Here is a 144,179-nt window from a genome sequence, read left to right on the forward strand (position 1 = left end):
CAGAGGAGGACAGACACTTGTGATTGCTACGATTATTTGATATAGTTTTGGGACATTCCCGCTCTCTTTCACTCCCACATTCTCACGCCATTCTGGAAGGACAAAGTGCTCTGTGTAGCATAGCCAGTTTTTATGCTATAGTATATGGTTTACACTGTTGTAATAGCGCAAAGAGCTTCGTCAAAAGTAGTTTGGTTTGATTTATGCTCGTCTGAAGGTTAATGCTGTTTAAATCGGCCGCTGACCAGGCTACAACAAACATGCATTGCTGCTACACCTCATTTAACACGTCATGCCTTGTCTTTGTGCCATACGACCATTCTCACAGACGCACACAAATACACTATACACTTGTTGCTACTGGCTAATTGCCACCAGATGGAGTGTTTCAGAATTTAATGATCGCAAAAACAGTCGTCAGAGGGCAGATTCTGAAGTGCTCGCTTTGACGTGTGTGAGCAAGGTTATAGAGCAGAAAAAAAAAACACACTGACACATTATGTACAGTACTGAGTGACCTTACACTGTATTCTACTGTTGTGACATTCATAGCATATCCATTGATATACTAGGGAGTCTGTTGCAGCACATGTCAAAGAACAACGATTGACTTATTCAGATGTACTCTGGAGAAAACATTCCTCAAACTATTGTTAGAGCTGTTGCTGCATTATTCACTCACTCCTGTGATGTATCTTCAGCTGTATTCAGTTTTAATGAAGCGGGCAGCGCGGCTATTCGCTCTCATTTTATTGAGAGTGGCATATCCCCTGCAGATCGTGCGTGGCCTATAAAAGGAAAGTTGGCCTCCTCTCGCTGTTGCTAGCTAGCTCAGGAAGGAGGCGGGATTGGAACACTCGCTGTGACTGACACATTCACAGTCACTATTATCTGTGTTTATTGGAAGTCAAGGTTGCGCCGGTCCCTGCATTGCCCGGCTGTGGAGTTCTCTCTTTCAGATCATGTCGAGTAAAGAGAAATCAGAGTGGCAGGCCGTGGACAGTAGAGGGCAGAGACGACAAAGGGCAGACTGACTGGGTTTGGCGTGTAGGCCTTAAAGGAAAATTCCACCTGAGAACACAAAATGACTACCGTATTTAGCATTTCTAGCCCATTTTGTTGATAGTGATGTCTTTTATATTCCCATTACCAACAATGACGACAGCAGAAAACACACTAGAAAACAAAACTAGATCATGATGTGATTCATTATCAAAGGACAATCTAAAGGATGGAAAAAGAATGAGGCTGGCATGATTATATATTTTTCTTACTGTCAACAAACCCCATGAAAAGACACGACAACAATGACCTGGTTCGTCTCTCAAAAGCCCCGAAGACCTATTTTTCTCAATCAGCACCTTAAAATGAGGGTAAAGTCAGGGTTTCACGTGAACACACAATTTTTTCTGCCTTTGTTGGAACAGTTCTGACTGTTTCTCATGAGAAGACTTCAGTATTTTTGGTCTTGCCTGTGCTCTTCTAACCGCTCTGCTGTAGGCGGGAGTTGGAAAAAAGGTGATGTCACGTATTTCTGTGAAGCAACGACAACTGTGGGGTTGTTTACCGATTTTGTAGGCCACTGTCAATCAAATCCAATCAAACCACACCCACACATTGGCTGCATTTTTTAATGTGTTAAACTCTTAATAAATCAAACTCAACAGAGTTTTTGTCCTGGATTTAAACTTATATAAACCTTTAATACTTTCTGGCACTCAAAACTTCTTGGTTCCTATTGAGGATGTATGTTAAGAGTAGCAAAGGAACATGTAACAGTAGATCAGACTTTGCCTACATGAGCTCGTTTTGTAAGGTCACTTCATTGGTGGTTTTGGTCTTTTTGTTGGTTTTGTTGACAGCAAGAGAAACACTGGCCCCTCATCCTTTAAACTCAGCAGTCTTACGGGTGAAAATTGCCATCGCAGGAGAGAAACCAATAACAGTTTTTCACAAGGCATCACAGCCACAAGCGATGTGAAGGGTACATTCTGTGCCTTCTTCCAACACTAACATCTGCTCCTGTTACCCATCTATCACTCTCCCTCTCTCCACCTACACAAATATTCCGCTGCAGAGTGCCACTATTTCATCCACCCGAATTGTCTGAAATAATTCATGAAAACATAGGATACGATTGTGCATCCAAGTGGACAATTACAGTAATTCATCGCCGCATAATTCTGAAATGCCCTGAACATCGTCATCATCACACACGGCTGATATCTAAAGAGTCCTACCGTGTCCAAAGGTGTGATTTTACTTTGAGGTGACTGGAAGGTTGTTGCTTGAAATGGGATTTTCGCTGCTGTCGGATGCCAGAGGTCGGCTTTAGATTATGTATCGCACACTCTAGCTGACCTCTCATTTCACAGCAGAGGCCAAGCGCCTGTACAAAGGCAGCACTCATCCTCTGCTTCCACAGCTAGTCGTGTATTATTTTTTCTTCTCCTCTGAGTTTCTGCTTTAAAAAAATACGGTACCAAATCTAATGTATGACCTCTCTCTTTCTCTACATTGTCATACAAGCAAGAAAAATGGGCAGTCAGAGTTTACTGAAATCATACATATCTCCACCTATTATGTATATAAAAGGCTTCTTCTCTTCCCCAGTGAAAATGTTTGTTCTCCTCCCAATCATGCCTCAGTGTACCTGAATTAGTTACCTACCGCGTGAGTACTTTTCCTTTCTTCCCTCATCTATGCGTCTTCTTTTGCTGATGTTGTATTAATTAGGACACAGCACAGCACTCTTCAGTGGAGGCTTTACCTTCGCAGATGTTTTATATGCCATAACAGATTTGTAAAAAAAAAAAGGAAAAAAAAGACACTCAATGTTTGTATTATAAAAGAGAGTGGTTGGCGGGGAAAGTGTTTGACACTTTGAAGAGTGTAAAAAATAAAACACGCACACACACACACACACACACACTGATGTTGAATAATCTGTAGACGCTACTGTTGTTTAAAGCCAGTTTTTGAGTTAATTTCATTTTCTTTTTGTTGCAGTTTCAAAAAGGATTTCCTGTTGGTGTTTTTTAAGTGCTTGAAATTTAACACCATTTGAATATTTCTTTGTCGCTTTCCTTTTTTCACAGTATTTTACTACTGGAATCTAATCACCAGAGTTTGTTCACCAGAAACATCATTATTGTTTTTTTAAACTAAAAAGGGTGATACTGAGTTTTAAAATTCAAACTATGGTCAATAAATGGGTTCATAATTTAAAAAAAAAAAAAAGTTAAAGAATATAACTATTAGAAGTCAGACTTTTGAGAAATAAACTTTTTTTTTCTAACCAAAGTGTCCTGGAAGGAAGTCATCATGCTTTTGTAACCGAATAAAGGAATAAACTATGTATATTTGTTCAGTTTTATTTCCACGGGAGTCATATATCTCGCTCCGTGCCTTGGGCAAATGGGATATGACTTTAGATATTACAAGCAGAAGAATAAAGCGCTGCCTGGGCTACAAAGGAGTGCAGTGATCCAAAAAATAATCTCAGCCAGTCTGTCTTGCGTGAAAAAAGAAGAGGAAAAAGCCTCTGTTACATGAGCTGCAAGGTAATTAAAAAGAACCAACTTGTGTCGACTTAATGGTCCTCGTCAGGGTCATACAGATTAAGAAGTACAGACAACATTTAATTAAGGAGCACCCTCATATGCATTCCACTCAGACTAATTTGTATCTGTATGTATACATCATTTGCATGCATGAAAGCAGTAAATGGACCTGCATAGTGGAGATAACAGACAAAGTAAACAGAAATTCTGTACATTATTTGAGATTATGTTTTGACCAGTTTCCTTTATCTGGTAGCGTACAGGGATGTAGACAGGAAATGTGGGCAGAGAAACAGAGAGAGAGCATGATGACATGCAACAAAGGTCCTCGGCTGGGTTCAAATTTGGGGCAGTGCTGTTTGTGCTGTCTGGCCACCACTGGCAGTCAGTGTGTGTGTGTGTGTTTTTTTAAACTGGAACATTCATTGAAATTTACATATTTGGAGACAACAAAACTATCCGTCTAGTGTCCCCACACAAATCTGTATCTTTAATCTTAATTTTCTTTGACAGTGGAGCGAACTTTCTACATTACAGCCAGTTTCCTCATTCAGCCACCAGTTTTAGCTTTGATTAAAACACATTTTTAACTTTTTCTCCCACAGACTTGATTTAAAACTCTCCATAGGCCTCTGGCGTTACCATTAGCCAAGGGAAAAGGGAGGGTTCTTGTGGAAACTTGACGTCAAGCCTGCATTACCCAGACATGGAGCAACATCCGCCTTTGAGTCACTTTTTCTAGACGTGAAGAATTTAAGTCCAATGTTCGCTCTTTTAGCTCTTTTTTGGTCTCCAACTCCTGAGGGAACCGTCTAGCAGCAGCTAAATGCTCCTCTCTGTTGAATATTGGCTATTCGTTATCTTTGTCTGCCTGAATTGAACAATGTCAAAGCGAGAAACTGCTCTGCTTCCATTCGCCCTCACATTCAAGTAGAGTGAACTTGAGCCGGTCTGGTTCCGTGCCGTGGAGTGATGCGTGATTTTATTTAATTCAGTCAGGCAACTCATTTGAAATAGATTATTATGTAAATGTAGAATATGTACGGCATTAATGTTTAGCGTCTAGGTACTGTTCTCATCCCTCCCCTCATGGAACAGCAAGCTCAGCACAGCAGGGAGTGGGGAGTGATGATAATGAGCCTCCCCCCTCGCTCCCCAGGGGAATGTCAGAGCCTACAGGTGGATGCAGGGGAGGTGGTGGGGGCTTATGAAACGCTATATGAGCATCACATGGATCTAATATAAGAACTGGCTGCCAGAGTTGCCTCCACTTTTTCCCAGTGGTCACTCGCAGTATTGCAACAAAAAAATCCTCCGTGGCCCAAAAACCATTTTTTCCACAGACCACCAATGTAATAGAGACATCTGTAAAGCTACTGACAGGATGACTCCAGCTGTAAACACAGACAATCATTACTCTTTCTATTGTATGTTTTTAAGCTTTTAGGGGTTTAATCTTAACACCATCTAAACTCACTGGCCACAAAACCCAGAATTTAACCTGGAAGCACGAAAAAGTTTTTGGCATATGCGCCAGATGTGCAATTCTCCTTGGACTGAGCTGGAGACATCTTTCCCTTCGGCGCCTAGTTCATAGAATACATCCGTGGAACAGCAGCAGTGCTAGCATGCCTATAGCTTTAAGGAGGGATGATGAGGCAGCAGGCAAAAAGAGTGAGCAGAGCCAAAGGGTGAAAACAGTGTGCCATGTGAGTGTAGCAGAGGACTTTGAATTCCCTGCCTGAGCTAGCTCACAGGCTGCACTTCACTGATGCAGAAACTGGAAATGAGCAGCAGCTTTGTGTATTTTTTGTTCAGTAATTTTCAAAACTTTACTTCAAACTCAGAGGTTGTATTTTAGTTAAAGGAATATGACCTTGTCATTTTGAGCCAGTTATTATCCTTGTCCATCTGAGCGGACTTGATCCAGTCTTCCCCCTGATTCTCATGAAACTTCTGCCTCATGGTTCACCAGAATGTTATTTCTCCAAACACAAACCAACTGTCCCACAGCATGAGCATGGACTCTGCTTGATGATTGATTTCTTTATCTGTGTAGTTATTTATTTTCTTGCCTGTGCATAAGGGAGGAAACAACGAAGAATAACTTCCATTACGTGGAAGAAATATTTCATGCAACAGTTGTTTCTCATATTATTGTTCAGCCCAGAAGTTTTGTGATGAAGATGCAAGTATAGAATGTGTCGTTCTGTGCTGTGGTGCTTATTGTGTGCATTTGTGTGTGTGTGTGTGTGTGTGTGTGTGTGTGTGTGTGGCTCTGTGTTACATAGAGATAGCAGGGTGTCATGCTGTGTCACACCCCATGATTAGTGTCATCAACTACCAGAGAGCCTCCGCTCTTTCTCACTCTGACAGCTAAAGGCTTACTGTATAATTAACATCTCTCTTTCTGTCGCTCTCTGTCTAAGCTAGGTGTTTCAATGGGATCTTTGCATTTTTGTTTACCTCATCTCAACCTTTACTCAACATTCTTGCTTGTGACTTTGAAACAATGTGTTTGAAGAGGCCTGTCACACACTTAATTGATTTCCAGTATCACTTATTGAAGAGTGCTGCACTGCCCTCCTGTCCTCGCTATAGCTCTGGTGTGCGATTGAAAATGTTCACGACCGCCCCCTGGACTTGAGGAGTCACCACACGCTGGCGCTCTGAGCTCACACCTCGGATGAAATTTATCCCGAGAGAATGAAATCATGTCCCCCGGTTTTAAGAGCCCAAGTAATCAGTGCTTATCTAAAATTAAATCTGGATGCATCACCTGTACTGGATCTTTGAGGACCAGTAAATCATGCCCTGAAATTATGATGTCCTTTGCAACTGTAATGTCTACAGGAGTACAATAAAAAAAAAAAAACAACAAGTTTAATAGCAAAATAATGAAGATTTTCAGGAACACCTGCAGTTGTACTAATGATGGTGAAGACAGCAGAGATATCATGTGGGGGTGAAGAAGCCGTTGTCACGAGAACACAGAAAGCACGCAAACAAAGAGATGGAAAGAAAGGAAAGCAAAGTACAGGGAGAGATCTTGTCAGTGACAGTGAGTGCTGGTTAATTATGTCCAGGTGCATATTTCTCACATACTCTCTCATTAGTGAGTTGTTGATGAGCAGCAGCATCGTTCCAACACAAGTGGACTCACAAATACACACTTGCGCTAATAAACATATTCAGAGATTCTCTAAGAGGGGCAGCTGATTAGCAACAGGGCCAGTTTCCCAGAGACCTAGATGAGCACAGGTGTGGACTCACACACACAACGCACATCGTAAGATCTTAGATATGAACTTGACGGCTCCATGTTGAGAAACAGTCAATGTCTTGTATTGTCTTGAGTTTGTCCGATATTGTAAGCATATTAAAGAAAAATATAAGACTCTACTTTAAGAGGTACGAGAGAAAACGCTTTGGGGTTTTGGTGAATGTAACACTGACATGGATAAGAAGTTTGGCTGGCAAACTTGCCCAAATGCTCCTCTACACATTATGCTTCTTGGCCTTGCTGGTTTAGCTTAGTTACCTGGAAATGCTAACATTTGTAGGCTATGTATAACTATATTTCAAGCCTTTGAACTCTTCGTAGATGACCCGTATGTGTGCCAGTGCTCGTGAGAACATCTTCATTAAGCCATAATTTTGAGTAGCTTTAGCTGAAAATATTGTTTGTGTTAGTCATGGTGCTGCTTACTATTGATTTTTGCTGTGGGTGTTTTATTTTCTAAATTAGGTCCATTGCCAAACTCTCTTCTTCCCATCCAGTGCATTTCAATAATGCTGTTAAGAAGGGAGGTAGTCTAAGTTTGTATCAGTGTCTCCTCCTGGCATGTGAGCCATGTTTTTCCAAATAGAGGAGGAAAGGAAATCGATAGTGGCGAAGATGCTGCTGCCAGCCCATGTTGGGGGGGACGGGGTAAAGTCTCGTAGCCATCAGGGAGGAAACGCTTGCTTCTCTTTGGAAACAGCTTGAGTAAACTCCCTCAGTCTGCAAAAGGTCAAAGTCACACATATGCTCATGGATACTGACTCTTCCTGATTATTCCTCTTTTAGAAGTCACTTGTAATTCACCTGTCACTCTTTCTGTCCTCTGCTGTGCCTGTTCGGTGTTTCTCAATGTGTGTTGCATACACCCACAAGCAGCTGCAGGCAGTGGCTGCACACAAATCTATGTGGGAGTTTTTCCTCTGCTCACGTATGAGCAAAAACATGCACAGACATTGGCCGTGTGGGTACATAAGCCCAAGCACACACTCTCCACCCACAGAAATACTGCAAGACTGGAGCCTGGTTCAATAGCATGTAGCACCTCTTGTCTCTCATCTATCCAGCCCTCAGGCCTTTTCTCTGTGCCTGAGTGACTGGCACTCACAGCAGGCAGAGATCTATAGACGGCATCTAACGACACATTGAAAATCCACAGAAATCACCTCAGGGCAACCTCAGTGCTTGATTTACCCACACAAATACTGATAAACACATTCATGTCTTTTTAACCAACAACACATATATACATGTAGTGATCACAGCGACTATGATGAATATAATCTAAAAGTACAGTGAAAACAATCCCCGTGTCCACATTATTTATTTTGCTTAATGGGTCTAATATATGCCAAAAAACATTTTTGAGTATATTCCTCTTTCTTTTCCTCTTGTAAAATGAATGGATGACTCATCCTGCACACATTTATCCAGTCAGGCTTTGTTAGCCCATGGCCCTTAGTAGCTAGGAGAGGGAAATCATGAGCCTGGGGCAAGTGGGCACAAACATTGTTCTCCTTGTGCACTGCTCTCTGCCACAATACCTTTTTTAAAAAAAATATTTCCACTGTGGGACCCCAAGCTGGAAGATGTTAAACCCAACACATAATGGCTTTATGTTTCTTCTTAACTTCTCCACTCTCAATTCTCTGACACCTAACGTTGGGTTAAGATTCTCACATTGTTGCTCTGGTGTGCATGTAAAGAGTTTCAAATTAAAAGTAAAAATCTGAACCACATTGTCCTTTTTTAGGTTTAAAATCCACCGTGTTCTAAGTGCAGAGCCAACAAAACAAAAAAGTTCTGCACAGGTGGACAGACAGATACTTTGGCCCGAGGCAAGACCGCCTTTAATATTGCCTCAGCACTTCAGTGGTCAGTACACACATCAAGGCTCACAGTTTCACTAAGCTTCACTTATCCCATTAGCTGTTGATTTATAATGGGTGATGTGGTTATATTGCTCTGTAAATGAAAACGTATGAGGTTATGATGAGTTATTATCCAGTTGGAGCTTTATTGGTCCTCCCACATCTCTGCGGTGTGGAGGTTCACCCAGGGACTCACTGAAAGGGACAGTCAATCAAGAGACAGAGCCCGTTAGTCCAATGCTCTCAAGATTAACTGTCCCTGTTTGAGATATGTGCTTCCTCATTGTTGGAGGGGGGGTCAGAAAAGTTGCTCTGCTGCCAGCCCTCCTGAAGATAAGGGAAAGCCGGCGCCCCAAACTGTACTTCTCTCCCTCTGTTTCCCATCCGTCCATCTCGTTGGACGAAGTCAGACGACGGCCCTGAGGGGAAGATGGATGGAGGTAGTAAAAGGGAGCTGGACACAGAAAGAGCAGGAGAGCAGGGGGGGAGAGAGAGAGAAGGAGAGATATATGGCACCCCACATCAGCACAGACAGAATGACAGATGAGGGGATTATGGAGCAGGGCTACTTTCCACAGTGATCAAAGTTAGGGAGCCTCCCTGCACAACCCAGGTAGAGTCCCAGCCAATCACTCTGGTGGAAAGGGTCAGAGTGCGAGGAGAAGGAAATACCCTCCATTTCAATGTAATATTTCATTCTATAGGCCTGGAATTTCCATTTGTTGAAAAGCAACTGTTTTTTGACAATAGGAGACATTTTTCATCCTACCAGTTGCTGTAATTGCTGGAGGCTGTGAGTGGGCATTCTCCACGCTTTTAGCCGACAGTTTTTCTCTTCTTGCTTTCAATGTCAGAGTTCACTCGAAAGACAGTCGCATGACTGCAGAAACGCTCTTAACTCTAAATTTCAGCCGTCTTTCTCCCGCAGGCCCGGTGCATATTTAGTAGACGCACAAATCAGATTTGCCGGGACGGTCGCATTGCCTAAAATGCATTACTGCAGCAGTGGCACATTTAGACTAATGCATTTATCTTAATTTGTGTGCAGCTCTTTACATGAGCATCTGGAGGGAGCACGCATATATGCATGTATGCATACAGGAGGGAATGTGCAGATGTATATGTGTCAGAGTCTGAGGCGTGCAGGTGTGATTTCAGTAAACACACGGTGTGAAGTAAACCCTGAATAATGGATTCAGCTCCAGTAAGAGTAATCAGTGAACCCTGAGCTCAGCCTATTGAAGTTTAATAACATTCTGAATGTCAGAACACATGACAGCAGAGAAACATAATCCCCTCTCCCTGTAGAGAGAGGCTGCAAACTAACCCCCACTCTCTCTCTTTCTATCCCTCTCTCTCTCTCTCTCTCTCTCTCTCTCTGTGTGTGTGTCACAAACTGTATACACACACATCAACAGTGGTAAAGCCTTTCAGATTAACTGGTGTGATTTAAACAGCATTTAAAGAGCAGTAAATAAGGGAAAGTTCCAGCTGAACACAGCTCACATATCCCCATCACCTGCAGGGTTTTGTCACCTTATCACAGCCAGCTTCTCTCTGTTTGATAAATGGAATGAAAGTCACACAGCGCTCTCCATGGCATCCTCATGTTTGGGCTGTGTCTCTGTTCGTGTGACTCGTATCAGTGTCAGAGCCCTTCTCTTCTGTGAAATCACAATTTGCTGATAACCAAAACCTTAAAATCCCTCAAGCTTAATGAGTGAAGCTAAGCTAACACGGAACAATGATGATATAATAATAATTGAATTAGGAAAGGGGCACGTGCACGGTGATGGAGATGTTACTATGTTTAACAGCAGAGGCTTTCAGACGCCTCTTCAACTCCCTCACTCACACACAAGTTAACCACATAATAATTTTCACACACTTCATCCCACACAAGCTCTTCAGTTCAAGTGCTCAGGTGGGTTTTTTGAGGATGTCTAGCGCAGGTTCAACTTCCCTTTATTTACCTGTAATAAGTAAAGGATTATTTGCCTATAATTAAGAAGCGGGAAAGTTGATGAGGTCCAACTGGAGCTTATTCTTTTTTATTTTTCTAGTCCAGCTCGACTCTTTTACCGTGGAGCCAAAGGCATCATCATCATTTGCCCTCTCTTCACTTCTACCTTCATTTCAACACTGACTTCCTGCCCCCGCAGTTTGTAACTCACATATGACAGACATGAGAAGATGGAACGCAAACATTCAGTTGTCCTCCATTGTGTGCTGTGCTGCTCCACCCAGGCTCCTTCTCAACACTACAGGGGGATGATTAAAGAAATGTACGCATCGCATTTTTAGCCATGCTAAAATGTGCAAGTATGCACCTAATATACTGTGTTCACTCTCATCTTCTTCTCTTCTCAGATTTCGATCTACTTTGAAACGTTTGAGATAGAATTAGGCTCCAAGATATACTTGCATTAAAGCTGCTGTAATCAATATTATAACATATTAATAGTGGATCAGGTGGCTACGTGTGTGTGAACCCCTCAAGTTTATCTCATTGACTGTCTCTATATTTAGTTATGTTTGGCTTGTGCAAACTCAAAAGCTGGTCCATCCCCCCTGTGGATATACTTTTTGATCCTGCAAAGTATTCAACCAAGTATATAAACTACATTGTTGCAGCACAGTCTGTTGTCTTTGCGTTGCTAAAAAGTAAGAATATCGTGAGTCTTAATGTCACATTAACATGTGACATTTATAGGTAACCTAAATGAAATGTACAATGGTACTCATCCCATTCACACTGCTCATTTCCATAATGTAACTCAAAGCCTGTAGTTGATTGTTGACAATAAATAGCGAACACAGGAAGACAGGAATACTGAAATCATGATGGCTAATGATGCCGCTCGTATCTGAATGCCTCATTATCATGAGTTTGCATTAATTCAGCACTTGAATGCCTCTTTATCACTCTCCATTTCCCTCTCTCTCTCTCTGCCTGTGCCCCCTCACTCTCTCACATCTATCTCATCTCTTCTCCACACGCTACAGCCATTTTCACGTCCCTCTCTAATCTGTGAAACCGCACATTTGGCTCAGCACAGAGAGTGATGAGAGGAAATGTCACATTCCACTGCAAGCAGCGGACCATCACGCTGGAATGTCAATTGGCAAACTGGTGTCGGCTGGAGGGATGGAGAGATGGAAGGATGAACGGGCGGAGGAGTGGAGGATGACAGGAGCGGCCCTGTTCCATTGTGTGTTTTTTAAAGACATGGCGTTTTTTGATGATTATTCTAATCCCACCAAGGACCTCTCAGCCCGAACTGGGTGCCTTATCTCCCCTCCGCAGTCTTTCTCTCATTAAAACACAATCACAGGCCACCAACTCTAATAAACCTTCGACTTCCTCTTTGAAAGAGGGTGGGGGGAGGTTGGGTGGTAATGCAGATTACAGTAGGTCTGTCTGCCAGTCCCTCTATACGTGACATGGGGAACGGGAATGCTGTTTCTAATCACTTCTACTGCAAAAAGGCCATTAAAAAGCCATTGCTTTTGGTGATTTTTTTTAGAATCCATGTTGAAAAAGGTCACTCTTTAATAAAGGCTATGGGGATTATAGAATGCCTCCTGGGATTTAGGCTGTATGTACCTTGATTGTTTTTGGTTGCCTTGGAGAAGTGACTTAAAACACACTTCTGAAGTCACTGCTCTTGGGGCAAGTTGTCCAAAGTCAAGCCAAACACTGGCAGGCACTGATGCTGCAGCCTGCAATCCTTTTTAACTACCGTATTCTACCATCTCTCTCTGTCACACACACTCACACAGACACACACACACAAACAAGCACACACTCCAGACAGGGTTTTAAACCCTCTTAAATCATGAGCTCAAGTGAATATATCAACCCCTGCAGCATGGCTTAAATTCAAACATGGAAACTTGGTGAAGAGGCCCAGTTTGTCGCCACCCATTTTCCACATTCGAGTATGTAGTATGTGTGTACATATACATATATATATATATATATATATATATATATATATATATACAGTGGAGGAAATAATTATTTGACCCTGCTGATTTTGTAAGTTTACCCCCTATATATTTTTATGGTAGGATTATATGGTAGGAGAGACAGAATATAAAAAAAAAAAATCCAGAAAAAAACATTAAATAAAGGTTATAAATTAATTTGTATTTGATTGAGTGAAATAAGTTTTTGATCCCCTACCAACCAGCAAGAATTGTGACCCCCACAGACCGGTTATGTGCTCAGGAGTCACACAAATTAGTCCTGTCCTTTTAGGCAAGTACTCCTAATCTCAACTCGTTATGTGTATAAAAGACACCTGTCACAGGATCAGTCTCTTCCATTCGAACCTCTCCACCACCATGGGCAAGACCAAAGAGCTGTCAAAGGACGTCAGGGACAAGATTGTAGACCTGCACAAGGCTGGAATGGGCTACTAGACCATCAGCAAGAAGCTTGGTGAGAAAGAGACACTCTTTGCCTTCAAAACAGCATTAATTCTTCTAGGTACACTTGCACAAAGTGAGGGATTTTATTGGATCATAGTCAGGTGTATGATTAACCAGTTATACCAGACAGGTGCTAATGATCATCAGTTTCATATGTAGGCACTTAACTGAACAGAAACAGCTGTGCGGGAGGCTTAAAGCTGGGTGAGGAACAGCCAAACTCTGCTACCAAGGTGCGGTTGTGGAAGACACAGTCACAGGTCATCATGGCAAGACTGAGCACAGCAACAAGACACAAGGTAGTTAATCTGCATCAGCAAGATGTCTAGCAGTGCCATCGGCTCAGAACCAGCAGAAACCGGTGTGAAGTGGTCTTCACTGAAGACTTGCTGCCAAAAAGCCAAACCTTTGACATGGAAACATGAGCAAGCGACTCAACTATACACAAAAACATGGGAACTGGGGTGCAGAAAAAGAGCGATGCAATAATGAAGCATGGTGGAGGTTCCTTACAAGTTTGGAGCTGCATTTCTGCAAATGGAGTTGAGGATTTGGTCAGAATGAATGATGTCCTCAATGCTGAGAAATGCAGGCAGATACTTATCCATCAGGAAGGCGTCCAAATGTATTCTGCAGCAGGACCCCAAACACACAGCTAATGTCATCAGGAACTATCTTCGGCGTAAAGAAGAACAAGGAGTCCTGGAAGTGAAGGTGTGGCCCCCACAGAGCCCTGATCTCAACATCATCCAGTCCGTCTGGGATCACATGAAGAGACAGAAGGATCTGAGGCAGCTTACATCCACAGAAGGTATGTGTGCGTGTGTCCGTTACAGTTTTCCTCATCGGAGAACCTTCTCATTCTGACTGTAGGTTTAAAAACTTTGTCTGGAAAACACAGCAATTGTTCCCAATTTGTGATGATTATGCAAATGTGAATAATTATTCAGCATATCTGCAGTAAGAAGCTTCTCTTTTTTTTTTGCTCTCTGGTAATGACTGTGATGGGGGAGCACCAAGATGGTAAATTAGCAAAACATCTGGAGTTCGGACAACGTCTGCTGTTTTTTAAAAACACATCACTGATGTGGAGCTTGTTTTTTACTGACACTGGACCACTGCAATGCAGCAACCACTTTTTCAAGCATTTTTCACCAGCTTTCATTTCCATTTAATTTCCTCTCCTTCCAGCCCTTTTTCTTCTGAAATCAACAAGTCCACTAATCACCATCCCCCAATTATATCTGACAGAAAACTGTAAGTCGATAAAGACTGTCTGCTAGCCTTTATAGAATGCTGATGATCTTAGTGTGAATCTCTTAGAAATCGTTTTGTAATGTTCCATCTATCATCTGCATTAACTTCGTAATGATATCTATCTTAAGTCCAAGCAGGTTTGCCACTATGGGTTGAATTGCTTCAAGTAAACTATGAGTGGAATGGTGCGGTGCTATTGCTCCTGGTATTTTCTGAGTGGTTTTACCTTTTCCCCTCAGGCCACAGCCCCTTCTTGCGTGTCAGAGATTCTGCTCTTTGCGTCCAGACACAGCTTAGAGATGTAAGGAGAGGAATTTATGGAAATAATATGCATTAAAAAAGATGAGAGAGGAGCCAAAGTCAGAGCAGGCAGCTGTCATTGCTAGTGATTCAGAGGTCTATGAGGCCTCTCACTTTGTTCCTAAATTATTCATACAATCTGTCAATGCTGCTGTCGAGGCAGACTCCTCTCCGCATGTGTTCAGTGACGACAGAAATCCTGCGCTATGTTCATTGCTAGCTTCTGTAAATCCCTCGCGGGAGACGCACACCAAACTCGCAAAGCTCCAGCACATGTTTTTGTGTGTGAGCACATGTGAGAGTGCACACACCTACTCACAGACTGTAATGATATATATGGCTACTTATGTGCTTCGATTCCTCCTCGCTTTAGAATCATTTTGTATCTTTGTTGTGCGCTTTACAGTCTCTGAGCGTTGCCATATGTCTCTGTAAGTGGTCCCTCATGCAAAACGGATACAAAACACACAGAGGCAAATGAATATTCAGCCGCAAAAGTGTGTGCGCATACACACACAAACACACCTACATATACACGCACACCATGCTTACAGACATGCAAAGAAATAAAGACAGACTGCTTCCTCTTTCTCTCTCATCCCAGTGAGAAGTAGCTTTGCTGCAGTTCCACTTCTCTTTGTGAGGGACCATAAAAGACAGATATTCCTCAGATGTTGGAAAGCATGTATTATTGAAGCTCTCCCTCAAAATGGCTTCCCAAAGTTCGCTCCATCACATGATAAAACTCTTAATATGGAAAAAAAAAAACAACTTAAAGTTGAGAAAAAAGTGAAACTTCCTCCGATGAATATTCACACTGTGTGCACTGCGGTCACCTGTCAGGACATGTAGGCCTAATGAAGTAGATCCTGTCCTCTAATTTTGTGCCTGTGGTGTTTTGAGTGGGCTCGTACAGCTCAAAGTGAGACAGATGTGACCGGGCGTCATGGTGATCCAGCCCACTGTCACTCAGGATTAGGACGGATTGTGTCTCATCTACGATGACCACGCTTTGCTTTTTTTATGTCATAAAAACTTCACACAAACTCGTGAATTTGTTGAAGCCGTTTTGGCTGAAGTATTGAGGAAGGGGTCACAATGCGAGCCCTGTACGACTATTTAAGAAATGAAAAGACCTTTTGTTTGTTTGTGTTCTGTAGATGCCGACTTCAAGTGTTTGTGCAGCCGCCTCAGGGAGGATATAGGTTGAATACACACACTCCCTCACCCAGGCACACACACTCATAGATGGATTTATGCAGATGTAGACACAGACATTAATGTATTTTCATGCACGCACACACACCCTTTAAATATTGTCCCTGAGTACACAGGATGTCTGTGTCCAACAGTGATCTAATTAAGAAATGCCCAGTGAGCAGATTATCAATGTAACGGTAACCAAGGCCGACCGCGTCGCCTCCATGACAACCAAACATCAAAATCAGAGAGAGACCCTGTGCTCAGCAACACTGAGAGGCTTCATAACAAGACAGTTAGTCACCGTGCTAATGGTGCCCATACTGTATTTTGTGTTCTTTCTTTCTCTTTCTGTCTTTCTTTCTTTCTTTCTTTCTTTCCACATCTGACTTTTCACTCCTCCCTGCTTGCTCTATATTGTGCCTTTGTTGCCAGACTTACTGTAATGATAAGACCCAGCGGCTGAACAGTAAATATGATTTCATCCACAGCTTTGGCTTCTGCTGTTTCTATTCAGACGGCGCCTTATCTTCCAGACACACCTTCGCTTTGCAATAAACTTAAATCCCAAACTCACCTGAGGTGAGGCGCGCTCTCCTGTGAGAGTGCTATGATGACTTGCCGCTGGGGAAATTCTGACCACTGGGTGATGAGATGAAATGGACTGATATCGATGTATTTACTGAAATGTGCATATTTGTCAAATTGAACCGGCCCACGACTCACTCTGTTCTCTTATCTTGTTTTCCTCCCTCAATCCCTTCTCCCCACTTCTTCTGCATCATCTCACTTTTCTCCAACTACTTAGGCTGCTGTACGTCCTTCTTTCATCATCTTTATCGCAATCATTATCCTCCCCATTGTCTCGGAACTAGTAGATATGATCTTTCACACTGTTTTTCATTATTCAGATGGTCATTATTCAAAAGTTATCTCTCCCATATGTCTCCCAGCTTCCCGACGCCCTTTTATCTAAGCAAAACTATCTGTCTTTCGCCTTCTGTGCTGAACTTTGAGAGCCTCCTCTGACTTGTTCCCTGCTGTCTCACGCCACAGTTGCCTTTTTACACTCTGGTGTACCAAAACCATTGCTAGCTGAAGGGACCTGTAGAGTTGGATGTTATTTCTCTTGCTTCAATATTGGAAAAATAATTGCATCTTCTCACATATTCTGTATCCGGTTGTTCCATGTCTTCATTGAAACTATATGGTGTTTACAATATTCAAACTCAACACTCCACGGTTTCACAGCTTTCACTTCCATCAAGTGGAAATATTGTTGCTGTTTTGTGCATCATTTTCTCTAAAATTCAGCCAGACATATCCGGCATCTTTGAAAACTTGTGCTTCCCCACTAGAATTCAAAATCAACTTCTGTGGGTTTGAACAACGTTTGGCTGCATAGCATGAGTTTGTAATGAGTCACCCACTAGTCTGTCGGTGGGGTTTAAGTGGATAATGGCCCGGCAGCCTGAGGACCTTGAGAGTCACTGCTTGAGGAAATGGTGCAAATAAATAACCCATAAATCAATAAAAACAGCAAATCTAAACTAATCCGATGACAGCGGTGACGAGTTTGTGGTGTAACTCTATTCAACCAGGCCGTGCTAAATTTCATCAGGCTTGCACACGCTGCCGTGGGTGAGGCCAAATGTGGCGCTATGGTTTTGGTCAACTCAGCCATTTAGTCTTCACAAACACACTGAATCACATTTAGCTTGAAGCGTGCAGCTGGTCCCAGACGCACATGAAAACACCCGATTGTTTGCACAAAACAACATACAGATGGAGAATGAAGAACGCCCACATCACTCACGCACACACACACACACACACACACACATGCATTACTTTTTAAATCTGGCTCTTGGAATGACACCCCCCCCCCACCCATTATTCCATTTGGCACTCCTTCTCTCTCTGTCTTTCAGATACATAAATGCACCCAAGCAAAACACCATGCCCGCAGGCTACTTCACATAATTTTTAGGACCATACGAAAGCAGCCCCACAGCCAGGTGTGTGTCTCAGCAGGCGGTTACTCCACAAACCAGTGAGCCAGTTGCGTAACATCATGTCTCCTGCAGCGCTCCCCCACTTCCTGTTTCTTCTGTCCTTCATCTCCCAGCAGGCGATCCCGATCTGCTTCATTTGTAATTTTTTTTTCTACAAGGAATCACCTGAGTATAAAAGGGGCACTAAAAGAATCCTTTGTAGTGAGGCCAAGGGATGTCTCATCCATCTTGTGTGACGTGTTCTACTGTCAATCATTCAACATAAGGTCAAATGATTTTGTTCGCCTCACAAATCACAAGTTTACGGCTTGAATTATCAAGTGTTTTCTGTGGAGGGAGAAGCTTTTAGAAGAAGAAAGGAAAGAGTTTGGTAGTCTACTTCTGTGAGACAATGCTCCTTCATGGGCTGGGTCTCTTTGTCTTTTCTTTGGGGGGGGTTAGTATCTATGACGCATCCCATGGTGCTAACAGAGGCAGGTAGCCAATATGTTTACTTTGGCTCTCAGAGGCACTGTCACACAAGGGCGTACTCATGGGTTTATCATCGTGTTGACACTCAAGGGGATTATACAAAGACAGAAACAAGCAAGGTTTATCAGCTTCAAACCCACAGGAGAACGCACACAGCACACATACTGACACACACACCCTGAAGAAACTCCAATCCTCCAAAGAAGAGGGGCACTGAAGAAAACACACACACACACACACACACACAGATTTGGCAACTTGAGCTCTCTCCCACTATCATCCTCTCCCCTTCACTCTGCTTCAATTCACCACACTTATATCTGCGGGTGTTAGCTCTCTGCGTGTTGTCTTTCATGCTGTGTAAGGTAAACAAAATGCTTTTCACTTCAAAGACAAAAGTTTCTCCATTTCCTAATTGATAATCCTGCTGCTGACACTGAGCTTTGCTAGGCCGGGTTTTGTTCCTATGACAACAGAGCTGCATTCATCCTCCGGTGCTCCCTGCGGCTCCCTTCCTGTTGTGTTATATTGCACGGAGAGCAGGAGAGTCTGTTTTAGTGGAGACCCCAGTGTGTCGTAACATCATTACAAAGGATTATCATTTAAGATTCACACACATCACACACTCGTCTTAATTCCAATTCTCTGCGCTGCACTTCTCGCCTTGACCCTTACCTAACACAAATTCCAACTTTAATCCTAAATCTAAGAGAGCCTGAATACGCTCTCTGTGAAGGATTTTGCTTCATTTTTCTATCCCCATGAGGACATTTGGTCCTCTTTACAGCTGGACTACAAGAACACACACATACAAACACACACAGCCACAGCCGGTTCCCCCTTTGCGATAACTCCTACAAAACGCCTGTCATCCTTAGTCAGTCATACACAAGCAGGGAGTCAGCGCAAGCCAATGGATCAATTTAGTACAGAAAAGCTGTGGCATTCTTCAAATGTAATGGGCTTTGATGTAGACGCTGAGCTGCATTACAGAACCCCGCTGAAGCCAGTGAAACCTCTTTTCATCTGCCTGCTTCCTATGCAGAGGACGTTGGCAGGAAACGTGTCTCACTTCTGCTACACTCTATTTTTTTTTTTTTCCTTCTCATGCTTAGAGGAGTGCAGTTCATGGCATGCACTCCCACACTGACACATCCTCTTTCACTTGTACTAATTTCTGTTCTTTTAAGCAGCATGGGAAATAACTACTTCCTTCCAGCTTTGTTTCATATGATTGGTTCTCCCTGCTGGCCATAATCTCACTTTTGACCCTATTTGTGCGGCGAACATGATCATGAAAAGCCATACTCTTAGAAGATTTCTTCTTGTTTATTAGCTATGCTTCCATCTGTGGGCCACTGTACCATCTTCGCACAGCTACAGACTGCCCTCTGGTGGGAGGCTTGTTCCTAGCTTGTGTTTTGTCTGGTTTGTTTTCCTGTTTTTGTTTTTTTTCTGATTGTGCTGTAGTGAGGATGACACTTTGCAGTGGCTTCCTCTCAGATGACACATTAGTCTGGAATAGATTGAAAAAAACATTGACAGTTTAAATCTCAACAACTGTTCATTAGAAAGATAATAATGTAAAAAAAAAAATAGCCATGCAATCTCTCTGTGGCTGCGCAGTCAAAGATCAGGTGTATTATCTAGAAATATAATCCAATAGGACATCCATTGGGAATACCAATTCTATCCATTTTAATTTTGATTTCTAACCTCAAAAGCAAACCCAAGCCTTGTTTCACTTTGCTGCAGCTGCAGGACTTCACAGTCCTCTCAGTAATTATAACGGTTTCTATTCCAAGGTGTCACGGTATCAGTATTTGAGGCACGTTTCACTCCAGTCACCCCTCCTCTCTACCAATTTCTGTCATGCTGGGAATTGCAATAGATCCCGCCACTTGTATTTGGCTTGTAATGTCACCTTAATGACCAGAAAAATTGGTTGCATAATATTCAAATGACTCAACAGGCACATTAAAGATAATGCAGGATTTACTTTTAAAATCTTTATTTATAATAACATTTAAAAAGTCATCCAGGGGCGAAGTGAATAAACAAATAATCAGATCAAGATAATTTACTGCCCTTGGCTTGGAGTTGAATTAATACAAATTAATCAGAAAGCGTTTCGGTTTCTGTGGGTTTAAATGTACTTGTTACCAACATCGAGGCGTTGAGTGTAGAGAATAGCAATGCATGAGTGTAGTTCCACTGACCATCAGACCACATCAGCCAACATTTCCAGGAAAGCTGCAGCACATAGCAAGAACATGTTTTTTACAGCCTTTCCCAAGTACACGAGCGTACGACTCTCTCTCACAGGGGAATCGCTGCCAAGAACGGGTCGCTTATTATGCACCGTGTTCTGTGTTAGAGACAATGTGGATTCAGTGCAAATTGTTTTAACTGTGTTAGAGGACATTTCTGATAGCCCAATTACACTGCAACTGTGGCTGATGGGCATAATGGACATCTGCCAGGGTAGGAAGTGGCACAAGCTGCAGTCTGAATGTGATGAAAACTCATGACTGTGCTGCAAAGCATCCAGCAGCGCCAAAGTTGAACCCATTAAAGGATTACAGGCAAATGAGGCCTCAGATGGATTGTAAATATGGGGTTGCAATGAGTAAAAGTAAACCAATATGAGACCGATTGTTGTGATTAACATATCGCCATTTTATTCAATGGAAAGCGGCATCTTTAACGAAAGTGACAGAAATATGCATGATTCGAAAAAAAAGAGAGAAAACGTGTGAGGAACTCCAGCTGGGCATGAGAAAACAGAAAAAATGATTCCACTGTGCAAAAATATTGCTCTTCTCTGACAAGAAGCAGGACGGGAGGGGAGTGAAGAAAGAATCTCAATCCCTTTTTTGTTATGAGTGAGCTTTAATCATGCCTGGTAGCAAGAAACTGACCCTTTGTGGTGCATGTGCTCTTCCAGTGGAATCAACACCACTAGCTTTGGAGGCATGTTCTGATAATATTCAAGGCTTGGACTCCATTCTCAATCCAAGATGGCTTTGAAAACCTTTTGAATATTACCTGAGGTTGTTTAACCCATTTTAAGAAATGGTGAAAGCAGTGTTTCTTGCCCTCGAGTAAAGAGTCAGTTCCCGGGTCAGTGGTTAGCCTGGTTAACCAATGCTGCCTTAGTATCATTCAGTCTATTGGTTCGTCCTTTTGTGCGCATTAAGTCTCACGATCACTCCTTGTATTCTAAGCTATATGTACACTATCACTCTACTGCTCTATATTGTACAAAGTGTATGTATAAATGTGCTTGCTGGACTAATTTAAGTGATATGTTGGCCATGAAAAGATGGTAGTTCACTGCCCACCATACAAAAGGCATGAGGGTCGAACTAACTTCAGAGTCCACGCTGTAGAAACACACAAACACAGTGACTGTTCAGCTAACTATTCCCATAAAACACAGAACATAGAAAGATCTATGGCACATTTATCAAAGCCGAAAAACAAAAACATAAGCTCATTTGTTTCACCCATTTAAGCCCGTGTTTGTTAGTAAATTAACCACACATAGCATTGCAGCTTCAACATTCCATGGAATGTAGCACTAAATAGAAAAAAAATAAAAAAAAGGATGGCGAAAAGCACGTGCTCCATCCTATGTGGTGTAAAGACTCTAAGACTAGCAGGTCTCCTGGTGAGCTTGCCCAGGCACTCAAAGGCACCGTGTCTGGTGGTAGAAGGGCCCGACAGACAGAAATACAGTAGGGGCCAGATGTGGGTGATAAGGCCTGCACAGAGCGACTGCAGGGGGATTCAGCCCTGGTCTAAATTATTTCATAGCTATCCCTGCACAAGAGATGTTTAATACTGTGTCCTGATGCTTCACTGCCCCTCGAGGGAGCGGACGTGACGGTAGCTGGCACCACACCAAATACAACTTAAAAAAAAAAAAAAAAAAAAAAAGCTAATGAAGATGGCAGCTGAAAATAATGACTCTGTATTTACATCTGACAGCATCAGCAGCTTTCGTTCGTTTAAAAAAATCCCCCAGCTGCTGCCATTCCATGTGACACTATAAATTATTACAATATCATTAATACTAAATAGGGATCGTTTACGATTATTCAATAGTATAAAATGAGCCATAGTCAATGGCTGCTAAGGCCAATAGATGCAACTACGATGTAAAGAAGTGCCCTTCAGCAATATCCAAATATTCTAAATGATTAGCTGATGTGCATAGTCCTGAAAAATTCTGTTACTTCAGTGTGCTATTTATGTTTATTACTCAATGCAAAGAGTGTGATCTGAACAGGTGGCACGTGACAGAACAGTATGCTGAACTTACTATCAGGTTCTTGCTCCTGCATGCACTTCATGTTTATGATTGGACAGAAAACAGTGACACCTAGTGTCTATTTGCTGCAATATTATTTGTGAGATGAACTGATTTATGTTCTCCACAAATAAATTACCACTTTCAATGGACCATAATAGTAAGCATCTTTGGTCAACCCTTACTGTTTGCGTGTTCTGAAAACTATTCTGAGGCCTTGAATTCCTGGGGGAAGGAAATGGTGTAAGAAAGATAACATATGCTTAAGCAGCGACACAGCTCTGTACACCTGTTTCTCTGTTTTGTAATAAAATCTTCTGCTATTGAACAGATGATTTGGCCTTGGCGCTGTAGCCCTCCATGATTCATGAGTCCAATAATCCAAACCCCAGCCTGTGTGGTATGAGTGCATTCTTTGATTTCACTCCATCCTGCATGTGTAATACTTGACCCTCAGCAGCCTGTGGCCACAGTGCCCCCTGCGGCTGTGAGGTCTAGCTCTGGGAGAAGTACTCAAGGACGAGGCGGAGGTGGCCCAAGCGGTCGTTGAGTGAGGTCAGGGACAGGACAGTGGTCTGATAGGCAGGGTCCAGCTGGAGGACAGACAGCAGCCACCAGCACCAGGCCGGACCGTTGGACGAGGCCTAGGGGACGTTACAGAGGATTAGAATAGCAACATAACCTTATTTGTCATGGAAATGCACCAAACCAGCCCATTAGCCATTTGGGTACAAATCACTTGATTCACTTGCTACCCATTTATTTTCCCCAACATATCATAATGTTAAAAACAATGTCTGTTTTTATTGAGTTATGTTAATGTTACCACCGTGCAGTAATGGAGCCCTGAGTGCAGTTTGATTGGAAAAGTCTGAAATGCATTACCATAAACCAATAACAGACCTTTGAGGAAAAATAAAGGCAGACATTAATTTCTCTGTGAAGAATTACTTACAAAAAGCTATTTTGAAATCTCAGCAATTTCATTTGTCATTCCATATTAAACTTTATAGATGAATGGTGCATGGATAAAACACAACTGGAAACAAAAAAAAGACAGACAGTGCTAGACTTTAGCTGGCAAGAGTGTTTAGTATACACAACTAGTAATAAAAGACGCTTATTAAATATGGCATAAATACCTTAAAAATAATGAACTAAATAAAAGATCCCCATCTTTAATATCACTATGGTCGGGTGGTGGCTGGCTGCTATCTGACGTTCACAAAAACAGTTAAGTAAATGCTCCTGGTTCCTGGACTCTGTCAGAGCGACAGAATACCAGAATAACATTCATGAAAAGGCCCCAACCTGAATGTTTTCCTCCGTTTCTGGCATGGGGCCGTACTGTCTGTTGATCTGCTCACGAATGCGGCTGCCGATGCGCTGGTACCAGTCCTGAGCCTGCTGGTACACACTGTCGTGGAGATGCTGCAAAAGCTCCAACTCGCTACCGTCAACCTGGGGGAGAGAGGACACACAAATGAGGAAAGAGCTAAGAGAGAGCTGGATCAAGCTCTCCAGCTGGGATGTGCGGAGCTTCTTTAAGTGTTGCTATAGATTTGGGATCTCTGCGACCCTGACCTTGAGGTCCTCCAGGTACTCTATGTCAGCAGTGTGGTAGCCATCTCTCTGACCTCTCTTAAGCACCCTGAATCTGCTGCCACCCACTGTGTCCACGTAGGACCGGCCATCGGGCAGCAGCTCCAGCGTGTGGATCTCCAACATGCAGCCGTAGTCTGCGAACCTGAAGCACAGCAGGCAGAAGCAGGAATGAGGAACTGTATGCACTTTAATTCATCTTTACATTGGATTTTTTTCCTTTATGAATCAAAACAAAACATGGCGAGGTAAGATTAAACAAAATCTGGTTTACTGTGAGCCGAAAACGTATGTTTTGTGCACAATATGTGAAAAAAGCACGTTCATTTTGTGTCCAAGTAAAAAAAAGTACGTAAGAAGAATTTCAAACTTTTTAAATAGAGTTCAAAGGCTCCGTCCACCCCTGACTGATCAGAGATCAGAATAACTTAAAAATCACTGAGGTCGACAACTTCTGCTACACCAAAAGAGAACTAGGCAAAAACTAATTGTTTATACTTTTCACATGAAATAACTCATCTTCATAAAAGCTCAGCAAAGCATCCTGACATTTCTATTTCCATTATAGCATAAGAGGGAACTAATCTCATAAATGTTAATAAAAAATATGAGGCCAAACTGTAATTTTATAAATGAGGTAGACTGAGATAAAAGGTTTTATACACTTGCATATTAAATACAATGAGCTGGAGAAACAAAATGTTCAAACACTTTGCATATTTGAATACTATTTTAGATAACTGCGTAAATGTCAAGCTCATATACAGTGGAACAAATATCTGGTATCTAGGATGAAAATGCACAGATCTCACACCAGATTGGCCACCATGTTGTCATTTCCCACCCACTCAGGTCACATATGACTGTTTCAGACTTTGCCCGCTGTCCCGCCTGCTTGTGCTGCATCACAGAAAATCCCATCAGGCTCCAGCTAACCTGCTGTGGGCTTCACAGTTAGGGAAACAAGGTCTCAACATGCCCAGGCTGTGAGGTCAAAATAACTGTAAATACCTGTGTAAATGTGCTGGTGATTATGTAACCGATTATATTTTTACCACTCGAGTTAGCACATTATTGCTGCACATTATTGCCTATCCCAGTCCACTGTTACAATAATAAATAGGCTGCTTTGGATAATTGAAAAAAGCACATAAACTGCATACCCCTTCCCATGCTCATAGCTGCACATGCCAAACTTCTTGGTGCCAGTCTCCATGCAGCGGCGCATCATCAGCCGATATCGAGGCTCGAAGATGTGCAGAGGGCAGGGCACCCCAGGGTAGGCCACCGTGCAAACGAATATGGGGATGTCCTTAGTAAGACTACAAAGGAAGAGAAGACCAGACGATAAAGAGAAATAAGGGAAAGAACTGCGAGAGTAAGGAATGCTTAAAAGTTACTACAATGAACGTAACGTAGGTGCCTACTTGGAAAGTTCAGCCATCTCAGCATCATGGACCTGTTTCCTCTCAGCCAGCTGTGAGGGAAACAGGCGGGTCATGATGTCCTGAAGCAGAACCGTGGGGTTGTACTTCCTGTTTTTAAAGAACTGGGAAGAGAAAAGTGGGAGCGATCAGTTATAATCCCAACATTATCACGATTACAGGAAATTATACATAACACCACCACCATTAACACTATTAATACTAAAAGTTACAGGAAAAAAAAAGAACATTAAGATTTTTGAACAGTCCACCAATGCATGACTAACAAACCCGGAACCAGGAAGCTCCTGTAACTTAAGGCTACCGCAGAGGACCGATGCACCTCATGCCACCTCAGCTAAGTTTGGCACTATTGGCGCAATAACAAAGCATTCAAAATTAAGCAGCTTTTGAAGTGGAAACATTCAGGTGCTATTAACGCAACTAGTGACCTTTTTCAGCCCCCATTAGGTTTAAAATAGATGCATGAAAGTGTGTGTGTGGGCGGTTACCTCTTGTAGTGGCTGTTTGCAGAGTGGGCAGCGGAGGTTGTGGTCCAGACTCCTCTCTATGCAGTTTTTGCAGAAGGTGTGACCACAGGGAGTAGTGACGGGCTCAAAAAACAACCTTCAGAGGATGGAGAAAGACATCGGTTGAAACCACGTCTTCTATTTGTTCAGTCTACTGAGCTGAACATTAACCAGACAGGCAGAGGGGGGTGACAGTGGAATCAGCCTCTTATATGACTCTACAGCAGACAAGGTACAGCCGACAATGTATTATTGATTAGAGCCACACTGACCTAATGCAGAGAGGACACTCAAAGTCTGACACAGTGAGAACGCCCAGAGTTTTCTCTCTGCTGTGACTGCTCTCACCTGAGGCAGAGAGGGAGAGAAGGGAGACAAAACGAGCAGCAGTTATTATGCCATTTCAAACCATCTGCTGGGTGTTCCAGTAAAGCTGTTTGTGCGACAGTGATAGAAGATGATTCGCAATGAGGATAATGATGATGAAGATGCGTGTGTGCTTACCCCCGCCTTGCCCATCCTCTTTCCTCATCATTTCCTCGTCCTCTTCGGCAGCAGGAAGGAAGGAAACAGCTTGGCAGAGGCTGAGGCAGCACTCTGTACCAGAGTCGTGCTTCACCTTGGAGCCCTGAAGACGTTTGTATCAGTTAGGATTTACATTATATTTGTATTCAAACACAACCAAGTGCACGTAAGAGCTGTGCAGAGCTTACGTGGTGTGCAGCTCGCCTCCCTTTTCCCTCCCCCTCATCCCCGTGTGGGTGCTTGGTGGCCTCGGGTTGGGTTGGCCCCTGGGAGCCGCTGAGGCTGGTTATGGGGCAGGGCTCTTTCAGGTACTCGGACACCACCTGCAAGATGCAGGACACCTCCTCCGGCACTACCACGCCCTCTGCCTCCAGGATCTGCCATTGGAGCCCATGTCATGATACAAATGAGCCATATAACTACATGACAACCATAACAATAACAAACTAAAACTAACCTGAAAACATGACTAAACACAGTTTTAAAGCAAAGCTAAAGTGGAAAAACTAATGCTACCCTCGCTGTTTTACATACTAGACCCTGCATCTTCTCATTCAAGTTATAGTTCAATTTATAGTATCAGTTAGTTAAACAAACCTTCTTGATCTGGCTCTTTGCAGGAACAAAGTCAGTTTGTAGATTTAGGCAACGGTGGAACTGGACGAGGGCTTCTGTCTGCTGACCCATTTCCAGCAGTACATTCCCTTTACGAAAGAAGCCCTGCAGGGACAGTTTAATCAGCACATCACTGCCTGTGGGAGCAAGTGACACGTCTACAGCGTCTCACTGCGGAGAGGATTTAAAAAGTCTACAGAAATGATGTCGTAGAATGATAACAATTATTTTATTTTCTCCTCCTTTTGCGTCATGTGGTGATTAAATAGGGAAACGTAATGTGAAATTTGGATGTGATACAACAAGTCTCTAGAAATGAAATGGAACAATACAAATTATCATGTACAGTGGGAGTTTCTGCATGGTGAACCACCCACCGGCATGAAGTGATTAAAGAACATAATGACATAAGGAGCTGTTTGCATAACTTTGTGAGAGACATAACATCAGTGAAAGCAGAGGGAATAGCTCTAAAGGGCTCAGCTTTGTACACTGAGGTAAACTATAAAAAGAGAACTCAGAAAAGAAGCATATTTTCGTCTTCTTTTCTTCTGTTTTTTTATGCGTTTGTCATTACGTGCATGTTACAAAACCAACCAAAGGAGTGCTTGTTGGGTTAAATTCCATGGTGGCGTGCTCAGGGGTGAAGTGAACTGAACGAGCAGCTTTAAATGTGGTATTGTTGACGGATGACTTCAGCAGATTTGTTCCTGCTGCGCAGAAAAAGCAACAGAGGGACATGATGTGTTCCGCCAGCCCTGTCAACACCGCGTTCGTCTCTCACCTCGGGCCAGTTGGGACGAAGGCAGCAGAGGTAGTCGAGGTCTGTCAGAGCATCAGAGAAACGCATCATTCCCCAGTTAGCTTCAGCTCTGTACGCCTTCAAACTCGGATCACCCGAGACTGAGGATGCAAAGGAAAAACCAGGAGAGAGAGTCAGAGGAAGAGTCGTTTGAACAGCCCTTGCAGCGTTGTAGAACCTTTAAGGAGCTTTCATGCTTAAACTCTAGTTACAAACCTTTCTGCACACAAACATTCAACATGCAATGACAGGCATGGAGCAGCCTAAATGAAAACTGGTTCTGCTTACCCTAGAACAGGAAAATCCTAACACTGATAAAAATGCCATTATAGACCTTAGTAAACACATTATGCATCAACAAGCTGTGGCTGATCTTGACTGACCTTAAATGCTCTTAGTCACAGTCACTTTAAAATCATAACAACACTGAGAAGAGCATGAAACAATGTCACAGATTGGTACTAAATATCAATTAGTAGTGAGTTTAGGTAATCGGTATCAGGAGAAGAGAGAGTGCATAAGAAAACTGAATTTATATTTATTTCTTCTGTGATGAAGCATCAGATTAGATTTTTAAACAGAAGATCAAACTGTGTGTGCGCGCATGCTGCTGCAGAACTGTCGTATTTCCATGATCGCTTCCCATTCCCATACTGGTTATACAGGTCAACTTTCATGCGTGTACAAGTTTTGTATTCTTGTGCACGTGTGTGTTCCCTGAAGCTGTCGCACCAGTTGAGTCGTGTTTATTGACAGTGCACGGGCCTAACATACACACTCAGACTTATGAAACAATAAAAAGACCACAAACATCCAGTGACAGAGGAGAAACTGATGTCCACAGATCTGCCAGGAGGTCATTACACAAGAACCAGAAGGGCGGGACCGAGGGAAGCAGCAGGATTTCATTGGATTGGCAAAGATGACAAACATGTAGGTAATTCAACAGCACACTGATTCACTTTAGCACAATCACTCCCACGATTTCCAGCACGCCTTCTGGCTCGATAAACACATCTAGGGCAGAAGTTGTCCCTTTTACTTCCATGTTGTTACATGATAGAAATAAGGTCAATTGCACATTCAAGGGCAGGTGCAGCAACTGTACAGGTGGTAGGAAGGAATTCTGTTTCTAGGAATCTCAGGCATTAGCCGTGAAAATATTAAACTGCATCCTCTTAACCATTCCCTGCTTTTCAGCCATGATTTTACTGCAGAAATGTACAGAAAGTTTGCTCTAAAAACAGAGATTACTTGTGTTTTCTATTACAAACAACAGCTGCTTGCTACTATAACTGCTTCTTATACTGTGTGCAACTGGCATAGACGGACTGGGAAATATTAGACCAGACAAATGCAGGCTAACTTCTTCCAGTGCATCTTTCTTCTGCTGCACATAACATTAGCTTAAGTGTTTTTTCCCTGGATGGGTCAACACGCACCCGGAGAAAAACTAAACCCTGAAAGAGGGAGGGGCAGCTGGAGACAGTCAGCTGACCCAGTTGTGCATTCAGGTTATCTATGGCCATCCAGACAGTGGACGTAGGCACGCAGATCTGTGCATGAGACACAAAGTTTTCTCTCCTTTCTGTCATTACACCTCCTGCATCTCACTGCTGTGGCCATGATGACTGTGCAGAATGGGCCGAACCATCCGTTCCCAGTACTGGACACCAGCCAAATACTGTGAGCAGTGCGTGAAAGTGTCCCCAAACTGTCTGCCCTCTTACTTGTTTGTGATCTCGTATAATAAATGCCCCTGTGCAGACCTGTGAGCATCCCCCTGGGCACTGAACCTGAGCACAAACCAAACTTAAGCATAACGTCTGCGGATGTGATGATGCACGTGCCTCTTACCTAAGTCGAGCTCCTCATCTGCGATGCGTAAAGCTTCCGCAAACTCGTTGGCTTTGAGCTTCTCCTGGATGTGGCACTTCACCTTGGTCTCCTCGGGGCGGCACTTCTCAACGACGCTGATGAGCAAGACGTTGTTCTTCATGCTCCTCACCTCTCTTTGTTTTAACCTCTCTTTGCAGGACGGGCATTTGGACGGCAGGTAGCCCCCCACGCATCTCCGGCAGAACGTGTGGCCGCACGACATGGTCACCGGCTCGCACATCAGGAACAGACAGAGCGGACACTCCAGCAGATCCATGGTGGGCAGCTTATGTCACCACCACAGCGTCCCGAGGGAACAGCCGATGTCTTCTCTTTTTTCTTTTTTTGGTCAAAGCAGTGCGGACGGAGAGACTTGTGTGTGCAGTGGCGTTGCATGCACCATTTAAATAACACACTGTTACAGCTAGCGATACAGTGAATGTGTCCCCTGGTTGATTACATCTGCCCGAAGCTTTTCTGTGTGGCAGGTCTGCTGCTAACCTGAGCTCTCAGCGGCTCTCCTCACAATTTTCCCTTTTGTATGAAGTGTATCCACTGACGTTGTCTATTAGCAGCCATAACTTAGTTTTTTGTTTGGGATACATAACGCCTTCCCGGTTCGAGCCGGTTAAATAATAAGAATAATAAGAATAAAAACTCAGCTTCCAGGTCAATGCGCCGCTTTCCTCTCCGCTCCGGACTCCATACACGCCAGACGAAGCCCAGCAGAGTGTTTGCACATTAATATTCTTTCTTTTTCGTAGTCCGTGTCCGCTTTTAACCCCTGTAGAGACCAGTCCACAGCCTCAGAGCTGGGTTACTATGTAACACCATTACGTTACATAAATAAAGACCACGTGACGCCAATGCGCGCATTTCGATTGGAGGACAGGGTGGCTTTCCGCCCTGTTGTGAAACCCAAGGATGCCGAGTTTCATAACATAATTCCTGCGACAAAAGTTCTCGGTTTTTCATTCGGTTTGATTAAAACACACTGGGGGGAAGGTGGGCTGAGAGGGTTGTGCGTCTTTGAGCTGGAGTGATCGAGGTCAAACCGAAGAGTGCAGGAAACAGAAATCACCTTGGCCCGGAGAAGGGAATCCCAACAGCGGATATTAATAATAGCCAGGGGGCGGGTGTGCAGGAGCATGACAGAAACCCCGTCATGTTCATCCTCACTTCCAAGTTGCATAGCCGGAAAATTAAGTGACGTGTACATATACGTTTTCTGTAATGCTAGAGAGAGTTAACGAGTAGCTGTGGTGTTGATCATTCAAAGTGTCCTGCTCTTTTAGATACGGAGGAACAATGCAGAGATGCTGCAGAGCAGGTCGGTGATGCAACAACAGCTCAGTACATCTGTTACACAAGTCAGTCCATGTCAGATGGAGGCTCTGATAGAGCATTCTGAGTCAATGAAATGAGGCCGTCCTGCTTCCTAGAGTCACATTATTATGGCCTGCTGCTACACACACTGTAGCTTTACATTGCATGCACATGCAAACAAGAAACGAAATAACAAATGTACCTTCAGGTCTTCCCAATCACCTATTCTGCAGCTGATGTTGGAGCAGATTTTATTTTTAAGCCTTTGGAAAATTCTCATTCTCATCATTCCTATTATCTTTCAAAATTAAACAACTGTGAGGAAACCTTTTCTCAGAAGGACCAGATTAGGCCGACTTTACTGCGTCAATGTGCACATCTCTCAGTGCCTGGTGTCACTGAGGCAGACCTGGTATATGTCAGTATTCAAATTTAACCCCAAAAGGATTTGGTTGTGTTGCAATAAGTAAATTACAATCCTTCCGAGGGGATCTATACTTGGTAGAGTTTAAACCACTTAACAAGTGCAGCTGCAAGAAACTGATACACATAAAACTGCTTATATTGTTTGGTGCTTTCACAAAAACCTTGGGGGGCAGAAGTGACCGACTGCAGTCTACACATACTGACCTTTCCATGACCACTCTTGCATGCTAAACGAACATAATAGAATGTCAACACATGCAAGATTGAAATACATGAACTTTTCAGTGATTAGATGTCGTTTCCCTAAAGGCAATGATAGGTTTAACAAATGCTACTGTGCTATTATGACAGCTTTATTGGTTTTATTACAAAAACAAGAAAGTTTGTGTGCCTTTGTAATATTTGAAACTCTTCAATATCTTCACAGGAACTAATGTCTATATGATAGCTTTTGAATAAAACATCATTCAACTCAAGGCAGGATTTCAGCAGTGGTGAAAACGCAGCAAACCTCTTCATACTTTTTACAGTACAGCATTCAACAAACAAACACAGCTTAGGTGTACAAAGAGAAACAAGACTATTCAACAGAAAACTTAAGCAATTTCATCAATAATACTGCACATGGCAGCGTCCTTGTCCCAGATTTTGTCCCTCTTTGAAGTAGGGGCGCTCTTGTCCTGCTGACCGGCTGCCATACAGCTGGTGCCTGCTTCCTCTACGTCCATGGGTTCAGTTTTCAGCCTGGGGGCCTGCCCAGAGGAACAACCAACACTAGCTGCTGCAGGTACACCCCTCGGCCCATCAGCAGCACCATCCGGACCCTCCATCTGTGGTAGGTCATCAGGTAAGGAGGCAAGGCACCCCTGGATCATCTCCACCACCCTCTCCAGATGTTTCTGGAACCTCTCAGCTGTCTCTAGCCTCTGTCTCTTCTGCACCTCCATCATCACCCTCAGTGTCTCCCTGGCTTGATGTGGCCTGTATTCATTTATAAGGTGATGCATATGAACAAACAGAAGCTTTAAGTCCTCCAGCTTCTCTTCGCGCTTTATACTGCCAGGGCTCTTGATCAGGATGTCCAGCAGGTCCAGAAAGTTCACGAGAATGGACATGTTGAGCTTCTTAAGCTCCCGTTTGTGGTCAAACTGCATCGGATGGAGCCTCTCTATGCCTTGACTCTCCAGAGGCCGGATAATGAGGTCATCACACTGAAACTGGTTGCCAAACATCATGTAGTTGTCTCTGATGGGTGGAGGTGGCTTAGGAGCCAGGCCCTTGCGGATGTTTTCATCTGTGTACTCTTTGATGTATTGCATAGGCGGAGGAGGCAGGGCACTAACCTGCTGTGGTTCACCCATGATGCTGACCTGAAACAGTGATGAGAAATGTTAATCCGTCCGTTTTCCTTACCAAGCAGGGTATGTTCTAACAGTTTATGTGGATAACTTTGCATGTAACTGAAAACAACAGCAACAGAAGAGCAGAATCCTTTACATAAAGGCAGCACTCCTGTCATAGACATAGATGCTGTTACAAGCTAAAATGTTACATGTGTAAAAGTAAACAACTGTTACACAACTACACACAAGTTGAGTAACACTCTCATGCTTTCAGTCAAATAAGTACTCAAAAACAGCAGCCACAGAGACATAATGGAGTAAAAACCACAATGTTTTGCACTTTTGGAGGAAAGTCATTACAATACTCAGCTGGATTAATATACCGGTAAGGTTACCTAATAACTGTAGACTTTTTAAATGCAGTAATTATATTTAAGTATGATTTCCTCATATCGTATTAGATTATTTCCAACTCAGGAAATAACGTATAAATGTGTTTTTGTCGACAATCGCGGCAACATTTGGCTGCTTCATTTAGCAACAGCAGCAGCAACATCTTCCCCATATGAAGCTCACAAGAGTAACATTAGCCGGCTAGTTGTCAGTACGGGTGAGGGCTAGCGGCTGCCTGCCAGAGTTACTGACGAGCAGATATCACAATTTTCTATCTAAAACCTTTATTGACGTTACTGAACATGCAACGTTGGCTTTTCAGTCCACAACTGGATGTAGACGTTTTAGAGTCACACGTAACGTTAGCTAACTAAAGCTAACTTTGCTTTGTGGCTAATGTTGGGCTAGCAGTACTGCTGCTAACCTCTGCTAAACTCGTTAAGGCGGTGACAAAACTAACCGACAAAAATACGGAAAAGAAAAGACAGCGCTGATACTTTTACACACCTCTTAAATGCCTCAGCTGCTGAAAGTAGACTTGAAATATATGTGCCGTGAGAGGTAAAAGCCGTGTCTTATAAGACAATTAGCTCATCGTTAGCTTAGCTCCTTCCACACACTGACAACATGAACGGTCTCTTCTGGTTCAATGTCATTGGCTGAACTGCACTCGTGACCTTTTTTTACTCGCGCGGATTGGACCGCACCGCAATGACAAACTGAACGCTGATTGGTCGTTTGGAAATAAGATGAATGGTATGGTGATGACGTCACGGTTGTTTGTGTAGTATTTGTTAAAAGTTTGATTCTTCGAAAAATGTAGTGGTGGTAGAGATACAACAAGGTAAGCTTCTTTTTACGGTATAATTTAAAAAGTATTAAGATAAATGGTGCTATTATTATTACTACTATTATTATTATAAAACAGTTACTTATAGAGCACTTTTCAAGCAGGAGGTAAAGTCATTTCCCGAGTTAGGAAAATAAAAGAGAGTAGCAGCATATAATTACTCTATAATATATAATATATGTGATGTGGTATAATTTAACTAATATGACTATAATTAAAACATGTGCTTGAGGTAAACAATCGCACAACATTGTATAAGTCAGGTGTGTAAATGGAGATCCTATAATTAAAGAATTAAAATGTCTTAGTTGTTAAGGAAAGCTGTTCTGTAAAAGTAAGTCATAAGTCCTGGTCCCAAATAGTGTGTCTGTCTATCAAGGACATTTTCAATTCACCTTACGAATGTTTTCTATTTTTGTTTTAGCTCAGTCATTATTTTTAACCAAGATGGCCCTATAGGTCTAGCTGTAAAAAGTATGAAAGTCAGTCATTCTGTTTCTGTCAAATCCTCCAAAGTTTCCACATTTTTATAGTTGTACATAGGTTGTTGTTTGTTTGCAATTTGAGTCATGCTTTTAATTTTAAAATAGATCTTTTGTGGATGCAGGTTTAAAAGTTCTTATTGTTTCTCACATTTCTCACTATATAAATCATTGTGAATACATTTACTTATTTTAGATCTTTTCCACCTGGTAATTATCTTGCTGCATCATTTTGTAATTTCTGTTTCAGAGCATTAGGACTAAACAAACCACAACCACTTCACATTTTTAAATGCTTAACTTGGACAGAATTATTTTACATCTCCAAATCCTCAGCAGGCAGGCTCCCTCAGAAAGAGGGAACATTTTACATTAGTTACAAGTTAAAAAAAGAAACTAGAAACAAGTTAAAACATTTCAAATGTCAAATTCAAATTTTCAAATGAAATACTATCAATTTTAAATAGAAATATTTTTGATCCCTACTACATGTGCACGTTTTATTTTAGTCCTCAACTCTGACATTGTGACAATTGTCTTAATTTTCTGCCTCTTCCTTTTGACAAAAAAGCTCCTTACATTCAGAGAAAAGTGATCGAGACCAGGTGATGTCAATCTCATCTGACATTTTAATGCAGACTAAATTTTAGGACAAAAAACATGATGGTGGTGCTATAGCATCCATCTAAATCCTCCATCCTTTTGTGAGGATGAATTATTTCTGTTTTTGACTCTCCAACCGACTAAAATCCTTCTTTCTGAAGCTAACAATTATTTCCCACACAAGATTCAACAATCACTGAAAGTCTGTTGCTGCCTGAAGCCATAATCAACACCGTTTTTCTAATAGGCTGTACTCTCTATTTGTCTGTGATTGTCATAAGGTAAAGAGAGGGATTAAACAACAAAACCGAAACCATCTGACAAGTAATGTATAAAAGCAGAGCAGATATGATGACAGTGATGCTTAATCAAAGAAAAAAACAAGGAGGAAAAAAAAAAGTTATATAACACCTCTCCAGAAATGTAATTATAGCAGCAACAGATGTGCAAATTAGCTTGCATGGCCTGAACTCTCAGTTTGGATACACAGTGGTAAAGTAGTATTGTTTTTAAGTAAGTTTAAAGTATTCAACGGGTGTTGTTTAGACTTCTGTCCAATCCAGAAGTTTCTACAAAAAAATGGCCATTACCAAGTTACATTATTACCTTCAAGGGGCATATTTTGGTGGAAAATGTTCAAAAGTGCAGAGATTAAAGAATCACCCTCCTACTACTGCACACTTGAACTATTGCAACATCGTCAGTGAAAGTACATGTGAGAGCATGCAGAGTGTGTGAGTGTGTGAGTGTGTGCGTGCATGGGTGTGTGTTTGCAAGCACAACCCATTTCGTGCCGTAAGGATGTGGTTTACCGAGTGCAACAACTTCAATGCCGGAAGCTCCATGACATCCATCAAGTTATCTGACACTACTTTTTCTTTCTGTCACCTCGAGGTGCTCAGTCTCTTACTGTAAGAGTCGTTCGTAGCTGTCACCATGTTCCCCAGGGTGATTTTGAAGGGAACTATGATTAAAAAATCCCAACAAAAGAAAAGAACATCACCGTGCAACTACAAAGAGAGGTTTTTTGTACTGGACACTCAAGACCTGAAGTATTCTGAACGCCGTCCGGGAGTAAGTACACACTTAATCAATGAATACAACGGCTTTAAACAGGAAATTACAATCTGGAGACTGGCTCTGTGAATGTGGCCTCCTGGTAACCAACTATAATTTGAATCATATCCACAATGTGTACAGCACACATGAAGTAAAGATGGTGTCCTTTCAGAGAAAGCCAATGCAGAAAGGCTGCATCGAGCTCCACAGAATCAGGTGTGTGGAAGTCGTATGTACTGACGCCCCCATACCGTGCAACTATAAGTACCCTTTTCAGGTGAGGCTCACCGTTTCTCAAAGAATACACACTTAAGAATACACAATAATTAAATGTAGTGCCATATACACTACAATGTATGATTAAGTGTGCAGTATAAGTAGCAGGCGATGTTAGGAAGTATATGTTAGCTCTAAAAGTCATGTTTTTTCAAATGTCTCCACAGGTGTTTCATGACAACCATTACCTCTACATTTTTGCCCCAGACAATGATTGCCGTCAGAGATGGGTCAGAGCTCTCAAAGAGGGTAATCATGCTTCAGACAGCGATGGCAGTGCCACGCATTGTTGTGAACCCTCGATCGTGCTTAACACAAACCCACGAGCTGGATATTTCTTTTGTTCTGTTTGATACAGAGACGAAGCAGAACGATTTGGTTGCAAAGTACCACCCAAACTTCTGGATGGATGGAAAATGGAGATGCTGCCAACAAACAGAGAAACTGGCGGCAGGTTGTCATGTATATGACCCAGTGGGTTACGGTTTGTGTTATTTCTCCTCTTTTTTCCAATATATCTTCATCAAGGGCTAAACCTTCATTTGTGTGTTTGTGTGACAGTTTCTTATCCACATTTACACGGTTGAAGAAACATCATGTACGTAAAGTGAGAGTTCTATCATGTGATTTGGGCAAATCTTGATCTCGATCTGAATTTAGTTGTGTTGCATAACTTTGCACTCCACGCAATCCTGTATAAACATGTCGTTTCATACTGAAAACGTTCTCCATTTCTTTGGTTCAAATTTCTCCACAGCTTCCAAAAAGCCACTTCCCGAACTCCCGGATCCACAGGTACCACTTTCTAAAGCGATAATAATGTGCTGTGGAAAGATTACCGATGTTGTCCTCTTAAAATTATCTGGGTCACACAAAGTGAAATATTTTGTTTTCTGTTGCTTCTTTGGCTTGACACATGAGTTTGTATGTTTGTAGCTCTGTGCATCATCTTATATTGCTCATATCATGTGGTTTTTCGGCAACTGGACACTGTAACAGTATTTGGTATAAGAAGTATAATTTGATACTTGTTCCATCACATAATATGCTCATTGTTTAATCTAATATAACCCAAATAGATTTGTGAAGATGTTGTTACGTTTCATTCCTTTTCTATGAGGTTTTTACATCTGTATTATCTATTTTGAAGTAAAAATGTGAAAGAAAAGGTCACTATTTGTTGGTGTTACTTTGTGTGAGCACTGCTGTGGCTAAAGAGCATTTTAAAATTACTGCACGGATAAATTGCGCTTCTCACAAATTATGCCATGACAGAATTAATTCTGCTCTCATCTTTCATTGCATGTTTTGAAAGGATGTTTTATTTTTTATCTCTGCCAGATGAGACCGCATGATTTAGGACAGAGGATGGTCGTCGCCCTGCAAGACTACACGCCGCTCGGAAACGATGACCTGCCTCTTCACAAAGACCAGGAGTGCACCCTGATTGACAGCTCCCACTGTGACTGGTGGGTCGTGAAGGATGACAAGGGGTAAGGCTCATAAAATATACATCTCATTCTTTGTAAGCTTTTTGGCCTTTTTGCAGTCGGTATGAGTGTGAGTCTTTGAATATTTCTCCCGACCCTCTTCAGGAACTCAGGCTTTGTACCCAGCACTTACGTGGCCGAAAAATCTGGCAACAACTTTGAGAGATTTGAGTGAGTTTGCTTTCATTTCTCTTCTTTGTGCTTCTAATTCCTAACATGCGGATCCACTGTACCCTCTGTAAAATTCACCTTTTGGTTAATTTGCTCCTCTCACAGATGGTACAACAAAAACATAACCAGAGGGGGAGCAGAGGAGTTGTTAATGAAACAGGTAAAAATCAATGCTAGTGTTAAGGATCCAGTTCCAGCTGTGTTTTCAGAAAAGCTTCCTAATAATCATTGTGTTGATCATTAGCAGGATGTTGCTCCAGTATGACACGGAGCGCTTTTGCTGTGACTGTACCACCTACAGCAATCATGCATTTGCAAAAACAACGCAAATGCACCTGCACAACAAGAATCCGACATGACATGGGATATGAAAAATGCCTCACAACCACAGTGTTTCCCCCATTGTTGAATTTCCTGCTGTGAAGAGCTTTGCTAAGTTTTGCAAGCAGAAAGGACAACATGTATCCATCATGTATTACTGAAAATGACTACAAAAGGCTGTTGGCTGCAGATCAAACAAACAATCAGGAATCCCGTCTATCATGTGCATTGCAGATGTGCTGTTTAATTGTGGTTAATTTATGTTGTCTCTACTCAAGGGAAAAGAAGGTGCGTTCATGGTGCGTGATTCTAGACAGGCGGGAGTTTACACAGTGTCAGTCTTCACCAGAGCACCGGGGTAATTTTACTCTTAACTGTATTTAACTGTAACAAATAATAACCTAGCATGTTAATAGATATATAGATATACACATCAGACATTCTTGATGATATTTCACTAAATTTTTGTTTAAATCATTAGATGCTGACAGATTAAATAGCTGGACACGGCTGGTGTATTATGGCAACAAACGTGACATTTCATGCCTTTTTATTGTACTTTACTGTGAGCGTTTCTCGTTTAAAATGCTCATTTTGTAAAAGCAACTGATTTGTTACATAGAAGCATCTCATTATTCTCTTTAGATCTAATGGGGAGAAGAATCCAAGGGTGAAACATTATCAGATCAGACAGACAGAAACAGGAGAGGCCGCATTTTACTTGGCAGAGAAGTACCTGTTCAGCACCATTCCAGAGCTCATCCATTACCACCAACACAATGCTGCCGGTAAGTGTGCTGGCAGCTGTATTAACACGTCAAGATCAGAGGCTTAATTGAAGTCTGAAGCCGTGCACGGTTCGCAAACACCGCAACAAAGGGATGGTACTCCATAAATAAGTGTGTGTTAATAGAACTGTGTTTCCTCTGTGTGGCAGGCCTGATAACACGCTTGAGACACCCTGTCTCCCAAGATGGAGGCTGCTCCCAAGAAGTCGCTGATCCCTCAAAAGGTTAGAAGATGTTGTAGGAATGGGTCAGCTGGTTGCCTGGAGCTCAAAACAACCATAACCTAATGCTGAAAATCTTCTTTTTGCTGACCTCTAGTGGCTCTCACAAAAGTAAACTCAGGCATCAAACTGTTCTGCAACAAGCATGAAGCTTCCGTAATTCTCTTATATGCTTATATATATTTAATAATATATGTCTTTGCTGAAGCCCCTTGTTAGAAATTATATAAAGTTATCATTTAAACTTGTCTGCCGCTGTTCTTATTTCATCACAACAGATCAGTGGGAGGTGCACCCCGAGGAGCTGACCCTGGGTCAGGAGTTAGGCAGCGGCCAGTTTGGGCTGGTCCTGGAAGGGAGATGGAGGGAGAGGAAGGTGGCGGTGAAGATGATAAGAGAAGAGTGCATGTCAGATGAGGAGTTTAATGAAGAGGCGAGAGTCATGATGTAGGTGTAAGATTCCTAAAGTCACCTCATATTGCTCAGGTAAGAAGCACCCAGCTTATGCACATGTCTGTGTGTGTGTGTGTGTTTTAACAGGAAATTGTACCACCATAAGCTAGTCCAGCTGTACGGGGTGTGCACCCAGTGTTCGCCCATGTGTCTAGTGTTTGAGTTTATGGAGAACGGCTGTCTGTCGGACTACCTGCGAGCCAGGAAAGGGCGTTTGTCTCAGGATGTGATGTTGAAAATGTGTCTGGATGTCAGTGAGGGGATGGCCTACCTGGAGAGCTCCAACTTCATCCACAGAGATCTGGTACACAGATGAGACTTCCTTAATGACACACCTTTGCATCTCTGCTCTGTGAGAACAGTTCATCCTTCCTCCATTCCTTTTTTTTTTCTCCTTTGCAGGCTGCCAGGAACTGTCTTGTTTCAAAGAACAATGAGGTGAAGGTATCTGACTTTGGTATGACCAGGTATGCTTTTCTCAGCCGACACTTTCTTTACTGACGCCCACCATATGTGTGCAGCCTTTTTTTTTACTACAGTTAAACCATTGTATAACTGCATTTGCTCTCTGCTTTGCAGATTTGTGCTTGATGATCAGTACACAAGCTCCCAGTGCTCCAAGTTCCCTGTCAAGTGGTCGGCCCCAGAGGTCATCAAATTCTGCAAGTTCAGCAGCAAGTCTGACGTCTGGTCATTCGGTGCGTTAATGCGTCTACTGCTTTCCCTTTCCGTACTTTGTTTTTGAAACTTTTTGGTAACTTCTGAAGACCAGACTCTAAAAGTATTGGGTTTTTTTAGGTTAAATGTATTTGTAATTGATTGATTTATTTGCGTATATATGAATTTGTACCAAGGACCATAACTGTTGGTGGCTATTTTAGCGGTGAATTGCCATCTACTGGATTTACAGTCATCTCCAAGAAGTTAATAGTGTTCTGCAGCAGTTCAGCAGTTGCTTGTATCAAACAGATGCAGAATAATGTTGAGTAATAAATATCTGTCAGGGCTAAAAATCTGCATCAAAAATAGCAAACGTTTTTTAAATACCAAGGATGAGTTTTTTTCATATACAGTAAATTGACTGACTGCGAGTAGCTGAAACGTGCTGCAAAAAATGGATCAATACATGGAAGTTTATAATTAAATCATCAGTCAGTCATCTTGGTTAGCACTGTAGCCTCACAGCAAGAAGGCTCCAGGTTTGAATCCAGGGGTCTTTCTGTGGAGTTTGCACGTCCCTCTGGCTTCCCCCCACAGCCTAAAGACATGCAGGTTAGGTCTAAATTGCCCGTAGGTGTGAATGTGAGCGTGAGTGGTTGTCTGTCTCTACGTGATTGACAGGCGATCAGTCCAGGGCGCACCCCGCTTCTTGTACAAAGTCCCAGAGTGAGCCCCAGAGCTGATTTCAGCTTGTTCTCATTAGCTAACACTTGGATTCCCCCTGTTCAGGTGTGCTCATGTGGGAGGTGTTTAACGAGGGCCGTCTTCCGTACGAGAACCGCTCTAATGCTGAAGTGGTGGAGTCCCTGAACACAGGCCTGAGGCTCCTGAAGCCACGCTTGGCCCCAGACGCCGTCCACCTGCTCATGGAGTGGTGCTGGAAGGAGGTGGGCACAGGAAGTTAACATCTTCCTACCTGTGACACATAAAATACAGACAAACTCTCTGTGCTAATGATTTTTTTATGTTCTCACTCAGAAACCAGAGGATCGTCCAACCTTCACTCTCCTCGTGCATGAGCTGGCCACCCTCTAAATATGTGAACCAAGATGAGATTTGAGGTTGCTAACTGTAGAAATACCTATATTTATTTTATTTATTGATATATTGTCAATCACTTGTCAAATGTTTCAAATCGCTGGATTCTGCACTTTACCTGTTTCATACCTCTGGACACAGCTACTGCTGCTCACTTCAGATCTATGTTAAGGTTTCAGAAATTCTCTAAGGTCTCTGTACATAGAACAGGTGAGGTGGTGATGCTGTTTAAGCCACTGTTAATTAAATGAACCCATGTGAAAACACACTTCTTCTTCTCATATGTTTCCTACATATTTTCAGTTTCACAACAATTATATATATGAACAAAAATAGGTGTTGCATTTGCTTTTTGGAAAAAAAGGTTCCTGTTATTACCACAAAGTGAAGGATGTTATAATTCTGATTTTAGAATTTCTTTTTTGAAAATCAGTCAGTTCAGGTCAGTTGCACTGAATTCTAATCAGCCACTTTTTCACACCAGAAACATGAAAATGTCTTTGGTCTACTTCGGTGCTGTGCAGTTGTTTTCTGAGTTCTGTATCTATGCTATAAAAGGTCACAGTTTTGCCAAAATATGGCTAAATAAAGCACAGTTTTCTTCAAAGTTAGCTCACGACAAAAATGCAGTTCAGGTGCGGTTAGAAATGTTATTAAGAAACGATCATTCCTGGGACCAATGCAGTGACTATGTGGGATCACAACTTATCAGGTGAGTAAATAGTTGTGTTGTGGCCAAACATGGTCACTCAGTGCTCCACGTGCACAAGTAGGGCCACAGGAAAAGACCGAAGCATTGAATTATGGGCACAGAGCATTCACTGCAGGAGCACCTTACATTTCAGTCAATTGGATTAAGTGTTAAGTACATTCATGCAGCCACCCAGTAAACCAGTCATCTAACCAGCGACTTCACCAGCAATAAGAGCTTAATCACTGAATGTGTGTGTGCATGCATTACATCATTAGGTGTTATAGGCCTACATCTATTTTCACTTTTTAAACAAACTCCTGCAAAACACAATTTAAACTGTAGGATTAACTAAGAATAAAATGTCAAGTGCGACAATATGGGCCCCTTAATCATGCTTATTATTTCATTTTATCCTGTATCATCAATGTGTATATGTATATATCATTGTATATTTGTTTGAATGAAAATAGTATTGTCTTTACCAGGTCACATCAGACAAACACACACCATAATCCCAATGGTGGTAATCTATTAATATATATTATCATTCTGTTTTTTGATTTGAACATCATGTCAGGGATCAAAGTTCACTTGATCACCACTTCTCCTGCTCACACACATATTGCTTTTATAAGTGAGTACATTTTTTAAAATCTGAAATGTTGAATGTTTCCCCTGCACGGGTGCAGCTAAGTTTTTTAATTTTTTAGTTTTATTTTTTTAATGACCAGAATCAACATGTCGGGGCCCCTCTCCATCACCCGTCGCTCCGCTGTGACTGTCCCTTTAAGAAAATGCACTTGCAGCCATTTTCTGCTCTTTGTGTGGGGTGGATTAGCACTGGGTAGGTACTGGGCGAAACTAGAGCATCAATCGGCACAGAAGACGAGGAAAAAAAACACCCAGAAGATCAGCAAACACTGGACCTCCGTCGCAGACCGCGACACCGTCCGCCCGCCTCTGAATCCCGCCGGACGGACATGCGATTTCCAGGTATGTGCAAAATGTAGCGATGGATGGAGCCGCAGCAGATGAACGGGGCTGCTGATGTGCGCTGGGTTACTGATGATGGCTGGAGACTGGAGAGCTGGGTTTTTTTTCTCTCTCTCTGTCTCACTCTCCCCCCTCTGTGTGTGCATCACCCCCGTTACTTATGAGTCCGTGCACTGAGGAGATAAAAGGGGGTCGATCGGGGGGGAAAGTCGCCCCTGCCCGTGAAGCCGGATCGAGAGTCCCCGATTATTCCGGCACATGAATGGGATCCCCGTTAGCTTGCATCGGGATCGTAAGCTCACGCTGAGATGGGTGGGGTGAGGAGAGAGAGAGAGGGAGAGAGGGAGAGGGAGAGAGGGCTCCTGTGTAGCAAGTGCACGCCGAGGAAAGATGGATCACGGAGAGCTGCACGATTTTCTGACCCGATAAACAGCCTTTTCTCCGCTACGGAGCGAAGAGATGTCCGCTATGATAAGGACGAGAGCGAGCCTGGTGCTCCAGCTAGTCTCTCCCATCGTTTTATTTAGCCTCTTCTCCTCTCGTGTATCGCCGCCTTGACCCATCCGGCCATCGGGGCACAGCACATAAACGAGATCAGGCGATCAGCTCAGCTTCATGGCCGTTTTCACAGCGCCCATAGCGGCAGGCCTCTCACTGATGCTCAAATGGCAGGTTCACCTACTTCCGTCTCACGCCGATGTCTAAACACTGCTGTTAGATTTTAATGTGAGCCGAACCCTCCTTTGCACGATCATCCATGCACCCAGTAACTCCGAGCAGACATATGGCTGCATGCTACTGTTGCAGACTGAGTTGTAAATCTGTATGCCAGCCCCTCACCAGCATGCAGTGATGTAATGACAGGCTGTGGATCCTCTGCTGCTGCTGCTGATGCTCATCCACACTAACAGACACCCAATTCTAGTCAAGTCAAGTCTATTTTATACATGTAGACCCAAATCACATTGTTTTTTTTAATATATTATTATTATTTAATATATTAAAATCTTTAATATGTGGAAAAAAGGAGGCATCCTTCATCAAGAAGGAGACACACATGCAATAAATGTGTTTTATAAGAGGTGTCAAGATTATTGGCTGCCTATGGCACTTAGTCTTGGGGTTATTTCCCTCAGTGATATTTCTGTGTGCTCAGAGATAAAACTGAGCAACTGATCAGTCCACCAGTAGAAAATTAAATGGCTGCTAACTAGTTTGGGTCAGAAATCAAGCAAACATGCTAAAGATGATCTCGTTCTAGGTTCCCAAATAGGAGGATCTGCTCATTTCTGTTGTATATTGTTGCAAAGCAGATGTCTGTGGAGGTTTGGACCGTTGTTTGGACAAAACAAGACATGTAAGACTTAATCTTGGTCTATGAGGGACTGTGATGGTCATTTTAATGCAGTTTATAGACAAATGAGTACTCAATTATACAGAGAAAATAATGACTGTGTATTTAATAATGAGAATAAGCATTAGGTTCAGCCCCTGTAATATCACCATGTTATGGCTATTGGAACAGCAGCAGCCTTGTAGTTATATGTCACACTATATCACACTATATGTTAATGTAGCTTTTTGCTGTAAACCTGGCAACATGATCATGAGCAGCCATTCACAGCTGGTAGTGCTGTTGCTGGTTTTTTTCACTTTGGTAAATTGAGAGACAGAAAGATAAAGACCTGCAGACAAATGTTCAGAAGCAACCGGCTAAAGAAAAGGGATGTAGAGGTAAACAATGCAGACAAACTGTAATGAACCAAATGCTTTTGTGCTGACACAGATTGTGACTTTCTCCTTAACATAATTGGATACCGCTCATTAACATAAACACCACAAATCTAAGGAGAAATTTAGATTAAATCCTTAAAAAAAAAAGATCAAAAGCAGGTGATGTTCAGGTTCCTGTTCACCATCTTCCAGCCTTAAGTTTTTTTTGTTGTTGTCCCCATTGCATATTCATGTGACGGCCATTGTTGTTGGTGTAAAAGGAGAGCATGACATCATGGGGATCATGAGACGACAGCAGTTTTGCAGCGCTGGTCCCTGAAATGACAATCAGCCTGTCAAATACCCCAGCCGGCCTGCACATGATGACACACCGCCGGCCGCATGGGCGCCGCCGGAGCGCACATTCGCTCCGGTGTCTGTCTGTGTGTGCCTGTGGTGGATGATCATGTGTCTGTGTGTGTCTAAATGCTCAAGATTCCCTTTCTCCCCCCTCCCCCCCCTCCCAGCTGATCGCATCTCCTCTCATTGTGAGGAGGAATATATGTATCACAAAGCCATGCCTGGGGGGGAGATCCTATTGAGTGGTGTGACCCCGGAGTTGACACACTTTCTCTCACTGTCTGTCTTTATCTCAGGCAAGATGTATTACACAAACGCCCGGCAGCACATACTGGTCATGATGCCCTTCTACACATTTGTGTTTCATTTGTGTTTACGCTGCTTTTGCTATTTTTGTATTTTTCCTGATACTCCCTCAAAACCTTTCTCGCGGTTTAGTGCCGTCATGAGGAGATCTGACCCAAGCTCTTGATATTTAGGTATAGTAGCCTTAGTTATGTTGTGAGCCAATGCACATCACTGATGTTCTGTGTCTAATTTTCCCAAGAGACCAACTACTGTATGGAATTTCTAAAAAGAGTTGTCATGTGTGGCCTCAATTAGTCACTCTGGTTTTAAACAGGCCTACAGCTAGGTTACCAAGTGTCCAGAAGGGAATGAAGGGGGCCTTTTGCTTTGTAAAGATGCACACACACACACACACACACACACACACACACACACACACACACACACACACACACACACACACACACACACACACACACACACACACACACACACACACACACACACACACACACACACACACACACACACCAACTGTTGAACAGAGTCGGGTACAGGGTGGGAAAGTTTATTCAGCCAACCCAGGCTTCAGTGTGCGTCTGTATTCCCAAGCACAGATGGGAGTTTAGTGGCACTGAGCATGTTTGTCTGCCTGACAGAACCCCTTGTAGCGAGCTGCATGTCTCATTTTCTGTAAGCTGAACGGTTAAAAATAACCAACCAAGTCTTTGAAGAATCAGAGAATGTGTGAATCCAGGTTGTGAATTCAACAGCAGTGGAACGAGAGCAGGAAACGGCAGTGGTTTTTTATTTTTTTAAGCCTAAACATGGCAAGGTCACAGCAGCACGGGGCTTAAATCTTCATCGGTGTACACCAACATCACTTTAAATCTGCAGCACTTGTTTCATTTTCTGACTTAAAAATTAGCCACATCTTCATTGTGAAACCATTGAGCAGAGGTAACAGGTTTTGGCAGCGGACTACAACCCCCAACAGTACCATGGTCCATGGTCCATGGTCAACTGTTGTATTATAAAAAACTAGAATTTGATAATGGCTAGAAAGAAGGCAGGACAACATAGATTTAACATAAGAACCCAGTGGGCCTGACCTCACTCTGGATGAGTTTACATTATTTACCATCCAGATGTGACTGGCCTGTCTCACTCACCACAGTAACATCAGCAGTTTGATGACTCAGCCACTTGCCCGATTTTGGCCTCGAGCCTTGCGGTTCGCCTCGTGCAGATATGACCTTAGCGTGCATTAGCAGCGACACTTTGATGTGACAGGAAACTCCACCTTCCTCCATTTGTGATCATTGCGTCACTGTGTTAGGAAGTAGGTGGCTTCACCTACTCCTCAGTCTGACTTCCAGGATGAATAAAAAAAGTTGTTTGATTTATTAAAGATCCCATGATAACCCAACTCCACCCATGAGCTCTGTTCTACCTACGGCAACAACCACGTTTGGTTTTGTCTGCCTCTTTTCTCTTTGCTGTTTGGCCCCTGACCCGCTCAGCTCTGTCTGGCTGTGAATATTAAGCTGATTATCGGCCCTGTCAGCCCTGTCTGCCAGGTCAGACGTAAAACACACACTTCTGAGAGGCGCATGATATACGGGTGGGGGCATGCACGCTGCCTTGGCCGGGCTGGGGTTTTATAATGAGGAAGAGGGCTAACTGACTGTGCGGTGGCTGTAGGATGTCAAGAATGCCGAGCTGTTTATTCCAAGGACAGATCAGACGGGGCACAATCATCATTGCATAAGCCTCGTGCATGAAGAGTGTATACATTCTGCGTTACGGTGTCGCCAATTATGAATTTTTATTGACAGGAATACAAAATAACAATATATTGCCAGGAGTCATTGTTAGTCACTGACTGCCAGACTGTTCTCCGCCTTTTGCAGATCAATGAGATTTCCAGGTCTAGGCGTTTCAAGAATTATACGCTTCAAATATGCCTCTAGTCAAGTAAAAAAGCAAAAAGGAAACGGTGAGGGGCCTCTGCTCTTTACTTCCTCTGAGCTTTAGTCTGGTATTGACATACAGTGAAATGGGAGAGGATGCAGGTGCAGGCTTGAACGCACAGATGTGTTGCACTGCGTAGCCCAAACGGGTTTTTCAGAAGAGGAAGTGGAGTCTAGACATGCAAAGAAAATATTGAGCGCATTTGTTTCTGAGCTAAAGGACAATCTATGTGATGTGTCACCTTCCTCATTCATCTATTGATTCTGTGTCAATCCCCACCCCCCCCCTCCCACCGAGCCCTGCGAGGTTCACTCAGGTACCGCTTCATAAACATCACCCATCGCGGCCTGACTGTTTTCATCTGAGCAAACCGCATATTATTGATCACGTATTGATGAAATGATGAAGAGCCGCTGCTTGGAGTGAGAGAAGCAGGACATTTCAATCATTTATCCATTTCATCCACTATCTTTTTTTCCCACTTTCCAATGACTTATTATTCATATGTTTATCCTTTTCCCAATTCTTTTAGCTAACTATTTTAACCCCATTCCAATACTTAAATGCATGTATTTTAACAGATTATGAATCACTTTTAGCCATCTGTCTCAGGTGTTATCTGTTACTGTTGTCTATCTCGTCTGTTACTTTCAGTACTGTACTTGCTTGCGAATTATTTTTCACGCATTCTTTGTTTCAATCAACTCAATATGTGGATATGTTTATCAAACCAAATCATGTTTTCTATTTCATCAAATCTACGACACAATCTTTGTTCCCCTGTGCAGCTGCAGAGTAACAGAACAAGCGGGTGGACGAGTACTCCTGGTCGCACATTCGCTCCCATTTTGCATCTTGTGACTGTCCACATATCTCACATCCTCTCTTTCCTCGACTTCTTTCAGACTGGGGTGTTGTGTGAGTGACGCCTTGTTACCATGACGACCCACGTGACCCTGGAGGATGCTCTGTCCAATGTGGACCTGCTGGAGGAGCTGCCCCTCCCGGACCAGCAGCCATGCATCGAACCCCCTCCCTCCTCTATCATGTACCAGGTATACGCTCACACACACACACACACACACACACTGTTCTCATCATCCCGAGCTGTTCAGACCTTTTCAGCGGACCCCATTTTGCTCATTTCTCCCCCCTCTTCTTTTGCAGGCTAATTTTGACACCAACTTTGAAGACAGGAATGCATTTGTGACCGGCATCGCTCGTTATATAGAGCAAGCTACAGTCCACTCCAGCATGGTGAGAAATGTGCTCCAGTTGTATTTTGTTTTAAAAAAAAAACACCCACATGCCGTGGCTTACCATAGTATTGGTTTTTACATCTGATTGGTTGAATCAATTTCTCGTTGTCCGTTTTTAAATGGTTGCTGTTCCCCTTTCAGTGTGCACAAAGCCGACTGTGGGAAGCAGCCTCACGCCCTTAAAGAGAGCCTTGTTTTCTGTGAATTGATTATCATTTGCCTCTTTTGTTAGGAGTTGGCTGGGCCTGTGGCAGGACACACACATACACACGCACACTCATACGGACACACACTTCCCTCACACACTGGTGAATCAGGCAGGCAATGGACCAGTAAACCTCTTTCCCCTCATGGTGAATGAATGGAGAGTGTGATTTGACTGGCAAAGAGGGGAAGTAGCGCTTTATTTAACCTTATTTAAGCAGGAAGTCCCATTGAGGTTGAAGCCGGTCTATTTGAGGACACTCAGAGTGATGGAGAAATCTGTCTCACCTACTTCTGAATGGTGGAAAAGTTCCCCTGCTAAAATATTTATCAGGCCTCATTCATCCTTGAATATGAGACTCGTCTGAAACGCTGGAAATATTTTTTGCGCCATGAAGTGCCTTTGCAAAATTTCGACACGCAGCACACACATATCAAACAACTTAGAGATAGAAGGAATTAAGTGATGCATTCAAGGCTTTTGTCGGCTGAGGATGTGCTGTAAATGACGTTGTTGTTGCATTTGTGCAGAACGAGATGCTGGAGGAAGGACATGAGTATGCTGTGATGCTTTACACTTGGAGAAGCTGCTCCAGAGCCATTCCGCAGGTATCTCATTACATCCATGCACTTCAGAAGAGTACCATATCACTTACTTTATGTCGCAGCCCTGTCGAATTTATCTCCCCTTCGTGATCTGCTCTTGTTTAGCAGACTGAGATTCCATAAAGACAAGATAAGTATCAAACCAGTCGTAGCTGCAATTTCTCTGTCAAATAAAAATGTTTGGGAGCTAATTACATTAAATATATATCAGGGATCACCCTATTTTGGAAATATAAAGAATTCTCATCTTGTTACTGATTTGAGAAAAATGTACATCAACAGGTCTGTGGTGTTACCTAGGTGACATCGTTATTGCTCATAATAAAATCCTCCCAAACTGGACAATTGCAGCTTATACATACATGACAAGAGGAAAACTTTGTAGTGTTAAAAATATACTGAGAGAAAAAAAAAACACCTCAGGAAAATTAGTTTTTTGAATCCCATTTACTTGTAGACAAACTCTAATGTTGCATAAACCAGCTGAATTAAACATACTGTGTCGATGCTGCTGCTGCTGCTAATTCAAGCTGTGTGACGGCGCCCCCCTGTGTCTGTCAGGTGAAATGCAATGAGCAGCCCAACAGAGTGGAGATCTATGAGAAAACAGTGGAGGTGTTAGAACCTGAAGTGACCAAGCTCATGAAGTTCATGTACTTCCAGGTGAGACTCATGTCTGTTGAATTTTAGAATATAATATATGATATCTTTGTGGGCACAGAAATTTGTGTTTTTTTTAAATGCATTATTGTTCCCAACCAATTCCTTATATCCTGATTTTTCTTTTCTGTCTTTACAGCGGAAAGCCATAGAACGTTTTTGTAGTGAAGTGAAGCGTCTGTGTCACGCTGAGAGAAGGAAGGACTTTGTGTCTGAGGCCTACCTGCTCACTCTGGGCAAATTTATTAACATGTTTGCAGTGCTGGACGAACTGAAGAACATGAAGTGTAGCGTTAAGAATGACCACTCTGCCTACAAAAGGTAGTGAACCAGAAGTAAAAGGGTCCAGCCGGTAAATATTGGTGAACATCTTAGTTGGAGTCTAGTTAACATTTCTCCCCTCCTCTGCCTCCAGGGCAGCCCAGTTCTTGAGGAAGATGGCCGACCCTCAGTCCATCCAGGAGTCCCAGAACCTCTCAATGTTTTTAGCCAACCACAACAGGATCACTCAGGTTGGTGTGCACACTCTAGATTGTCCTCACAGCGTGTGGTGTAAAGGAAAGTAAAGTAAAGTTTTTTTTATCATATCTTTGTACAAAATGACCTTTTGATCAAAAGACGGCTGCAAACGATTAGTCAGTAATAAGAGAGACTTACAGCAACCGTCTAACCTAATGCTCCAGGAAGGTACTGACTGGACAAATTGAGCAGATGAATGAATCACATTTGTGCTCTCCGAAGGTGACATGCAACAGCTCTGTGCAGTCTGAATGAAAGTGGCTTATGGAGCAATGTAGCTATTAACCTGAACGTCAACATCTGACCCGCTGATATTCACATTTAAGTATTTCCATTCAACCTTTATTAAACCAGGAAGTTCCTTTACGTTAAAATATCTTTTTCTGCAGGAGGCCTGGCTGAGACAGCCCACCATTGCTTTAAAGCCACTACGAGGCAACATACAAAATCAAGCTTAAGGGTAGCAGTGGCACTCTTCAGTTACTGACAGACACTGAATCGGATCAGCTCAGTGTTGAAATTAATTTTGGCTGAATTAAAAGATTAAATGGTCCCTTATAGATTCAGCTTTTTTAATGACTGTTAAGCCCATCGACGGCCTGATCTCAACATAACGAAAAACATTGTAATTGCTCTCTACCACCTGATTTATTTCTGATTGTATTGGAGATGATCCTCTGGAGTGTCACGGCTTTCAATGTTGATACTTAACACACAGCGTAGAATGAGCCCTTTCCAAATGAATTTGTCTGAAGGTGACCTGTTGTTCTATCTCTGTTTCCGTGCAGTGCCTGCACCAACAGTTGGAGGTGATTCCCGGCTATGAGGAGCTTTTGGCAGACATTGTCAACATCTGTGTAGACTATTATGAGAACAAGATGTATCTGACACCCAGTGAGAAACACATGCTGCTTAAGGTACACACATTTTGACATCTTTACCTGCTGCCAACCTATAACGGCAAATAATCCGATCTTCAGCCAGCTGACTGTCCTTTGCTGATGTAAAACATGTCGTGTGTGTGTGTGTGTGTGTGTGTGTGTGTGTGTGTCAGGTGATGGGCTTTGGTCTGTACCTGATGGATGGGAACGTGAGTAATATCTACAAACTAGATGCCAAAAAGAGGATCAACCTGAGCAAGATCGACAAGTTCTTCAAAGTAAGGCTTTTTGCTTGTTCAGCATCTCTTTACTCCCGGGTTGTATTTGTGTGTGTGACATTACATATTCCTGTGTTTTCTAGCTTCAAGTGGTGCCACTGTTTGGAGACATGCAGATAGAGTTGTCACGCTACATTGAGACGAGCGCTCACTACGAAGAAAACAAGTCCAAGTAAGAGGACCTCTGTAGCCGTCTGGGCGCCTAGTTTACAGAAATCGCCCTCAACCACGAGCAAAACCAGCAGTTCTTGACCATCTGCTCGAGCCCACCCCCCAACCAACTCCATCTTCTTCCCCACTTTGTTGCCCAGGTGGACATGCACCCAGAGCAGCATCTCGCCGCAGTACAACCTGTGCGAGCAGATGGTGCAGATCAGGGAGGACCACATCCGTTTCATCTCGGAGCTGGCGCGCTACAGCAACAGCGAGGTGGTGACGGGCTCGGGCCTGGACAGCCAGAAGTCGGATGAGGAGTACCGAGAGCTGTTCGACCTCGCTCTGAGGGGCCTGCAGCTGCTCTCAAAGTGGAGCACGCACGTCATGGAAGTTGTGAGTGAAGTTAGACATTGATTGTGTTTTGCGTGTGGGTGTGGAAAACGTTTGTGCAGCAGTCGACGTGTGTGGCACGAAAACGTGGTTTAGCCATTGACTGTTATTTAGCTTTTATCTATTTCTAGCTCTCTTCGTCTCTTGCAGTACTCGTGGAAGCTGGTCCATCCTACAGATAAATTCTGCAACAAGGACTGTCCAGGAACAGCGGAGGAGTATGAGCGAGCCACGCGCTACAATTACACCAGCGAGGAGAAGTTTGCTCTGGTGGAGGTCATTGCCATGATCAAAGGACTGCAGGTAAAAACACAGCTGATCTTGGCAGCTGTGGAGTAGATCTTTTTCTGATGTTCTCTGCAGCTCAATGTCGAAGGACATCTTAAAACCTTGTTTGCACAAATATGGAGTGGATGCAGATAAGCAGCTTGTTTCATCCAACATCAGAATCTATCCACGAACAGCTTTGATGTCCATCCATAGGTAGCTAATAAAGGAATAGTTCGACATTTTGGGAAATACACACAACAGCAGAGACTATAAACGAGGGCAAAGGGTTAATATAGGGGAGACCGGGGTTTGTCGTCACACATTTTACTCTCATGTGAATTGCTCATCATCAACACTTTATAATAGTCATTCCTACAATAGACACATTGTGACAACCAAACCATCACAAGGTTAGTTGTCGCTGTAGTTACCAATGGGGCTTCAGACTTTAAAAACACGTCTAACTTTTTAAGTTTTTTAAGGTAGAGACACCAAATAATATTTAAAATCAATAGAATCACCATTTTTTTGATACTTACTGTATTTGTTGATCGAACCAAGACTGCGAATCATGATTATTTGTTTGAATTATTGTCTTTCATGAGTATTAAAATGGTGGAATTCACAGTGCTGGAAAAAGTAAAGTCATAGTTTCATAACAGCTCATTAATTATTACATTACACTTGATTAATGAATGCCTAATGGCCTACAAACTTTTATATAAGAACAACGGCCTCATGAAAAATTACTCAAAAAAAGTAACTAACTAAGTTATTGAACATTTTGTGGAAAAACATCAGACACACGTTATAATTCAGAGCTAAGTATTTTCGTATGTCTTAAAGCATGTCTACAGGGCATCTTTACTGGACAGATATGTTAGAGGGCTTCTCATGTAACTCTTAAGTGTATTTCCTAAAGCGTCAAATGATTCCTTTAATACTGAATTCATGGTCAGAAGCCCTGATGACCGACATGGCCGTGACGATCGTGTTGTCGTGTAACGAACTGTGCAGGTTCTGATGGGCCGAATGGAGTCCGTGTTTAACCAGGCCATCAGGAATACCATCTACGCAGCGCTGCAGGACTTTGCCCAGATGACCCTTCGAGAGCCCCTGCGCCAGGCTGTGCGCAAGAAGAAGAACGTCCTCATCAGGTACACACACACACACAAATAGGATCTCATCAACAGTATATTAAAGTTGATATTGTGGTGCTCGTGTTTGACTCCTAAAGCCCTACAGCACTTCTATAATCATGTTGTTTTTGTCTCTAGTGTTCTCCAGGCCATTCGAAAGACCGTCTGTGACTGGGAGGGGGCGAGGGAACCTCCAAATGACCCCTGCCTGAGGGGGGAAAAGGACCCGAAAGGCGGATTTGACATCAAAGTGCCCCGCAGGGCCGTAGGACCCTCCAGCACACAGGTGAGACATGGGACCAAGCAGGGCTGCAGTGCCAAATTGGTGAAATCATTTTGCCTCCTTATATCCATGTTGTCGCCCCCTACTGGCTGGTAGTGCAAATGCCCAAATGACTTCACCCACCCGCAGAAAAGGACCCATATCGGTTCCAACAAGGATGCTTGGGGAAGAAGCTGTAATCATGTTGGCTCTGACCAAAGCAGCTATTTAACAATTTTCAGAACTGGTTTAGAATCTTCCCACCCCAAAATAACGAAGCACAGCAGGTCTGATGTTCTACACATCCTCAAACTTTACTCATTCAATTTCTGTCAGATTAGACTCATCATTTGACTTGCGGTGTGGGAGCAGAGTGAGTTAGAGTGGATGGTGTAACTAGGCAACACTCCCCTAGTTAGATCATGTGGACACCAGGACAGAGTAGAGAAGTGAGGAGCGGATTAGGAAGCGAGAGGATGAATGAAACTGTGACATACAACAAAGTTTGGTGGCTGATGAATTCTTTCTCTCATAGCTAAATTGTTAGTTATAGAATAGGATAGAAAAGAATAGATTAGAATAGATTTTTTACAGTCCCTTTCCTCCCAAAATAGTGCTTACTCTCTGTGCTACGTATAATCAGAAATTGACCAGTTTAATAATGTGGTGATGATTAATAACGCTTCGTTCCATTCTTGCTGGGATGTTTTTCGCTTTTTATCCTCTAACCCTTGTTTCCTCTGCAGCTGTACATGGTGCGCACCATGCTGGAATCATTGATAGCAGATAAGAGTGGGTCTAAGAAGACACTCCGCAGCAGTCTGGATGGACCTATAGTGGTGGCCATAGAGGACTTCCACAAACAATCCTTCTTCTTCACACACCTGCTCAACTTCAGCGGTGAGTGAAAACTCTCAGCTTAGACTGCGAACAAAATAGAGAAAATACTAAAGAAAATGATGTGTTTTCAAATGCTTGCGTCCTCCTACTGTCCAGAGGCCCTGCAGCAGTGCTGTGACCTGTCCCAGCTGTGGTTCAGAGAGTTCTTCCTGGAGCTGACCATGGGCCGCAGGATCCAGTTCCCCATCGAGATGTCCATGCCCTGGATCCTCACCGACCACATCCTGGAGACCAAGGAGCCCTCCATGATGGAGTGAGACAAAAGCTTCCGGTGATCAAACTGAGATTGTGTTCGTACCTCGAGACTTTATCATAACCGCCTTTCTCCCTCCTCCAGATACGTGCTGTATCCTCTAGACTTGTATAATGACAGCGGCTACTACGCTCTCACTAAGTTCAAGAAACAGTTCCTTTATGATGAAATCGAGGCTGAGGTATGGCCATCACTTGAATTAGTCTCATTCTAAGATTCAAATGCAGCGATCTTTACATCATTGCTGCCCTTTAAGAAACTGTACCTTCATGGTATTTCTCTGATTTTCAGGTAAACCTTTGCTTTGACCAGTTTGTCTACAAGCTAGCCGATCAGATATTTGCCTACTACAAAGCAATGGCTGGAAGGTAGGAGAAGTGACTTCCTCTTTACACGTTTGGAGCTACCGGAAGATATTGCAGCAGTCATCTACTAAATTCCCTGCCATCTTTTACAGTGTCCTCTTGGACAAGCGCTTCCGAGCAGAGTGTAAAAACTATGGCGTGATCATCCCGTACCCTCCATCAAACCGCTACGAGACACTGCTCAAACAGAGACACGTACAGGTACTGGAAATATGAAAATGGCTCCTCTGGAGTGTCGGCGTTTCTGTTCTGATTCTCTTATGTGAGGATCCAGACTGACAGCCACCATTTTAGCCTTCATGTTCTTTAATGTGTCTGTAATGTGTCTTGCAGCTGCTCGGTCGCTCGATCGATCTAAACCGCCTGATCACCCAGAGGATCTCTGCAGCCATGTACAAGTCTCTCGACCATGCCATCAGCCGCTTCGAGAGCGAGGACCTCACTTCCATAGTGGTAAGATCACACACCAGGGATGCACATTGGGAAAGTTAACAGGGGACACTCATAAAACTGAGCTTTCATCTCAGTGCTTCTCATCCAAATTCTTTATCCCTCCCCGACAGGAGCTGGAGTGGCTGCTGGAGATCAACAGACTAACCCACCGGCTCCTGTCCAAGCACATGACCCTGGACAGCTTCGACGCCATGTTCCGCGAAGCCAACCACAACGTCTCTGCTCCCTACGGGCGAATCACGCTCCACGTCTTCTGGGAGCTCAACTTTGATTTCCTCCCTAACTACTGCTACAACGGATCCACAAACCGGTCAGTTTGGTGGTGTATGTTTTGTAGATATCCTTTTTTTTTTTTTTTTTTTACTAGCCTTTATTTTGTCCTTTTGCTTTAAACACGATTGTCTCTTCAGCTTTGTACGCACAGCTATTCCCTTCACCCAGGAGCCTCAAAGAGACAAGCCAGCCAATGTGCAGCCTTACTACCTGTATGGGTCCAAGGTATGTTGCTGATCTACTCATCTCATGACTCATGTTTGATAGTACAATCAGCGTTTTCCTTGAAATCCTGTAGCAGAATGTGTAAAGGAAACCCGTAACGCTCTGTCTCTCTCTCTTTCTTCCTCTGTTCTCAGCCTCTGAACATTGCCTACTCCCACATATACAGCTCCTACAGAAACTTTGTTGGCCCGCCTCATTTCAAGACCATCTGCCGTCTCCTTGGTTACCAAGGCATCGCCGTAGTGATGGAAGAGCTGCTTAAGATTGTCAAGAGCCTGGTATTTATCTTCAGTTTCCATTGCCCCCTGCAAAAAAAAGACACGTAACACGTTTTTTTCCGCCCAGTGCGCTGCATACTTACAGTGAATTGTTTTGTTCCCCTTCCTCCACTTGCCTGCTCTGTTCTGTCTGTCTTCCTTGTCACTTTGCAGTTACAGGGCACCATACTGCAGTATGTAAAAACGCTGATCGAAGTCATGCCCAAGATCTGCCGCCTTCCACGCCATGAGTATGGCTCCCCAGGTGAGCTTGGAGTCCCCACTGTTGTAGTGAGCGGAGTGCATGTCGGGTTATAACTGTGGAATTTACATAACCAATTATCACGCCACTTAAGCTGCGTTACGTTATTGAATTTAAATGCACAGAAGAGTGGCAGACACTGATAGTGAATGTGTGAATTTAAATTATATGATCACATTAACCTTACCTGGTATTTTTACTGGTAAGCAATTAACACTGTCGCTGCCCACTAAGGTCAGAAAGTGACATGATGGTTGACGGCTACATAATAAATGGGAGATTAAGGGAATAAAAGCTGTCAGTAATTTGGACAGCACTTAAAGGTTATTCTTTCAAGTGCATTCTAGGTGAGTAAAATAAGGCAGTGTTTCATAAGAAGGCTGTCAGATATACGGCTTACACCTTGACCCATGCCATTAAACCACCTTTCTCTCCATAGCTGATGATGATTGATGATAATTCTGCCTCATTTTAACTTTAATTTAATTCTTTAAATAAGAAATATGTCAAAGTATGAAAGCTAGATTCTTTTTTTTTTTTACAAAATGCCTTGTGAGCACCTGATTTTTAGCCATGCTGGCTGCACGGCTCTAACCTGCTAAACTAAGATGCTCAAAATGTCAAACTTTATACCTGCTTAACTTTTTTTTCTTACACTAAATAAAAGGAAACAAAGTTTACAAAAACACTATTCTAAGGATACTTTTAAGACTAAGAATAATAAGAATAATTTTATACCATGGGACATGTTTTCTCTGGGGAAGTTTCTTATCACAGGTAGGGCTAAAGGTGTCTAAGGCCTATAAATAAGATGTATCAGCAGAATCTTACACAAGCACAAAAACAAATATATGCAAACGAAAACCGAACAAGAGAGATAAATAATATTGGCCGATTGGGTGTATTTTTATTTTTTGCTACCTTCAATACACTTCTGTGCATACCATGCAGTTCCGTACCCGTTTTAGTACCAGCTCAGTCAGCAAAACCAGCTAACCGCTCCGGTGCTGTGCAGTCAGGACTTGGAAACATTAAACATTACTGGAATAAGATATCACTTGGAGCAGCAGTTAAATGTTTGCAGCCAGCAGAAGAAAATGCTGACAGCACACAAACTGCTACATCAACAAGAGTCTTACAGCCAGTATTGTAAAACAGGTAGGAGGGGTGTAAATGAGCTAATTGGGCACACAGTGGGGAAAATAGCAACTGTGCTGCAAAGGAAAGTTTGAGATATGTGGTATAATAAAATATGAATAAAACAACAGAAAGAGTCATCTTTTTGCCAACATGCGAAACGGTAATAAAAATATAATTACCTCCGAAAAGGACGGAAAAGCTTTAGAATTTAGATAAGGCATACGAAAAAGTCACTCTAAAGCGTGAAAGATGCTTTACCTTTCTACCTACTTACCACCTGCCTCTGTGCATTTTGACCGGAGCTGTGTGTGCAGATTAGAGGCCAGTCAGATGGGATATCCCTATGAGGAGGCTTCAGTAATCTGTAGATTACTGATGTTCTGTACTCTGAGTTCTGTACCTGGCTTACTGCCTGTGATCTTACTGTCAGCAGTTAATGATCCTCCCGTCCTGGGCTGTGAGGCCCTAAAGCTCGGACCAAATGTGGGTCACGCCTGGTCGGGCAGACCCGCTGACATCATCCTGATTCATCTTGGTAGCAATAGATTATTAATGAGATAATGAGGTATTAGAGGGCGCTTACTGCTCGGCTGTGCTCTCAACTGGAGGAATAAAAAAGTGATTCGGTGATGGATTTCTGTAGGTGTTTTTCTAAATCTACAAAAATGTGGATTTAGCGAGATATCATGGCTGTATTTTTTTTCTTTTACTAGGTATCCTGGAGTTCTTCCACCACCAGCTCAAGGATATCATTGAGTATGCTGAGCTGAAGACAGATGTCTTCCAGAGCTTAAGGGAGGTGGGGAATGCCATCCTCTTCTGCCTGCTCATCGAGCAAGCTCTGGTACGACATTCCCTTTACAAATGTCCATTTCCCTCAGACTGTTACATTATTAAACTCCTCCCCCTATCTCCCTCTTCTGTCTTCTCCTTTTGAAATTTTGAGTGTATTTCTGTACTTTCTTGCTCTCCCCTTACTCTGCTCCTTTCCCACCCTTTCCACTGCTAATCCCCTCTGCGGCCCCTGAGCGTGCTCATAGCTCAGGGGCCGCTAATGTGTAGCCACGTTGACTGCCATGTTTTTGTGCGGGTGACCAGTAACCTGGGCGCCTGAGGGTTTCCGTCCAATTTATGATGTTGATTGACTCCCTAAATCAAATGACACGGACAGAAACCGTCAGGCCCCCAGTCCGCGTGCCCCCAAATATGTTTGATCTTTTGATGCTTTTTTTTTTCTGAAATACAACTCTATTTTTCATTACACGCTGGCAACTACCTCAGGTGGTAAGGATTTAGGTCTTGTGATTGGTATCAAAATAACACAGACCGAATGTGTCTCTTTCTCTTTTATCTCTTGTTGTTTTGGGCTGCTGTGTTTCTGTTTCTTCTTTTTCACCATGTTAGTTCGGCACACACGGTTTCACCTCCAGTCAGCCATGGAAGCAGAAAGCCTGAGACAATTTATGTTGTCTCAGGCTTTTTATTCTACTATTAATTAAGTGCAAACACTGTTTTTGCCACAAAAGGTCTAAAGAAATGATGTGTATTTAAAGACAGACATATGATTGAAACAATTTATTCATTCAAGCCCAATAAAACCTACATTTGGCTGCTACATTATAGAGGCTTTTTGTCCTCGTCTTCCATGGAAGAGGTACATAGAAGAGATGGTACATTTCTGGTTGGTTGTTGGTACAGTCTTGTGCTTAACTCTGCACTTCTTCCTCTCTTCTGGTTCTGGGCGCTTGTGATGCCTGTCTACATAACACGACTCCGCTGTCACTCTTTCTACCATTCTTGTCTGACTGCACTGACCTGTGTGTGTTTAGGGTGTTTGTGCATATGTTGGTTTCAAGTGTGTGAGCGTATTTGGGTGTGTGTGTGCGTGTGTGTGTGCGTGTATGTGTCGTGCTTATTTATAATTGCATGGCTGTCTTTTCTCATCCGTCACCCTTTAGTTTCAAGATGGTTTCAAGATGCTGCTTTTCCTCATTTAGTTTGATTTGTAGCTTGTTCGTCTCCACTAACAATCGCCATGACAACCATGTAGCTGAATAAGGCGGACAAGGGATTCCGTGAGCATGACTTCACATTGCCGAAGCACCACTCGGCACACGCTGACATTTTAGCCAGAGGGATGAGGGTTCACTAAGATGGTGAGAAAGCTGACCCCTTGCTCCTAAAGCAGATCAGATGGGATGGCAAATTATAATCCTGCTAATATTGGCCTGTCATCATGGCTTAGTAAAGATAGCACACAATCATTCACTTATCTAATCTCCTTCCCTGCATCAGCTGAAGATAGTGTTGAGTAATCCATCAGCGTACTCCCACAGTATGAAGCTCATGGCACTTTTCTCTAAGCATTTAAAATAAGCTTTAAACCTCTATTTCAACCTAAATTAAGGAATTCAGCCGTAGTACTCATGGCTACCTGCATGCTCAGTAAGGAAGTGGGTGATATTCTTTTCTTGTAAATAAAAATGACTCTGTGTTGTGTTGTGCTTGAATCTCAGTCCCAGGAGGAAGTGTGTGACCTGCTTCATGCTGCCCCCTTCCAGAACATTTTGCCCAGAGTCTACATCAAAGGTATCGAAAAGGGTTACAGGCAGAAAGTTAAAGGCAGATGGGTAAAAGAAAAAAAGAAAAATCAAACTATTTGCATCCAGTCCAGTGCCCGTTGATTTAGGTGTCATTTTTGCACAGGATGACAGGTGCCCCTCCTTGTGTTTGTGTGTCATATATAGAGGGAGAGCGTCTGGAGGTGAGGATGAAAAGGCTGGAGGCAAAGTACGCCCCCCTCCACCTTGTGCCTCTGATTGAGAGGTTGGGAACCCCACAGGTCAGTTCAACAGCTCTCTGTTCTTAAGCAGGCTGACAGGCTCCTGTTTTATAGAGTATATAGATTACTTAATCAAGATTTTTTTAAAGGTCCAATATTCTGCTCATTGTGAAATCCATACGAGGTATTCAGAGGTCCTCCTAGAACAGGTTTACATAGTTTAATGCTCAAAACATTATTCTCATAGCAGACATAACAGTAAACAGACTGTTTTCAGCCCCTGTTTGAACGCTCTGTTTTAGAAGAACAGAGCAACGTGCTGCTCCGCTCTTGCTTTCAACATCTCAGATTTATTCCTTCGACATCTTCGTTTTTGCATGAGGAAAAAAACAATGGCAAACAGCGAGATGGATTCAGGAGGTTTTCAGTGGACGGGGACTGTCTACCTGTTGAAAGGCAGGAGGAGGTCACATGATCAACAGATCCCCCTATGACATCATAAGGGGAACCAAATCCAAATTGCGTGTTTTCACACACATTTACTGAAAGAAGGGGCTGGAGAAAAAGAGAAAGGGTGGTCTTTTCTCAGAGTGCAAGGGTCTCTAAACACACTCACACACACAACACATTTATGTTGAAAGGACAATAAAATATGCATTTTGCATGATATGGGCCCTTTAAATCCATAATACTAATAATGATAAAACATTATGGATGTTCTTTTTACCAGCAAATTGCAATTGCCCGTGAAGGGGACCTGCTGACCAAAGAGCGCCTGTGCTGCGGCCTCTCCATGTTCGAGGTCATCCTGACGCGCATCCGCAGTTTCCTGCAGGACGGGGTGTGGCGCGGCCCTCCGCCCACCAACGGTGTGATGCACGTGGATGAGTGTATGGAGTTCCACCGCCTGTGGAGTGCCATGCAGTTTGTCTACTGCATCCCCGTGGGCACACACGAGTTCACAGCAGAGTGAGTAACACATGGCTTGTGTGTGTGTGTGTGTGTGTGTGTGTGCGCGAGTGTGCGATACAGCCAAACATGACTGCGTACCTCAACTTAGAATGCCTCTCAGAAATGTAAATTACACGGTGGTTTGCTAATACGGAATGCAAATGCTCTCTAAAAAGTTGGTTATATTTTACCCGAACTTTCTTTTCCTGGAGGAATTTGTGAAGGGGTCTTTTTTGTTCGTTTGTTTGTTTGTGTGAATGCTTGATCTGTTGATTCAGAGGAAACGCCAGAAATTTGGCACGCAAAAAAAAATATTGTGAACGTTTTTGCTCGTGGCACAGGTGGAAAACTTGGCATGAGTAGAAAGAAGAAGCGATAAAGCTTAAGGGAAAGAGACTTTTTTTTTTAGAACACCTTGATGTTGCAGCACCTGCTTGTGCTTCAGACAAAGCGTTCATACCACAGTGCCACTTATGATGCGGCTCTACTCCAGTAAGAGAGCTGAAAACAAATTAAATTAAATAACAAGAGCGGAGTTGTGGTACATAAACGTGGCCAAACCTTGGTTCAAGTCCAGACAGGGACTATTTTTGCATTCCTGTCTCTGTTGCAATAGCAGCTGATAAAACTAATACAGGGTACACTTGGAACAGAACAGACAAGTCACCGTCACGCAGTTTATTATGTAATCTTGTCACATCTTCTGGAATATTTTCACATGAAAGTAGTCGATGGAGACGTGCTTTGAATTGCATTTTATTTCTCTGGGATTTCTTGCAATTGTTTAAGGCTTGTGCCTGACTTTGACGGGGGCATAACTCATGCATTATTCGTGCCCCGTCTTCCAGGCAGTGCTTTGGGGATGGGCTGAACTGGGCAGGCTGTGCCATCATTGTGCTGCTGGGGCAGCAGCGTCGCTTTGACCTCTTTGACTTCTGCTACCACCTGCTCAAAGTCCAAAGACAGGACGGCAAGGATGAGATCATCAAAAATGTGGTGGGTATACTTCAAACGCCGCTGTTACTCACACACATAAACACACTCTGTGATTTTCTCAGATTTATTCCTTCCCCGGCCTTTTCTCCTCCGCAGCCCTTGAAGAAGATGGCAGACCGCATCAGGAAGTACCAGATCCTCAACAATGAGATCTTTGCCATCCTGAACAAGTACATGAAGGCGGTGGAGACGGACAGTTCCACTGTTGAGCACGTTCGCTGTTTCCAGCCTCCTATACACCAATCCCTGGCTACCACCTGTTGAAAAAGACCCTTCACACCATAGTGCACACACACACACACACACCCAAACACACATAGCTGTGATACAAATTTCTGCCTCTTCCTGGTCTCGTAGATTACTATGATGGCTCCACGCTGGCTTTGAGAATCCAAAGACAAATCCTCTTAAACTGTTCCTCAACTAAAACGGGACTGTCTTTGAATTCTCGAGGCATGAAGCCCGTAGAAGTGGACCAGGCCAGAGGTGGAAGTGTATATTCACACCTTTTCTTTTTTTTATTTGACTATCTGTGTGGCTGTCACTCGAACTCATGCATGCCTTCTCTTACTCCTATTGTTGCACACCCGTGGATTGGACCACTGACACAAATGCCAAAAGAGCATCTCTATCCTATAATCAGAGGCCAGTTGTTCAAAGTCACAGCCATCGGAGCACCTTTGACAATTAGCAATCAGGAGCTGAGACAAATCCAACAAGGTTTGAATAAAATGCAAAATATTGCAGTAAATGACTAATTTTCTAAGTTCTATAAAGATCTTTTAAGTGAAACATGGTGCTCTTAAGTGCTACTGCAGCTACCAGTACAGCCGTGCTACCATTATGCGTGTCCTCTATTACGACCCCGGCCTGTTTGTCGTGACACATTTCAAACTCTTCACTCTTCACACACACACACAGTGGTATGATTACCTGGTCTCTAACCATAGTGTCTGTCATGATGCATTTCAGCGCTTCTTCCTTACTTTTTCTTCACCTGCTTGCTTTCAAAGGAATGAAGGTGCATTGCATTTTTGATTTGTTTTTATTTATCTTACCTCTTACCCACCCCCCCGCCCCCCAAATCTGGTTTTCTCGCTTCCTCCTGACACATTTTTATTCAGCACCAGTTCCACTGTAAATTTCACTGTTGAACTAAGTGAAGTGTCGAGTGTTGTAATTGTTCTTGTTTTTAATTATTAATATTTTAATTTACACATCCTTGGTATACTTGCCTCTCTAATACTGACTGGAAACCTCATCAACTGTTTTATTTTTTTCCTCTCTCTCTCTCTTTTTGTCTGTTGGAAAGATTTTTATATTCTGTACATGAATACAGTGATATTATTTACAATTTGGAAAGGACACGCCTTCATCTGGGTATATGTGTTTGCTTTTTCAAGAGTAAAAAAAACAAAAGAAACAAGATTAGAAAATACCTCTAGGTTGTATAAAGACAGTGCTGTACTGTACTAGATTAACCTGTTTTCAGTGTGAATGGATGATGTTGGTCTAGCCGACCTGAAATACTCTGCACATAAAGGAAAAAAAAATCATAACTAAAATGTCAGTTATAATTAAAGGGCAGTTTCCTAAATATAGTCAGTATTTACTATCGTTGGACTTTTGCTTTAGATTTAGCAGTGTTATCAAAATATGCAAAATTTGTCCCTATTTTCTTTTCATATGAAGGAAAACAAATGAACTATTAAGACGTAACCCTCCCCAAACAGCCCTGTGATCTTTTTCTGCTCCGTTTTGAATGAACAAAGTTTTTTTTGTAACTCCAGTGTCTTTTTATCATATTTATTCAACTGCGACGTATTGTTCATTTAAAGGTTAATCTAGTAAAGATGAAGGTACCAATGTATCATCTCAAAACCTTAGCATGGCAAGTGTAATTTATTGTCATCAATGGCTCCATTTGTGACATGAGGCTTTGTTTATGATATTGTTGTACAAGTGACCATGTTTTGAAGTACAAAAAAATGGAGAAAAAGAATATAAAATGTACAACAATGGTCCTGCAAAGGATTTAAAATTATGTTGTATTTCCATGAAATAAAAAACGTTTAACTGAAATAATGAAGTTGTGTGTTGTGATATTGGTTGTCAGTGGGTTCTGCCTTTCAAGTGCTCTTTCTGAGTATTAATGGTGTAAATGTGACTTTCACAAGGGGAGTTTAATTTCTAGGATTACACATATACTATACATGGTTGATGTTTTTTTTTAAATGCAGATTTTGATATTTCTTTAATTAAATATCTTAAGATCACCAGCTACACACCTGGCTGTGTAAAGGAAGGTTTGAAACATAACATAGGGAGACTTTTTTATGCATATAATATAATATATATAATATAATATATATAAGAATGTGCTGTGGTGCGATGATTGACTTGCCTCTCTCCCAGTGTGAGCTGGGGAGGCCCCTGCTTCACTTATTATGAACAATAACAGACGGGTGGGTTGTGAAAACGCCACAGAAGCACATTTATCTCAGGCACTTCCTGGTTTAGTGGAGGTTTGGGCGGAAATATGAGTGGATGCGCTGTGACGTCATCCGGGCCTGGATGCCTATTGGCCAGGCGTCAGTAAACGTGCGATTGACGTTATTTTGAAATTTCAGCGGCGAAGCGTCTGTTGTTGTGTCACCAGGAGCTGCACTACAGCCTCAGCAGCACGGCTGGAAATTATAAATAAGTTACAGACACTGGATTTAAAATGTCTTTTTCAAGAGCCCCTTTGAAAAGGTTCAACGACAACGTGGGTAAGTAGCGTCCAAAAGCTAGCAGCATGTAGCATGTTAGCAAATGAAACCAATGGTTTTCAACGGTGGCTAAGGAGCTTAGGTTAGCAAACATGCGTAGTTAGCTGTTGGTAAAGCAAACGTTAACTAGATAGTAACACCTTATCGTGTATCCTGTTAGCATCACCGAAGTTTATGTGCTCAAGTTAGCAACCTAACGCAGATAATATGCTGATACTAACCAAAAAGTAGCGCCAGTACCTTGTCTAAAGTTGTGCTCTTGGCCGTAGGCTGTGCCCCTCCACCGGGGACCTATGAGGTTAAACCTGGGGACCTGAAGGGAGCTGCCTCCTTCGACAAATCTGATCGTTTCAAATTTATTAAGGCAGGTGGGTAAATATGAGACAGCGACACAAGGAAAGCAAACTAAGGTATAAATGTTATCTAAAACACAATGTATTTTTTTGTGACTTATTTTCATTATTCATCTGTCCAGCCGCTCTGCCACCACCATCTCCCTCCAGAAATGCCCTGGTGTCACCTGTCCGTAGGACTTTGTCCGTTGACGGTCTTGTACGTTTTCTTTTATTTCACCATTTCAACGCCACTTGTGTGACTCTTCAGAAACCGATGTCCCAGTCCCACAACGGCTCAGGTTATTCAGCTAACCCTCTCTATGTCTTATGAAAACCTAGGTTGAAGAGTCAAGTGTAAAGAAAGAGAAGAATGCCATGACCGTGGAGAGGAAGCAGCAGAAACTCCTGGAGAAAGAGGTACACCTCATCAGAAGTGCTATTATTAGTTTAGCAGTATTGGTCGTAACCGTTCAACTGGTAAAGGAACAGATGTTCATGCTGTCATTGTTCCTATTATGGGTGTTGAAGTAATAATCTCAGCTTTGTCTCCCTCCAGATAAGATCCCTGGTTCAGCAGCGAGGGGAGCAGGACCGTCGCTTGCTGGCTGTGGATGAGGACCTGAGGAAGGTGGAGGCCAAGCTGCTGGCTGCGGTCAGGGAGAAGACGGGCCTTGCTGCCAATGTTACCACCCTGGAGAGACAGCGGGCTGAGCTCAAGAAAGTCAATGAGTTCCTAAAAAACAAGGTGTGCTTGTTTATTTCTATTTCTATTTAGGTTTTGGTATATGTAGGGATTTAATTAAATTTTTTTATATTTCTAGTCTGACTGAGTACATGTTTGTTTTAGGTTTCTGCTGACACTACAAAAAAGAGAATCAATTCTCTCACAATGGAGTTGATGGAGGCTAGGAACACGTTGGATGTTAAAAACAAGGTATGACTTCTGTTCACACATTTCCCTCATTATCTAATAAAATCATTATCTTCATTAATTTAATCACAGCCAATCACACAACAACGTTAAGTCAGAGCTTATGAGCTCAGGCGCAGTAGATGCTTGTGTATAATGTGTGCGTGCGTGTGTCCAGGAGTTAAGTGTCCTGCAGATTAACACTGAGGGCCAACTGAAAGTCCTAGAAACTGACCTCCAAGCTGCCAGGGTTACTGTCACTGCTCTACAGGACAGGAATAAAGACTTAGGTAAGATTTAACAGCAGCAGATGGAAAAACACTTGCATGTATGGAGGAATAAAAGTGGGTGAACAGCAGTGATGAAGTAACTAAGGCTTGTGTTCTTAACCTTTTACAGAGGACCTTCATCAGGTGACCAAAGTTCAGAACGAAGAGCTGGAGAATGAGAATGCCAGACTGCATGGTGAGTTATGTGTTGGCTAGTTGCCAAGATTCTCAGCCTGTCTTTTGCACACAAGATGCATATGTCTGTATTATTGCCCCTGATGTACAGATAAACGCCACAGGTTACAGGTAACGGTGTTCCTGCTTATGTTTTCGGTTTTGTGTCCTGATGCTACCACTCATAATTGTATGCGTGTGTTTCTTTCTTTCTTTCTTTTTTTCTCCAGCTATAATACGGGAGCTGAGGGAGGAGATCAGAGTTGTGCAGGGATATTTGGACGTAGCCAATGACCAGATCCAGGTATGAACTGAGTCTGTAAGAGAGGATAAAATCCTGCACAAACTGACGTCTTTCCTCTATGTTCTAGTCAGGCTTTGTGAAAGACATGCTTGACCTGTTTGTCTTTGTAGGATCTCCGCCTGAAGCTCAGAGAGAAGACACAGGAAAACACTGTTACTAGTTCTCAGGCGGAGAAAATGAAGTAAGCAAATAGCTGGTGGTTCCCCTGAGCAAGACTAATCTCACCTGTATACATGATACTAATTTGCTATTTTTCCACAGGCAGCTTGAGACTGAACTAGAGCAATGGACTGCTGAGCTAGAAACCACTCAAGATGTGCTGAGACATAAAGAGGAGGAGGTGCAGAAATTCCAGCAAGACCTGGAGGCGTCAAAGGATGCTTTAGTGGGAATGGAGAGACGGTTGGAGGACCAAGAACTGGAGCTCAAGTCCTCACAAAAGTCAGTGAGCGACATGGAGGAGCAAATGAAGTCGGCCAAAGAAGAGGTTCAAGAATCTCAAGCAACAGTTCGACAGCAGGAGGCAGAGCTCACCAGACTGAGGGAGGTGCTCAGAAGGACGGAGAAGGAGCTGGATGAGAGAGTGGCACATTTGGAACAGAGGTGTATTTTCTCTGAGGAAGATAGAAGTATGTTCACCAAGTTAAAATGTTAGTTTGAATAGCATAAATAATCCGGCAGCACGTGCATATATTTATTTATTTATTTATTTTTGTTTTTAGGCAAGACTCAGGAGCAGGGATTGAGGAGAGTGGAGGAGTTGAAAACGGAGCTCTCCTTGCTAAAAGAGGCTAACAGAGAAGAGAAAAATAGACACACTGAGCTCCAGCAAGAACATTCTGCTGTTACTGAGGAACTGACGAAAGAAAAGGTTACACACACGTTGTTGTCTTATGTGGCCCGTTCTCTTGTAGATTCAGTTCAGCATCACCGAAGGCCAAAACTGTGTCTTTTCTCTTTTCCACAGGCACTTGTGGACTCTCTGTCTGTGCTTGTGGAGCAGGAGAGGGAGGAGTCTGAGGAGCGGATAAGAAACCTAAAGGAGGAGATGGAGGAGGTGCTGGGAGAGCTCGCTCTCTTGGAGGAGCAGGAGCAGAGGAGCCAGGGAATGGCAGAGAGGAGTCAAGAAGCCCTCAAGAAGTTGCAGGAGGAAAAAGCAGAGCTTGAGAGACAGCTGAGTGATAGCAGGACACTGTTGGAGAGGTGAGCAACCAAAGATCGAACATAGGGAAGTGTTGACAGAAAAGAAAAGGTAAAACTTGAGGGGCTGACGTCCTCTGGTTGGTTGGTTGGTTGGTCAATATGCTCTTTTCCAACAAAATTCTCATTGGTTGGACGATGGCTTGGGTTCTTATTAGTGCTGCTCTTATTAATGTAATGGTGGAATAATTCGGGCTGTAGTCAACCAAAGAAAATCTACATCAACTCAAATTTCACTCACTTGTCAACCAATCAACAGGTCGTTTGGGCAGGAAGGTTATTCCATCGTTACACTAATTCGTTCACTGCACTGTTAACACACATTATCTTGTGATGTGTTCGTCTTGCTGGGAATGGATGGGCGATCATTTCTCTGCTAATTCAGTCACTGAATAAGCACATGAATAAAAACGGAGCAGAAGAAAAAACATATGTTTGTGTGCTGACAACATACACACACCCACAACATACACTTCTTACGCACTCTGATATCAGTCACCCCCTTCAATCCAGTGCCAGTCCTCCACTAGTGATGAATTACACTATAATAAATACATAATCATAGTATAATATAAATGAGTATGGTATAATAAATAGTATAATATGGTAAATTATAGTATGATAAATACTATAGTGTAATAAATACACGAGAATAATTAAAGAGGAAGATTAGGGAGGATTTCCTTCCTATGAAAGTAACACCAGCGATTGGATTGAATTTGGTCAGACGAGCAGATTGACCAACCAACCAGACGCCCTACAAATAATCGTCCCTTTAATCAACCAATCGATTGGAGAGTATGTAAAACCTCAGGTGATCAAGATTTTCTTTGGTTAACTGCAGCCTTTAAAAATGTCGTGAACATTTTCAGCACACATATCAAGAGAAAGTTTGGAAGTCACACTTTAAAGACACTCTGCCCACCACACTTGCAAAACATCACCTTTATTGGATTTGTTGCCACTGGCTGTTTGTTACTATTTAGAGTCACAGGCAGCTGGGAGCATGTCCCAGCATTCACTGAGCATAAAGTAGAGAAAAATAATTGACAGGTTGCCAGACCGTCACTGGTTTGACACAGACAGTGGGTCACTGTCTATTTCTATTTAGGACCAATTTCAAGTTTGCAAGTTGCCTCACCACCTCATATTTGGAGTCTTGAGGGGAACCAGGGCACTCAGAGGGGAACATGTCTTTTGCTTTAATTAGACAGTTGAGAATGGAGACGGAGGGAAAATAGCAGGCATGACACTTCAACATCTTGTGCCAAACTTAAGATTGCAGTCTTTAGATGAGCACCTTAGAACTACGGCTGCAACTAAAAAACATTGTCATCATCAATGAATCTGTCAGGTATTTACTGGATTATTTTGTTTAAGTGTTTAGTCTGAAATGCAGGAAAGCCCTGGAAAATGCCTGACACTGTTTCTTAGTACCCAGCATGGCTCCTTTAATGGTCTTCTTTTGTCCCACCAGCAAAGATTTTCAGTTTTGACGAACAGAAGCAGCAAATGGCCACATTTGAGAAGCTAGGAGCCAATTAATGTTTGACGTTTCTGCTTGTGAAATGGGTGAATGATCACAGAAATGGTCAAATGAGAGAAAATTGATCTGCATTAATCTGTCGGACTAATCGGCTAATTGTTTCGGCTCTGCTCACAAAAACACATTGTTCTATTGTGCAACTCATCATCGACAGAACACTTTCAGATCTTGTATTGACAGGACCAGCATTTCAAAATGAGGTACTCCATGAGCATTAGAGGTTTGTCAAATCTGGGAAACTAAATAAAGAGATGTGAAATAGTCAGCGTTTGATGATGCTTGTATCAGTTCTATGACACCATGAATGATGTGTTTTTAGAGCAGCGAATTCAACCTACTTCTAACGCATCAAAACTGTGCGCTTGTCATTTTTAGTAAAAGCAATGATGTGGCATCGTTAAAGGAGGAGCATTCAGCAGCCATGAGAGAACTCCAAGAGACGCACGCAAACTCGCTGAGCAAGATGGCAGACGTCACAGAGCTGGAGAGGTGAGAGCTCAAGTGTCAGTGTTTCTTGAAGTATTCCTGAGATGTCAGTTTGATTTCTTGTTGGTGTTTAGCTCGAAATCCTTCACAGGTTCACAGACCGCTTGTTTTACTTTTCAGCACCAAAGAGGCTCTGAAGGGAGCAGAGGGAAGGCAGAACGAGCTGGAAGCGGAGATGGAGAGACTGACCCAGCAGACGAAGGAGGAGATGGACAAAGTGGTTCAACAGAAAGAGGAGGAGATCAACAGAGTGAAGGAGGGATTAGAGGAGCACCAGGAGAGACAGTTAGCTGAAGCAAAAGCCAGGGAGGAGAATTCAAGGTGTGCATCAAATTCACTTTCAGTCTGTGTTGAAATAACTGTCACTTTTCCGCACTTTTTATGTTCCGATTTTCCTCGACTTGACAGAAAGTTGCTGGAGGTGCAGGCTCACCTCGCGCAAAAAGATGAGGAGATGAAGGCCTTGGAGGCGAGCCACACAGCCCTGATCATTCAGCTACAGCTGCAGTCAAAGGAGAGGGAAGAGACACTGGGGCAACTGGAGGAACAGAGAGGTCAGAGTGTAACTCAGAAGGAAAAAGCCCAGAAACTGCTAGAGGAGGTCAGCCAGGAAAAAGAGGAAATAATGGAACAGCTCCAACAAGAAAGAGAAGCCAAAGCCAAAGTACAGGCAGCCCTTCAAGAGGAAAAGGGAGCATTGGAGGTTGAAAGGAAAGACCACCAGCAGGTCAGGTCGGAGGTGCTCAGACTACAGACCGAGCTTGAGAGAGTAGAAGAAGAAAGGAGGAGTCTTCTGTCTCAAGTAGAACTCAAAGACCAGTCCAGGCTTGCTGTTGAAAACCAACTTAACATGGCAGAGCAAGACAGAAACCAGCTTCAGTCTCGCCTGGATGAGATCGAACAAGGGGGCCTGAGCTTCAAGGCCCAATTAGACCTCGTGGAGGAGAATACACAGGATCTGCTGAGCAAGTTAGAAGAGGAACGACAAGACAGACGGGTCCTGCATGAGCAGGTAGCTGTACTGACTCAGGAAAAGGTTACACTGCAGTGGGAGATGGAGGAGCAGCGACAGGACCTCCAACGACAAATAACTGAAGCACAAGACAATAGGTGAGCAAGACAGGGTTTGTATGTAATTTAAAGTGGATTTTTTTCTTTCTTTGTTTGTTTGGTTTTTTTTTTTTACACATTGCAAATTTTAACCCGTCATTTCTTTGTTTCAAGCTCCCCAAGGGCAGAGACAGAACACTGGAGGAAACAATATGAGGATCTGTTTGCAAAAGTCAGGCCCTTCCAGGTCAGTAATTTCCATATGACTGACTGTGTGTAATGTGAAAGGTGTACTTGTAGCCACAGATAATCATCACCTCACTCTGTTGCTCCTCTGAGCTCTAACGAGCATCTTAGAGCCTTTTAGCTTATTGTTTTGGTTTCAAGGATGCCAGGATGCACTGTTTTTGATTCAGTCTCACTGCTCGTATCAGCTGTGTTTACGACCCCTGAATGCAGCCGCCAAAATTAGCAAAAGCTCTGTTGAACCCACTGCGTGTTGCCCGCTAAGTCAGCAACACAGTGGAGAGCTGGATTTTCTGGCCACTAGTCAGGTGGCCCTAAATGCAGCTCCAAACATGCTGTTGCTCTGTGCCTGTCTGATGTGTTAATAGGCAGTTTGCTGACATGTTTGCCATATGAAGGTGATAATGCTGCATGTCATAGTTGTGTTTACAGCTTACTGCGCTGCCTTCAGGCTTAAACTTAAAACCCTCTCAATGTCCCACAGGAACAGCTCAATGCGTTCGCAGCCGAGCGAAACGCACTGCTCAATGAAAATGGAGCAAACCAGGAGGAGCTGAACAAGTTGTCTGACGCTTACGCTCGTCTGCTGGGCCACCAGAACCAAAAGCAGAAGATCAAACATGTGATGAAGCTGAAGGACGAGAACATCTCCTTAAAACAGGTGACGCACAAGGACACGGCGCCGTCCGCCTCCCAAACCCCACATCACGTTTGGTCTCAGGCTCGAGTGTCTGCACTTCATCCCCATGTTTATTTTCTGGCTGTGTGTGTAGGAGATGTCTAAGCTTCGGTCCCTGGTGAACCGACAGAAGAGTGATCTGGAGCAGCTGAGGTCAAAGCTCCCCGGCGTTCCTCGCCGCAGGTTTGATCCCAGCAAAGCTTTCCAACACGACAAGGAGAACATGCAAACTGACACCAGTGAACCTCTTAAAGAAGGTGAGTATTAAACAGATCTCACTGCAACAACCTGAATCAGCACATGGCAGAATGTTGGATGTAGGAGAAGTGAACATTTTCACCTTATGCAGTTACTGAGATATTTGTATGGAAGCCTAATTTGCTGTTTGTTTTTTGCCAGGAAATCATTATGCGTAATGGAACTCTTCATCTACTGACAACTGACAACTAATTGGCTGCCAAATTAAACTTCTATGCTTTGGTCTTTTGAATACTTGTCCACCTCTTACTTGCAAAGCATAGTCAGCATAAAAATGTGAGATGCTTTTTTTTTTTTTTATTATTATTGATAAATGTGTTTGAATTTCATCCTTGTAGCATCCGTAACTCTTCTTAGGGTATAGCAGAATCAGTAACTATTTAATGTGCGATAGCTCTTAATGGGTCTTACTTCTTTGTAAATAAAGACAGATTTTACTACTCTTCTTTAAAAAAAAAAAAAAAAAAGTGTTGCTGAGTCGTTGATTAACCAGGTGTAAAAATGCTATGTACAAAGCCTTTTTCTTACTTCCATGTCTGCCCTCCGCCAGTAGAGAGCACTCCAGGACTGCAGCCACGTGTCGGAGCACAGCAAAAGGCTGTTATAAGCCATGTTTCACCCACACTATACACCAGCTACAAAGAACACAAATCACATCTTTGCAAAGAGGGGCCCTGGGTTATGGGTCATGAAGCTTTATTTCCTTCAGTAGATAAGACATAGCCATCAAGCATCGGGCCAGAAATGGACTTTTTAGAAGCTATGACAGGTGCCGGGTGTGGAGTGACGAGTCAGTCGCAGTAGCCCTCCAGGTGGTAAATGCTGCATGGCTTATGGCAGCACTGCTCCACGATGCCTCTCTTCACCTTGGGCTCATCGTGGCCAGACAGAGCCCTCCACAGCTGCTGCTCCTGTCTGGCCCTTTTAGACAGGAACCCTTTGAAGTGAAGTTTCCACAGCCTCGTGTTAAGTCGCTGTACAAACCTCCAGTTCCTCAAACTACCATTTAGATTGTTCACACTTTAATGGAGACTTAATGGCTAGGTAATCTGATCTCCCCAATCCATTTAGTCTTGTCAGTCTCTACTTCAAGAGGAGATATGACGGTGCTCCAACAGAGGCAATTGGAGCGGCGGCAAAGACAATTTTCCACATCGTGGACAATTAAGTTTCTAACCTAACCATATCATAGCTTACATCTCTAAAGTTAACTTCAAAACATCAGTAGAATTTTTGAGGCGGAAGATCCAAATAATGCGTTTTGGGAATAATGTAATGCGGAATTGGGGGATTTCACAAAATTTGCGATTGCTGGTTTTATCACATGTTGAAAGCAACAATAAGAGAGCAAAAGCGTGGCCACATTACTGATTGGAAAAGAGGCCGTAGACCGTCTTTGCACACTAATGATGTTTGGACAAATGCATAGATTTAGTTCAGGAAAGTTTACAGCATGATGTCTGTAAGCATTTTCCCTCCAGCTAAGATCCAAATTGGCATTCTCATTAGACTGAATCTGAACTTTAAACATAGTGGGCAGAGGCACAAAGCCAGCCTACGGTCTTGGGGTACTGTCACACTGTTCTTTTCTGATCTCCCACCATCAAGGGGACAATTAAGAACTTATTTTGCACAAGCCAAAGCTGTTCCCAGAGTTAAATTGGCCTTACCGAGCAGATGTTCCAGGTCCCGCTTGTGGGTTCGGCTTGGACTGTAGAAAAAGCCCCGTTCTCCGCATACGAAGTAGAGGGCATCCACCAAGTGGGAGCCACACAGGTGCTTGGCGGGGGCCGAGGACACCCCTGGAGAGTAGAGCGCCAGCAGTAACAGCATGGACAGCACCCATGGTGCCCTGGCCATAGGAGGGAGACCTTAGACGCAACACAAGGAAAAAAGAGTTCGTGCACAGTGCACATCTGATCAAATTTGTATGTGCTAGATTTAAAAAATAAATGGTAAAACTGAATCCACTTATCAATACTTAATACTGCAAGGCCAGATGGTTGAAAGCTAAAGGACGAAGTGATGTTTGATCAGACTGTTCTCGATGACACTCGGGGATAACAAGCCCACTTTCTGTTAATAACTTGAGATAGAGATATTTTGCGATGTTCCTGTGATATTCCTCCCAAAAGCTCCAGGCCTTCGGAGGATAATAGCTCAGAGACGACACAGAGCTCAAAATAAAGGGCTTTGAAGTGTGCAGAAAACTTGACAATTCACACTTTCATTAGGAATCAAAGGATGGGATAAAAAGCTGTGGTGAAACAAGGGCTGCAGAGAAGTCATGGGATGATGTTTGACTCAAATCTTTAAATCTTCCAAATTAGTGTGAGCCTATGCAGGCAGAGTCAAAGATTAAGTCAACTGACAGGGGATAATAACAATGTAATTACAACATCAAGTCCTGCAACAATTGGACAGTTTTAAAGTTTTAAATTCACAAAGTTTTAAATTCAAATAAATGGAATTGAATTGAAATTCCACCTCCAAACTGTTCTCCCTTTGATGTACTTTACATTAACAAAACAGCATTTTAGCGACCAGCTGTCCAAGGTTATGCTTAATGTTATTTCTCCCAAACTTCTATTGAAGTAAATTGAAAATTGATTTCTATTTTGATTCCTTTTGCTTTACTTTTATCCCAAGGTGAGCTTTATTGTATCAAAGCACCGTCTATTACAAGCTAAAAAGAGCGCCTGAGTCTCCAAGTCATCATTGTAGATACTGTCAGTGTATCTTCAAGGTCAGTCTCCACCTTGCTGTCCAGCTTAGCAGCTACAGTGCTCGAGAGTGGGAACGATCTGTCCAAGATTACAGAATTGTTATTAGTGTTATTAGTCAAATCCCATTTGTGATGGATATTCTCCGGGGTTGGAAGTTCAGCTCCATTTTCAAGGTGAAAAACATATTTAGCAGTCATTTAGAAACTATATAGACCTTTTGTGGACATCTTATAGTGTACTGCAGATTATTGGATCGAAGATGAATCATTTTAACAGTGCCTTTAACAATGCACCTGTGCCAGGCATTACAGCATTGGCAGAGCGCTCTTTCTGGCCTGCCACTCCTCTATCACTCTTGGCTCTAAGCCAGGCTGCTTGGCACAGTAGACTGGTTGAATTATAGATCCTGCTCGTGCTACTCTTTACTTTCATCCCTGGTTATTCTACACATTAATTTTAAAAGTTGAAATCTTGAGGGAATACAGAGAAACTTGCTTACCTGTGTTTGAGGCCTCAGTGCAGCGGAACAACTGGTAGTTGCAGATCAAAAGGGCCTTGGCCTTCAGGACGGGGAACAGAGAACATCTCTACTTGGCCACCTTTCTCCTTTATAACTCCCCACCTCCACCTGGCCTTTGTCAGCCTCAGCGGAAAATTCTAAGGTCCTCTCATTAACACCCTGTCCTGTAAGCATGCTGATCTGCTCTTGAGTGGCACTAGCAGAGTTGAGAAGGCAGTCACGTAGAGCGATACCCAATTCAACCCCTGCTGGGTGGTGTCCCGACTGACACAGTTCACTCGCTGACAGACAAACACCATATGCCATGTTCTGATCACATTGTGTAGATTAGACGGCTTCCAGGTTCGTTAGTGACCACTAGTGGTGTGTTTAAGGCGGAGCCGTGTGCATGAGTAGTGACTAATGAGAATGAGGTTATTTTTGTTATCAGTCTGTCCTGCAAGTCAGACAAAAAATGACTGACTACATGTTAGAAATGTCCTAAAATAGAATAATAAAATAAGTAATCTAAGATCTGCTGAAATGTGGATATTAAGATTCTTATATTCTAGAACAGAAAGCTGTGTTGGTGCTAGTTTCGGTACTATTTTCAATGTAGTTTTGCATAAATGTATTCCGGTGATGTGTCAGTAAAAACAAAAATCTAAAAAAAAATCTATTGCTTGTACAAGGCAAATGTAATAGAAATGAAAATCTAATTCTTTAGAGGAAAAAAGTGATTTAGTCTTCTGTTAAATCCTGGTTTTATTGCAAAGGATTTGTCTTTCTCTTGTCATGTGCAGCAGCTGTCCTTTTGAATTTCAGTGTGCCTACAGTATCTGGGGGTGGGCCAAATTTAGATGAGAGGTTACACACAGTATAATTTTATATCAAATGATGATTCAATTCTCAGGCCCTCAGGAAGCCACACAGATCTGTGCTATCACCTCTTTGCCTCTGCGGTTAAATTTCTTTTTTGATATTTATAGTGCATATCTACAGGAGACTAACCGTGAGGACAATATCAGTACTGACTGAACATATTTCTATAAATAAACTGATTCCAGGATACTTTAATTTCTGAATCGTTATATAAAATATATGTTTTGTATATATATGTTTGTGCACAATGAGGCTTTTATTTTGTAGAGCCATTTAATTCTCACTAAAAAACATATTTTATAACATGTACTAATCATACATTGCTACTCTGGGGACAAAACCTCACAAAAAATTGACAAGTTCAGTATATTCATCGTGTGTGGCAGATTTGACGTCTCTCAGTGACTCTCAGGGGTCAGCTCTCCAGTTTTTAGCTTCAGGAAACGGAGGCGCATGTTGATGAGTATCAGCTGAACTGTCCTTAGGAGCAGAAATAATACGGTGTCTAAAAATGTGTCACATTCACCTTTTAGCTGCCATGCAGCGTCGAATTTAAATGTATTCACCAGCTGCATGCTCACCTTGAAAAAGATCCCAGTGGCCAATAAATCTGAGTCTGTTCTATAAATGAGACAGATTTCTGTAATTTTGCTTTAACCCGAACAACTTCTGGAACCAAAAGGTCTTGAGATTGATAGAGCTATCACTTCTAATGGCCCCAACATCGACTCCTGAAGCTCTTGGATCATGTCATGTTTTTTTAAACATTCGTGTCTGCGTGTGATACAGATCTGTGTTTGCATGCTGCTATGCTTTTCCTGTCTCTATACTGAAGGATCACATGTGGCTGGGATTCTTTTTGCAAATTACACTTAAATAAAAGCAGTAAATAAATAAATAAATGTCTGGACCTTATATACTGTAGATGGATCCATCTGCCTGTAACTCTTGCCGCTTCATGTATCTTTTCTACATATTTTCCATTGGAGGCTCCACTAGCAACAGACTGACAGAAATGCCAGCATGTGTATACATGCATACATGCTTTTTTAAAGAGAGATGAAATCATATTTCTGGTGCATTTCACACAGTAGGGTATAATACTCTGAAAGGGGAATCTGCAATAAGCTTGCATTCTATCCTCCTTGATACAAAATTAATTGCAACATGAAAGCCAGAATACAGAAAATGTGGAAATTTTACCAACACAGTCTGAGGCTAATTAAACCAAAGTTCAACTTGTTGTTCATTTATCTTCCACAAGGGGAATAAAAGCCGCTTGTAATGAGTTGACAGTAAAAAATGTTGTAACTTTTTAGCATTTTTGATGTATAACATTTTACAAGCCGATGCGATCAAATGCTCTTTTAGTAAAGTAAGACAAAGAACATCACATAAAGGTCCGTGTGTGTTAGAGTGGCTTTTGGGCACTGCAGAAATTACCCGAAGCAGATGTTCATTTCCTTTAATTTTTTTTTTTTTTTTTAGTGAAATGGCAGTGGAGGGGGAGGGCAGGTCTTTCTAAACCTTGCTAATGAAAGAAGGGTCTTTGGAGGAATGATAAAAGAGACAGGTGGGAAGAAAGCGATCCAGCACCTTGGCACAGCGATTTGAAGAGGTGTTAAATGCAGAACCTGGAAAGGTCCAACTTTGCCATGCTTTGAAACTCGTTCCTCGAGGGAACAGTGCAAAGTGGTAAGAGCTGCGAACAACAGGCACATCCTCCTCTCCCCGGTCACATGGCTTCTTCAAACACGCACATCAAATAGCAGAGGACTAGCAGGCGCCCTAGACATGCAGAGACAGACAGAAGTTGGGTGGAAAGTCGGCTGGGTCCCCAAGGTGGGAGTTGCATAACTCGTCTTCTCTTCTACTGCGTTTGAGGAGATAAAAGGGAGTGAGGAGTTCAGCCTGGTGAGATGTTGTTAATCTGCTCTGATAGCGAGCCTTTTTACTCCCATAATTATCCCCGACTTTCTGAGGATGGAAACTGAGACTTGGAACATCAAAAAAGGAAATCATTGACTTACGCAGCAGACAACAGAAACAGCTTGGATCATTATGTTTTTATGTGAGAGTCTGAACTGTAAGAAGGCAGAAGTAATGAGACAGATTTCCATAAGTCAACTTTGAGGTTCGGATACTGATACAAAAGCTCCATGAAGATTCCTCTGTGCTTAGACTGAGCAAATCTTTGAATACTGAACGACTGCCATTAAAAATCACTACGGGCTGACAAGAGACTGCATCCAAAAAAAAAAAAAGTTACCTTCTCCAGCAAGGGCAAATGGTTGGTATTCTGGCAGGTCAAGCAGCTCTGTCATATGCAAACATTGTCTCATGCACGTGTGCGCATACACACCAAAGACAGACTGGACACGTCGGCTTGTTCCAGACACTGCCCTCCATGTGTGCCACGGCCTGCTGGCTCAGATCCATGACAGAACACCACAGAGTTTCAGAAATCGCTGGTGTCTGAGCGTGTGTGTGTGTGTGTGACTGTGAGTGAGAGGGCTGCCCTGGTGTCTGCACTCTCCTGTGCCAGTGACAGTCGCTAATGCCGTACTAACCTCTGTCATGACCTACTTTGCTATGTCACCTCTGTCCGGACCTTTACAGACACACACGCGCATTAATTATGAATAATCTCTTTGTGATTCCATAGACATTTTTTTTTTAAAACCTGGACTTTATTCATAGCGCAGACACACACACACACACACACACACACGTTTGAGCAGATTAGAATCAGTTGACAGGTTGGGGTGGGGAAGAGAGCTTGGTAAGAACATGGTTTGACAGCTGAGAAAATGACTACATGTTATAAATGTGACAAGTCCCCAAGAGAGAGGTGAGGCAGGACAGAATGATGGCCAGTTTGATTTTCAGGCCAGAGAATAGATTTCTATTTAAACCCTCATGTGACCGGCCTTTTCAAGTTGAGCTCAGCCTGAGACAAGAGAATTCAATTTAGAATTGGCATTTTTCTAGTTTGCGTGAGGCGTCCTTTAGTTTGATGGATTGATATGAGAGCGCCTCGCCTCCTTGTCTAAAGGCTTTTTTCTTTCACACCAAATCTGAAGGGAGAGGGATGTTGTGTCCCTCCCAGCTGACTATTATAACCCTTCAATGCAACACTGAGAAGTGGTATCAACGTGAAATGTGCTTGATCTCTGGCGTCTCTCATCGGAAGAGGGTGTTGATTCTCTTCAGCTCGGGATTGACGTGATACAGTCTTTGTCTTGTTGTTGCTGACAGCATTCAAAATTGGCTGCATCTAAAGGTTGAGAGACTGCAGCCGTGCTAGCGGCTCAGTGTTTAGGCACAGCCGTGCATTGAGCTACATGCTAACATCAGCATGCTAACATGCTCATAGTGGCAAGGCTGTGACAAGTGACAATTACACCTGATGTCCAATATGGGAACGTGAATGCGTGCCCCAAATTTCACAGCAATCCATCAAATAGTTGTTGAGATATTTCACTCTGGACCAAAGTGGTGTCATCTGCCTTGCTGCAAGAGTGGCTAATCAGTAGGTAGAGCATTATATGGTAGAATTTTTGCTAGTTATTTTGATGTCAAAGTGTAAGAAATTGTTTTCACTTTTACCAAGAATCCCTTGGTAGTCACAGAGTAGGATGATGGAGTTAAATCTTGAGGATTATAGCAAAGCTGCTAAGGAACGCTTGTGTGGGAGTGTGTTTGTGTTTGTGCGTGTGTGTGTGTGTGTGTGCGTGCGTGCGCGTGTCCACACATGTTTGCCCAAATCGATATGTCTGGTATCACCCCCCTGAGTCCGTCTCCCCCTGCTCTTAGAGATAAAGTGGAGAAAGCAGACCTACAGCCAGACATATGAGTGGGATTAACAACAGGCGCTTATTTGCGAGAAGAAAAGAGGCAAAAGCTAAAGATAGAGGGATTTCAACACTTTTCATTATTTTGTGGAGAATGCGTACAGCAGGTACTGTCAGGGAAAAGGTCAGAATCAATCAATCCAATGTTCCCTGCCAACCTGCCTCAAATTGCATATTGACTCAGTGTAACGGTCTCCAAACTACTGGATTAGATGCATGTTGACAACTTAAATGCTACACTGGAGCTTTTTTGGAGTAGCATCTATATGCCGTTGTTGGGTATCTCAGGGATTTGAGTTGATGTTGCTAAGCCCGAGCTGTTCATCTCTTCCTCGAAAACTTTCTCTCATACATTGCGCGGGTGTGAATGCAAGCAAGAGAGAGGTGCTGGTGGTTAAGGGGAGGAATGCCAAACACGTCCATGTTTGTGTGTGTGTGTGCATGTATACCTGACACCCCAGAGTTATCTCGATCTGTAGCTGTCTGCTATCTACAGGAGCTGTCAGAGAGCGATATATATAAGCAGTGTGTAGTTGCAAGGAAGGGCTGTACGTTGCCTTGTTGGCTCCCACCGACTTCTCATATAGCATGTTGGACTTTGATATGTCAATGAGAGCCTTTCATGTTGTCTGTGACAGAATGTGTGGGCCGGTGCATGAGTGTGTGTGTGTGTGTGTGTGTGTGTGTGGCCATGCATGTGTTTTACTCTTTTGCTCAAGATCAGGAGGGAGATGCTTCAGATGTGTTGTCCTTTCATTCCAGAGTCCCTCTTTGAGGTAAGAGGATCCCATGGAAACGTAACATTTCATTGTGGCTTGCTGCAGATAAAGATTGAATTATCTGTGTTCTCCTTAAATCCCCATTCAATTTTTTTAAACAGGGATAAAAGATTTTGTCTGTGGCGCCTGAGGAGCTGTGTACCCCGCTGTTTGGTAATATCTGAAATTAATTCCTCCACCCGTCCCAGTTGGGCCTAAACAATTCAAGGGCAGCGTTAGATCCTCAAATTGAGAATTTACTGAAAGGCCTTTGCAACACAGCCAGTGATAGTGTTTTTGTTAACCATAATTCCATTTATCATTACTGTGTCCTGGCACAAATTGGTTTATATAGCCCAAACAACAAACTATATGTGACACTCAATCACAAGGGTTGTTACCAGTTAATGGAAGCAGAGTTTTGCTCAGTTTTAGTGAAAACGAAAGAAGATAATTCTTTGAAGCAGAGAACTCCCCTCTGAGTCGCCTCAACGCAGAATTTCAACCAACAGAATGAAGATAGGTGAAACTAGAGGACCACGAGGTTTTCTGATACTGCACACAAGAATTGTTCATTCTTTCCAAGGATGGCTCGCTCCATAATTTAACAGTGTCTGGACCTGAGCTTCTCATCCACACAGTATTTTTTCACTATAGAGAATACACTCACACACACATGCACTTTCACCTTGCACACTGTGTGACTGGCTTTTGCCCTTGCCCTGAAGACGGCTGTCTCAGGATGCGAATCCTGCTGAATGCAGATTCTGCGTCATGGTCTTTATTTAATCTGCAAATATGAGAACATGTAGACGGGGCTAATAGAATATGGCAGTAATGCCTTTGGATGAGGTTAAAAGGGCTTCCTTTTCAACTATATCATCGCTGATCGCTGAGGTTTACAGCAATAAGTAATATATTTTTTCCCTTTTCCTTTGTGAAAACGGTGGTTTAGACAAACGGAAATATTTTAAAACTGGCATTTTAGTCAAACCTGTATCGGTTTATTTCGTTTTTTGGTGAAATGGGGGCAGTGCAACATTGAAATGTTATCGCTTTTAAAAATTGGTATGGGAAACCCGTCAGCCAACATTGGCTTATTTGCACCTGGAGAAGACATGAGCAGCATTAGCTTTCATGTGAAGTTGTGTTTGTGTTCACCGATGAATAGTAATGTCCAATATTCACTCTTCTCTCAGCTCTGTTTCAGCTTCAACCAACTCCTGAGAAAAAACATATTTAACCGTTTAGCTGCTAAATGCTTTTATGCTCACCAGCTAGTTGCTATCTTTGCCTGTCTTCAGTTTGCTGCTGGTTAAAGGCTTTATCCAATTTTTTTTCTCAGAATAAAGCTAAAAACCTGCCTACATCACCTGAACATTCTGATAATTCTTTGTAGGTTGTGAAAGTTGTCACATTGTGAATATAAAGACTTTAAACTGAGCATATTTTAAGTTAAATGTGCTCATTTTGTCATGACGGTGCTTGCTAAACGTAAGACCAGTACATTTATGATGTTGTTGTCTAAGAGTCTCATTCCTTTTAGCCGACAACACTAATGTAGTGTCTTCAAACCAAAGAAAATTACACAGAAAACTATGTGATTTACCTTGTTGACACATTGTTGAAATCAACAGCATAAAGCTGCGAGACAATGATACACTTTGGAGGCGTCCATGTATTTCAACATTTGCAACAGCTGCAGGCTTCACCACATTCTGCTGCACCAGATGTAAACAAGAGGAAACATCTATCTAAGGCGAGCAAAGAATCCCAAAAGCGAGAGAGACATAACTCAGTCAAAGGTGAGGGTAAATATTAGTTCAGAAGCCTTCACACCAACAACCAGCTAAAGGACAAAAAGGGATTGAAATATGACTCAGACCGTTCGGAAAGTTAAAGATTCCAGCTTTAAGCGTTAAAACGGGCAAAAAAGTGCTTTAATAAAGCAAACAGCACAGATGATTTAGTGTGGCCAACCTGACTTGTCACAGAGGCAATCCTTCTAATAGAACCGCTCTGATTTATCACTGAGACTCTCCACAATAGAGACTGTAATGGGCTTTATTCATATTTTTATTTTATGAAACACGATGAAAGGGGTCATGGTGGCCATTAAGTGGATTAATGGTATGTGTTGGGTAAAGAAGATGCTATAAAGTCTTAAAAGTTAATGCTGTCATCTGCGGACTTCTGTCCTGATGGAGTGGGAGGGGCCACGCGCAGCTAATAGACATAATTCAGCCAGGTAATGGCGGATCACTGGGCGACAAGATGGATATCACTTGGCAATGTTATGGGGTGTGTCGTGGTGTGTTGGCACATTTACGCAGGTTATTTATGCTCCATAATGAAGAGCATAATGAAAATTGGACACAACTATAAATATGAGCAGGGAGAGCGTAATGTGGAGGGATAATCATTGATGCAATTAAGGTGTCGTACACATGCAGTGTGAGCCTGGCCTCCCCTGACTCTCTCCTCTTCCTTTCACCAGGGCTGTATTTTATCCTGAAACATCACATTCAGTCAGCCGGGGGATGTCAGCATAAATCCCCAGCTCTTGCACAAGGAGGCTGGCATTTTAAATATGTTAATGCCAAAGCAATAAAGTCTTTAGTTAATCTGTCTCCGCGGTTATTGACAACTACTGTTACATTGTTTGTGGTATTTCTGCGTCTTAATTGCCGTGCGGGTGTCTGTCCCTTGACTCTGCTCTTACTGTGTGCAAATGTGGGGACTATGAAAGTTAAAGAATGTTGACTGCACATTTTGGCGCTCTGTCAGAACTGTCATTCTATGAGTGAGCGAGCGAGGGAGGGGGGAGAGAGAGGGGAGGGAAAGTCGGGTCAGGAGATCTGGGAGGCAGAGAGATGGAGACAGATGAGAAAGGGAGTCCGGGAGCTGAAGTGACCCTGCGGACCAGATGCTGATAAACTGCCATCACTGAGCACTCTGTCAGGTCTGCCTCTCATCTGTCACTGTCATCCTGCTGCATTTCACCCTTTTCTCCTCCTCCTCCTCCTCCTCCTCCTCCCCTTCTTCTTACTTCTCTTCCCCTCCTCACCGCCTCTGCATCCTGTTTCTTTCCATCCTCCCGTAGAGATTCCTTCACTTACCTTTGCTTCCTCGTTTTAAATACCTCACACATACATTGAATGTTTCACAGAAGGCATGTTCAGCTCGTAGGAAATGACCTGCAGCTGTGACCGTTATTTTGACAGACTCAGGGAGGACATGTTGGAGGACACTGTGGTTGCTAGGTGCCTTGTGCTCAAATGAGAAAGAAGTTGCAGTGGGATGCCAGCATGTTGTTTGATGCTTCCTGTGAAATATGTTATGTGTGGTCACATGTTGGTGGACCGACATAAACTTTCATGACTGACAATAAGCTACAGAGATGATGATTTTCACGTTTGGAGTCTCACAGCCCCGTGGTTGTATATGCTGATACGTGCAGAGTTGTGAGGATGAAATGGAGTGAGCATATGCAGGGGGTGGATGTCCTGCACATAAAGTTCCTTCAGACCCTTAACCTCTGGTGTTAGTAGCTTAATAGCGACTGGCTGTGTGGTCTTGTGTGTATGCAGCACATTTTTTACTGCGTGTGTGAGGTGAATGCCTAAGCGTTAAGTAGCCTTATCCATACACGCTTCATCTTTCTTTGAAACAATGATCTTACATCATTTGACAGAGAACAGTGGATTCCAAGTATTTCTTCTTGAGCTTGAACATTTAACGTAGTATGTGGGTGCAGTGCAGTTTTAAGATATTAGAAATCAAAGATTTGGTAAAATATATCACAAAAATGACATCTTTAGAGATTATTCTTCCTTTTATAATAACGCTGCAAAGGTATAACTTGAACTCGTAAATGAGTTTTGATTAAAGGAAGTCAAACCATGCGCCTGTATTGAGCCGTGTATCCTTCGATCTAAAAGTAAAATATGTAAAGGGGCAGAGAATGCTGCGTCCTTGCTCGGCAACAGGGGTTGGGCAGAAATCCCTCAGGTTAATCTGTCTAATAGCAACTATCCTGGCTGTCACAACTAGGCTGGGACAGCCACTTGCAGGCTCAGATGACTTTGTTTTGTCCCTGTCAGAGAAAGCCCAACTGATTGGGACCGTGTGTGTGTGTGTTTGTGTATCTTTATGTGTGTCTCTCAAAATAGAGCCACATAGACATTGATTTGTGTTTGCTGGAACAGATCAAATTGTCCCCTCATGCTTGTACCCACTTTTCCATGGCAGAGTGTGTGTGTGTGTGTGTGTGTGTGTGTGTGTGTGTCTGTGTGTGTGGCATCCTGATTCCCGGGCCAAACCCTGTCATTTTGCGCCTGTCACTTTCTGTTAAGTGTAGCTCACACTCCTTCCTTAATTCCCTACATTCCCTTGTCGCCTCCAACGTCAATCCAGACGCTCATAAACAGCATTTCTCAAAATGGCATCCGATTCATTACACCCCGCCACACACAAAGAAGGGAGAATACAACCACCCCCGCCTACACACACAAACATAGCAGTTTCTGGTATTGTGCCAATTCTTCAGCTTAATTTCTCTCAGAACCAAAGTCTTTTGAATATTTTGTTTTGTTGCTGTCTACCAGGCCTTCAACATATGTTATATGGACGCTGTTAAAAAAGAATCTTATAAGTGTATAGATTTTACCACTGGGGATCCCATTAGTGTAAGGTGAACAGCTTATCCTAAGTGTTAACTTGATACTGCATATCTTCACACTGATGGTGCTTATGTTTAAAACCATAATCCTTAAGATTGTCATGAAATCAATTTATGGCATTATTTTTCTGCAATAGCTTGTAATTAGCTCTTTGTATATAATTTTCTATGGTTTGTGGCGTGGTCCGCCACCCACACAAGTTCCAGATGTGAGTGACATTAGCCTATGCATCATGATTAATTAATATTTAGGCATAAATATTGTATGTTGCTCTCATGAAACATTAAACTACAAAGCTCTCCCCAGTGATAAAGCATAATGCTAAACTAACATACAGTTGCTTAAAACCCCTATCATTTGATTTGGTCTGAACATTTTTGACTTAGGTGGCTACCAGTGATGATGATAAAAGTGGAAAACTTTTGTTAACCCCTTGAAGGTCCTCAGAAATAATCACGTTAAAGATCCTTACACACATAAATGTGTATGCATAAAAACAAGCCATAAAAATGTTAAAAATCTTTCTTTTTTTTTAAATAGTTTTTTAGACCAGCATCAGCCTTAATCATACATATCAAATTTTAATTAGTTTTTTAAAAAATTAACCCTTAAATTGCCATGTTTTTGTCATGATGCGCATCATTTTATGGTCTAAAATACACAAAAAATACATGAAAAAAATTGAGAACTCTGAAAAATTCACCATCTTGCAAAATTATAAGCAATATGCATGAAAAACTGATAAAATATGCTAAAAATAAAAATCACAACACACTAGAAAGTGCTGAAGACCCTCAAAGGGTTAAATGTTAAAAGTTAAATGTTTTTAATTGTTTTTAACGTCTTTTTCCTGCTGCTGACTGGCGTGTAAGCCTGAGTAAAATAATGTGTTATTTGTACTCAATGTATACCTTTAACTTTAATAATGGAAGTATTAGATAAAATGCATCATTTATTTTTACCCAGGGCAGAAAAACTCAAAAACAAGCTGACAGAGGCACAGTCCTGACATATTTTTGTTTCATAATGTTGTTACTTACTTACCAGCAAATACAGAGAAACATCATCCTACTGGAGTTATGTTTCTGGCAACCTGACAACTTTGAATCCAATAATCACCAGAGAATTGTCGGAGGGAATATGTCCACCTGTTTACCTGACATTTGGTGCTGGGCAGGTAGCATACAGTGTGTTTATCAGAGCTTGTTTGCCCTGAAGCTATCTGGTAACATAGATAGTCAGAATCACTATATAGCCCTGTTGCACCTGCCCCCTCCAGCTCCTCAACAGCTGTCTGTCTGAGCTCTGGATGTATGGTCCAGACTGTGATGTGGTGTGGATGGTACTCTTGTAGTTGATGAACACCCACTGTGTCAGGTCCAGTCAAGTCAGCTACATTTTTTCAATCAATTAATCCATCAATCATCTATACCCACTTATCCTCCCCGGTGGCTGGTCCATTCTAGCTCTAATTGGGTAAGTAGGAAAGGTCAGTTTCATAAGAGTGCAACCAGCCAGTAACTGCAGCAGTAGCTCCTGGTATGTCTGCAGCCTCAGGAGGGTAGACAGGTGCTGCTCTGCACCCTTTGCTCTGCGCTCTATGCTGGAAAAGATACATGTTGACTGGGTATCGTTCACAGGCCGAGTGTAGCTAGTAAACAATACAGAACTACACAATAATACGAAGAATCATTACAGTAGGGGGTTATGGTTATCATTATTATACCTTGGCATAGTCAAAAAGCTCACATCTTCCTTAATTAAAGCTAGATTTTGAAAGTATCCAACCAAGAATATCCCACCCGTCCCTTCATGTTTTTCCTCCAAAGCCACTCCCCCACAACACATGAACGTGTGCTGACTGTCTAAAAGAAGTGGACGCAGCCTCCGGGTCTACAAAGTGAAGTGAAATACATTAAACCCGCAATTTTTAAGGTAGTCAGATCGTATAGAAGTCTATGAGAAAATGACCCTCCTCACTTGATTGATACACTTTCTTAATGAGTTCATGGTCTCAATCATTAGTTTCAAGTCTTCTTTAATACAGCAGGATGTTCATTTTACAAATCACGGTCCTATATAGAGTAAAATTGATGGTAAAGCAGAGCATGCTCGAGGTGGTGATGACGTCACGGTGGTTATAGTGTATGGCCTGGCTCAACATTACTGCTTTCTCTGCTATTTTTATGCACCTAGCTTGCTAGCTTTAGCCTTGTGGAAGACTGCGGTCATATGCAATGGCTGCACTTGCAGCGTGAATGCAGATAAGTCTCTGACAGCCCTGTGACAGCAGTTTTTTTTTGTCAAACTATTTAATTTATTGATTGCTGTCTGTCTGTTTTCAATAAGTATGACGAAAATGCTCCTAAAATAAGTTGCAGACCCTGCCTTTAATCACTGACACAGTGCACCACCCGGCGAGCACGCCAAGTGTCCCAAATCAAACGTACCCAGGATGTTACCTGACCGACAGGTGCATGCTGGGTCACGCTACCACGGTAACTCCTGGCGCGCTTTCTCCATGCCATAAGTTTGCCTACTTTACCGAGGAATTTCTAACTTTATTCATCGAACGAGAAGAAGCTCAGCACGCCTCCCCATGTCTGAAAACTCCCGAGGAGAGGGTTTTTAATAAACTCTGAGGCTGAACGAGCAGAGGAGCTGGACCTGGAGCAGGTCGTGGAGGACTTGACGGTGCACGCGCAGCTCAGACAGGTGAGTACAGCAGCAGCCTCACTGTGGAGGACGTGACTCACTGCGTCACCTAGCAACGTAGCCTTGTAGAGCTGCTGAGACTGTCCGGCTGTCTTTACTGTAACATGTCTGTCATGGAGATGGATGGACGTGTGTATGTAGATGTGTTGTTTTATCTCTCTCTCTCTCTCTCTCTGTGTGTGTGTGTGGTTGAGTTTACATGGTTGATACATCTCTGTTGGTTGCCTTGATGATGCTGGTAAAGCAGCACTTATTTAATTTCTATAGCTTTGTGATGCCTGTTGCACTCACCATGGTTGGTACATTTAGTTTAATTGTCTGAGTTTGGTCTCTTTTCTGTTTAATCCCAGTGAGGCTACACTGAGATATGAAATGGTTGCATCATTGTAATTGATAATCAGCTGCATGCACAGGCCGCAAAGTGCTTCTATAGAAAATGACCATAGGACACACTGGCTGAGCGGGGTGGTTGTTGTTCCACTTGTGTGTATGGGGACAATAAATACAAGTCATTTTGTATTTTAAAGGTAGACTTTAATCTAAGAGTAGCATCATACATCAGCCCTCCCCATAAGAACCCACAGTGACACAGGTGGCACAGACCTTTTTTAAATACTCTGGAAATTTCCCTACACAGCTTTATCCTTAAATTTAACTCAAGAAGTCCCTCAGTGACTCGGCTACTAAACATCCTGGTGCTGTCATGTGACCCAGTGGCAATTTGTGTTCCCAGGACACCATTTCCAAAATGTTGGACTGCCTGATTAACACCTGTGACACAACTAGCTGTTTTTAAATAGCTTGTTTTTGTTATTTAAAGGTACGTTTCAAACAATTTAACAATTCTAATAGTGTCCTACATTACTAATAACCTGTCCTGACCATATGTTGTGAAAAAGTTGATATGAAATGAAAAATAATGCTGTGACATATATTTAGCATTTCCCATCTTGAACAGAAGGGGTTGTATCTCAAAAATAGTTTTATACCCCCCATAATTTTACTTAAAGGAGAAAGGGTTTGGGCATTTTAAGTTCTTTTACCTGATTAAAATTTACTTTAAGCAACAGTACTAGCCTACTTTTTCCATCTTTGGCTGTCTGTTTAACATACTGTAGGTAGGCTGTATAGACTGCATAGTCCCGGTGCACCTACCCCCCTCCTCTTTAGTAATGGCTGTCTGTCTGAGCTCTCCACATATTTTGGTCCACACTGCTTCTGCCGCGAACACAGATACATGCAGCTCCTATTAGGTGGTGCGGCTGGTGCTCTTGTAGTTGATGAACACCAACTGTGTCAGGTCCAGTCAAGTCAAGTACATTTTTCATCCATCCATCAATCCGTCCATCATCTGTACCCGCTTTTCCTTTGCAGCATCCCAGGTGGCTGGAGTCTATTCCAGCTCAAATTGGGTGAGTAGGAAAGGTCAGTTTTATATATATATCGCCCAAAATCACAAACCACATATTTGCCTTAGAGGGCTTTTCAGTCTGTGCAACATCAGAGACCCTCTATCCTTAGACATGGCCCATTCTTCCAACTGGGTCACGAGAATAAGGTTCCACATAACTTTGTGTGAAGAGGGTCTGGGGAATAGTCGATCAGTAGCCACGAAGGATTACTGGTAAAGCAGCCAGAGTATCTGGAAATGTCACACGTAAAGGATGAGCTACTTCTATTGAGAAGCAGCTGCACAATCCACCAATGCAGGAGAGATAAGTTTGGCGTAAATAATAATAATAATAACAATAATCTATGACAGTAAATTCAAATGCCAGGCCTGTGGAAGAACAGGAAAAGTTAAATTCCACCCAGCCTTCTCAAAATGTCCACATTTACTCCTGCAGCAGGAAGGCAAGTGCTCAGACCCACCATAGTGAGCTGAGTGGCACTCAGCAGCCCTGAAAGAAGAAAGAGTGTGATCATGAGTGACACTCTCCTCAATCAAAGTTTATCAGGGCTCAGCCACCTCAACTAAAATCCCTCCATACCACATAAAAGTGTCAACAACTTTACAGGCCTAAGTGCAAGTCATTTGTTTTGGGTCATTTTGGAAGGTTTTTTTTTTTTTTATAATTATTTTTTGGTAGTTTTAGTTGTGCAGTGTACAGGTTCACTCGTATTAAAAAAAAAAAAGGTCGCAGTGTTTCTTCATTTCATGCCCAACCTCCCCTGACTTTGTGACATAGTGCAACAATAAAACCAATAAAAGCTTGAGTACACCAGTGCCTCGCTATACTTATAAGTTAAAGAATTAAAGCTTGTGTGCAGGTGTGTGTGTGTGTGTGTGTGTGTGTGTGTTGGGAAAAGGTGTTTCACTCAAGGACTCCCTTCATTCTCTTAAGAAACTGTCAGGCAGTGACATTAACTACTTTATTCAGATGTTATGACCTTTTTTTTTCTTACATTCTTACATTCAAACATCAGTAATTCTCAGCCAAGCTGTGGTTATTGTCTTGCTTCTCCTCTTATGATGTCACTCTCTGTGGTTCCTGACAAATAATAAGGGGAAATGAGGAAAATATACGTACATGCTTACAGCATGCTCGCCGTGTGACGGCGATGGCCTGCTTGCCAGTGAAGTTCTTTAAAGCAGGATGTAACTAGTGATTTACTAAGCCAGTTTTCAGACTTGAGTGTCTAAAGCCAGTGGAAAAGAGGAGAGAGACCATGAAGTATTTTGGGCAGCTTCAGCTCACTGCTGGGCAAAGATATGAGACAAAATTTATACAGCACTTACACACCATCGCCCCGAGCCAGAGGAAATGAAGGGGGTGGACTGGCCACGGGAGATCTGGCTAGAATCATTCTTGGGGGTTTCTGCCTCACCCACAGGGAAGCGGGACAGTGATTACTATGAAGCACTGCCATTGCTATAGTAAAAGACGAATGTGCCAGAAGACGTTGTAAAGTTGTTCCCACAGCAGTTACTGTAGTCTGGTCAGTGCTGCGTCAGTTTGCACCAGCCAGCCTATTTGTAAGTCCATCATGAGGTTTTTGTGTAAAGCCCTGCAGGATAGTTACTAGCTAGTTTCAAACTAGAGATTTACTTGTCTTAGCTTGCAACGGCTTCAGCTATGTATAAATCTAGGAAATGTCTGTAGCATTATCCAATCAGGAAGTCACTATATTGTCACAAGCTAATATATAGCTTTCATATAACTTTCAAATATTCATGGAGGCATATTGGGCTTAACAAATAGTACCTGTCGCCTATTTATTTTTACATTTTTATCTAGTCAGGCAGTCCCATTGAGATTAAGATATCTTTTACAACAGAGACCTGAGAACAGGCAACATTCACATACATGTTTTGACGTGTGACTCCTGTTTGAGGGCACTTTGTAGCTCATTCCATATAAAAGGTGCACAATACCTGAACCCAGCTCTGCCAACGCTGGTGTGGGTGTCAGGGATCTCTACAGTCAGGTAGGCACTGGATCGTGTACTGAGGTTAGTGGATTTGAATGAGAGAAGAGATGTGAGGTAGTCAGGAAGCTTCAACAGCAGAGCTTTGGAAATGAACAACATGAGGCGCCTGTTTCTTCTTGTCTGTAAGGGAGTCCAACCTTCTGATACAGAGAACAATGATGAGTCCTGAATTTGTCATTTGTGATAAAGCGCAACGCACTGTGATACACAGGGTTTAACTGCTGAAGAGTGGATGGTTCCGCATGAAAATACAGAATATCTCCTTAGTCCAGAACAGACATAAAGGTTGATTGCACAATAATTTTACGGTTGGATGGAGACAGACAACCTTTAATCCTGTACAGGATTAGAGGTTCATCTCTGCTCCATCCAGCAGAGATGAAGGACAAACATTAGTCCAATATTTACTAGCTCTGTTTTGGTTCTCCACCAACTCCTGCAGGACATACCTGGCTCTTTAGCTGGTACATGCTTTGTCTCCCTCATTTTGGCGTTAGGCAGGTAGCACACAGTACTCTGGTCAGAGCTTTTCCATTGAAGACAGCCGGCTGCTGCAGCTGGAAACAAGCTCAGTTAGAGTGATGAGACTGAATCAAGACAAGTTGGGCACCTTAAAGCAAAATAATTAACTGAAACACGCTGAAGCACTTTCTTAAGCAGAGGCGTGATAATTCTCTATATGTTGATTACTACGACTGACCCCTTTCACACGCACATAGTCATTTGATCCATTGTTGATATGAAAATATTGATTATAGCAGCTTTAATATTTGTTTTAATTGAAAGGCCAAAAAACAGTGTGGAAATGATGAAACATGAAAGAAGAGGAGTGTGACAGCTTATAGAAGGAGTGAGATGGAAAGTCATGCAGGAACAGGGCGGCGTTCTGACTGCAGAATATATGAATGTGAGTTAGTATACGTTTTAAGCCACATAAAAGCATGAGCTGATAAGTGTCTTTGATTAATTAACTGAGAGTGACTCTCCATTTAATCGCTGCTACAGATGCTGTAGGACATAAACTCCTTCCAAAGGCCTGTGTGTTACGATAGTAATACATGAATCTATGCCAGCACTGAGGATAAACTAAAAATATTTTTGTGGTTTATTAGTATTATGATGACACACTGCTGTAAACATCACGAAATGCTTTGAGGATTTGGAGGTAATCATATCGTTATTGTTGATAAAGATGCATGACATTTGCTGAAGTTCCCTCAAGCCTCAAGCGGCACACAAAGTACACCTAAAGTTCCCACTGATCTTAAATCAATTTATCCTGCAATAAGCTGCACAAATAGGTGATGGATGGTGCTACATTAAAATTCTGTTTCATTTCACTTCAAAAGAGGCTTTTAATGTCAGACACATTTACCTTTGAAGGTGGACCTCTTTGAATTATCCCTTTATTTCCTGCTGTATAGTACATGGAAATATGTAGGGGGATGCTGTACCATATGGACTAAAGGGAGCTTCTGTTTGACTATGTATAATGTTTTGTTTGGGCTCCTGGTGACCCCAGACCCTCACCAACAGCTCACAGACTATCTTTATATTCAGCTCGATCCTTTAAGGGATAGTTCGAATTCTATCCATATATATATCCATAGTTTGTGTATCATTTATGGTAGATTGAGGTCAGCACGCCCCAGTTTGGAGCAGGCAGGAGTCCCGGCACAGAAACTAAGCAATGCACCGCTGTGAATGGACGGGGTCAGCAGAAAAATGTATTTCAGCCACCTAAAAAAGGCTCATCTAAAAAAATCAGTACTGCTGTCAGGCAGCTCTTTCGACTGGCAGCTGAAACCATCCTTTTTTTTTCCCTCGCTTCACTCGCTTCAATGCCACCAGACTCCATTGACAAAAACAGTAATTTTACTTAGCAGAACACTGGAGTTGACTGTGCTACTGCTGGGTTTATTGATTAACCAACACCTTTGTTTGGATCCAAACTAACCATTTAAAACACACAATAACACAAGCAGACTACCCAATAATGGCAGCGGTAGACTAGCAACATCCGTGTTCGGCTTAATAAACAGCGTCTGTGCTGGGACGCCTGCCTGCTCCTCCAAACTGGGTGCATGCTGACCACTATCAGCTGTTGTATAATTGATCTGAAATATAAATTACTATGTAATATAACATACTGTGACTTTTGGCAAGCGAAATATTTCCATTTCCGTGTTTTGTCACTATTTTCAGATGCACAAGCGCAGTTTGTGGCTAAGGGAGGGGATTCCACTACATATTAGGTTTTTAATAAGGTTGATTTTGCAGTCTTTAGGAGCCCAAATCATAAAGCATTGCACCATAAGCACCCCAGGAAAGCACTGATATTAACTGTAACAATAGACTGGGATAATAAAGCAAAGCAATGAAACAGACCAATAAGTGAATGCATACAGTAGAAGCCAGTTTTGCAGTGCATCTAAAAACTGCTAATGAGACTGTTCAGTGTTAAGTCTCAAACATATCCGTATGTTCAGAATTAGACTGGTTATATATTCATTGTCATGGGAAACAGAATACGCTTAATTGTTAATTCCGCTAACAGATTGCTGTAAAGGTTGTCGGCGATTGATTCCAGCAGTACCAACAACAGGATTTAATCCATGTATCCTGCATAAATCATACACTAACCTTGAACGCTGCTCAAGCCAAACTTTCTATCTCTATTAAATCTGTGAATTATAATTAATTGCTGGCGAGTCCAGTATTAGTTACTGTGGCCATATGCTCATCTCCCTCAGCTTCACAACAGCTGAATCAGTGGTCGTCTCTTTTAACCAGAAAACACAATATGACAGAATTTGGCAGGGCCTCTTTCCTCATCTTATTGCCACTGTTGGTGCCAAAGCTCCTCTTACTTTATTGATGAATTGGAGCACAGCGGCAGTAGGTGGCAGTGTTGCTCTTCTGCTGTTCTTGCACAGGTTTCTTGGCCTCTGCCAGGGCCCAGCATTGATTAATTAGTTTATAAAATGTTGTGTAGACTTTGGTGTATTGGCTCTCGTCCACTTTGGCTCTCCACCTCTGGTTGCAGACAGATTAACAGAGAAATGGATCACCATAGAGTATTCCAATGTGTGGTGGAATCAATATCTATTGTCTGGTAATGGCTTCAGAAAACACACAAGAATCCCTCGTTCTCCTTATTTTGAAACCCTCATCCCCAAATTGTCATACTTTAACACACCAAGGAATGGACAGTCTTTGGAGGAAATGTTTTATTCTCTTGAATATCTAAAATAGTGCATCGTTGTTCACTGAAACAGCTCCATACACTAAGCAAGGCTCCTTCACTCTTCGTATCAATCAGTGAAAATACACTTTAATGTGAAAAACTCTATTGTGTCTTCAAAATGTTCACACACAAGGTGACGGAAAACCTTTCAAGCTTTACTAAATTGCCATTGGTTGTTAAGCATATTGTTAATTTCAATGAAATTTAATTTCCTTTCATTTCAATTTCGTAAGGTCAACTAACTTTGAATAGCTTAGTGAGAGTCCACCATTATCATTAAATGTGTCCTGATTGGGATTGGCCTCGACTGAACAGTTTATATGCTTGAAATAGAACAGGAAATTGTGGGTGCAAACCTTCAGGGAAAATGATAAGGAGAATCCTCTCTTTTTAATGAATCAATTGTGTTCCAGCAAAAGAAATTAATTACATACCTAAATATCGCTTATTGAAATAGACAAAGAAGTTCAACATTTGGCAATCAGCCGGAATAGAAAAGGCACTTAATTTGTCATATAAATGAAATACGGAATGAAACATCATTAATTAGCAAGAACAATAAGAGCAGTTGTTTGAGGGGTAAGGGCATATGCTCTTGATCAAAGCTCTTGAGTTGAATGAAACTTTTAGATCAAAGGAAACACTTAAAGTAACAGCTCCACCGATAATGGACAAACAGCACAATTATTCCCATTCGTGTGCAGGCATGCAGTTGTCGGGAGGACACAGCCACGCAAATACATGTAGGTGCACTGTGTTCACGCACGTGTTAATAAGATGGTAGATGTTAATCAGTCTGCAAATCAAGTTGTCTAAAAGATTCTGACTTGTAAAGGCAGCGTAAATGATTTATTTATGCAGCTGATGTATAGCGAAAACTCCGTTTTTGTGTTGTGAATGTGTTTCTTTCCCCGCCTGTCAGAACTGGATGTTATGAAGATGTTAGGATTCTGCGGGTAACATGGACTGCTGAGTTTATCCTTCCTTCTCTACAGAGAAAAAAAAAAAATCTTATGACAGACACCATGACTGTGTTTTCCTTCTTCCCTGACAACATGTTTTGCATTTTTATATATAAAAACCCTCCTCAAGTGTAACAGCACGACTGGAGATCCTACAAATCTGCTCAAATCTAGTTCTTCAGCTGGACTGTTGAATAATTGCTGAGGCACCATTTGTATTAGCAGGGCAGAGTGCCCTCTTAAACCTAGGCTCTGACTTTTAGACAGCCTCTTCAAGAGAGTCACGCCATGAAGGTCATCACTAATTCAACACTCTGCACCCTGACCAAGCAACAAAAAAATGTCCCAGAGAGAGAAAAGAGAGTCTCTGTTTAACATATTTAATACCAACCGTGTGCGGATCTAATCACACCCATTCTCTTTGAAACCCTAGAAAATGGTAATTAATTTTTCATGGCGTGAATTAGAATCCTAATTTGGAAATGTGAGATCAAAAGAAACAATTTCAATAGCTGGCTAGTGGAAGTAATCCTTGGTGGCCAAGGACAAGAGGCTGTGGTGTTCAAGATATCCCCCAGTGGCAGCTTCACAGCAGAATGCAAAGAGGGACTTTCTGTTTTTTGCTGAATCACATTAATATACCGTGTACCTATTAAACCACAGCAACATTCATAGGATGAATGAGTCATGCTTATTTTTTCATTTTCATTTACTGTTAGAACTGCCTTGCTTTTGCAAGCAACGTATGTAATTCTGCATTCCCAGACTGACCATAGGTTGTACAGTACATGTTTGACAAGCAGCTACATCAGCTGTGCGCACAGTCAGTACTACATTGCAATAGGAGCAATTGCATTAGGTTAGGATCAGTTCTGCAGGCTGGATGGAAAGGTCGCAGAGGTTGTGAATCACACAGGAATCTTAATCAGGCCTTGTTGCAACTCTAATTAATTACAGCCCAGAGGGCAAGAGATCATCCAGAGTCCTACAAGCTAGCACACATGCAAACACTGACTCACGCACAGTCAGAAACACACGCACGCACATAGAGAAGGGAAAATTGCATCCTTGGATTGTCTTACACTGCTGTACAAATATCAATCTGTGATGCTGAATGCGTTCCAAGAGCTAGCTGATAAACTTTTCTCCTATTCTACCAATTTCCCTCAGCCTGCTGCCCCAGTCTGATATGTCCCACATTTCCAGATAATGACTTTTGACTCTCTCCAGAGCACTTGGATGGACTTGTTGCATCCAGCTGCTTTATGTGTGGGCAACAGCAAGACAGCAGAAGTTTGTGCTTGAGAAACCACAAGAGTCACTGTTGCTTTGTAGACGGTAATCAATTCAGAAATCAATGTCAGTATCTTTCAGTGTGATTTTCATTGGGCAAAATAGAGAGTTCAGAGAAAAACATTTTGAACAACTGACACTTCTTGACATTTTTATATTTTCTTCACGCATTAGGTTAACTCCTGTCACAGCAACCACTGGAAAATCTCATCATGATGTCACATCAAGGAAAAATACAACATCAAACAGCAGAAATCGAGTGTATAACACAAATAGCAGCTCTATAAAGGATAGTTCAACATTTTGGGAACTTTCTTGCTTTCTTGCTGAGAGTTAGACGGAGAGATCAATACCACATTCACGCCTGAGCGATAAATATAAGGCCAGAGCCAGGAGCTGGTTAGCTTAGCTTAGCATTGGAAACATGGGAGACGCAGCTAGCTTAGCTCTGTCCCAAGCCTACCAGCACCTCTAAGGCCCACTAATCTGTTGCCTCTCATGTGTTTAAACTGCACCAAGATAACAAGTTGTGGTTTTACAAGGGTTATACGATGAAATATCTCTTCGCTTAGAGTAGTGACAGCCTCAGTAAGTCTCCGTCTCAATAGACAGCCAAGATATGAAATGTATTATTAAGTGCTACCGAGATTTTGTTCGCTTTGGACAGAGCCAGGCTAGCAATTCCCCCTGCTTCCAGTCTTGATGCTAAGCTAAGCTAAGCTAACTGCAGCAGCTTTACTGGACAGATATAAGAATTATATGAAACGTCTCGTCTAACTCTGACGGTGAATAAGCCAATTTCTAAATTGTTGCAGTTAGGGCCTGGTACTTAACTTTGATGCTCTAATAGCATTAACCAAATTGCTTCGGTACTACAGAGCATGGAAAAATGCCATGCAATTCACTATCAAATTTCAGTACCTAAGGAGTAAGCCTCATCAGCATCAGTGAGTCTCATCAGCGTCCAATAAGCATGCAGCATGCATGCACCAAGATCTAATAATGCGTGTGATTGGCTGTCTGAGGTTACACGTTGGAGAGGCATGCAGGAAAAACAGGTTATTCAGGGGGTGTCCCCCCTCTGGCTACCCCCCCTCAGGACACCCTGGTGAGTAAGCAGCTCAAGGTTTAGCCGCAAATGTCAGTTAGCGCTGTTAGCTTTGTTAGCACGGTTATGCTTTTGATGGGGCAGTGCAGCAGAGGTTCTGGCTCAGGAGTTAAAGCAGGCATCTGGTAATTTGAAGGTTCCCAGTTCAATATTTATTTATTCAGTTATTGATATCATGTAAACAAATAACTCCAAGTTGTGATAAATAGGTCAGTTTTTTTATGTTCTAAAACTGGTTTGAGAGGAAAAATGCCAAGACGCTGAAACAGACAATTTAAGGGAAACCACATTGTAGGTTTAATATTTTTATGACATGAAACTGCTTTGAATACTTGAAAAATGCCAAGGAGCTGAAAAATAAAACTAAAGACTTGTGCTTTAATGTGTAGTGTAATTTTTTCATTCAGGAGCTGGTATCAAAATCAAAACATTGGTACTGGAACCTGGAAACATTTTTGAACGATACCCGGCCCTAGCTGCACCATTGCTGGAACAGTGGGGGGGTTTATTTTAAAAATATAATCTTACTTACACACATGTTGAAGCACACATATTCTAGCCCAGAGTAAAAGACTTACCTATACAATATAGAATAATGGTATATAGCATACTGACTGCATTTTTTAAAATAACCTTTTCAGAGGGGTTATTGTCTGTTTTTAATATTGGATGCCGCTCTAACGTTTGTGGCAGCAGCATTACAAAGGCCAGTGTGTGGGAGCTCTGATTAGCAATGGAAAGGCCGGCCAGGGGCTTCCAGGGCACCTCTGTTTGCAAACAGTGAGAAGAGCAAGGGCAAGCCAAAGCAGGAGATCACAGGGCCGTGTGTCTGTGAACCGGAGTGTATGCATGCATAATGAATGCTGCTTTTTTTTTTTTTTTTGTAAATTGGACAGGGATGAGTAAAACTTTGCTGACTCAAATTCTGGGAACCACTTCCAGATCATCATCATTTGCTGTAAAATTGGGATCTTTGACAGGCCTGAGATCAAATTAGACTGATCAAAAAAAATTAAGGTGATAAATCATTGACTAACAAAAAGAATGGTCCAATATGAATATGTTAACCTTGAATGTAACATTTCTGCTAATGTGCTGAGTAGGTGAAAAACACTGACTTAACTTCAATAATGCCAAGTTCTCAAACTCATACTGATGCAGAGTACATATTTTCCTAATCGATTTGGGAGAAAATCCTCCACTGAAGGCAAACAGGACTTTAGTATTCATGGGGGCATGTGTGCCTCTCACTATGTTAATAATGCTGTCTTCAGACAGGCTCAGGCTATAATGAGGATTCGCGAATTCAAATCACAGTCTGCTACATATGTCAATGCCATCAATATACCACAGCCAGAGCTCTACAGTTTCCTCTCCATTTCTGACACAGGCCGACTTCTTGACCCTTCCCATCTCAACAAGGAAGCAGTAAGGAAGTTATCGGTGCTCCCATCAGATAATGACAAGATGATGACTGGCCTCTGGCCCCGGCTCCACGGTTTACAGGAGAGCTGTTGGCAAGCAAAAGGGCATGAAAAGAAAAATAAGGAGAAAAATGGAAAGGTCTAAGCGCTACTGCTATTTACTACTTGTCAACATATCAGCAACTGTGATGCAAGCAGAGGTCGGTGAAATTCCATTCCCTCCACTTTTCGAAAATAGACTTGCAATCTTTATTTATTTTTTTTCAGTGTCCATTGCAGTCTCCTAGTATGGCTTTTAAATTGTTTTTTCTCACAATGAAACCCCGTCTTTGCTTTAACTATGTTTCATAAATGTTTAATAGCACGCCAACATGAGAGTCAATCTAATTTGGCACCTCCCCTGCTCTCTGTGTATTGAACAGTAAGTGTTTATGTAAATAAGAGCTGGCTAGCAAATCTCCCTCTGGTCTCGACTCGATGGAGGCTATTTATTCACATGAGAAAGGGGGAGTTTAAGAAGGGATTGTTTTTACACCAAGTTGGACGATTGCATGAATTGTGAGTTTTGAAGCTACAGTTTTAGCATGTTTGGTAAGTGAGCATCCGGGTGGCTCAAGCTTATTTCCTCATAACCCATTATCATCATTATACAAAAGACTGCCAAGTGTTTATTTGCTTCAACACCCCTAGGTCTCTCTTAAAGCCTCCCAAGCTACTCTTCTCTTTTACACTTTCACTTCTAAATAGTTACTTTGAAGAATGAACTTCGGGTCATTATAGCCAAAGTACTTGATTAATTAAGTAGTTAAAAGAGAAAGCACAGAGCAATGGTTTGCTGCCTTTTGGTCAACACTTGTTTGCTACTGTTTATTAAAAAGGATCCTTTGGGTGAGGAGACCTCTTAAATGGGGTTAGAGCTTCTTGAAAGCAGTATTTTGTGGTGAATAATTGGATTGCGGCCTTGAGCACGCTTGTGTTTAGATGTTAGGATCGAACAGCGCCTGGGGTGTGTTTACCTGAGTAGACTCTACCCCCCTCCCCCCCTGCCTCTATCCTTCTTTTCTCCCTCCCACCGTCCATCGCTCCTCTCCTCCTCTCTAATCAGTCTGATAAAGGATATCCTCCGCAGTCCCCCAGCCATAGCTCTGCAGTAACAGATTAGGCAGTCGGCACGTACGCGCACACATCGTCTGCTGCGGGGAGATGGTGGGCCGCTGGAAATGGCCTGGCAGAGACGGGCAGAATTACAGATGGACAAACGTACAAGCACCGGGCTGCAGATAGAAAGCCGCACAGGCACACAGATTGGTGACTTTTTTTTTTTTTTTTTTTCCTCGTTTCATACAATAAAATACACATACTCATTCAGGCCCAGGATGCATGAATATTCACACACTTACACACCCGTAAAAAGCTGGCATACACACTGGAGTTAGCAAACTCCCAGACTTGAAGTACTCTGCTAACAAGCAGAAGTGAGTGGCTCTGACAAATTGGTGTGTGCTGATGAATTGGTGCGTGTGTACTTTGGCTAACAACACTTGGAGTAATGAGCGAGTTGCCCCTAAAGTAACCTCTGCATGTTGAGTTGCAGAGATGAATGCTGCCTCGGACGGCTACGGGAAGAGCACATGCTTACACATCCGAGTGTGTGTGTGTGTGTGTGTGTGTGTACACACGAGTATTTGTAAGTTTGCAGTAGAGCCGCCAGCATGAAAGGACTTTATATTTGAATGCATGACCAGAATCCTCTGGAGGTCATCACAAACGTCCCAGACTTTTATGCGCTCACTCTAGCACCAGACTATTTGTGTGCCTATAAACAGAGTAGAGCAGAAGAGCTCGTTCAATGGCTTTTACTATTCTAGGGATGCTGCACGGGGACCGTTTGCTCATCTGCAAATGGTGGACGAGATGCCAAGTCAGTAACATTAGTAGATGATGTTGCTGATTTCAGGCAGGTTTTTATTCACTCTGAGCATGAAATGACACCACTCAAGCTGTTTGCAGCAACGGAAAGCTTCTGATTTTGAAACCTCCTGGTGGCACTTGGAGGTCTCAAAAACCATTGTTCCTAAAATACACATGCCAACACCGCTGCCTCTGTGACAAACCTATCATGCTTTATCTGCAACGGCTTTTATAGCTTCATGCAACAGGGCAGAGGAGGATACAGCAGCGTCTGCCTAAGTCTGCACCTTCATTAAGTGGACCAGCTTGCCAGTTTATGCGATTCTTTATCAAAACAGTGAATGCAGGCATATTCTTTGTGTCGGACGATGCTTGTTCACTCAATATTCACTCTCTCTGTGGTGGCTCCCAAGTGAGACGAGGCTTTGTCATCGTCGGGCTCTCATTTAGCCTTCCATGTTGCTGAATGCAGGCTGTTAAAAGTGCAGATTCTCACAACTTTGACAGCTGTGGCAATCAGCTTAAATCACATACTTTTATGACCTAGCTTCCTATACCCTTAAACACTAGACCGGATAAGATGACATGCTTTGTAATTGGACTTGATTCACCTCTCAGCGTTGTTACTGTAGGCGGCTTTATGTTTACAGTTGATGGAGTTATTAAAACACAAGTCAGTGGTGCCTTTAATGCGTGTGGCTGTTTGTGTGTGAGGCTGCCATACTGATTCACTGTGTTGGCACCGCAATGGTCACATCTCTCCTTGACCGCTGGTTTATTTAAGCAATAAAAAGGTAGCACAACCGTTAAAAGTCAGAGGTTGTCATATTTACAAAGTTACCTTGAGACAGAGAACAGGCAGGTTATTGGAGCTTAGCAAAATATTCAGGGACACACAGAGAGGCCAAGCAGCGGAGGGAAGTTTTAGTTGTAGATGCTGGCAAAATTGGAAATGTCCGATTAGAGAGTCACATGGAGGGAGGCTAGACCGCCACACTATTATTTTGTGATAATGAGGCAGTTTTTGTCCTGTGAATGTGGCTGCATTTACACATACGTGTGAATTCTCTTTAATAAGGTCCTGAACTTCATCAAGACACACGGCGTGGTGCCATTATCTGCACCCAGAGAGGCGCGCAGGGCCCCAGCGGCTGATGGGATTAAGGAACAAAGGGAAGCATGGGATTAGTCAGGTATGGTAGAGGTGCCGGAGTCTGGAAGGCAACCATTTTGTTTACCTTTGTCTTTATTCTTTTATTCCATTTCCTCGATGTTGTGTTGTGACTCGCGGTCGGGGGGCGGGCGGAGAGTGATATCTTGTTTGGCTCCTGACAGCACCACTTGGAGAGGAAAATGAAAAGAGATGGTGATAACACAGAGACTCACGCATTCACACAAACCTCCTGCCGGCCTGTCCACCCCACGCTGTTCATAGGGCAATTCAGGCCTGGTAATTTAGGGCCGAGTTAAAGTGGAGGGAAAAGCCTAAAATAGCGAGGCAAGGCGAAAGAGAGGAGAAGAGGAGGGGAAAAAAAGGAGACCTGGGGAGTGATTGGTGGAATGGTGAGGGACAGATGTAATTTTCAGACAACGGCGGCAAAGTGATGTAATTTTCAGTATGCAATTTGTGTGTGTGAGTGCTTGTGTGCACGCATACGTCTGTCTGTGTGGTGTGTAATGCCGATGCTAAAGTAGCACTTGGATGGAGGACTCATCAACCGAGAGAAACAAAACAGCTCATTTTGGCTCTTGGATTTTTTGGGGCACAGAAATTCGTGCAACTTTTTGCGATATGATAGTCTCCTTCAAAATAAGAGGAGCGTTTTCATCTTGTGTGAAAGATTAACCAGTTTAGTAACACCTTTGTCTTCAAACTATGTTAAATAAGCTTCCCCTTTGGAACTGATTGTAAAGTAAATTTTCCTTTTTTCTTGTTGCTTTTCATCACAACAACCCAGTGATAAAACAACATGAGCAGCAAATTTACATTCTAGCAAATGAGCTTTAAAACTTTGGAACGGCACAATTGATATTGCTATCAATGTAAACTGTGACTTTATTTTGCCTTCTCTGTTGGACTTGCCAAACTAATGTTGTGCTGGGACAACATTTTTTGATGCATTATGCTCCTGGCTGTCTTGGTAGACAATTAGTGTGACAGATGAATTAAATAATACGAGGCCATTTTCTGCAGGAGATGGATCCCTCCTGCCTAAGCATGTATCCATTTACGGGGGGCCTATTTTCATACCATCAGAAGGAGAAACATAAAAAAGTTTCTGTTGGTAATTGAATGGTTTAATGGCAGCATTCTCAAAGTGAACCAAGGACATTTTTGTTTTCCAAATTTCAACTTTGAATTTTAACTTTGAATGCAACGACACTGGACAGAAAGTCAGTTTAACGTGTAAGGCTGGCGATATTTTTCTTCCTGTCAACAAGTCCCATTAAAAGACTGAAACCAGTGATGAATTGTGTTCTAAAAAGTATTGCCTGTGAAGCCAAAGTCTGATATAGTTTATTGCTCTGAGCCATATCCAACACATACTTCATATCCAACAGAGTGCTTCTGTAACACACAATAGCACAAATAAACTAACCAGTCAACTCACCAGTCGACCAGCTACTTGTTTTCCTGTGAGGTAAAATGACTGTTTTTGCCAATGGAGTCTGGTTGGTTTGAATAGCACGATACAACAGCTGTTTGTGGTTAAACAAAAAACTATTGTTCAGGTCTATTTCTGTAGGGATCCTTTTGGTAATGTTATCACTTCAAATAACAGTCTTAGCCTGTCAGTGGCAAAAAGGTGTGAAGATTCCAACTCCAAAAATCACCTCAAACCCAAAATACGTAAAAAATAGGGCAGAAAAATACTGTAGTTATCTTGGTGTAGTGTTTGCTAAAAACTACAGCAGCTGTATTCTAATCAATCAAACTGTATACCAACTTATTGTGTCGCACACAGGCGCTAAAACAAAAGTATGGTTTAGGTCCTTTCATGTGATTTACTTTGACATGTCACTTGATTTGTTCACAGATTTATAAACATACAACAATACAGATATTTGGAATTAACAGAAATATATCTGTGACCATCACTACATTTTCAAACTTGCCCTCTTGTCAACCCAGTTCACTCCCAAACCTTTAATTAAAACCAGGATTTAAGGTGAGGTGTCATGTTTAATTCCTTCCTCCATAACTGTGGCTGATGGTGTTAAATTAATCTAAATAAAGCTGGTGATGTCATGCGGTCACCATAAACATGGTGTGGCCGGCTCCCGTTGTTAAACTGTCCTCTTACCTCATCCTTCTCTCATTATGTAGACAGCAGGTCACCCATGAGGTTAGAATGTGTTGGAGGGGAAAGACAGATTCTGCTAGTTACTCCTCCCGCTGCTCTGTGCATTAAATAGGCTTGATGAGCTTTTATTGGGCCGTGTCATCATGTGACTGAGTAGCTGCTTTAGCAATTCCTGCAGCCAGAGGTTACAGTGAAAGGCAGATATATTACAAAACCCCTCATAATCTGCCCAGATAATTGGGTAGTTTAAAATAAGACCCTATAACCAATCAGCGATATAAACCAATTATTAAAGGTGTAAACACACAGGTCATGACAACATGAAATCGCAAAATCCATACAGCCAAGCAGATTTTATTTGAGCGCTCACCTGAAGATAAGACAGCGTTTATTGGCTTCTCTTGTGACCTCCCCGTCCTTGTGAATCTCAGCGGGACTGTTAGTGTCTTGATGGAAGGTTACCTCCTAGTATAAAACACTCAGCCTCTGCAACAACAACTTTATAGAACACCTGTGGGAGCGGGATTTTATGAGCTCATCGGCTGCATGATTTTACATTTTCCAGTTGGCAAAGTGACATATGCTGCGGGAAACAAACACGGAGTCCTCGAGACACCTGCACCCAAGCCTCAGGAGCAGCATGCAGATAGTCTCGAGTCAGCCATGTTGGTCCATACTGAAATGCTGTGACCTTTATTGTCCCTCTGAGAACTAGGATTTAATATTAGATATATTAAATGTAAAAAAATAAATGTTTATTAAAACGGTCATGTTGAACCATGGGGCCTATTGTCACGAAGAATATTTCACAATTCTGCATTTACACACACGTGCATCATTACATTTTGCCAAAATAAAAGTCAAAATGATGAGTCAACAGCACTTGCCCACAGTGTTAATACTCAATTAGCACTCTTTTTTTTTTTAAGAGCCTCCAATAACTATGGCCATTTGCATGCATTTTGCATAACCAAGCTGGCAGAGGCTGACTAAGAGGAGCAGTAGTTATATATCTCCTTGAGGCAGTGCACCTCGATTCTTTTGGGGGCAGTTGAAATTCTGCAGAAGCCCGGTTTTCATTTTCATGGCTGCATTTACATGCTGTCATACTGTCTGCCCCTTTGAGTTATATCAGGGGGCTATATCACCTGAAATAAAGCAGAGATAAATGTTGCTGAGAAAAGTGTAAAGCACAAGCCCCTCAGCAGTACATGTGTTGTGTGCGTACATGCAGGCCTGCATGTATACTCGTGTGTGTGTGTGTGTGTGTGTGTGTGTGTTATTTAATGCTTTAAATCTTGCGCCAGTATGTGTGTGTAAACTATGAGCTTTCTGCAGACTCGGCTTCTCACGCCATTCTTGCGGTTCTGCTGAGGATGCACTTTCAGCTCAGGGCTGCAGGAGGTCACTGTCTGACAGAGCACACACACACACACACACACACACGCACGCACGCACATGCACACACACATGCATATGCACGGTACCCACGTTTGTACCACATTTGACACACACATGATCCAGTTGCCATTAGAAGAAGTCGATTCCCCTGGTGACGTTTTCCTGGGGTTACCAGGAATCATTAGTTAAAGTTGGTTTTATCACTTCTGAATGGGGGGGGGGGGGGGATGACAGACTTTATCTACACCACACTACTGGGCTGTATAGCTTGATACTGTAATACTGTGTAGCCACATGGGTGGGTGCACTGAGCAACAATGTCCTCTGAGATGGATGTGGCACACTTTGATGAACACTGTGTGGAAATAAATTCTAGAAATTCAGCTTCTATTATCTAACAGAACCATGCCTATGCTGAAACAGTTTCCCACTGTATTCCCTCTATAAAGCTCCTAGATTCGGTTTGCTCTCACCGATGGTGCCTCTGTTGTCTTGTTTGTACTTAAACACTTTTTCCAGACTTGAGCTGCTTTTGTTTGGGGGTATTTTGGTGAACTTTTGAGTTCTCCTGAGTGTCTGTCTCCTCTCCCTCTGAAAACATAACTCTAGAGGATAACAGGCGGAAATCAAAGCGCTGTGCTCAGAAATACATGTAAATACAAACACAATGGTGAGTGTGATGCGTGTGTGTCTATATCTTTGCAGCTGAGAGGTAATGAGTACCAGAGGAGGGATTTAGAGGCTGATGCACAGAGGCCTTTCTGAATAATTATCTTTTAGACCAACTTTCTATATTCCTCATAGATGGAAAAAAAATCCCTTAATAGTCCCATTTCCCATTTTTATTCTATATACACCATCTTGATGTCTCACAATATACCTTCTTACAGTGGAGCATCCACTGACTTGGGATTCAATGAAGTTTGCCACAGTGCATATTAATAAGGAAGTCCATGGACAAAGAAAATCCAACCTTTACAGCTCACAGATGCAAATGCATTCATTAGAAAGCAACCTCATTGGCTCGCTTAGAGTCAGTTGACAGGAAAGGACAGAGATATTCTGAGCATGTACCACTGGCGTAAGTTATTTCATTCTCTCTCTCGCTTTTCTCAGAGATCCACGTCTCAACTGACCAGATTCAAGTGTCCGTGCAGACTCATAAGTGGTTAACTGAGCACTGCGGTGGATCACCAGTCATTTAATGACGCAACATGAAACTACACCAGGACATAATGTAATATCACAGCGCAGTCCAATTTAATCATACCTGGAGGCTAATTGACGAGGTAGGTTGTGAAACAGCGACACAAGTAAAATCCAATAAAGAGAAACAGAAGTGACGGATTTACAAGCCAGTGATGATAAACTACAATTTTTAACAGCCTTGCCTAAAACATATTTTCTTTATTGTATTTTCTGCCTACGCATAAACACAAATGTCTGCACCTATAAGCAGTTACAACTGCATGCAGCTGAGAAAAACAGAAATTCTAGCTTACATACACATTACCAACACCTCTCATCTGATGCAAACATATTATTCTGGCCCAGCAGTGGCACGACAGAGCGAGAGAGCAGAAGATGCTGCTGGTTTGCCAAGCTGTGCAGAGCTGAGTGGAGTGTAGGCCCTTTGCCAAGCGATGCAAGACTGGACTGGACTGGACTTGACTGGACTGGACTGGACTCCCTGCGACTCCACGTGTTGTTTTGGGGGCGGAGGGGCGCATAAGGGCAGGTAGGTCCCTGGCTCTGCATGCTTGAGGCTGTGTAGAGAGGCCTCTTCCTCTGTACTCAGCAGTTCCCGAGGCGTGTCGAAACAAACTTTGCTCCAGTCCAACACAAAAGAGATTTCCTGTCTGTCAGCACAAGGCTCTGTGGGGTCTGAAATAGCCTTTAAATGGATACGCACACATAGTGGATTCTATTATCTATCATGCAGCCATCTGGTGTACATTTGTGCTCATGGTATTGTAAGTGCACAAATGGAGTGATGTGAAGATGTGTTCCAGAAAATGAAACTGCATCCTCAATTGAAAAAAGCACCAAGCAGTACGATTCAGGGCAGAGGAGAAACATTAGTAAGGCTTTAGAGAGGTTATTGGGAGGATGATTGAAGAATTTTCAGGGATTTCTCAGTGTGTACCTGTCTGAGTCCTTCCTGTTGTGAGTGGAATAAAACACTATTCAAAATGGCATGTTTAAGTGATTTGATAATTATATGGTTAGACTCCTAATAAAGGTAACAAATCATGAACACTAACGTCACAATTTAACCTCACATTGAGGTGAACATTGAATGCTGTAAAGTAATTCTGGCAATAGTTTACAATAGCTTGTAAACTTGCCAGCAAACAGACTCCAACCGTGTGTGTGGAAGTGTGTTCAGCTCAACATTCACACTCGAGTCCTTTGTGTTATTTCCATTGAATTTTACTATCAAATTTAAATTATTCAATAATTTATTAATTTGCGCCTCGTTGGGCGATGTTCTGTCTAATTGTGCCATTCTGTTGACTTTGTATGGGTTGCATCGCCTCAAAAATTGACCTTGTGTTCTGTCTGAACACACAGTCAGAGTCTACATCCATGCTACTGGTTCTGTGAGGTGGAGTTAAAGCTGGAGTGGTGCTTTGTACTAAATTCCTAAAAAGTCACCTTGCTAAAATGCTCACAGTGACAGTGCTAATGTTTAGCATGTTCACCATCTTAGTTTGACTTGTTTGCATGCAACACTTACTAATTAGCACTAAGCACTAAAGCTGTACTGAAGCTGCTGTGTGATACAGCTGTGGCTGATGGGGAATGCAGATTTGCATGAATCAAAGTATTGGACAAATTAAAAATTTGAACTGATGATGGTGGTATATGTACAGCTCTGGGATAACCACAGTTATTTCAGTTCTTTCAAAAACGGACATGAGCGTCGATGTCATTTCATGGTAATCCACATAGCTGAGATATTTTAAAGGTGGACTAACTTTACCATACCTATAGAGTGAAAAATGCCAAGTTACTGACATTTCTTTAAGTACAGTTCCTTTGTTTTGCTTGTCAATGTCTCAGTCTGTATGTATCTACTCTATGTAACACAGGACTTTGACTGAAATGATAGTCATCCTGAAGGACACGCTCTGAAAGCAAAGAGATACATGTGCATAATACACCCATTGATACACCATGGACACTGTCGTAATGAACTTTGGAAAAACAAGTGGGTTCTTTCTAAAAACTCTTACTTTCTAAATGAAATGAAACAATTGAGAGGTTATTGTGAGGACACTGGTGGATTCAGAGCATTTGTTGTTCTCAGTAATTTATGTCAACTGTTTTATAGACATATCCCTGCAAGTAGTTTGTCCAGGGGAGTTCTCATATATTATTCACAACAAGAAAACACTGGCTGTTTCTGTTTTCTCTTTTCACAGGAAGGAGTAAGAAATAAATTTGTTGCAAACAAAATATCTAGAGAATTGAAGTGTCTGTATGCATCCATCAAGTTTGTCAAAGTTGCCACAGCACTCTGTTTGGGTAGTTTCCTTGGTGTCCTCACTGAGCTACAATGTCACCCTGATAAATTAATCGCCTGCATTCCTTATGCAGGGATGGAGGATGAGTGTACTGAACAGTAGGGGACAGTAATTGAATCCCAGAGTTATTGATTTAGTCAGAATATCACTGCGGGAAGCCTACGGCCAAGATAAGTTGCCTGTAGAACTCTGATTAGCATTACTGTGCTAATAGCAAGCTTACTGTAATTATATTTTTGTTTCTTTCTGTGCTTTTACTCCTTTTCTCCCCTTTCATTTTCTCTCAGTGCCACTCACACGACTCCTTACTGCCAGGATAGCATACAGTAAGTGCTGTGCTGCTTCTTCCTCTTGTCTATTCCTCCCCCTCCCACCTCACGTTTCCCTCTTTGCCCTTTATCTTGCTGCCCTCAGCTGAAGCCAACACCCCACAGAACCTCTTTGCTCTCCCACCCTGTGCGTCCAATTCCCTTGGTACTACTGAGAGCATATATATGCTTGCGAGGGTGCGCACTTCTTCCAGCAGCAGTAAAGTCGTGTTTCTCTCCCTCGGCCGGAAGCCAAAGGCCAGCGCTGGTGTTTTACAACGAACCACTGTGGAAGCATGGGCGGAACTGCAGCGATGGCACTTTGCTACCTCAGTCCCCGACCTCCCCACCGCTCCCCTCCAGCCTCTCATCCCCCTGGGGCTCCGTGAAGATAAGGATTGAACATCTCCGGATGCCACTTTGCATAACTGTTTAATAGCAGGGAAAACATTAGCATCAGTAATTAAAGCAGTAATTTAAGCCTAGACGCCATCAACAGGCAAGGTACTTCCACACTGGAATAACACCACTGAAACACAGTAATTAGCTTTGCTTTGATTGGACGGGAGAATGGGTTCAAAGAACGTGTGCGTTTGTGTATTTGTGTGTGTGTGTGTGTGTGTGTGGTTGTGCACTTTAGCACATCTGCATGCACATTACAGAGGAGGACATACTTTTGTTTGCCTGAGTCTTGCAAATAGCTCGTGCTTGCACTGGATTCACGATTGATCTGCCACCCCCCCGCAGGGCTGTAGTCGAGATTGATTGCGTGTAAATGTGTGGACATACATCCAGCACGTGCATGTGTGGAATGATATTTGACATTGGTTTGGACAATGTTTAACATTGGCCTGAGGAGGTCAAATATTGTCTAGGACTTCCCTAAGGAAGCTCATGTTGTCCTATGTCATCATCCATGTCCTGTGAGCCTCTCCCTCCCTCTAATTCCCCCTAAACTCTAGACTCTAACCTTTCTATCTGTCTGGGACCTCTGGGACAGTACCCTGCATTCTTTTTCATTAAAGTGCTATGATAGCAATATGGCTGTGAGGGGGGATGATATGTTTTGCTTTTTTCCACTGGCATCAAAAATCGTTAGGAGTGCAAGGAGGTCAGCCTGGCTCGTATCTGGCTTTTAATGGGTCCTTAAAGCTAGGCCCCAGGGATGGGTGTACACACGCACACGCACGCATACACACACAAACTGCAGGGTGTCTGAAACCAAGCCAAGACCTTGCTCTCATCTCCCGTCTCTCTTTATTTCACACCTTTTTTTTTCCTCATTCTCTCCCATTCTCTAGCCAAATAGCTGCAGCCTTTGATGTATAGCGAAAGACTATTGCTGGAGCATCAGCGCTATTCTATGATTCTAACTCATCCTTGGCTCCAGTCGAATCTGCACTCGTGATTGTTTCTTTCTCTATTCCATTCAGTCTTCTTCCTGTCATTGCAAAGCATGTATGTATCCTACTCAAGCGGCATCTCTATCAAAGCCCCCGTTAGATATTCTTATTCATGTGTCATCACAGTTAAACCCAGGACCTTTAACCTTTCTAGAAAGAGCACTTTTCATTTTTTCTTTTGTGGCGGCACCGTGCTGCTTCTTTTCAGTATGCGGATAGAGTTTCTGTGCAGTTTAATTAAGCGTATTGAGTTTGCATCAGCAGCGGGGTGTTATATGGCCAGCTGGATATGCACACGCTCACATAAACATGCGCACAAGCTCGCAAACACACATTCCCGTGCTGCCATGCACACTCCTATCCATCCCAGCCGACAGCTTGTTAATTGCCAGGGGGTTAACTGAAAGTGGTGGTGTAATTGCATCAGAGTTTTAATTTACCCTGGCCTCTTATTTATTTACCTAGCTGTAGGTTTTAAAGCAGCATTAATCGTCCGGGTGCGTCAGGACAAAGTGGGGATCGACAGGCTGGATGTCAGTCCAGACTTGGTCCAGACGACTTGTAGATCGTTCAGTTAGACTTTGCCAGAAGAAATTACCTGTGCTGTGATGAAATCTAGCAGAGAATTGCATACTTTTTAGGCAGAATTTTTAAAGCGACTTGAAAAAGAAGATAATAATTGAGTCACAGTGATGTTCCAGCACCTCGGGGTCTTTTCTTCCTGAACTGCTACTGTGTTTTATAATCTATGGCAGTGATGAATGACTAGCCTCAGTATAGCTGTCTTATTATCAATGCTTTGTGCAGCTAGACTATTCTGAAAAATACTGAATATTGCAGCTTATGAGGCCTTGGTGCTTGAATGCGTGGCAATTTATGACTCCGTCGCTTTTTTCGCTTCTGACCTCAGGCAAACAGCAAAGCACGAAGGCCTTGGTAATCAAATTTATTTGACATGGAAGCAACTTAAAAGCTCTGCTTCAAAGTAGCCTTTAGTTCAAGGCGGGAGAGGAGACACTTGAATACCTATGAAACACACTTTAGAAAAATGTCATATCCTTGATCTGTCAGACCATGCCGACTTTGAAAAAAGACTAGATTAATTGGAAAATTATCAAATCTGTTTGAGTTAGGACTTCTTTTTGATGTTGAAAGGTTTCTTTGTATCTCTATGTGCGTGCTCTAAGTGTTTGCTCACCTTGTGCATCAGAATGTCACTGGGTGAGGAATGCCAGGAAATAAGATAAATTCCCAGAAATCTGCAGGTTGATGCCTGCTACCTTTATCTATCTAGCCCCCCACCATAACCCGACGCATGAGCGCACACACACACACACACTCACGGACACACACACTCACTCCTATGTGCCCATCCATCCGTCTTCTTGGCATGATTGTTCCTCTCTTGTTACTTTATGTTCTAATCCATCAGCTATGAGTAAAACGGCAATTACACCCAGCCATCGATGCAGCCAGCAGACAGAGTCAGAATTATGGCATGGTGCATTACTGCAAATGGCTATTAAAGTTGCTTTTTCTCCTCTAGAGCATGGGGCCCAAGTGGAGAGTAATGGACACTCATAATAAGGCACATCATTAGGATAGATTTAGTCATCTCACGGTTTTAATTGCAGCCTGCAAATTTTCCTTACATGCAAGAGTATCCCGTGGAGTTTGAGTTGTGGTTGCCCTCTCACTGCCCACTTTGCTCCTGAAGTCAGTTCTTCACTTTGTCCTAACCGACTCTGCTGCTTCTGCCTGCTTTTATCACTGCTTTCTCTCCCCCCCCCTCATCATTTTAACCACATAATTTCCTTGCGAAGTTGCTTGCCGTCAACCAACAGCAGCGGGGATGCATCGCTGCCAATTTACAGGCCGACTGTTTGCGATCTCATCCGGACTAATGCACGCTAAAAGGTGAAACTGCAACTGGAAAAATGGCTTCACCTCTTGATATATCAGAGTGATACATGAAACTCTGTAAGAACGGTCCCGAATTCAATTACTTAATGAGCAACAGAATAACCCACCTGAGCCATGTGTGGACGGGAAAAGAAAGAGAGTGATGGAGAATGGATGGAGAGAAAGGTGAAGTGATGAGCGGTGTCCTATGAGCCAGTCCTCCAGGAGATGGATGGTGCGTGTGTGGGTGGAGTTGTCCTTGGTGTGGTGCTGATTGTGTATGAGGTGGTGCTCAGCAGGACAGATGGTGCTAGTGGGCAGATGAGTGAATAATGATGTTTCACCACAGTGCAGTAATTACCCGCTCCTAGGCCCGCATGGCCGAATGCATGCACATATATGGATGCACGCACACACATGCACGCATGCCCTCATGAATCTTCACATACATGTGCGCATATACCGACAACGCCGCTCTTTCAATCCCAGGACTGATCGAGGGACATACCTGATGCAATGCTCTGCGATGTTCTCAGTGAAGTGTGTGAGAGATGTAAGCACATATTTTAAATCATGCTAAATCCAAGCACTTCCGTGTACTACACACTGCATGAGTGTATGGCGATTTTTATACCTTCAGCACCAGGAGCTGTTGGGCTTCTTAATGAATCCCACAGTTGGAACGTGATGTCTTAAAAAATGTGTAATGCAGTCGAGCAAATCACACTCTGTGCACCCTTGAGGCCTACATAACAATATCCAAACAGACAGAAAACATTTTAGTCCTCTGACAGGAATCTGAGTTTGGTTCTGTGAGGTTTTATGTGTTCTTACAATGCAGATTCTTAAGTTTCAGTGGGAATAACGATTTTAATTCTAATTAAATCTAAATTTACTTCTTGACCATTGACAGGTTTTGCTGGTGGGAAGCCGGTGAGGAATAAAGTTGTTGGTAAATGAGTGTAAGTACATGGGTCTGTGCTCCTAGCACATAAGACACCTACAATAACTGTGTGCATTGCAAACAATACTATATATAAACCTCATGTTCTGCAAGAAAGCTCAGAATACAAAATTATGCTTCATATTCTATGGGGGGAACTCAACAGCACTATCGAGGATCACAAACTCAATTCAGTCACCATCTAATTCTCCAAGTACTGGCATGAACAACAGAGAAGTAACATTTATTCTTTTGTTTGTAAAAACTGCTCTAATTAATCAGAATCAGAAAGATTTATTGTCATGGCACCAAGTGGTGCAACGAAATTTGTTGTGTGTAATATTTCTATATGATAAAAAAAAACTTGTATGTGCAAGTAGAAGCCTCACGGTGATGAATCCTTAGACAATTATCACCTGACTCTACAGTTCCCCTCGGCATCTGGCGCATTTCAAATTCAAGCAACTTACACTATTTGGTCTCAATGCCTTCAACTTTACTATTTTGATTCGCTCTCACCACTCTCATTAGCATCATTTCCACCAGCAGCAGGCAGCTGTTTTCAGTGGAAAAAAGAGCTCTAATAAATCTACTGTACACTAGCCGCTCAGCAGCAGACAGCTGACACACAAAGTTAGCGACTAGCTGGTGAACACGGTGGAGCATTTAGCAGCTAAAGAGCCAGATATTTCCCTAGTGAAATATTGGACTTACAGTTATCCGCTGGCCAGGCGCAGGACAGGACTGCTCAGTCTCTGTGTGGTATGTTAATAAGCGTTGGCCATATCAACTTAAATAGTGATACTACGTCAGTGAGAGGTAGAGGTGCAGAACTGGTGGAGGAAGAAAGATGGACTAATGGTATGTGATGCGTTTGTGACCCTGCCACACACACACACACACACATACATATACATATACATATACATACACATACACATACACATACACATACACATACACATACACATACACAACGGAGCTGGCAAGCCAGTCTATGGCAAGACTACAAAACAGACTTTTTTTTGTGCCGCTGGGCTCATTGGGAAAACTCCCGGTGTTTCAGATGGCCAGTCGTGCCCTGCTCCTCAATACCGCCAGTCCTTTCCATGCAGTGCCTTGTCCTGGGTACAGATCAGTAGGGATGTAGTTTCATCAAGAATACGCCTGATTTTGCTTTATATATTTATTAACTTGTTTACTTACTTTCTTACAGTACTTACTGGGGCACAACAACATCTTGCTGTTGTCCCAATAGCTGAAGTCTAACAGCACCCTCGGTAACAGGAAGGGAGGGGTATTTCCTTAAATGATTAATGCTGAGCCATCAAAACTTCACATAACAGTTTTTAAGAGGCACCAAAGTGTGTCAGTCCGCCACGGGTCACCCAGACTAACAACACCATCATGATTATTTGGCAAACTGCAACATGGCCGGAACCTTTTTTGGCTGCAGACATATTCTGTTTGTGAGGTGAAGAACTACTGTTAAATGTTAAAATACACTCATATTGAAACTGTCAGCTTGTTTACCCTGTTGTGTAGCCTGTACTAATGGCTGCTCGTGGCTACTTTATATTCTATTTTGTTTGCATTTTGCATTTTCTCTCTGAAATCTGGACTTCCTGTCAGCTCATTTGCATAGTGTTAGACGTATTGGTGGAGCTTGACACACTGGGGATTTGTGAGTAGTTATTCTAGTGACATGTGAACCGCTGTTTATAAAATATTCCATATCTGTATTGTATAATTTGGGAAAATACAACATTGACACATAATGAAAAGGGATGCTCAAAAATGTAGTTTGACTTTTATTTTCATGCCACATGTGTTTTTTTTATGATCACTGTTTTATGTTTAGTGAACAAAGAAACACGACCAAACATCCACATCACCGGCTAACTGACTTTTATGGCTGATGAAATATTTAAGGTAGTTGCAGCACTGCTGATAGCACTGCAGGTGCTATTATGTGGAATATTTGATAAATCTCTTGGTTGAGCTGGCTTTAAGAGTCACTCTCTAATCCAACCCTGCACTGATTCTGCCTCATTCACATGAGTGCTCAAGCTGCTGTCTAGTTTCAGTTGTTAACAATCAGTCTCTCTACCCTTTGAAGAATACTCTGTGTCTAAGTTGTGAAAAAAAGTTTGGTGTGGCATGACTTTTTCCAATGCTGTGAAACACTGCGTTTAAAACGCTGATGTTATTCTGATAAACCCAATGTACGGCACCTTAGCATCTAGCTAAAGCACATAATGGAACATTTAGCAGCTAAAGACCTGGACTTGCATCCTCCTGTGGCCAAAATCAGGTTACATTTGCAACTTTATAATATGTCATCGATGCGTTCACAGCTTTTTGCACTTCATGCAAGTGCCCTAAAGAAAAAGAAAAGTTAATGCCGATTTCAGATTCTTTGATTTTTGTACCAAGCAAGATAATGTCTTTCTGTAGAAAACAGTAACAACAATGGCTAATCCACTGTCTTGTTACTATTTGAATATGGTGATGTTTCCCTCATCTTTTTAAAGTCAGTAACTGCAACACCATATCCCAGGGCTGGTTAATCTTTGATACTCCACACATCAATTAGGAGCTACTTTCCAGAACCATGCGCTATGCTCATTGAATAAAGACTCACATTTACAGTTAAGGTACCAGGCAGTGTATGACTCGCAGGTCAGCAGCTAGCTATTCTACATTCTGCAGCTGTCGTCCCCTGGTCCAGACAGCAACCACTTCATCAAAATCAGCTGCTAGAAAGTCACACAAATTACCCACAGGAACCTGCTACAGAGCCTGAAATAGCAATCAATTTCACTCCTATCACAGCTGATGTCATATGCGGTAAACACTGCTGTGCATAGCTTATGCTAATGACTGAGGGAGGGAAGAGGGAGCGGGAGAGAGATGGTCCTTAGATGATAACGCCCTTTATTGTGATTAGTTAAGTGATGAGAAGAAGACGATGAAGATGCCAAATAAATTTGCCCTTGGGAGACAATAGAAAACTCTCAACAGTAACTTAACTTGTAACAGTGATCTATACAACTGCCTACATGTCACAGGATTATTACGTTCCACTGCAATGCAAAGAAAAGACCTCAGGGACTTTTTTATTCACAACATCTTAAAGACAACAGAGGGGATCATGTTAACACTTTAATATGCCTTTGTAGATTTGTAACGCTAGCTGTAATTGCCATCATGTTTTTACATGTGCAATATGCATCCCAAGAAAACAGTTTTTTTTTCTTATTTAAATCTCTCATCATTATGATTAAATAGCACTGCAATCTCGCATCATTAACGAGGTCTCTCGCTTTCATGGCTCTTTACAAGTTTGTTGGCTGTAGCAATTCTAATAGGATTTTCAATCTGCGCTTCTTCAGGCTCAGCATATGAGGAGGGAGGATAAAATTAAATTCAGGCTTTGTTTCTCTCACAAGATTTTTTTGGAATGAGAAAATGAAACCGGCTGTCAGGATGTTTGTGATTAGGCTTAAATGGGGATGAAACTATGTGCAACTCTGAGCTTGCAGAGGCAATGACCTGTCAACAAGCTAGGCTGCAGAGCCCAGCTACAGCCTCCTCTGATCCTCCCCCACCTCCTTCCCTGTCTCCGCTCACTCTCACGGGGGATGTATCCTCATCTCAAAGGCCACTGCGTCACTCACTCCACACATGCTATTTTCAGGAGGAGGAAAAGTTGCGAGTTTGTTCCTCCGTCTGATTTCCGCCTCTTCTCATCTTGACTCTCTCATCCCCCGTTGTCGATGCAGTGTCGGTGGACTTGTTGCAGATATACCATACTCTCTTGTCAACACAACAGGTCCGACTTATATCCTCTAGGAGCATCACAGAAAGCTCCCTGGAAGATACCTCAAGGCAGTGCGCCTCTGTAGCCACTGATCTGTTTGAGCAAAGTGTTGTGTTGGATAAAAGTGACTGTACGACTTGTGTTTGAGGTGAAAGCAGCTCTTGACAGTAACCTTATTCCTAACTGTACTTAACTACAAGCATATAAATTCAGATGCAATTTGCCACAAATGTTAAGATAAAATGAAGACGAGCTCTAAGTGTTCTAACATTTATTCCTTGTGCAGTTACCCTAAAGTGGGTATTTTGTTAATACCTCAAAATCATAAAGTGGACTTCTAACTGCTCTCACTTGTCTTTTTTTATTTGTCAAAAAGCTTTGTCTTTTGCTGTGAAACTAACACATGTGAGCAGGGACATACACTGGGACATCTATGGGAAAATGGAGAATGGAGGGATGCTGGTTAAGTGCAGTAGAGGTGTGTGTGTGTGTGTGTGTGTGTGTGTGTCCGTGCATCTTCCTGGACTGATCTGTAACTAAAGTGGCAGGTCTGATCTTGTAAAGGTCATCCATGACATCAGGACACGGCTGCTTTAGGCTTGATGTGTATTGGTGCTGATAGCTGCACCACTGGTGAAATCTCTGTCCTCTCTCTCTCTCTTTCTCTCTTTCTCTCTCTCCTTTTCTTTCTTTCTCCTACTTGCACGCACACACAAAAATAAGGATATGAGCGTGTGCATAAACAAGCCTCAGGTATTTAGTGTATCTAGAAAGGTCAGTCCCACTCCTTCACTCTCTTTACTGCTGACCGGTGGGAGTGTGCAATAAAAGCTTTCATGATGTCCTGCCATGCAGGGGTAAGTGTAAGTCTTTGATTATGGCTGTGTGTGTGTGTGTGTGTGTGTGTGTGTGTGTGTGTGTGAGTGTGCGCGTGCGTGTGTGTGTGTGTGTGCGCGCCATTGAGGCTGTTTTCACTGGAACAAGACTTAGGAGTCAGGACAAAGTCAACACAACAAGCACAGTTAAGATAATAAAGATTTGGACCTTTCATCAGCCACATCTTCCTTGTAGCTGACACTTTGGCTGCCTCATGGTCTTAAAAGGAATAGTTGGACACTTTTAAAATACACTTATTTGGTTTCTGGCTGAGAGTTAGATGAGAAGAGAGTTTCTAAAATAGTGGCATTTAATAACGTTAACGACAGAGACAATAAAGCTTTTATTTGGAACAGGGTCATGTTAGAGACTGAATTTTATCCTTAATGTCAGTACATAATTCAGGATTCAGTATCATTTATGTTTCCACAACACAAATTCTGTTAACACAACAAAGTCATGTCTTGTCATTATTCAATTTCAGTCCCCTCATTTTCTATTTTTCCTCGTTAATGTTTAGCTACCATGAATGCAACTCAAAACCTCCCTCAAATTTTCCACATTTAAAGTCTCTCAGCCTGTCCTTTACTGGTAGGCTTTCGTGCCGCATTCACATGGATTCAGACAGATGGCGAATGGTAACACCTTCTGGACGGCACAGGAAAAACAAACAAATAGTCCAACAGCAAAACGAAACATGCATGACGATATGTTGTGTACAAAAAAATTATTTAATTATTATTAAATTATTTAAATATTTTTTAAATGAAATTATTATATGCACGTCATTATCGAAATATAATATAGCATTATACAGTATATTGTGCATTATTGCATTTCTGTCTGTGAAGAAATCTCTTTGTGTTTGGAGTAACAAAACAAGTGGCTGTAAATTCAGTCATGAAGAATGGCAAAAAGTTACAAATATTTTAACTTTGAATGTCAGCGCTATCTACCGTTAACATTGCTGGTAATCTCTACTGGCCTCTACCATCCTGCTCTCATGTACTAAAATGATGTCCGGCTTGCCTTCTGCCTGAATCCATATGAATACAACATTAGAGTGAAGACATTCACAGGAAGTGATACGTTTCACTGACGGCAGCTTTACATAGATTGTGACTGCTCAAAGTCAATTAAACTTCAGGGATATCAGTCTGTCCAGTTAGGAAGCATAAGCGATTGTGAATCAATTTCACCTGTTTTGGTGCAAATGAAAGTGACAACAGGTGAGGAAAGAGCAAGACAACCCCAAAAAAGAGAATGGTTATCCTATGCTCATCCTTCCTATCCTTCTCCAGTTTTGCGTTTTGCTAGTGTCAACCATTCAGGTTGAACAGGTAGTCTAGCTCCTCCAGGATGGCACATCCATAAATGCTGTTGCAAGAAGGTTTGCTGTGTCTCCCAGCACAGTCTCAATGGCACTGAAGAGATACCAGGAGACGGGCCGTTACACGAGGAAAGCTGGACAAGGCCGTTGAAGGGCATCAATGCAGCACCAGTATAGGTATCTGCTTCTTTGTGCGAGGAGGAACAGGACGAGCACTGCCAGGGCCCTACCAAATGACCTCCAGTGGGCTACTGGGGGTGCATGTTTCTGACCAAACTGCCCGACGTCCTCTAGTGGGACCTGTGCTCACAGCCCAGCACCCTGTAGCTCGATTGGCATTTGCCAGAGAACACCAGAATTGGCAGGTCCGCCATTGGCGGCACTCTTCACAGATGAGAGCAAGTTCACACTGAGCACATGTGACAGACAGAGTCTGGAGACACTGTGGTGAACGTTATGCTGTCTGCCTCATCCAGTATGACCGGTTTGGTGGTGGGTCAGTGATGGTCTGGGGGGGGCATATCCTTGGAGGGTCGCACACACCTACACGTGCTAGTCAACGGTACCCTGACTGCTGTTAGGTACTGGGATGAGCTCCTCAGAGCCACTGTCAGACCTTACTCTGGTGCAGTGGGCTCTGGTCCTCATGTTCCCCAGACCTGAATCCAATTGAGAACCTCTAGGACATTATGTATCGGTGCAAGTAGCGCCACAGACTGTACAGGAGCTCACTGATGCCCCGATCCAGGTCTGGGAGGAGATCCCCATCCACTGTCTCATCAGAAGCATGCCCAGACGAGTGCATTCAGGCACGAGGGGGCCATACACACTACCGAGTCACATTATGAGTTGTCGTGATGAAATGAATGCAAGTTGGATCAGCCTGCAATTTTAATTTTTTACTTTTTTTGGTGTGATTTTGAAATTTTGAAACAGTTGTGATGTAATTTTGATCTCAATGAATTGCACAATGTACAGTAAAGAGTAAAGTAACTTGAATATTTAGTTAATCAAGATCCAATCATTTTTCTGAGCAGTGTAGAAACAGCAGAGTGGTGAATATGGTATGGCTCTGTTGTGGTACCCCTCCCTTCCCCCTTATGTTTTTTTTTTAAAACCATTATCTAACTTTTATGTGACAATATACGTTATCTGCCCAGTGATAAGCTGGAGGTAGTTAGCTTATCTTAGCACAAGGATTGGAAACAAGAGGAAATAGCTCTTGCCTTGTTCTATCCAATTGTAACGAAATCTGCCACCTGCTGCCTGCACCCTCCCAGCGACTTCAGTGAGTCTTGTCGACTGGAAGGATTTGGCTTGGACTGAGCCAGGCTGGCTGTTTCCAAGCCAAGCAATCAGATTGCTGGCTCCAGCTTCACATTAAATAAGTTATTTCCCAAAAATGTCCACTATTTCTTTAACACAGATACTCTGTACTCTATTATTCAGTAGAGATGTGTCTCCTTATGATATGGTTTAGTGTACAGTCCTTGCTTGTGATCATGAAAAGAAAATGGAAAGAGAAAGTGCTGTTTCTGCCATACGCACTTATTTTACTCTAATGGCTCAAGGACAGAAGATCTTAAGAGGGAACATGCAAACACATGAAAATGCTTCCCATTGTGGGCCTGAAGTACCCTCATGCTCAGTCCCCCTGCTGCCTGGTCTGTTCACACTGTATTTGTATATTTTTGTGTATTTAATAAACGCAACAGAACACTACTCAAATTAAGGTGAAAAGCAGAGGGGCGAAGCTGAGGGCCTTCTGTTAATGTTAAGTAGCTTTTCTTTTCCCCAGCAGGGCCCCCCGAAGCTCTGAGCACTCTAATGTCAGACGTAGAGATGGTACCGACTGGCTGGACTTCACCATGGCAACCATACTCATCAAGAATTACCCAGGATGCTTGTTGCTGTGATGCGACTTGCTCCCTAAACCTCAGAAGTTTCCAGCCACTGAGAGGTTTATGTCTCTTTGTTTTGTCCTTTCACGCTTTTGCTGAGAATGATGAAATTCGGAGACATTTTTGCTTAACCTTCATAAACGATGATGCAGGAACTGCCGCAGCCACCCATTTTTAGGATGTGTAGACGCCCCCCCCCCCCACACACAAACACATGCACATACACACCGTACATACCTACCTTTCCCTCACTGTCGGCTTGTGTCACGATGAAGGCTCTGTCACTCCATCCTTATTACAAGAGGAGAGGTCAGTGCAAGTTCACTCTTACATCACTCAGAGTCTGACAGCAGCAGCACTCTCTGCTAAGAGAGAAAAAGGAACAGACGTATAGAGGGGGGGAAAGAGAAAAGGAGAGAGATGATTCTAGTTTATGGGGGGCTATATCCATCGAAGCAGCCCTGTCTCCTGCTGCCAGCCATTGTTGGTGTGAACCGAAGTCAGTCGACCAGCTGAGTCCCGTCTGTGTTCGCCTGCCATTTAGTGAGATGTGGAGGTTTGGAGGGAAAAGAGGAACAAGAGCTGCACAGCTTCTGTGTCCAGAATACTAAAAGGAAAAAGAAACACCCACAGAAAAGAAAAGCAGTAGAGAATGGAGAAAGAAGGATGTCCCATATGCTTTTATTGGAGACTGTATAGTATTTGTTGTTACCCAAACTTCAGACGGCATTGATTTTCACGGAACTGGATATGGGGAGCCAAATTTTTCCACTTTACCTTTTCAAGTGTTTGTTTGAAGAGCTGGTATTGAAATCCTTCCTCTGCTGCACTATTTTCAGCACACCCGGAGGGCATCCAGCACTGCTGTTGAACATACGTAAGCTCCAAACCACGTTTCCCATGCTTCCGTTTTTTCACTGTACCCATTTGATCAATGTCTATTTGATTCCACATGACCTCTTTTTGAGTTTGTATTTCAGTCCTCTCTCCAGGACCTGCCCTCCATCCCTCTTTACTTCTGACTTCTTCCCCTTAAGTTACTCTGCCTCCCTGACGCTCTTTTACACCCTGTAGGAGAAAGGTGGCTCTGCTGAGATACCAGTGCCTAGTTTTCTTTCTGAATTCTTTTATCTCCCCAGGTAACCACACCTTTTCCTCCCTCCTCTCCTCTGTCCTCCTCCTCCCCCTATTCCTCCCCTTCCTTTTTTTTTTTCTTCTTTTGAAACGTATAAGCCACAAACAGAGTCATAGTGCAACACAGAGGTCCTCTGCTCGCCTGAAGAGAAATGCAGGATAGGGAAAGGCCAAACTTTGTTTTATTATTGACATAATCCTAAAAGCTTGCGCCTGTGAAGCCAGATCAATTTTCTGCACCTTATCCTATTATTAAAAGCTGGCCTGAGGGCTAAGGACACCTGATCTTACAAGGAGAAACAGAAGGGGAGAAAAACACTCGGCGAGAAGGAGGGAGACACACAAGCACCAACCCTCTCTCCTGCCAGCTCTAGCTGATAAAACATGTATCTAGTATGAATCTGATTTTCCAGTACTGTCATTAATAGATGAGCTAGCTCAGGCTAGTGTTGCGGCCTGCGGAGCGGGCAGGCCTGCTCTAACACTCATGGACAGGAGTGAAGATACAGACAATCACGGCTGCTATGAACAACACTTCATCACTGTCACGTTTGGGCAGAATTCAATTTGCAGATGTCGAACTCGCCCCCCCACCCCCCCCTCCCGTCCCCCGTCTCTGCGCCACGTCTGAATTGTGGGGAAGGCACACACACAGACACACATGCGCACACAACCCCCCACGCGTGCACAAATGGTGAATGCTTGGTTATTATGTGCTCCTTACAGTACATAACCACATCAGGTAGAGATAACTGTGTTGTTGAGAATAGTCAGGGGAAAAGGGGAGACTGAAGAGAAGAGATGCACTCCAAACCCTTCCTGGTCCATATGTGTGATTAATGTGCTCTTTTTTCGTGTGCTTCATGCTATGACGGGAATATTGAGAGCCACTCACACTGTAGGACAAAGAATTTCATCTCAAAAATGCCCTGCAGCAGAGACCAACAAACATTTAAAACCAGGGAAACTTGCTTCTTTAAGATGCATGATGCACAATGTGTAATCAGTAATCAGAGGGATCTTTCACTGCAGGCTGCGGAATTTAAAAGCGGTTTAGTGTGCATTTTCTTAACAACAATAAAAGAAAGAATTTATGATTTTCTTAATAGTTTGATTTAGAGGACTCCAGAAAATTACCAGCCAGGAAAGCGCAGAGTATAAAAAGAAATCACCCATCCAGCAATTAACATAAATGATGGAAAGTTTAATCAACCAACAGCAAATTATGATGTGACACCCGACGAGCATCAGTGTCAGTTAAAATGGTGTTGTAGCAAGTAGACATCCATAGTCCGTGTTAACAATACCTGTCATCTGGATGATGTGTTCGCTGGATATTGTATTGATGTTTGTAGATTATTTCAGCAAGCTGACAAGGTTTTCTGTGCTTCATTATTACTGCTCATTGTGATTTCTGCTCTCTGCGGACAGTGGCTGAATTTAATATTGATTATGCTCATGTGCTTAGTAATTAGCTCCACAGAAACAACTCTGAGCAATATGTGAGTGAAATAAAAACTATGACGCATTATCAACTTTAAATTTGCTCCTTTGATGAGCACAGACTACTTTTTATAACAGGTAGGTACAAGGTGTAAGAGGGTACCAAATTTTCATTTATGGGGGAGCTAAATTGAATCGAATTACACTGTAACTACAGTACCAGTCAAAAGTTGGAACACACCTTCTCATCCCATGGTTTTTCTTCATTGTTGTTATTTTCTGCATTGTGTATTAACATTGAAGACATCAAAACTATGAAGGGACATGTATGGATTTATGTAGAAAGCAAAAAAGTGTTAAACTAATGTTTTAAATTTGAGATTCTACAAAGTAGCCACCTTTTGCTTTGACAGCTTTGCACACTCTTGGCATTCGTTCAGTCAGTTTCATGAGGTCGTCACCTGGATTGGTTCTCCGACAGTCTGCAAGGAGCTCCCAGAGGTGCTGAGCACTTGTTGGCTGCCAACTCATCCCAAACCATTTCACTTGGGTTTAAGTCGAGTGATTGTGGAGGCCAGGTCATGTGACGCAGCACTCCATCACTCTCCTTGTTGGTCAAATAGCCCTTACATACCCTGGAGGTGTGTTTGGGGTAATTGTCCTGTCGAAAAACACATGATGGTCCCACTAAGCAGCAACCAGCTGGGATGGCATGTCGCTGCAGGATGCTGTGGTAGCCATGCTGGTTAAATGGGCCTTGAATTTTGAATAAATCACCAACAGTGTCACCAGCACACCATCACAGCTCCTCCTCCAGGCTTCACGGTTGGAACCACACATGTAGAAACCATCCGCTCACCTTTTCTGCATCTCACAAAAACATGGCGGGTGGAACCAAAAATCTCAAATCTGGACTCATCAGAGCAACGTACAGATTCCCACTGGTCTAATGTCCATTCCTTGTGTTTGTTGGCCCAAGCAGTTCCCTTCTTCTTGTTATTCTTCCTCACTAGTGGCTTCTTTGCAGCAATTTGACCATGAAGGCCTGATTCACACAGTCTCCTCTGAACAGTTGATGTGTCTGCTACTTGAACTCTGTGAAGTATTTATGTGGGCTCTAATCTGAGGTGCTGTTAATTTGTGGTTTCTGAGGCTGGTAATGAACTTATCCTCTACAGCAGAGGCAACTTTTGGTCCTCCTTTCCTGGGGGGTCATCATGGGAGCCAGTTTCATCATAGTGCTTGATGGTTTTCACGACTGCACTGGAGGATAAAATCAAAGTTCTCTCATGTCTTAAAGTACTCACGGACTGTTGTTTCTCTTTACTTAGTTGAGTCATTCTTGCTATAATATGGATTAGAACAGTAGTCAAAATGGGGCAACTCACTGTATTGAACTGTTTACCAACCCTACCTCTGCACAACACAAGTGATGGTCTAAAGCACATTAAGACTGCAACAAATTCCATGAATTAACTCTTGACAAGGCACGTGTGTTAAGTGAAAACCGATCCAGGTGAGACCTCATGGAGCTGATTGAGGGAATGCTTAGTGTGCAAAGCTGTTATCAAAGCAAAAGGTGGCTACTTTGAAGAAAGTCAAATATAAAAAATATTCTGGTTTGTTTAACACTTTTTTCATTCCATATGTGTTCCACCATAGTTTTGATGTCTTCAATGTTCAGCTACAATGTAGAAAAAAAAAAAAAAAAAAAGAGAAAAACATTGAATGAGATGTGTCCAAACTTTTTACTGGTACTATACTTTCTAAATTACCTGGTACATGGTTAAATAATTGCAGGGTGCATTGTACAGTGCACATACCCAGTAACTACACTATAATTAGAGTGAAAAAGGGATGAACAGGAAACTACTTTATTTTACAGCACACATACACGTGACAAGTGACAAGTATTGGCCGTTACCTGAGCTCCAATTGTTAATGCAAGCTTTTCAAAAAACGTTGTTTTTTTTTTTTTGTTGAATTTATGCATGCTTATGCTGTTTGTTGTCCAATAAACTTAAACTAAGCTTGTCAGCTATATTTGGCTCCTTAACAGTTTAGAATCTGATGATATATCAGGACATAAAAGCTTCTCTGGCATCGGTTTTTATTGAAACATTAAAAACAAACAATTTTACTAACTACTTGATAGGCGTTGCTATTAAAGTCTAATCCACTGCATGTAACCTATACTACACGTATTGTTTATCATAAGTGCTTCCCGTAGTGAAAAGGGCAAAAGTTAAGGGACCAAATTTATTGAAGAAGGTGTAAGAGGTGTTTTTCTGTCTGCAGAAAATATTAAAATTACTAATGTCCAGTTCAGATGAGCTTGCCAAATTCATGCAATGCAACTTGACATAAGCCGGCCCCATTTGTTCGTATAACGTGGATAATAAAAGTGGCGAAGCTGTCAGACTCTCCCAAATACAATCGAGACAACAAAAATCCAAGATCTGCTAATTGTAAATCACCCTCCCATCTCGGCTTGGCATTCGCCTTTTACTTGTGCCCTGGGTTGAAGAGCGGACTGGACAGGAAAACTCTAGGTTGTAATTCTGATATGACAGTGTACCATTTCCCTGTTAAACCAAAACACATTCCTCCTACCGGCCTCGCTTCTCCACCGAGACGGTAAAATCAACACGCTGAGAAAAGTTCACGTTGCCTTGTGCATGTTTATAATTTATCGCATACAATGGATTGTTTTTCTGTCTGAGAAATGACACAGTAATGGCTGCCTGTGATGTATTTGACCACTTTGCTTCTTACTTTCAAATCAACACACATAATAGGTGGTGATTACGCCAGCCAAGCTGCACAGCCACAGCAAATATTTCCTCTAAAGAATGGGACTGTTTGAACCCCTCTCAGTCCAACACAAATGGAATCGATTAATAATTGCTTTTTCTTTTCCAACAGTGATTAGTTATTGCATGTTGCCATTTGTGTACCGTTTGATTGGTGCGACTCGAGGGGCAAAGCTTATGTGTGTGTGTGTGTGTGTATCCCGGGACTCGAGCCTGTGAGTTGCTGCGCAGGTACCTGGGAAATGTATTCTTAATTGCGTCAAAAACCTTGTTACACCCGCAGACTGGCAGGTCACAAATAACTGGCCAGCTGCTCTGTGGCTGTGGGCACACGGAGAGAGAGGAATATAAATGGATGGATGAGAGAATGTGAGAGTTGGAAGGGGAGGAGTATTTCATCCCCTCATCAGTGAGGCTGCAGGTGTCTTGCTGTCAGGTCTGGGTGGGCAGGGGTGTGATGTGAATGTCTGATCTACACCCCCTTTTCCTTGGCGAGGAGGCCGCCTTCAGGCGTTTTTCTACATTTAGATTTACTGGCTTTAGAGCAAGGAAGCACTGGGTGGAGTCCAAACAATACAGCAGATCAACGCAGAACAATGTTATGATGAAGTTAAATAAAATGCAGCTAACTGTGGAATATTTGGGTTGTGTTTGTCTTATTGACGTAGCCTGCAAGCAGTAGCCGTTATTGTTGTTGATTTATTAATGCTTCTGTATATGTTCGAATGAGAAAAGGCTTCCCTTCACTTCCTTGATCAGGTAGATCAAACACTACACAAGGGACACCTTGTTAAAATGTGCCATTGATTTCCAGCCCTATCCATGTCTTGGTGATTATGAACAAGACAGGAGTTTTAGCTTAAATGGAAATGACTGATGTTTATTGGCTGCTAATAAGCTATTACCTCAACCTTGCTGCGAGCTAGAAGTCAATCCATGCTCATTTCACTTGTAAGAGGAGGGGAGGGGTGCCAGGGAGGGGTGGGAAGAAGGATGGGAAGGTGTGTGTGTGTGGGGGGGGGGGGGTTTGGAAGTATTAAGGAGACAGAGGGCAGAGTGAGATAAAAAGGAGAGAACATCCGTGTTTGTATTTCAATGTGCTGAGAGTAAGCCGCAGCTTAAAGCAATTTATATACCTGTGAAAAATGTGCCAACCATTTAATGGCTGTGGAATTAGCTGGGAATGGAACAGCACCTATTCCAAGGGCAGGGCTGCTTGCAGATAAGCATCACCATTTACTGTAATATTGGAGCCAGAGGATAGAGTCCTGTTACAGAGGAGATTAATGAGGCCCACGTGCGGGTGTGTGCGCCTCTGTGGATATTGTATTTATATCTTTCCTGGAAATGTTAAAGTTTCCAGGAGCAAAGAAATTAATATTTCCTCGTTTTTGACACAGTACACCACACATGAATTGATTGTTGCTTGTGCTTTGAAAAAACTCTTAATAGTGCCATCCAGTGGACAGAGCTCTCCTGTGCACTTATGTGTGCCAGCGCACATGGAGGAGGCCGGATTCTTGACCTGTACCACTTTGACTTCTTTGCATTATTTGTGTCTGAACACAGACATACTCAAACATATATGCACACACACACACAGACACACGCACACAGACGCATGCACACACACACACACACAATTTTTCCCATTTGCTTTCCCCCTTCATTTTTTTTTTATCAAAAATGATAGATGAACGTACAGTTTCTGGTGTATTGATTGCATGCTTTTATGGAATTACATCTTTGGAGCAGGTTGGGCTTTATAGGGAAGACAAATAGGCCTGACTAAATGAGAGTAAGCACAATCCACTGTGAGCTGGCCAGAGGGATTGGGCAAGGGGGCACCTAAGGGCCAGGACCAGTTCCAACACCGCAAACAGACATCCATCCTTCCTCTCCTCCTGCATGTCATCACTAAGGAAAGAAAGATAGCGGTCCCCAAGTGGAGATATTTGAAATGGAATCCACTCCACCTCTCCACTCCTCTACATGCTCCACTCACCGATATAGTAACACACTGCAGCACTGAGAGCAACGGTTCGGCTTGATGGGTTTCTCCTATTGCCACAACATTTAAATGGACCCGCTCTATTTCCTTTATTGATTATTATGAAAGCATTTCATTATACAGGAAGTTATATGGCCGACAAGCAATTATGAATTCAATACTGCAAATGTAAACTGAAATGTGTCTTCAAGGCACGTGTGTGTGAGGTGAAAAAGTCATTAAGCTCGCTCTCCAAGCACAAGCTGCCTATAACACACACACACACACACACACACCCACACACACATTAAGTGTAAGGGGAGTGGGGATACCGCCTTTTTTGGACATTAATTCACTCACTTGGCTGGCAGTGTGGTGTTGGGGTAATTTGGTGATGGCAAGGCAGTCCATTATCAGAATCAGAAATATGGAAATGGTGCTTACTTAAGCTGTTTCTCATGGAGGGGCTGCAAACAGATCTAAACCCCCCCCCACCCCCACCCCACCCACCCCACACCCCAGAGGAGAGCAGATGAATGTAAAAAGGCTGAACCTCCTATTGTGTATTAGGTCATTAGGTTATACAATCATACAGACGTTCTTAAGCAATCTGAGATGTTTTCTGTGTATCGTGCAGATACTTTGTGATGCTCTGTATCTACACTGCATGGACAAAAGTGCACAGAGACCTGAACATCAGCCATATACTGTATGTGATAGAAGAGTTCATTCCAAAAACAATGGGCATTAGTATGCTGCTACACCAACCACCAGAGCCACCGGTCTAAAATATCATTCTAGGTTGTAGCATTAAAATGTCTCTTATTAATTGTAGCTCGGAGGCTTACAGCCTAAACTATAAAAACTGGCCCTGGACACAAAGTATCTGTCCACATACTTTGACTGTACTGTACAATATATTCTCCCTAAGCATGCCTGAGCTTCTCCTCCTGTGTTTTCCTGTATCATCCAGACTGATGTTCAGCAGTTGTGGATGCATGGAGTTAGCTGTAACCTACATGTTAGATGACAACTAAGATGGAGGAAGGATTATTCACTAGATTTGTAGCATTAAGCTCTCTGTCTTTTAAACAGCACTTTGGTGGAAAGAGCAATTAGCGCTAGCAATCTGTCACTGTCCTTCAAGACAAAACTAGGGGTAATGACAATAATCCATCCTTCTTTTGCTTCTTACAGCACAGTGTGTAAGATTGCTTGTAGCTGCTTTATGGACTACTGAGGCTACTGTCAGGGAAGAAATTGGTATCCCTGCCTCTTATCTGCCTCTTTCATGTGGCCAATTATCCACATGAAAAAAGAAAATACATCATTAAACAAATTTGACCCATAAATGCAAATCGAATTCCCAAGAGCTGTTGTCGCCAGACCTTTTTAAATGTTTTGGGTTTCCTTTCATCATAACTTTAGGTAAATTTGGGTGAAGGCTACATCCTCACTGACTGCACATGTTATCTGTAAATTCACCAGACATAAATGGGAATTTTTATGAGGGAGAGGGGACACATTGCGAGAAGGATATTTAACCTCTGAGCCATTTTAGACATGGATTATGCAAAAGCTGGAATAGCTAATGCTGGATCATACACTAAAACGTGCAATAAATTGAATATGAAATATAATGTAACATCAATGTAGCCTAAAATGCCTTTAAATGACTTAAGGTTAAACTTAAAAGTTTCACATTGAGCAGAAAATGGACAAGCAACTTTTCTTAGGCATGAGGGGAGAAGAGGAGAAGAATCAGAGGTGGATGCGAGGCGAGGGAGGAAGTGGAGATTTGTGCTGTGTTCTTAGCGCTTCAATCCCCTCGAGTGATCCTGGTGAGCGAGTGCAGAGAGAAAGGGGAGAGATGTTCCTGCTGCAATGTCTCTGCCTGATTTGTAACAGACCGATAAGCTTGGCGAGCATCCCTGCAGGACAACTGACCAATGGCGGCACACTTCTTAAGCTGAGAAGGACAGGAGGAAAAACATGTGCCGTATCACACAGGCAGCATTCGCCATCTCTCAAAGTCTCTGATTGTCATACATGAACTGCCTCCAAGGACATAAATTTTTCAAGAGCGCCTAGCCGATGTTATTTGTTTGCGGTGATTTGATATTTCTCCATATCAAAGCCTGTCGGGTGGTGTGGCTGCAAGCGACGTGGGGTTATCACATGCATTATATAAACATAAACAAAAGGGAATGCAGCAAAGCAAAACAAAGCAAAATGATAGCCGGCACATGCTTTTTTCTCTCAATGTAAACAATGCGTACGGTGGTCGTTAATGCTGTGTCTAAATACATGCATTATAATGATGCATGCAGATATCTTATGTAAACTGAAATAGCTTTAAATTGTGACTGTTGAACTGCAAATCAGAAAGCAGGACCGCTGTGCTCCAAACTGCACCAGCTGAAGCCCCATTGCTCTGGGCATAATTGTATTTACCGGTAATCATTGCTCGTCCCCACGGGCCTCCGCTGGTAAGAATATCTATTAGACGATAATATTGATATTCGATTTGCTTAACTGAAGTCGCGCTTCTTAAATAACATCCGTTATACACTGCCCCGAACTCGGTGTGGGAGAGTGTGTGTGTGTGTGCATAGGAGCAAAGCTCCAAGAATTATTTGAAAGGTTGGTCCTTTATCAGATATATCACCGGGAGCAAATTAAACCACGTCGAGTCAAATAGCCTCAATAAGAGGTCTGAAACGACTCAACACAATATTCTCCTTCCACCAGGAATCTATAAATGGCCCATTTAGCATCTGTGACCCCAATGCCTGCTACTGAAGGAGAGTTATGGCCTTTCAAAAGGAAACTATCATAGATTTTAGTGAAGTAAGAAAATGTCCCCAGGTACAGCTAGAGCAAATGAAATTATGCATGACCTCCTCATTACTTGGCTTAATAAGTGATCTATGGACTGGGAACAATAAAGATCCAGATGTCATGGAGACATATGAACAGGGAAGATTAGAAAAAAAGATGATGGCAAAAAAATCCACAGAGCTACATATCCAGTAATGTACGCATGAAAAGTGGAAGCTCAGCCCCCCCCCCCCACATACCAAGGACTTTGATATCTGTCTCTCATTGGTATTCATTGACCCAGGGATGGAGAAATGGGCATCACAGTTTACATTTAATCAGACTCTTATGGGGATCAGCTGTATGCTTGTGTGCGTGAGTGTGTGCATGCACATGGTGGACATCGGCTGTCAGCAGATATTAACGCTCACTTGTCAAGGTGGAGGAGCAAAGAGGGTACAGAACCTGAAGCTGGGTTAAGTAATTGGATTCTTGTTCAATAAAAAGTTGGGCTAGGAGTGTGTTTGTGTGTGTGTCTTTGCATGAGTAGATTGGTTTGTGTGTATAGGAGGGGTTTCATTGTTTTTGTGTGTGTGTTTTTTTTTCATGTTGAGAATTATCAGCATGCTTAAAACTAGACTTAAAGTCAAAGATTTGCCGTGCAGGTGGTGCGCCTGTGAAGCCTCCCCAGGGCGCTGTGTGAGCCAAAGATACTGAGGTGAAAGGGACAGGTGCATGCTGGGGCTCCGACAACAAAGGAAAGTTAGTTATTATAGTTTGTCCCCCTGATTTGGCCCACTCAACAACACAGTGAACAGTTGAAGCTGCAGCTGTGACACACAGCTCATTGAAAACCCCGAGCGCCCCAATTGCAGCAATTTGCATCAAAACTCGCACTCTTTCTCTGAGTCACAGCTCCGTTTTATCTGAACACATAGATATGACACCCATTTTAGATTCAGTGTGACTTTCACTTCCTAATTAGAACATTATCTTCAGTGTCAAACTCGAAAATCATTGAAAAGAGAAGCTTTTATTACCTGCAGAATTTGCCAGAGAATCATCACATTTTTAAAGTTTTCTTCAGTATCAAAGTAATCTAGTGATAGCTGTTTTTACATCCATTGGTACACTGCAAACAAAAAAAACTACTTATAGCTAATTCATACTTTTGATGGTGCCAATTTGAACAACTTTAACTTTAGCTCACTGAATCCATAGCAGCATTATAACAACTGTTTACATCCCCAAGTGGTTCCACAACCTACAGCATGCTTGTCCCCCAAACAATGCTGGGAGTGACAAAATCCATTAATATTAACTATTTGTCCTGTAGTTTTAATCCGTGTGGTTTAATTGTGTTCACGGTCTAAATCCAGCTTGTTGTTTACTATTTTTTAATACCACTGAATTTCAGCTGTCCAATCCGTGATTTGCATTCACATAATGACGGGCCGTCGCATAGTCAAGATTCTTAGTACGAATAGCACTCTTATCTTCTGCAAGCCTCAGTTTTAAAGCTCGTTTAGTTTGGCCAACATGCACCAGACCGCGGGGACATTTCAGTATATAGATAACGTCCGTGCTACTGCAGTTTATAAGTGACTGGATTTTGAATTTCTTCTCCCTGAGTGGGTGCACAAACGCCTCTGCATCAGTGGAGCTGGAGCAGTGACCACACTGATAAAAAGTGGCAGGGTGAGATGGTATCCAAGTGGACAACAGAGGTTTGGAGAGATATGAATGGACGAGACTTTTAAGTTACGTGCTTGTCAGAATTAAGTTAGAAGGGGAAAAGATATTCCTCAAGGAAGGATGGCTTTGTAGGATGGGCCAAAGGGTTGTTGAGGCACAGTTTGGGCTCTTTGTCAAATAGGGAATGAATCAATGCTTAGTGCTCTCTGATAGGCTGAATCTGCATATGAATTGGAGATCTCTGGCCTTTTGGAGTTCTTTTAGTTCAGTGGCTTATGAGTGGAAATCATCATCTCCACAGTTTCGGCTTTGCCTGAGAAATTGTCCTATAGGGATGTTTTTAATAAGGTTAGTGGAGTGATTTCTGTCTGCTCTGAGGAACATGTTTTCGCTGACTGGTTTTGCTGTTGGTCTGCTGTTATCACATATGGAAATCGTGAGACGTGTTTATGTGAAGATCTACAGAGAGTTCTCTTTCCACCTCCTTGGCTTGCCTTTAACCTTGTTAAAAGCATCCCTCCAGGACAGTTCCGATCAGGATATCAGCAATACATCTCTATACATCAAAAGTTGCAAGCAGAAAATTACCATTGCATCCGAAATGTTATGCATTCGAGCTATTTGAGCCTTTTCCCTTGCAGCTTTAATTCCCTGGAGCCACATAGAGAGTCTCCCATGTGCTAGCAAATAGTGGACAAAGCAGATAAGCAGAATATCACTGAGACACACTCCTGTTGGCCCCAGTCAAGCATGAACCTGTCTCTTTCACATGCACACACACATACACACACACACACTTGCACAAGGAAAACTGACACTTCAGAAATAATCTGTGAATAACTCCATGAGCTTAATATCTAAGTAATCTTGAGTTCAGAAGCAGCAGTGAAATCCTCCATTGGTCCTTCTACTTTCTCATCCTCATTAGTGTCAGAGTAAGGACATTTTTCAGCAGCTCCCCCCTCGCACTCCTACACCAGCTGGAAGTTGTAATACCTTCAGCATGTCCTGGTTGTTCACAGCAGTCGTCCACGGCCTGTCCACTGTCGAAGCAGCAGTCCCCAGAGGTGTCTTTACACAGTCCCCGATCCACCTCGCCTGCTCCCATTAGTGTGAAGAAGTTGCGGCCTGACCCTTAGACCCTCTCAGATCCACACGCTGTCATGGAGGGTGAAGTCAATCAACCTGCGGATGAAATTCATTTTGGCTTCGTGTGTCCAGGATTTTATTCTTTCAGTTACCGTCAAAACTTGTGACCACAGGTGAGGGTCGAACAAAGAATTGAGTGGAAGAATGAGAGTCAGGCTTTGTGGCTGCGCGCTCTTTTTGCCACGGTGGTCCAATACAACAGCTGCACCATTGTAGCCCTTGCACCAGAATGACAGTCAATTTCATCATCTATTTCAAGGGGAGAATCATGGTGTCAGATATCAAAGTACAAGGCATCATCCCCACAAAGACGGAGACATCCTGTTACAATTGGACAAAGGCTTGAGTTTGGTTTCAGTGAAGTTAGTTGGGCTCAGGGCATCCTCTGCCTTTATCTTACATTAGTCATAGGATTCAGTGATGTCACACACCTTGAAGTTGAATGTGCACTGAAGAGGGCAGAGAAAAAAAACTCACACAGTGAAATGAAACGGGTAGAACTGCAGTTACAGACAGTTAAGACAGTCACACCTGTAGCCGCTATATATGCTGAAGTCAAACTAAATAGTCACATATGTTTTATTTCAATTGCTTATGTAAGAGATCTGGTCAGAGCAGTTTCAAGATACAAATCTATGTATCTGTGTAAGTGTGACACTGTTTGTTGACATCAGTGCTGAGTTATATAATTCAAACTGAATACAAAATTCAAATGTTAGACTCTTTACATACAGTATACAAGGCCTTTCTCACACATGACATGTTGACACGTCACGGTCAGAAAAGCGCAGGCTGAATTCCATTTAGCTGCTTTAGCTTCGGAGTCCTGGTATTGTCCGTGCCGTGTCCGGCCGACTCACTGTCACACTGTCATGGTTCACTGGGGCACTTGAGTCAATCCGTTGATGTTATTAGTAATGCCTGCACTTTTCCTATAATGGCGATTCACAATGCCTGTTGAGATAAAGGCCTTTTCAACAATGTTTTTTTTTTATGCCAGTAAGGTTGTACGTAAGGTTGTTTGTTGGAGAAATGTTTGCTAAATACAAGGTTATGACATGATGGTGAATAGGAAAAAACTGTTGTGTGAATAACTTGAGATTCAAAGGACAGCTTTATCTAATCCACAGTATGATTTATGTCGAATTTATTTGCCGCCAGTGGTGATAATCACAACGTTTGCCAACGCTTCCTGCTTCTAACTTCTGTATGGTAGTAGAAGTGAACATTTTTATACAATAAATTCACTTTGTATCTGTATGCAGACAGTGCAGTGCAGGTCTTTGGCTTGGTTCAGGGCAGCACTCAGTCTCTATTACTAGAAGAGCGGGAGTGTCTGACTGGAGCCAGGGAAGCTCAAGGTAGCATCATAGATTTGACCAGTCAGTCGTGTAGAGCACTAAGTCCTTCATTTACTCCCCACATTCCCCCGCCTGCCAACCTCACACCAGTGCCCTCGTGTGTGCACAAACACACTCACAAACACACAACTACATGCACTAAACACAGCGTGCAGGCACACAGAGATGTTTAACGCAGGCAGAGTGTCCGGTCATTCTCTTTCTCTCTCTCTCTCTCTCTGACACACACACACACACACACACACACACACACACACACAGTCCTTGTTTCCCAACTCACTCACTCCACCTTTTTACACACACTATTTTAGCAGCCTTGAAAAGCTAAATGGTGTGAAGTTGAGTGTTGGTCCATCTGTCTCCTGGGTGTTTGGAAGGGATGAGAAAGACAGTGAGCAGTGGGAGGAACAGGGGGGAGAAAGATTGGAAGAAGAAAAAGGAAAGGGGGGGATTGGGGTCAGGTCCATTAATATGAATCACCAGCAGAACCCCACAGCGGATCCATCTGTGGTTGTACACCGCCCAGAAACAATTCACAGCCTAGACAACAGGACATTAATAAGCGAATAGGGGTAAAAAATACTTTTGCCATGCATGGATTCCTGACAGTTTCTTCTTATGGTTCAAGGTTTCAGTGGTATTACTGTCTTTTCTCCATCATAGTGTTGCAGGTAGTCGATGCAATGTGGAATTCAAATGTCACTGCTGCACCTTTGTGAAACAAGACCTAAAATTGCAGATTCTAGGTTAGAACTTGCTAGTTTTAAGGTGAAACTGTTCTTTGGTGCCTGCTGAATGTAGTTTTCAGTCAGCGTGTTCAGTCTTATATTCAAGAAGGACACTTGAAGAGGCACTTTATTGTGTAAATTTATTCAGTAGAACATGACAGAAGAAGGGCAGGCTATTGGGGCTGAAATCAATATTCTCCTTTCACGGATACTTTAAACAGTAAATGCCCCTCTTTGAGGCAGAGCTTCAGAGCCAGCGGCCACACAGACACACACACACACACACACACACACACACAGATACATGCACAAACTAGTGAATGTCATATTGAGCGCTACGGGTCCTCTATCGATATTATACATAGCAGAGTAGTAGACTTCCAGATGGAGGATTTTGCATTATACAGATAAGAGCATATACATATTAGGAAAAGACACTCTTACCTGTTGTCTTAAGGCATTCATAATGTAAAATGCATGAGGGGAGAGAACAGAGCAAATAATTAGTAAGAAATCTGAATCTTCTGGTGCGGTGCTCTGAAAATGAAATGCTTGTGAAGAATAGGCCATGGAATAAAGAGAGGCCCCATGCACTCAGGTCCAATTGTAGCGTATTCAGCAAACGGGGGAGGGTTAAAAACAGTGCCACTGGTTATTCCAATTTAAGGATGGAGAATGAAATAAGAACATGAAGATGGATATTTTTTTTTTACCACAAAGTGCTCAAGTGTTGTTTGAAGTCATAATATAATATGTGCAACGTCAGTGTCTGCATCTTGTCCGGTCTGTGAATGCAAATTTTTCAGTGGATCCCTTGTGCCTTTACGCAATATGAATACTACATAGAAAGGGTAGAATCCACCAGTAATAGTGAAAACTACTATATAGAAAGGTATTTTCAGAATAGTTATTTATTGAGTGTTTTTTGCTGAACAAATTGCTGCTATAGAAATATAGAAATAAAATAGGAAAGTAGAAGAAGTTCAAACATTTGGCACATTCAATATTACAGAGGAGTTTGGTTCAGCTATACTGAAATGCTGTTCAATTCCTTTCAACAAGTGTCTCCAATAGAGTTAACTTAACTGTTCGCTGTTGCCAGTGTCATAAATCCTTAATACTGTGGTTGGTCTCTGTGAGAAGGTGCTGAGGGAAGCGCCTGGTCTTCAGCTGATTACTGAGAGAGCATGATTGAATTAAGTAATATTATTTATTCATTTATGTGCTCAAATCAGCATGATTTCAATGTAATGTCTAGTTGACCAATCAGATTGCTTGGTTTAGAAATGTTTTTTGTATAAACCTCAACCTCAAAGGCTACAAACTGAGAAAAATGTCATTATTTCCCATGTTAATGATGATCTTTTTGACCCCCAGGTGGCTCAGTATCATTCTCTGAGCTGAGGCACAAACCATGCTTGTATCATTATTATTATTATTACTTTTGTGTTTGAAGTTTATTCTTATTCTTTTGGAGCTGTGTGTAACAAAAAGCAATTTCCCCCTGGGGATTATTAAAGGAATTCTGATTCTGATTCTGATGATGCTTGGCACATTTATAAATTTGCTCTTAACATCTAGTGAATTGCACTCCACAAAATAGCCCTTGGTCTTGTGCACCGAGGATTGGTCGTGATCTCTGTCTTCAGTAAACCTTCATCATGCATGAACCAGACCCGGGAAGAGTGTCATCCAAATGTTCAAATGAGGTGCAGTGTTAGTACGTCTGAGTTCTCTTTCAACACCATCCACAGCATGGGATGCCGTAAGCTTAGAATCACAGATTTTTTTTATCCTCACGCATCTGAAAGTTACACAAAGGAGTTTTGAGCGGTTGGCCTAAATGGAAGAAACACGATTCCTAACGACTCAAAAGTTTACATGTTGTGTCTCCTAAGATGGGAGCTAAGCTACTACTTAGTGCCAGCTAGCTTTGCCTACATTCCGTCTGTAAGCCCTCAGATGAATATGGGACTTCTCTGGAGTGGTGCACACGATCAGTCACCTTAAGGCTAACGTTTGCCGCTGATGGTCAAGAAGTAGCTTGTAACCAGGCTGCTGGGTAAACTACAATTTTTTGTTTTCCATTTCTATGTTAAAGGCAACTTTGATGGAGCATGGACTGAGAAACAGATTCACATGATTAATGAGCAATTGATTACAAGTTTCCTGATAATGACATTAGGATTTATCTGTTTACCAGAACATATAAAAATGACCACACATTCAAATGTAAAAAAAACCCGAGTGTGACAGAACTATAATGTAGTTGCAAAGAGAAATGCTATGCTGAACCCAGTTTCTTGATATATTGAAATTGCCTGAGCTCCAGCAATTTCCCATGACATGTATCTCAGAGTCTGTGTGCATCTTCCTGAAAATATGTTCTTGGGCCCTCCATGACTTATTTGAAGTGCCTAATGGCCATAGCACAATCACAAGACAAAGCAATGCAAGGACAAGAGGGTAAATTACAAACCTTGAAGTTTACTCACGGATGAGGATGAATGCAGAGCCCTAAGGCTTGTCATGAGAGCGATGCATCATGTCTGCATATTGCTTTGGGTGTACTATAAAGTTGTGCTGTCTAAACAAGGTGGGAAAACAAAGACTTCCATCCAGACTGATCATAAGATGTCAAGCACACAGCCCCTCTCAAGCTGTAAATCTGCATTCTTTGCACACATGGTCCTCAGAAGTTTGCTCTATCCAGGACAGCTTGGGAAAAATGACCACCTTGGCATCCTTGGGTTTGATAATCACAAGGACTGTGTGTGGGGGGGCTTTTGCGCCAGTAATGTGCATCCAGGCCAAGATTAGATCTGCCTCCAGTCCGGTGTGAGTGAAAACATTACGGGGCGTATTTAGGGAAGCTGTCAAAGCTGTCCCTCCTAGACTATGTTCAATTCCACCTCCAACCCCCAAGGGGTGGTGTCTGGGAATAAGAGCTGTCTCATTCTCTTTCGCCACCCACCTGCACATAAATTCACACACACAAACACCCCTGTTGGCCATGACCCATCTGGTTTCTTTCTACTTCTGTGGTTCCATGTCTGAAAAGGGAGCCAGAGCTGGTTAGCTGACAAAATTACATTTAATTACCCTACAGCAACCCACATACCTAGACAGACAGGCAGATGGACGGACGAACAGACAGCCAGACACACACACGCACTCTGTCTCTCAGTCTTTCACCTTGCTTTCTGGCCTTTCCACCATCTCATCACCTGTCTTGCTCTGACAGCCTTATGTAAGTGTCCTAAGGCAGGGGAAATCACACTGTGTTTGCACACACAGTATGTGCATAGGCATGAATACACACAGACAACACACACACACACACACACACACACACGCATTTCAGCAAGGGCTCGTCCAGAACTAGTTTCCTTTTGGTGGAGGGGTGGTGGTGTCTGCCTATAAAATGGCCTGTCCATCCACTCTAGCTTGTTAAAGTCCTGGGGGAGTAGATAGACTGTGACATGTCCAGTCTACCTGTCTATGTGGAGCTGGTTACATAATGAGTCAGTTTGAAGGTCTGGAGATTGGCTGATGGCTCTGCTCAGAGGGTTGTATGTGAAGACATGCCAGGTTTGAAAAGTTAACATGAGGCGAGAGCAAAAATGCAAAGGTAGATAAGGTTTATACAACTGAAGAAATACTGCATACGTGGCACATGGAGCTGATATACTGTTGGCATTGAGGAGACTTATATTTCATTAGATTTCTTTTAAAGAAACATAGCAAAGAGCAAGGATGCTTACCTGTTGCTGAGTAATAGGGATATGCCTAAACCTTATTTGACAAACACTTCAGTTCCATCCATCCATTTTCTGCTGTTATCTGGACTGGGTATCAGCCATAGCAGGCAAAGTGAGGTAGTGCGGACATCTGCAGGCAGCAATCTGCCGTTTTCTGGTAGAGAGCCATGGCCTCAGGCTTGGAGGTGCTGACTCTCATCCTGACCACTTCACATTTAACTAGGGTAAAAAATCCTAATGCTAAAAATGTAAAACATGCTGATATCTAGCAGTTGTAATGTTTAATGTTTACTAAGATTGCAGAGTGATATAACACTGTAACAGCACAATGATTCTTTGGAGCACTAAATCAAAGGTGTGATTCAAGAGCCTGGAGGATAGCAGTGCTAATAGTCCGGCCTATGGCCACATGTTCATGTGCAACCTGGTGACCTGGATAAATCGGTTTAGGCCAGCTTCGGGCAGCTGTGAAATGTGCGAGTGTGTTTAGAAGGGTGTTAAAATGGTGTGCTAACGCCGTGGGTTGCATTTAGTACTAATGTGAACACCCCTGCTTAGACATCTAAATAGCATAATTTTCAAGTGGCTGAATGAGGGCACTGAGTGCCACTGGCCACCTGTTGTAAAGTAAATAACTCTGTAAATCATAAACCACCACAACAAATTGCAAACACATTCTTCACAATTCCCCTTCATTCGCATTCAAACGATGAAAAAAAGGTATTCAGAACATCTCACTCAATATGTACCAGGCCACAACGCACGGAATATCAAGTGTCTTGACAAGTATCTCTTATCTACTTCGAAACAAATCTGATCCTTGCTCAAACAATACCACTTGCTTTTCAAATCACATCATTCCAAACAAAGACGAAAAACACATCACAAAATAAGAAAAATAAAAGAAGAAAGCCCTCATGTCTGCTGGTTGTAGGACCTTATCTTTTTCATCAAGATTTTCTAACCAGAAACTGTCTTCGTCTAACCCCTTGACGGCTCAACATAGTAGTAGAATTTCTGACAATGATAGCATGCAGCTGAAATACACTGTTTTATTCTGGTTCTGAATTGGGCCCTAACAAAAACAGATGTAAATTGTTTGTAGGGAGGGGACTGGCAAAACAGAATATAAGCAAAAAATGATTGAAGGACAGAGGAGAGGAGACTGACGGCTGGACAGTGATTGCTGAGCTGAGACAGGGAGATACTAATGCAGGAATGGTGTGAAGGCAGCAGACTGTGGAGGATCTGCATGTCGAGTATCTTAAGCAGACAGGAAGACATATCAGTCTAT

At 42.6% G+C, this 144,179-nt stretch overlaps 6 protein-coding genes across 6 annotated transcripts; 3 read left to right on the forward strand and 3 right to left on the reverse strand.

Annotated features, from left to right (window-relative positions):
* Window positions 1–22,572: 22,572 nt before the first annotated feature.
* lonrf4 (LON peptidase N-terminal domain and ring finger 4) lies at window positions 22,573–30,373 on the reverse strand. The gene is made up of 12 exons (XM_070837023.1): window positions 30,065–30,373; window positions 28,190–28,308; window positions 27,388–27,510; window positions 26,979–27,167; window positions 26,770–26,893; window positions 26,538–26,613; window positions 26,248–26,362; window positions 25,739–25,860; window positions 25,475–25,633; window positions 24,294–24,456; window positions 24,021–24,170; window positions 22,573–23,353 (listed from the first exon to the last, which is right to left on the reverse strand). Exons 1-12 carry the CDS (start codon window positions 30,360–30,362, stop codon window positions 23,204–23,206), a joined length of 1,788 nt encoding a protein of 595 aa, XP_070693124.1. The 5' UTR covers window positions 30,363–30,373; the 3' UTR covers window positions 22,573–23,203.
* Window positions 30,374–32,222: 1,849 nt separating this feature from the next.
* Window positions 32,223–34,205, reverse strand: med7 (mediator complex subunit 7). The gene is made up of 2 exons (XM_070836990.1): window positions 34,081–34,205; window positions 32,223–33,207 (listed from the first exon to the last, which is right to left on the reverse strand). The coding sequence occupies exon 2, from the start codon at window positions 33,196–33,198 to the stop codon at window positions 32,434–32,436; it is 765 nt and encodes a 254-aa protein (XP_070693091.1). The 5' UTR covers window positions 33,199–33,207; window positions 34,081–34,205; the 3' UTR covers window positions 32,223–32,433.
* A 2,032-nt stretch (window positions 34,206–36,237) lies between these two features.
* itk (IL2 inducible T cell kinase) lies at window positions 36,238–42,313 on the forward strand. Its single transcript, XM_070836295.1, has 17 exons — window positions 36,238–36,582; window positions 36,740–36,844; window positions 37,011–37,092; window positions 37,202–37,327; window positions 37,601–37,638; window positions 38,185–38,336; window positions 38,439–38,504; window positions 38,610–38,664; window positions 39,104–39,183; window positions 39,471–39,613; window positions 39,763–39,837; window positions 40,113–40,281; window positions 40,375–40,591; window positions 40,690–40,754; window positions 40,867–40,985; window positions 41,737–41,894; window positions 41,986–42,313. The coding sequence occupies exons 1-17, from the start codon at window positions 36,445–36,447 to the stop codon at window positions 42,040–42,042; spliced, it is 1,845 nt and encodes a 614-aa protein (XP_070692396.1). The 5' UTR covers window positions 36,238–36,444; the 3' UTR covers window positions 42,043–42,313.
* Window positions 42,314–43,661: 1,348 nt separating this feature from the next.
* Window positions 43,662–65,594, forward strand: cyfip2 (cytoplasmic FMR1 interacting protein 2). The gene is made up of 31 exons (XM_070836294.1): window positions 43,662–43,732; window positions 48,973–49,122; window positions 49,235–49,324; window positions 50,062–50,139; window positions 50,698–50,799; window positions 50,936–51,117; window positions 51,212–51,308; window positions 52,104–52,232; window positions 52,370–52,474; window positions 52,558–52,646; window positions 52,786–53,023; window positions 53,171–53,323; window positions 54,308–54,447; window positions 54,568–54,715; window positions 55,438–55,591; window positions 55,688–55,844; window positions 55,929–56,025; window positions 56,136–56,212; window positions 56,302–56,410; window positions 56,543–56,662; window positions 56,773–56,972; window positions 57,073–57,160; window positions 57,295–57,438; window positions 57,592–57,682; window positions 59,533–59,663; window positions 60,101–60,103; window positions 61,336–61,408; window positions 61,567–61,661; window positions 62,332–62,570; window positions 63,401–63,548; window positions 63,645–65,594. Exons 2-31 carry the CDS (start codon window positions 49,006–49,008, stop codon window positions 63,810–63,812), a joined length of 3,762 nt encoding a protein of 1,253 aa, XP_070692395.1. The 5' UTR covers window positions 43,662–43,732; window positions 48,973–49,005; the 3' UTR covers window positions 63,813–65,594.
* A 609-nt stretch (window positions 65,595–66,203) lies between these two features.
* Window positions 66,204–74,159, forward strand: hmmr (hyaluronan-mediated motility receptor (RHAMM)). Its single transcript, XM_070836637.1, has 20 exons — window positions 66,204–66,319; window positions 66,589–66,687; window positions 66,795–66,871; window positions 66,994–67,071; window positions 67,211–67,399; window positions 67,502–67,588; window positions 67,743–67,854; window positions 67,964–68,029; window positions 68,238–68,311; window positions 68,422–68,492; window positions 68,573–68,940; window positions 69,034–69,182; window positions 69,279–69,514; window positions 71,433–71,546; window positions 71,664–71,864; window positions 71,952–72,653; window positions 72,768–72,840; window positions 73,324–73,500; window positions 73,613–73,775; window positions 73,918–74,159. Exons 1-20 carry the CDS (start codon window positions 66,274–66,276, stop codon window positions 73,932–73,934), a joined length of 3,099 nt encoding a protein of 1,032 aa, XP_070692738.1. The 5' UTR covers window positions 66,204–66,273; the 3' UTR covers window positions 73,935–74,159.
* A 408-nt stretch (window positions 74,160–74,567) lies between these two features.
* On the reverse strand, window positions 74,568–75,636 carry insb (preproinsulin b). Its single transcript, XM_070837033.1, has 2 exons — window positions 75,447–75,636; window positions 74,568–74,713 (listed from the first exon to the last, which is right to left on the reverse strand). Exons 1-2 carry the CDS (start codon window positions 75,634–75,636, stop codon window positions 74,568–74,570), a joined length of 336 nt encoding a protein of 111 aa, XP_070693134.1.
* Window positions 75,637–144,179: the final 68,543 nt, after the last annotated feature.

The sequence above is a fragment of the Pempheris klunzingeri genome, chromosome 9, assembly GCF_042242105.1.
Source record: "Pempheris klunzingeri isolate RE-2024b chromosome 9, fPemKlu1.hap1, whole genome shotgun sequence".
NCBI lineage: Eukaryota > Metazoa > Chordata > Actinopteri > Acropomatiformes > Pempheridae > Pempheris > Pempheris klunzingeri.

Excerpts from the sequence above, each read along its gene's own strand:
- lonrf4 (XM_070837023.1), bottom strand. The coding sequence starts at position 30,362 with ATGGATCTGCTGGAGTGTCCGCTCTGTCTGTTCCTGATGTGCGAGCCG. Across the intron at positions 26,894-26,978 it reads GGAGGCGAGCTGCACACCAC|GGCTCCAAGGTGAAGCACGA; the intron begins GTAAGCTCTGCA and ends AAACGTCTTCAG. Across the intron at positions 23,354-24,020 it reads AAACGGAGGAAAACATTCAG|GCCTCGTCCAACGGTCCGGC; the intron begins GTTGGGGCCTTT and ends AACGTCCCCTAG.
- med7 (XM_070836990.1), bottom strand. The coding sequence starts at position 33,198 with ATGGGTGAACCACAGCAGGTTAGTGCCCTGCCTCCTCCGCCTATGCAA.
- itk (XM_070836295.1), top strand. The coding sequence starts at position 36,445 with ATGTTCCCCAGGGTGATTTTGAAGGGAACTATGATTAAAAAATCCCAA. Across the intron at positions 36,583-36,739 it reads ATTCTGAACGCCGTCCGGGA|AGAAAGCCAATGCAGAAAGG; the intron begins GTAAGTACACAC and ends GTGTCCTTTCAG. Across the intron at positions 37,328-37,600 it reads ATATGACCCAGTGGGTTACG|CTTCCAAAAAGCCACTTCCC; the intron begins GTTTGTGTTATT and ends ATTTCTCCACAG.
- cyfip2 (XM_070836294.1), top strand. The coding sequence starts at position 49,006 with ATGACGACCCACGTGACCCTGGAGGATGCTCTGTCCAATGTGGACCTG. Across the intron at positions 54,716-55,437 it reads TAGGACCCTCCAGCACACAG|CTGTACATGGTGCGCACCAT; the intron begins GTGAGACATGGG and ends TTTCCTCTGCAG. Across the intron at positions 55,592-55,687 it reads ACACCTGCTCAACTTCAGCG|AGGCCCTGCAGCAGTGCTGT; the intron begins GTGAGTGAAAAC and ends CCTACTGTCCAG.
- hmmr (XM_070836637.1), top strand. The coding sequence starts at position 66,274 with ATGTCTTTTTCAAGAGCCCCTTTGAAAAGGTTCAACGACAACGTGG. Across the intron at positions 68,493-68,572 it reads TCTCAGGCGGAGAAAATGAA|GCAGCTTGAGACTGAACTAG; the intron begins GTAAGCAAATAG and ends ATTTTTCCACAG. Across the intron at positions 72,654-72,767 it reads ACTGAAGCACAAGACAATAG|CTCCCCAAGGGCAGAGACAG; the intron begins GTGAGCAAGACA and ends CTTTGTTTCAAG.
- insb (XM_070837033.1), bottom strand. The coding sequence starts at position 75,636 with ATGGCCAGGGCACCATGGGTGCTGTCCATGCTGTTACTGCTGGCGCTC. Across the intron at positions 74,714-75,446 it reads GGACCTGGAACATCTGCTCG|GGTTCCTGTCTAAAAGGGCC; the intron begins GTAAGGCCAATT and ends TTCACTTCAAAG.